The 115899-nt window shown below is 33.8% G+C and overlaps 17 protein-coding genes, 3 long non-coding RNA genes and 1 pseudogene across 26 annotated transcripts; 11 read left to right on the top strand and 10 right to left on the bottom strand.

The window, feature by feature from the left end:
- Positions 1 to 8313: 8313 nt before the first annotated feature.
- Positions 8314 to 9669, top strand: LOC127246232 (auxin-responsive protein SAUR36-like). The gene has a single exon (XM_051267487.1). It carries the CDS (start codon positions 8754 to 8756, stop codon positions 9261 to 9263), a length of 510 nt encoding a protein of 169 aa, XP_051123444.1. The 5' UTR covers positions 8314 to 8753; the 3' UTR covers positions 9264 to 9669.
- A 1038-nt stretch (positions 9670 to 10707) lies between these two features.
- On the bottom strand, positions 10708 to 13569 carry LOC127247365 (pectinesterase 2). The gene is made up of 2 exons (XM_051269229.1): positions 12609 to 13569; positions 10708 to 11602 (listed from the first exon to the last, which is right to left on the bottom strand). Exons 1-2 carry the CDS (start codon positions 13504 to 13506, stop codon positions 10914 to 10916), a joined length of 1587 nt encoding a protein of 528 aa, XP_051125186.1. The 5' UTR covers positions 13507 to 13569; the 3' UTR covers positions 10708 to 10913.
- Positions 13570 to 18153: 4584 nt separating this feature from the next.
- On the top strand, positions 18154 to 20146 carry LOC127264016 (pectinesterase). Its single transcript, XM_051293380.1, has 3 exons — positions 18154 to 18692; positions 18788 to 19105; positions 19189 to 20146. Exons 1-3 carry the CDS (start codon positions 18260 to 18262, stop codon positions 19878 to 19880), a joined length of 1443 nt encoding a protein of 480 aa, XP_051149337.1. The 5' UTR covers positions 18154 to 18259; the 3' UTR covers positions 19881 to 20146.
- Positions 19998 to 24177, bottom strand: LOC127263820 (uncharacterized). The gene is made up of 3 exons (XM_051293099.1): positions 22627 to 24177; positions 22251 to 22440; positions 19998 to 20146 (listed from the first exon to the last, which is right to left on the bottom strand). The coding sequence occupies exons 1-3, from the start codon at positions 24169 to 24171 to the stop codon at positions 20019 to 20021; spliced, it is 1863 nt and encodes a 620-aa protein (XP_051149056.1). The 5' UTR covers positions 24172 to 24177; the 3' UTR covers positions 19998 to 20018.
- On the top strand, positions 20126 to 21592 carry LOC127264085 (agamous-like MADS-box protein AGL80). The gene is made up of 2 exons (XM_051293500.1): positions 20126 to 20212; positions 20472 to 21592. The coding sequence occupies exon 2, from the start codon at positions 20503 to 20505 to the stop codon at positions 21271 to 21273; it is 771 nt and encodes a 256-aa protein (XP_051149457.1). The 5' UTR covers positions 20126 to 20212; positions 20472 to 20502; the 3' UTR covers positions 21274 to 21592.
- Positions 24178 to 24235: 58 nt separating the features above from the next.
- Positions 24236 to 24787, top strand: LOC127264154 (uncharacterized). Its single transcript, XR_007841637.1, has 3 exons — positions 24236 to 24356; positions 24440 to 24567; positions 24675 to 24787. It is a non-coding gene; the product is annotated as an uncharacterized LOC127264154 (long non-coding RNA).
- LOC127263891 (protein NRT1/ PTR FAMILY 7.3-like) lies at positions 24590 to 26964 on the bottom strand. Of its 2 annotated transcripts, none has more exons than XM_051293218.1 (5): positions 26939 to 26964; positions 26442 to 26562; positions 26141 to 26358; positions 25528 to 26069; positions 24590 to 25457 (listed from the first exon to the last, which is right to left on the bottom strand). In XM_051293218.1, the coding sequence occupies exons 1-5, from the start codon at positions 26945 to 26947 to the stop codon at positions 24602 to 24604; spliced, it is 1746 nt and encodes a 581-aa protein (XP_051149175.1). In that variant the 5' UTR covers positions 26948 to 26964; the 3' UTR covers positions 24590 to 24601. The 2 variants fall into 2 exon arrangements, with proteins under 2 accessions (XP_051149175.1, XP_051149234.1); XM_051293277.1 differs by lacking the exon at positions 26939 to 26964 and adding an exon at positions 26643 to 26739.
- Positions 26965 to 28394: 1430 nt separating this feature from the next.
- Positions 28395 to 31971, top strand: LOC127260773 (DNA repair protein RAD51 homolog 3). Its single transcript, XM_051288731.1, has 9 exons — positions 28395 to 28918; positions 29103 to 29204; positions 29428 to 29550; positions 29648 to 29681; positions 29765 to 29835; positions 29924 to 30150; positions 30244 to 30375; positions 30508 to 30574; positions 30731 to 31971. The coding sequence occupies exons 1-9, from the start codon at positions 28780 to 28782 to the stop codon at positions 30904 to 30906; spliced, it is 1071 nt and encodes a 356-aa protein (XP_051144688.1). The 5' UTR covers positions 28395 to 28779; the 3' UTR covers positions 30907 to 31971.
- A 118-nt stretch (positions 31972 to 32089) lies between these two features.
- LOC127260700 (transketolase, chloroplastic) lies at positions 32090 to 35984 on the top strand. Its single transcript, XM_051288616.1, has 7 exons — positions 32090 to 32685; positions 33188 to 33278; positions 33363 to 33468; positions 33567 to 33849; positions 34020 to 34168; positions 34248 to 34401; positions 34659 to 35984. Exons 1-7 carry the CDS (start codon positions 32203 to 32205, stop codon positions 35616 to 35618), a joined length of 2226 nt encoding a protein of 741 aa, XP_051144573.1. The 5' UTR covers positions 32090 to 32202; the 3' UTR covers positions 35619 to 35984.
- Positions 35985 to 36405: 421 nt separating this feature from the next.
- Positions 36406 to 41013, bottom strand: LOC127246852 (protein transport Sec1a-like; annotated as a pseudogene).
- A 912-nt stretch (positions 41014 to 41925) lies between these two features.
- LOC127261445 (uncharacterized) lies at positions 41926 to 43654 on the bottom strand. The gene is made up of 3 exons (XR_007840929.1): positions 43485 to 43654; positions 43050 to 43099; positions 41926 to 41999 (listed from the first exon to the last, which is right to left on the bottom strand). It is a non-coding gene; the product is annotated as an uncharacterized LOC127261445 (long non-coding RNA).
- A 504-nt stretch (positions 43655 to 44158) lies between these two features.
- LOC127261042 (vestitone reductase-like) lies at positions 44159 to 45744 on the bottom strand. The gene is made up of 4 exons (XM_051289229.1): positions 45562 to 45744; positions 44965 to 45486; positions 44664 to 44859; positions 44159 to 44554 (listed from the first exon to the last, which is right to left on the bottom strand). The coding sequence occupies exons 1-4, from the start codon at positions 45695 to 45697 to the stop codon at positions 44419 to 44421; spliced, it is 990 nt and encodes a 329-aa protein (XP_051145186.1). The 5' UTR covers positions 45698 to 45744; the 3' UTR covers positions 44159 to 44418.
- A 933-nt stretch (positions 45745 to 46677) lies between these two features.
- LOC127261108 (probable protein S-acyltransferase 14) lies at positions 46678 to 49873 on the top strand. Its single transcript, XM_051289344.1, has 7 exons — positions 46678 to 47239; positions 47900 to 48110; positions 48182 to 48273; positions 48391 to 48514; positions 48595 to 48680; positions 48882 to 48947; positions 49288 to 49873. Exons 1-7 carry the CDS (start codon positions 47030 to 47032, stop codon positions 49411 to 49413), a joined length of 915 nt encoding a protein of 304 aa, XP_051145301.1. The 5' UTR covers positions 46678 to 47029; the 3' UTR covers positions 49414 to 49873.
- A 432-nt stretch (positions 49874 to 50305) lies between these two features.
- On the top strand, positions 50306 to 52726 carry LOC127261186 (uncharacterized). Of its 3 annotated transcripts, none has more exons than XM_051289458.1 (7): positions 50306 to 50472; positions 51199 to 51511; positions 51581 to 51756; positions 51853 to 51933; positions 52096 to 52171; positions 52259 to 52339; positions 52499 to 52726. In XM_051289458.1, the coding sequence occupies exons 2-7, from the start codon at positions 51214 to 51216 to the stop codon at positions 52648 to 52650; spliced, it is 864 nt and encodes a 287-aa protein (XP_051145415.1). In that variant the 5' UTR covers positions 50306 to 50472; positions 51199 to 51213; the 3' UTR covers positions 52651 to 52726. The 3 variants fall into 3 exon arrangements, with proteins under 3 accessions (XP_051145415.1, XP_051145493.1, XP_051145571.1); XM_051289536.1 differs by having other exon boundaries at positions 50329 to 50472; positions 51191 to 51511; XM_051289614.1 differs by having other exon boundaries at positions 50391 to 50472; positions 51209 to 51511.
- A 211-nt stretch (positions 52727 to 52937) lies between these two features.
- On the bottom strand, positions 52938 to 54163 carry LOC127261362 (40S ribosomal protein S13). Its single transcript, XM_051289724.1, has 5 exons — positions 54021 to 54163; positions 53870 to 53942; positions 53634 to 53772; positions 53357 to 53543; positions 52938 to 53208 (listed from the first exon to the last, which is right to left on the bottom strand). Exons 1-5 carry the CDS (start codon positions 54041 to 54043, stop codon positions 53175 to 53177), a joined length of 456 nt encoding a protein of 151 aa, XP_051145681.1. The 5' UTR covers positions 54044 to 54163; the 3' UTR covers positions 52938 to 53174.
- Positions 54164 to 54322: 159 nt separating this feature from the next.
- LOC127260844 (ATP-dependent DNA helicase 2 subunit KU80) lies at positions 54323 to 63264 on the bottom strand. 4 transcript variants are annotated; one of them, XM_051288944.1, is made up of 15 exons: positions 63070 to 63264; positions 62934 to 62992; positions 62140 to 62235; positions 60076 to 60327; positions 59726 to 59818; positions 59459 to 59510; positions 59041 to 59172; positions 57876 to 58279; positions 57192 to 57478; positions 56912 to 57107; positions 56617 to 56823; positions 56301 to 56468; positions 55765 to 56190; positions 55537 to 55667; positions 54323 to 55450 (listed from the first exon to the last, which is right to left on the bottom strand). In XM_051288944.1, exons 4-15 carry the CDS (start codon positions 60088 to 60090, stop codon positions 55390 to 55392), a joined length of 2172 nt encoding a protein of 723 aa, XP_051144901.1. In that variant the 5' UTR covers positions 60091 to 60327; positions 62140 to 62235; positions 62934 to 62992; positions 63070 to 63264; the 3' UTR covers positions 54323 to 55389. The 4 variants fall into 4 exon arrangements, with proteins under 4 accessions (XP_051144901.1, XP_051144812.1, XP_051144984.1 ...); XM_051288855.1 differs by having other exon boundaries at positions 62140 to 62239; XM_051289027.1 differs by lacking the exons at positions 62934 to 62992; positions 63070 to 63264 and having other exon boundaries at positions 62140 to 62251.
- A 12878-nt stretch (positions 63265 to 76142) lies between these two features.
- On the top strand, positions 76143 to 79325 carry LOC127239859 (protein DOWNY MILDEW RESISTANCE 6-like). The gene is made up of 5 exons (XM_051258240.1): positions 76143 to 76328; positions 77361 to 77749; positions 77826 to 78073; positions 78155 to 78479; positions 78691 to 79325. The coding sequence occupies exons 2-5, from the start codon at positions 77555 to 77557 to the stop codon at positions 78931 to 78933; spliced, it is 1011 nt and encodes a 336-aa protein (XP_051114197.1). The 5' UTR covers positions 76143 to 76328; positions 77361 to 77554; the 3' UTR covers positions 78934 to 79325.
- LOC127239936 (uncharacterized) lies at positions 79001 to 79977 on the bottom strand. Its single transcript, XR_007836266.1, has 2 exons — positions 79826 to 79977; positions 79001 to 79694 (listed from the first exon to the last, which is right to left on the bottom strand). It is a non-coding gene; the product is annotated as an uncharacterized LOC127239936 (long non-coding RNA).
- A 3378-nt stretch (positions 79978 to 83355) lies between these two features.
- On the bottom strand, positions 83356 to 86039 carry LOC127252783 (LOB domain-containing protein 19). Its single transcript, XM_051277133.1, has 2 exons — positions 85601 to 86039; positions 83356 to 83859 (listed from the first exon to the last, which is right to left on the bottom strand). The coding sequence occupies exons 1-2, from the start codon at positions 85913 to 85915 to the stop codon at positions 83509 to 83511; spliced, it is 666 nt and encodes a 221-aa protein (XP_051133090.1). The 5' UTR covers positions 85916 to 86039; the 3' UTR covers positions 83356 to 83508.
- Positions 86040 to 94500: 8461 nt separating this feature from the next.
- Positions 94501 to 96802, top strand: LOC127258701 (LOB domain-containing protein 18). Its single transcript, XM_051285685.1, has 2 exons — positions 94501 to 95155; positions 96201 to 96802. Exons 1-2 carry the CDS (start codon positions 94808 to 94810, stop codon positions 96585 to 96587), a joined length of 735 nt encoding a protein of 244 aa, XP_051141642.1. The 5' UTR covers positions 94501 to 94807; the 3' UTR covers positions 96588 to 96802.
- Positions 96803 to 98017: 1215 nt separating this feature from the next.
- On the top strand, positions 98018 to 106464 carry LOC127258616 (brefeldin A-inhibited guanine nucleotide-exchange protein 2-like). Its single transcript, XM_051285582.1, has 11 exons — positions 98018 to 99550; positions 100361 to 100678; positions 100855 to 101200; positions 101318 to 101740; positions 101824 to 102113; positions 102510 to 102783; positions 103418 to 103914; positions 104030 to 104351; positions 104450 to 104801; positions 104901 to 105559; positions 105646 to 106464. The coding sequence occupies exons 1-11, from the start codon at positions 98355 to 98357 to the stop codon at positions 106288 to 106290; spliced, it is 5322 nt and encodes a 1773-aa protein (XP_051141539.1). The 5' UTR covers positions 98018 to 98354; the 3' UTR covers positions 106291 to 106464.
- The last annotated feature ends 9435 nt before the right edge of the window (positions 106465 to 115899 follow it).

Consider the following 115899-nt stretch of genomic DNA (forward strand, 5'->3'; position numbering starts at 1 on the left):
ATCCTAAATTTGGATTACTTACGTTTATGATTAACCAATTTACTGCAAAAGATATATATATATATATAGAACCACGTACAAAACATGACTATTTTATTTATTTAATCAACTAATGCATGCATGCATTCCCACTTTTATTTATTTATCTATGGTAATAATAATGTTACAGACAGAAAAACAAAATCTGGGTAAAGATTGCCAAATCCGAATGTAAGAAAACAAACATGATATGCACTAGCTAGCATATAGTATATATTATACTTATATATATAAATATAATTACAAGAAAATAAATTTATTAAATTGGCTTTACCAAACTTATATGATTTGACCTCTCGCGCAGCTCTCTCTCTCTCTCTCTCTCTGTATTTTTATGAATGTGTAGAGAGAGAGAGAGAGAGAGAGAGAGAGAGAGAGAGAGAGAGAGAGAGAGAGAGAGAGAGAGAGAGAGAGATAGAGGGAGAGAGAAGAGAATTGAAACGTAGTTATCAGTTGAATGCAGAAGACAGATATCTTCTTCCATGGTTGATCTCATTTATGTAGGGTTTTGTCCTTACTTTTATTTTCTGCAACTCATCATCCTCTTTGGCTATATGATGCTGCAAATTATTTAACCCCACTCCACTAGCTTTGATTTTCAGTCTTTTCTTTCAATTTTTCGTAATATGTGTCTACACCTATTAATTACTTACATGCATTTGGTATTGTCCTCCAGATCCATATCTTACCCAAAAGTACTTTTTCTTTCTAATCATTTTTGTATAATTGCCTTGCACATATATATATATATACATGTTTAATTCAATCTTGCAATTCAAAAAATTATTGGTAATGGGAATGGTAAATGGTAAATGGAAGAAAGAAGAGTAAACAAATATGATTTATTTTCACCTATGTCATTGGTCTTTAATTCAGTAGAAAAAAAGAGACCTATTGAGTTTGCTGAAAAAGATGTCTGCTGTCACTTCTTCCCAAACATAATTGAAAACTATCACATCCAAGAAATCCAACCTCGTGTGTTTAAAAAGGCCACTGTTGGGTAAAACATTTTGAATTAAGTTTTTTTTTTAGAAAGAAGGAAATTCGAAAGTATCCCTTTTTCTATTGGGTTTACAGAAAGTGTCCTGAATTCAAAGGGAATTAATTAATTGAGGGGGGTTTTAATTTATTTTATTTTGATTGATGTTGTTCTTATTTTTTATATATGATCATAATTGATAATTGTGCTCTTCAATACACATCAACTGCTAATCCCTACCTACCCACAGAATCAAAATTAATTATAAATATGTATATATGCCAATTGCACATGTTTGGTCACAACCCACAAAAATTCAATTGCACTATGAAACAGGTGGGTATTTAATGTGAGCTGATCAATCAATTCCATGGGAGACATAAAAGATTCAACATGAATAATAACAACAACAACATTAATAATAATAATAATAATATTAAAAAAATAATGTACAGTTTCACTGCCATTGAAAAAAAATAAATATTGTCTTTTAAATAAAGTGGACCTTACCTCTCTCATATGTGTATGTATATTTATATATTTCGTTTTTTGGTATTTTGGAAGAAGGACAAATATATATACAAATCCAGAATTGGTCCCTTGACATAACTTTTTTATTTTTCCAATTAATTTGTGGGACAACACCACTGCAACAATTTGCTACAGATTAAACACCTATCTTGAAATTAATTATATTTCCTTTTTTAGTTTACATGTTTGCTTTCTTCCACAACATGAAATTTATGTCAACTGGTGCAGTTTACAGTTTTCAGACAGTACGCCTCTAACACACTTCTAATTGTTTAATGTGAAGTACAGAACAACATATATGTATATATATATGCATGTATGTTATTAATTGTAATACAATTATTTTGTTGCTTAAATAATGTGAATCTCAAGTCTGCTTCTTTTTCTTTTTTTTTTTTAATCTCCAATAATAAATTAAACATGAACAAATTAAATAGAACTAAATTCCTTCTCTTCCTAGCTACAACTATTTTTTTTTTTTAGGGAATGTATAGACAGGAATATTCGATGGGAGGTATCACTCATGCTGTTATTCAGAATATACTAACTATATATATAATGAAAAGATAGAGGGGAAAAGTAGTGTGATAGATATATATATATATATTTATGTATATCTGTGTATTAGTAAATTTGGTGGATTTAATCCGATGGGTATTTTGTTGTTTCCATTCGTCTGTCGTTTCATACAAAGATTTGGAGTTAGGATATTATTATTTGTGTGTGGACACTGTTATGGAGGACTGTACTGGATTCAATGTCTCTGTATGCTACACTATTTTCTTGTTTTGGAGCCACACACATACATATATTCAAAAATTCAAAATAAAAAGTTATAAATTGTATGAAAGAATCACATCATGGACGAATTGAATGCCCCTATTGATTGGTTTCTGAATTTGGGATAAATGAACATTGTAGACGCTTTTCTAAGTACTAAAAAACACTGTGCAAAAGGGATCCAACGGTTCAAAATGAAACAACAGCAATACTAATTAATGAATAAGACATGCATGATTGGAATATATGTCTATATATATTGAGACTCAGACAACCAATTAATTAATAAGTTGATTAATTTATTAAAGGGGTTGTGGTGAATTAATTGATTAAAGTATTAATATCAATTGAAAAGGGTTGGTTTATTTGTCTGCTAAGATTGTTACATATGATCAGATGAGTGCAGCCAAATGATCACAGCAGCAGCAGCAGCAGCAGCAGAGGTAGGTGCTAAATGCTAATGAGTTTGTTCATTCTTTTAAGAAATTTCTGGGCTTGATTTGGCTGTTTGGGGGCATCTGTCAGCCCCTGTCCTCCTTCCCCTCCTTCACTAAATTAAATTAAAAGCAGCCAAGCAAGCATCTTTCCTCTTAATTGAAATTAACAGTATTATTTAATTATAAAAATACAAATAAAATGAAACCCTAGGTAGCTAGTGCAGTGCAATATAGTAGTATATATATATGCTGGGCTCCCAAACAACACACAAACAACAAGACTTTACATACAAACAGTCTTTTCATTCAGGTTTGGCAACACAGTGGTCAGTCAGTCAGTGAATATATATATATATATATATGTGTGTGTGTGGGTGTTTGTTTAATTAATTAATTAATTAAAAGCAAAAACCTAGATATCCACCATGCATTAATTCATGGATCAACCTAATTAGCTTTATATGTTTGTATGGGTGATCAATGAATGCTTATTTAATCGAAATGGGAATAAAGTAGAAATTAAATTTAAGGGGGAATGTATATCCTACTTATAAGATAACTAAGATTGATTAATTTTCCAAAATGACAAATTAAACGTACAGCTTAGTTATTTAATTAATCAATTAATATGCACAGATAAGACATGAAATTGGGATTTGATGATCAGATAGTACAGCAGTAGTGGTAGTAGTAGTAGTAGTAGTAGTGTGTGATCAAGAAGATAAGGATGTGTGTGTGTGTGAATGCAGCAGATACTCTTGATCGTGATCTTGATCTTCTTCCTCTGATATTAATAAATTAACTATTGATTGTGGTCGATGATGTCGCAATGAATGACCTGCGGACACTGAAACATGGCATGGCATCTCTCAACCTCAACACTTGTAGGGCTGACCATTCTGTCTACATACATACATATATTAATATATATATATATGTGTATACCTTCTCTCTCTCTCTCTCTACCTCAAGTGTAGTGTAGTGTAGTGTAGTGTAGTGTAGGGTCTATACTAAAAACATGCAGTAGTAGGGTTCATAGATAGCTTAGCTACGTGTACAAAGGTTGGAGGAGCATCCGCTATGGGCTATGGACTTTGGGATCTATGGATACCTTTCATGCTTCAAATATATATATATATATATAATGTTAAGTGTTTTAAGTATTATGTATCTATGTCTGCTCTGACTCTACACACACAACAATACAAAGTCTAACTGTCATCCCGTAAGGGCTAGCCTGATGGCATGAGAGTTGGATTTGTGACCGTGGTTTGCTGGGTATTAGGTTCAGCCGGCGGTTTGCCCAGTGCGCACTTTTTAGTAGCGACTACGGTTTCCACGTCATCTAAAAAAAATACAAAGCCTAACTGTCACATACATTCATATCAATTATTTGGTATAAATATTTGATTTACCTGGAATCTTGAAGGATCAAACTTCTGGGAAGTTCTCTGGGATCTATGGTGGATATTTCTCAAGAGTGGTAATACCTTCCTTCCATTGCATCCTTTTGGGATCAGATACGTACCCTGGTGATCAATTTCATCAAACACCAGAGACTCAGTAAATAAAAGGATCATTCAATCATGTTATTGTTTGATCAATTTGATTGTAAAAATTCACCGTTAAACTCAATAGCTCTCTGAAAGTGAAAGATAAGATAAAAATAACTTCTTTTTTTTTTTGAGTTTTCCTGTATATTTTAATTATTTGGATTTTTTTCTTTTAAAAATATCACATCAAACAATTATTTTTTTTTTATATTATACTACAAATTTATTTTACATTCAAAAAATCACATCAATATCTATTTAACGCCGGCTTTATATCCGGGGATGTTCTCCGCCCTTGGCAATCGGGCGCGGACAGGACGGCGCATATCTTTGCACTGGCGAGGGACAAAGCCAGCCGCACGGTGACTTCACGGACGAGCATCAGTTACAAAAAGTCGAGGGGCTTTACGTCGCCGATTCGAGCGTTTCTCCAAGTGCATTGGGCGTCAACCCCATGGTTACTATTCAGGCCATTGCTTACTTGATTGCACGATCTATTCTCAATGTTCTTAACAAAAAATAACGATAGTAACCTGATTGTGGAGTGAATTTGTGTCTTAAATTCAAAATCTACCTATGCTTTCGTTATTTTGTCTATTAAATAAGATATGAACAAAAGTTTTGTTTCAGTGATTTGCAGACTATTATGATTCAACGAGAATTTATAAATTGAGCAAAATGATGATATTGCTTGATAAAGCTATCAAATTGAGTTAATAGAATTTAAGTAATATGCATTAACATGCACACTTATATATGTGACATATATGCATGTAGGTTCCTCTTAAAAAATAATAGTACCTCCGTGTAATTAGTAGATAATTAAGAAGTAATTATAAATTAATATTAAGATAATTAATTAATTTAATTAAAACTTTAAAAAAATTAAAAAATTTATAACGAGATTAAAGTATGTAATTATTTTTTTTTTTAAAAAAAATGATATGTTTTTCCCTGTGTGTCGGCATTTGCTTGTGAACTTGAGCCGTTGATCTGCGCGCGATTCAATCGACGGTTTGCATTTATCCGCGGAAAACGAGTGGTAGTTTATGGGCCTTCCTTTTTGGGCTCGAAAGCCCGCTATATTATTTCCATTAATGGGCTTCACAATAGAAATACTTTTAACAAAACATTTTGGGCCCAATGGATGAAAGTACAAGAAAAAATTAGCTTTAAATTATTGTAGCATTTGGTGTTTATCAGATTATTAGAAAATTAAATAGATTTAAAATAAATCGCTGTGTAGCAGTCATCAAACAAAAGTCCAAACCTCTCTAAGAACCGTACGTACGTAGAAGTTGAATTTCGAAGCAATTAATTGCAAACCAACCGCCCCATTTTAGTTTAATTTAATTTAATTTAAATATGTATGCATTAAGAATTCATTGTCAGATGTGGCTGCTCAACTAATGTTCATTTTCCCTCATTTATCAACTCTATAGTGCAGCTGATGACTTTTAACTAAATTATTATTTCCCTTTTTTAGTAGTAGTCACCTTACCAGCTACCTATTAATTACTATATACACAATTAATAAATACTAGCATGCCACACTAGCGGCTGCGGATTTTCACGTCATAAAAATAAATAAATAAATACTAGCATGCTTATACGTACATGAGATAAATATATATATATATATATATATGAATTACATCATCTAATATATTTTATACAAATAAAAAAAAACCATGCAAACAGCAAGTGTTTGTTTGATTTTGGTTTCAAATCAAAATTACTATTATTAAGTTTTAATAATAAAAGTATATTACTTTATTTAATAAATTATCATATTAAAATACTATATATTTAAATTAAAAATAACATAAAGAATATGCCAAAGTATTGTGCACATTTATAATATGATTAATAAGTATATCTATACCATAATTAATTCTTTTAGTTACATTTAACAATTCAACATTACGTTGGTTTCTATTTCATTCGTAATATTTTACAGACCATTCAATATTTTTATTGTATATTTTAATTAAATATTTATATTGTTGGGAAAAAAAAATTAAGATTAAAATAAATCAAGTGGAAAACCAATAAATAAGGGCATCAGTTGCAAACTTTCTTCGTGTCAACGGCTGAAATATTTGATTTGACTAATTTGTATAGAATTGCATGCATATATAACACACATGTATACCTATACCTCCGTCTGAATTTGAAAATTCACTAAAACAAATCAAATAACCAAATTAATAATAATAATAATAATAATAATAATAATAATAATAATAAAAATAAAGGTGATGATAAAGCTACCCTATATAATAGGAAAATTATTATGTGCAATGGTGACACATGTCATCAGTGATTTTATTATATTAAAAAAAAATTTATAATTTAATAAATATGCTATCATTAAAAAATTATAGTGTCCTCACTTAAAATTTAAAATTATATCATTATTCAAAAAAATTTAGTTGGGTTATTTAAAATTTAAATTTTAAAATATCATCAATACTCCAATAATTAAAATTCAATTCAATTAAAATAATTATTTTATATTTTTAAATATAAATATACAAAATAATATTATATTATTATTATTTTTTAATAAATCGAGTCTTATAATTTATTTTATTTTTAATTTTATAAATTGTACTACTGGTAAATAAAATTTCTGATCCGCTGATGATGTCCAGATAGAAAATTAATGGTGTCTGATTGTAATTTACTCATTTGAGAGATATAGTTGAAATTTTGATTTTAATGTTAGTAATGGAATATTTTTTCATTCCCAATTCAATTATCTTATTTTACAACTTTTTTTTTTCTTTTAAACCACTAATTTTATTTTCATGAATAATAATATCATTATAAAATTATCTTTAATTTTCATTATAATATCAATATTTTTAACACTTGAATTAGAACACAATTACACAAGAAAAAAAAAACTTTTTACATATATATATTTTTAATTATGAATATAATATTTTATATCCAACACAAATAAGTCTATCATCCGAAAAGGAGGGAATACTATATGATTTTTAGTTGAATAAGAATATTGATATAATATATATTTGATTAAAAAAATTTTAAAATATGTTTGAATAATTTATAATTATATTTTAGTAAAATATATCTAATATAATTTTTGGATAATAAAATTTTTTATAATAAAAGTAAGTTATAATAAATTAATTTATAAAAGCTATAGTAGTTTAAATATATATGTATATTATTCATTTAAAAGGGGAAAAACTAAAGAAGAGAGAGATTAAAAGAAAATTCCATCTTAATATCAGAAATATTGTGTCAAGCTCCAACTTGTAATCAAACAAATCCTTATTCATTTATTTATTTTATATTAATAATTAAAAATAAAATGTGATGATTATCAAGATATGGCGATTGATTGAGATTGCGTGGAGATATAAAGGTGGGTTGTGGACATTTTGGTCTGTACTCCACTAAACTCCAAAGGCCCACTATGTTAGAATAATGATCCACCTGGCCCATTTGGGCCCACCCTTTTATTTTACGTACGGACAGCCATGTACGAACCGTAGGATTATGTAAGGATGTTTCTTCTATGCTTCTTCTTGTTATTTTTTTTTTATTGTTATCATTTAAGAGAAAATTAAAATACAGATTTTATAATATTAAAAAATATAATCAATATATAAATTAATTAATCAATAGTGCGATATTTTTTCAATGAATCGGTATTAGAGTGACGTGGCGCAATCGCAGTGGACGTTATAAACGTACAACGTTTTGAATGCTACGGATAATGAATGTCTGACTGTGGAAGGGAGCATCCAATTTTGAAATAATAAATAAAAATAAAAATACTCAAATGAATCACAGCCGTTCATCTCGTTTTCAACGGCGTGCGTGATTTCGGTGGAGGTTTCTTGTATCCGTAGAAGGTCCTGGGTGCTATACTTTGATAAATCCACACGCTTCAAAAGTAAAATAAATTTATCCGGTTCCGATAAAAAAAAAATAAAAAATTATTCGGTTCTCAAGTCCCGGGACTGGAAAGAAACAAAATCCGCTTTGAAGCTTTCTGCAATCATGGAGTCTGTAATCGCTTTTGGTTGACTTTTCCAAACCATATACTCAATATTATATAACTTTGTACCGCACATCTCCAAATCTTTGCCAGACTTTCTTCAAGATCTTCACTCGACTTCTGTAACGCCTTTCTCACCAAACAACCAACCACCGCCGGCTCCGCCGTGGCTCGCCATCGGAAAATAAGCTGTAAATGAAACATCATGTCAAATATTCCGACCTCTCTCTCTGAAGTGTGTCTCACTCTCTTCCGTCTCGCCATGTCCGTCGCCGATCCTTGGCCGTTCTCCTGAAGCTCCCACCAACAAAACACCACAATTTCCTCCATCTCCAGAAACCCTAATTTTTCAATCGAGCTCACCTCTTTTTTAAATTCCTTCACTTTTTTCTAACATGGGTAGAATCCGAGGCTTCCTGCTCAAACACAGAGTATTCAAGATCTTCCGCCGGCGTTGCCGCTCCTCCGCCGCGTACCGGCGGCTCGATTCACCTCTATACGCCGGAGCAAAAGGTAAGCCCTTCTCAAGCCTGGTGAAATGGAGTCGCCGCCTGAGGACGAAGGCGAAGGCGATTCTTAGCAGCAGACCAGGGTCGGGCCGGGGATACCTCCGGGTGGGTCAGGACCCGGGTCCGGGAAAACCCGACCATATACCGAAAGGGCATATGGCTGTTTACGTTGGGCAGAAAGACTGCGACTTCCAGCGGATTCTGGTGCCTGTCGTCTACTTCAACCACCCGTTGTTCGGAGACCTTCTGAAGGAGTCCGAAAAGGAATTCGGGTTCCACCATCCGGGTGGGATTACCATACCCTGTCGGATCTCGGAGTTTGAGCGTATCCAGACCCGGATCCAGTGCACCGCCCCTGCCCGGAAAAGAAGCGGTGGGTGGTTCGTGATGCCGTGACAGAAATCATACGCAAACGATGACGACGATAAGGAAAAGCGTGTTTTTTTGTTTGTTGTTAATATAGAGTCGTGGTTATAGTAAATTAGCGATTTTGGTACATGCACTCCTGTCTTAGTATCATCATGTATTTCTGTGCTTTCCTATGATGTCGGAATTGTTGAGGTGTGCATTAGTAATAATTTGTAAAGATGGTACTAGAAATTTTCCAGATTAGCAGTTAGTAATTTTAATCCAACTTTATTACTTAGTCCACCATTATCAACATTAATTCAAAATTATTGTGAATTATGGGGCCGGGCCACAGATAGATCTGTGATTGAGGCAAAGACATGCTGCAGCGCAATGATATATGTTGTAATTTGTTTGGCTTTTAAAAATAAATAATGCTCCTCTTGCTTTATCACTTTTGCTTTCTTGTTTCCAAAACCCCACTCCCACATAAGATTAATTTGCCTTTTTATGCAATATGGTAATCAATTAGTCACAAATTTATTAGAGGAGGAATAATTTTGAAATTTTCTTGAGGATGACAGTCGATGGAATTATGTCGTGAAATGAGGATATTTAGGTGCCGGCAAGCAATTGGTGGCCACAGATGGATATATCATATTCATATATATATATATGATGCCATTCTGGACAAGTGGTGGATAAAGGAAGGTCCAACACATTTGTAGGTAATGAATGTCCACTTCCTATGTACATTAAACTCCACTCAATACATCTTACTCCATATGTTTTCCAACAACTTAATTACACCATACACACTCACACACAAACATACTTATATATATGTGTATATATTTCTTGGCTGTAATTCAAAGTATGATAAAAGTTCATATGAGGCTGTTTCAATTCTTCTAGGATATATATATTTGTGAGAGAGACAAAATATGTCTCGTACATTTTTTTGCGTGTCTAAACATATTTCTCTTATTTGAGTTGAGATCTTTTATTGTTTATATTGTAAATATCCACGCTTACTAATTTTTTGTATTATTCAATACACATGTAGTGGGCTTAAGAGATGTTATAAATGTTGGTTGATGCTCAAAACTAAGCCCAATTAGCAAATAAAAAAGTAAATATAAAAGGTAAGCCCAAATTTAAATAGCTTTGAAGCATTCTAGTTTGGGCATTGCCCAAAAAATTAACCCTGCCTAGTTTCTCATGATAATTATAATTTGTGTCCAATCCATTAAATTTAATTTGAATTATGATATAATTTGATATTTGCACCTATTTTAAAATTTAATAAAATTATTTTCCTTCTCTTATGGACATAGCCAACACTTCCCTTGATAAACCATATAATTCTATTTATCGATTTTTATTTTTTTTTATAAGGATAGCTTTCAAGTTCCCGTTTTGTTAAAACTAAGTGCGGTTTCCAATTGTATTTATTTTGTAGCTGTTTATAAATAAACGAATAGTTGGATGTAATAATTTTTTTAAAGATAATAGAATAAAAAAACATAAGTATACAAAGTCAAGAATAGGACCAATCATTGCAGCCCATAACATTACAAAGCTGGGATTTTATGACTAGAGAGATACTTGAATAAATAATTAAAGAAAAAAAAATAAAAAAAAGGATAAATTATGAGACAATAAATACAAATAAAACAACAAATTCCACAATAAAAATCAAAGCCCAGAAGTGTACGGCACGCCGGTCGCCGGAATCCACGAATTCGCCGCAATAAAGCTCCCCGGCGCAAACCTCGCCGCCTCCGACGCGCTTGTGATCACGCGGTACCCTTTCCACTTGACCCGATTCGCCGTGGACGACCCGGGACCCGTATTCGCATACTCGCCGTAGTACAGCGTGTTCAGCGCAAAGTTACCGCTCCACGGCATCCAACCGGCCGGTTCGATCAGGCGGTCCAGGAAGGTTTTCATGAACACGGTCCGGGAGTATTCCTTCCAGGGCCGGCCGAGGTACGTCCGGACAGAGCTCTGGACCGGCCTGAGGTCCGGCGCGGCGGCGACGCGGCAGTTGTGGATGGAAATCCCGGTGTTCTGGTTCGGGTCGGTCCGGCCCTGGGCAGTTATGGTGTTGGTCCGGTTCGGTGGGTCCCGGGCGTAGATGTTGCAGTTCTGGAGCACGACGGCGGCGTTGCCGAAGATGAAGTCGACGGTGCCGTAGATGTCGCAGTCGCGGTAGAATTGGCGCTGGGAGTGGACGTAGAGGGTGTCCTGGTATCCCTCGAAGCTGCACTGGTAGAAGACCGAGAGGTCCGACCCCGACCGGAGCGCCACCGCCTGGTGGTTCCGGGCGCCGGCGGTGTTCCTGAACGTGATCCCCCTGGCGATGAACCCGTCGCCGACCACAGCTGCATAACACGGTCAATTGTGATTTTATTATTTAGTCCCTTTCACCCTAAATCTTATTTTATTCTTGTTAACTTGAAATGTTTCAAAATGTTTAATATATTTTTTTTTGTAGTGTTTCATTTTTCTTTTCTTTTTAAATACAAGTTATTAATTTGAGACAGTATTATGATTTTTCTTTTTTCAGTCTTGGGGAAAAATGTCAACTTTTGCATATTTTGATATGGTATAAAATAATAATATTTTTTGAAAATTGTGTGAGTTGGTAAAAAAAGATCGAATTAGAAAAAGTACCCATAATTTATCCTAATTTTTTTTTAAAAAAAAATTAATAAATATAAAGGATATATTAATTTCTAGAATAAAAGTCAAGTATTTGATAAATTAGGGCCTAACGACTTTTATGTTTTGAAAATTAGGCATAATTATATAGTTAATGGTTGTGCATACGTGTGCTGCATGGATGTGATCTAACAATAAAATTGGCACTAGTCGTAATTTTCCATCAAGAAAATAGCAGAAAGTAATATTCAGGTTTCTAGAAGGACCATGCAGATATCTATCTAATCTAGAGCTAAACTATAATTACCTTATTTATATCACATTAATTAGGAATAAGTATTTTCAATCTTCGTTTTCAAAAAATATTACCAAACATCATTTTGTACAAATTATGCCTACCACTTATTCTCGTACTACAGTACACTTCTCAGATCATATGAAAAATCAAGCTACGTCATGTTTTAACTAACTCGATAACGACCATCTGAAAAGTAGTTTTTAAATACCACCTGATGAAATTATATCAGGGTTTGCGATTAATTAATTAATTAACCAAAAACTGCAAATTTATTATATTTTAATTTAAAATTACATAAAACCTTTTTTTTTTTATAGAGATTCTGTAATTTGGAGAAGGGTGTGTACTTTTCAATGTGAATTAATAGGTAAGTTTTAATTTAATTTAATTTTAAAAAATACTAATTAGAGGGGTCGCCGGAGACTTACCAACGGTGGCCGACTTGAAGGTGGTGGAGCCGCCGTCGACGCTTCTACTTCCGGTAATGATCGTCTTCCCAATTCCATCTCCGACCAACATTATATTCTTAATATTCTTCCCAATATCCACATTCTCCCGATACGTCCCTTGCTTGACATGTATCACATACCTCCCATTCCCCGACCGCTTCCCGGCGGCGGCGACGGCGGCGCCCACCGTCCTGTAATTCCCGGACCCGTCCTGCGCCACCACAGCATTCGCCCTGGGAGTCGCCGACGCCTGCAACAATTTCCGGTCACCGGGCTTCACCCACGCCGGAAAACCTTCCCTGTAAGAATTACCTCCGGCGGAGTCAAAGTCAAAGTCAAAATCCCCTTTATTCAAAGCCAAAGTGTTGCTGAGCAACATGGAGGCATTATTTGACAGCAAGGGGAAGACATTAGCGTAGTCCGAGATTCCGAATTCCTCAAAACCTTGCCGGCAAGTCTCGAGATTGGTCATGGCGGCGCTCAGCCACGTCTGCGCCTCCGCGGCGGAGCACTTCTTGTACGGATCGACGGTCTTGTTGATCCAGCGTACGGTCTCGTCGTACAGCTCCAGACAGTCGGCCCACGCCGCCTTCTCCTTAGGGTTCCGACACTTAACGCCGAGGGCCGACAGCCCTGTCTGAGCGTTGACGCAGCGGTCGAGGGCGAGCTCCGTCGACAGCCGGAAAAAGTCCGATTTCTTTTTGATGGGGCCGTTGTATTTGGTGTTGTGTGAGAGGAAATACTCGCAGGGTTGGGGGTGTGGGGTTTGGCTGCACCATGCTTTTATTGCAGCGCCGTCGTGGTTGCCGGAAACTGCCGCCGGAGGAATTAGGAGTAAGGAGAAGATAGCGATGAGGGTTAAGGTTGCTGTCACCATTGTTGATTGGTGAGGTAGAGGTATAAAGCTAGTTAGGGTTTGTTCTGTGGAGGTTTGTGATTGCTTTGGCTGGTTTATATAGCTAGCGGGACAATAGACTTAGTTTGAATTTGGGGTTCGGGATTTGACCGTACAAAAAAATAAATTAAATAGTGTTTAATGTGATGTTTTAAATAAAATTAGATTAAATTTTTGTGTGTAATATTCCTACTTTTCAATTTATTAATACCTCCTCCCTCTACAAAGGAAAGTATGCATATTTGTTATAAAGTAATCATAGAATGGTCAAAAATTTAAAAATAAATTCTATTAGAATTGTAACTATTTAGAAAACCATCAAAATTAAACTAGGGGTTTGTTACGTAACAATTCTAAATAAAATCAATATTATGTATGTGTATTGTATTAAATAAAAAATACATTATATTTTCTAGTAAAATAACACATCAAAAATATTTTTTTTATACAAAAATTCAAGTTAATAATACTTCATTTGAAATCAATTTCAAATAACAACCGAATAAACCTTAGGTTATTACTCCATCTATTATCCAAATTCATTCATATATATATATATATATATTTGTCATCCAAATTTATTTATGTTTTCAATTTTAGTAAAAAAATATTACTTTTCTTTTTACCATAAAAGAAAAATATTTATAATTTTATCAATTTTTCTTAAAATTCGTGTCCGATCAAATAGACGTATTTTTACACCGTGGGGAGTATTTCAAAACAAAGGTAGTATTAAAACAAATGATAGGAAAAACGTATTAAATAATAGAGCAATATCAAAATCAGAACTTAGAAAAAAAAAAAGAAAAAAAGAACCATATATATATATATATACATTTTTTTATTATTTTGGTACAGGACGTACATAACTAACTAGAGTAATAACTGTGTGCTACATAAATAAAATAAAATAAATCAGGCATATATCAAGACGTTGCTAAAAAATTTCCCTGTCAAGAGTAATTTCTACTGTTAATCATGCTTTAAAATTTTTATTACATTGCTACACATTTATCGGTTTATTATTGGTTGAATTTTATGCCCAACAACAGAGGCTTTTTCTTCGTTTTATTATGTTATAAAATTAATTATTTAAATCCAGTGTATATTAATTTGATAGTATTTATTTATTCGATCAGTTGATAGTATTTATTATTCGTTGTACATGAGTTGACTAGAGAGCAGATAATTGAAGGGAAGGAATGAAACGCGTACACGAAACATTTAGTTTATATAATGAAGAATTCATGGTACGTGTATAAAATAATAATATATTATAAATTATTTATCTAAATATAATCAAAGATAATTACTAATTAATTAAATGGCAATTGGCTACACTAATATATATCCTTCAAAAAGTCCATGAATTAGGTAGATGGATTAATTTTGATGATAAACATAGGTCTTTTTAGTTCTAAAAATTTAAATGAAAACCTAATGACCTAATGGATAGGTAATTAGTGAAAGCAGTGCAATAAAATTTAATTTAATTTAATTTGCAAGCTGTCAAAATTGATTAGGTTGATAATTCCTATATAGAGGATTAATAAAACCCGTAAAACATAATAACTTTATTACAAGTCCAATTGCCCAAATTTTGGTTATATGGTATTAAATTTTAAAATTGTTACTACTTGTCAAATTATAATTTGACTTATGCAAATTGTCCAACTCACATCAAAATAGAATTTTAAAAATTAAATTTACTGCTCAAGAATTGAATTTTCGTATAATAACACATATAAATTAATTAAATATATCTTCACTGTGTGGATTTCTAGAGATGACGACACTTGTACAGACCACACAGGTTTAACTAAAATATTTACATTAAGACAAACAGGACTAGTTGATGATGGTTTCAGTCATCTTTAGTCATTAAAGTTTTAGTTAAATAGGTAATTAGTTATTACCAATTCAAATTTTCTATGTAAAATAAATTAAGTTCAACTGGGTTTATTATTATGAACTTCTCAAATCAAACATCACCAGGTATACCTTGTTTGATTGTCTTTGCAGTTAATTGACTTGATTAAATAATAATAATAATAATAATAATAATAATAATAATAATAATAATAATAATAATAATAATATCATTGTGTGAATGTGATTTAGTTGTTGAAAATGTATATTTAATTTTGCTACAATAATATATATATATATGTATGTTAATGTTATGATTGAATTTAATCTCATTTGGGATGACAGCACTGGTCAATGCTCTGACAGCTAATTAATCTTTTAAAGAATGATTACATTAGCTTAATTATGATTATGAAGAACAAATTCTACTATTAATTAATTAAAGTCTAGTATTGATTATGTTAATTGTTTGATATTATAATTATATATGATCATGATGATCTTCTTAATTTTGTGTTGTTTTTATTCTTCAAAAATTTATACGAAAAATGTGTAGTTTTGGTCCAACTTTATTGAAAGTTATCTTCGAAAATGAATGAATTCTTCTTTTTTCAAAGAGATTTTTAATATTATAAATTCTTTCATTGTAAGATTTTGATATAAAAAAAAACAAAAAAAACAAAAACAAATCACAATATATATATATATATATTAATACAAGTCTTTAATTTATCGTCTATTCTTCAATTATTTCTATATTCTTTGAAATTGTGAAGTTTTAAATAACAATTTGAGTTTTTATACCTAATTGGAATTCTAAAATGTTATGCGCTAACAATTGCAAGGTTGGTGTATGCAATATATATATATATATATATATCCATATGTAAGATAATAAACATTAAACCTAACTAATTAAATTGACCTTCATGCAAGCACGTTACATGCATGACTTGAAATAAATTGTTATGTGGTTGGACGACACACATACATATATATATACTTACATGCCCACCATATATTCCAAAATTATTGTATTATATTGTTTGCTTAAATTGAAATTATTTCTTTTTTTTTTTAAGTAATTATTTCCAATTCTCTTCTAAATAAACAAATATATTTATATATATAAACTAATCTAAATTTTAACATATTCAAAACATATTTAAATTATATATTAGATATCGTAATTCAACTTACAAATAAATTAATAAACACCCCTTGAAAGTGGATTATGTGGTTGTTGGGTTTATGATCGATCGTGCACAATATTCCTAAACTACCAAAATGTATATATATATATATGTTTCTGTGGATAAATTTATGCATAGTATAATTAATATTCACTAGTACTATTTTATTGCTATATACATAAATTCTCTAAAGCTCTGTGGTTCCATTTCCAAGCCACTAATAAGCACGTAATTGAAATAATATTTAAATTAAAAGATCGAATTCAAGAGGCAGAAGGTTTGTAATATGTAATAAGATCTTACCAATATTCGATCCATCTGTCTGCCCTGAATAAACATATGATTTAAATTAACAAAAGTTTGTGAAATTATTTATTGTTAAATTCTGTACCAAATCTATATGATTGGGACTATTAATTTTAATTATTTGTATGTACGTATCGTTATTGTGGATAAGTGCACGTTGATTAATTTATATGTTTATTGCAGGAACAAAACAAGCAATTTCATTTCATGTAATTGAATATATATTCCTCGAATTTGGATTTTACTGATAATTATTGGTATATATTGTGTTAATTTGAAGCCAGAATTTATGATAAATTTGGATTATATAAAGACACTTGAATAATATATATATTTTAAATAAAATCTCTACTCTATATATATTTAGTGAATAAGATTACAACAGCTGTGTATATAGACACAATGGGAGGATGAATCTGGAAACAAAATTCATGTCTGAACCTAGTCTAAAAGCTAATTATAACAAAAATCTTAATCTACACAGTTATACTAATTGATACAATTGCCTGATTTAACAAGTTCCAGATAGAATTGAATGTTTAAAAATAACACAGTACTTTTCAAAAGACAAAATTCAATCTTTATCACCCAATAGTTTGAACTTTGACTTGAGAGTTAAGAAAGAAGAAAACAAGAAATTATATCTGGACTGTGTCAAAGAATTAGTACAAAACACAGCCCATTTATAGTTACCATTGTAATAAATTGGGCTTCAGTAGGCCCAACATAAATTTAAACCATGCCCATATTCGTGTACCAAATTTAAAATACACACAATATATTTATTGACAGATATTACCGTGCTACTGACAGTTCTATCGTATGCGATAGAGCATACGATATTACTATAAACAATATATTGTATGTCTTAATATAATACAAATATAACATATGAATTAATAATATATGTTATAGTCTCTATTACATATAACATATATGATGTATATAATAAAATTGTGTGTTGTATGCATAGCACCGTGGGGATTTTTAACCGTTTCCATATTTATTATATGCACACATTTTCCAAGTTTAAGCATATACGACATTAATTTCTTGTCTGCAGTAAGACCACTAAAATTTGATTAAATAATTTAGGAAAATTTATTATATATGAGTCGGTCATGAATTGGAACAAAAACACAGCTGGATCAGTTCAGTGTTGTCTAAATATATCCATAGCTGCCATGCATGCAGTTCTTCAACACCTTGCACAACGACACATGTCTACTATTTTGTCTTCCTTAATACATATATGGTGGCTACATCCAATGTTTTCGTCTACGCATATTTACAGATTTTCCTTTATTATTGTTAATGTTATTAGCCACAATTAATTCAAAAATATTTAATTTCATCGAAAAAATATAATGTCTCGTCTTTGCTTCACTGTATTTTTGCTGCTTCTTGCAGCCGCAACTGCTGCTGTTCACTGTAATAACGAGCTTCAAGCGGTGGCAATGGCGAGAGAAGCATTGCTGTTGCAATCGGGTCGGGTCGGGTACGAGATGCTCAGCGGGTCGGGCGGTGATGACGGTGCTGATGCTTTGGCTGACTGCGTGAAGCTGTATGAAGCGGCGGAGCCGAGGCTGGGATTGTTGGTTTTTGCGGGTGACAGTAACTTTAGCCGCGATGATGCTGTGACTTGGCTCGGCGCAGCATTGGCGAGCCACGCCACTTGTCTGGACGGCTTGGGGGAGAGGGAATGGCTCGTTGAAGCCGGGCAGGCGCGGAATTTGACTCGGCTTATTAGCCGCGCCTTGGCTCTATACAGCGCCGCCGGCGGAGCTGATACGAGAAGGAGTAATTATTACACATTAATAATTATCGTGTTGTAGTAATAACTAATCTTTTTAGCCGTGTCTGAATTTGATCGTATACGTATATTATTCGTATAGAATCGTCGACGGGGTCTGACGTGGCAGGGCTTCTGGCGTCGTGGGATGTTACGACCTCGAAGGCCGATTTGGTGGTGGCGCAAGACGGCTCCGGAAATTACAGGACCGTTAGTGAAGCTGTGGCGGCACTCGGTCGGAAAAGGCCCGCCGGCGGAAGAATCGTCGTGCACGTGAAGTCGGGGGTGTACAGAGAGACTGTGGACATTGGTAGGAATCTAAAGAACGTCATGTTCGTCGGCGACGGAATTGACAGAACTGTCATCACGGCCGGCCGGAATGTCCCTGACGGCGCCACCACTTTTAACTCCGCCACGTTTGGTAATTTATTTTATTTTATTTTATTTAACATCCCTTTGTCTGAATTGATCGAATTCTGATAGACATTTATAATTTTACAACAGGTGTCTCCGGCGACGGGTTCTGGGCTCGGGACATGACATTCGAGAACACGGCGGGGCCGGAGAAGCACCAGGCGGTGGCGGCGCGTGTGAGCTCCGACGAGTCTGTATTCTACCGGTGCAGCTTCAGGGGCTACCAGGACACCCTCTTCGTCCACTCGCTCCGACAATTCTACCGCGACTGCCACGTGTACGGCACCATCGACTTCATCTTCGGCGACGCCGCCACGGTTTTCCAAAACTGCGACATACTCGTCCGGCGGCCGATGGATCACCAATCCAACATAATAACGGCGCAGGGGAGGAGCGATCCCAACCAGAACACCGGAATCTCGATCGTCAACTCCCGCGTGTCGCCGGCAGGCAATTTTCAGGCCGTTAAGGGAAAATTCAAGACCTACTTGGGGCGGCCATGGAAGCCGTACTCCAGAACCGTAATTATGAAGACGGAATTGGACGGATTCGTCGACGGAAAAGGATGGAAAGAATGGAGCGGAGACTACGGGCTCAAGACTCTGTATTACGCCGAGTATATGAACAGCGGCGCCGGGGCTTCCACGGCGAGCAGAGTGAAATGGCCTGGTTTCCATCTGATGCACGACCGGCGAGAAGCTGAAGGGTTTTCTGCCGGAAAGTTCATCTCCGGGGAGAGCTGGATTCCGGCGACCGGAGTGCCGTTCATGGCAGGGATATGATGATATATGTGATATAATAATATTTGTGATGTGCATCGAATACAATGTGTAGAATAATGGAATTCTTCTACAGCTGTGTTATTTTTGTACTGCATTCTTCACCAAATGCCTTTTTGTTTTTGCCATTGTTCCTCGGCTTCAAGCGTCGAGGCCCGGGCCGGGATACGCGGGTAAGCTCATGATGCGCTTGTCGAGCACCGGACCACCTATAGTAAAGTGGTAGAGGCTCTGATACTTCAAACCTTTCAATCCAAGAATCTCGTGTACTGCAAGAAACTCAAAGCATTCAAAGCATAAGTAAATGATGATCCTGAAGAATGCAGATAAATTAGGTAATGAAATAAAACTGTAAAATTTCATCTGCCATTTTTGGGATGAAAATTCTGCAGCACTGAAAGCAAAGGAAATATAGTTATTTAGCATTCCATTTCTGAATTTCAACAATCAAAAAAGGTAGTCTTGAATCATCATCATCATCATCATCTTGCCATATAAGTGTATATTGGGATTCAAATCTAGTCAAGAGTCAGACATTCCATAAGTGTAATCCAAGTTATTCTCATCTCTCTCTCTCTCTCTCTATATATATAGTGATGAAAAACATTGAGATGATACACTAAACATGGCTCCGAAGAAATCCAAGTATGTAGAGATCTCCAGTGAGAGGGTGAGGAACTCTACTCTCAAAAGAAGGCTCGATGGTTTGTACAAGAAAGCGCACGAGCTATCAGTGCTGTGCGGTGTAGACATAGCAGTTATAATTCATGATTCAGGTGAGGGAAATACGATGCTATGGCCCTCCCCCGACAAGGTAATAAACGATGTCGACAAGTTCTTAAGCCTTCCTGACCAGGAGAGGCTTAAAAAGATGGTACTTCAGGAGAACTACTTGATGGACAAAGTGAAGGACATGACTGAAAGAGTATCTGAACTTCGTCAAAAGAATGAAGAAACGGAGATGGGGTTCGTCTTGAATCAACTCATCAATGGCAAAAACTTAAACGAGTTGGATACAAGGCAACTGAACAGTGTGTACCAATTGGTCGACAAAAAGCTGAAAAACGTTCAGACCAGGAACGAGGAACTTGAAGGGGTTCAAGACAACACTCCAGCAGCAGATATTGCTGGTCATTGTCTCCCCTTCTTACCGGGATCAGAGGCAGCGGCTGCAAGGAAAAGCCAAGATAGCTGTCCTCCAGCAGCAACTCCAATCACCACATTCATGCAAGATATGGCGGTCAACGGTGAAAATATGTTTGGCATACAAGACAACCTCAATTTATGGAAAGGAAGTGACATAGAGCCCGAACCGACTAAAGCTGCAACCCCCTTCAATGAAGGAAATCAACTCGATGATTTCAGCCAAGTTTGGTCATCCATTTTCTCTCCGTGATTCCAATTTGCGCATTTCATACCGGCAGGCTTCAGAGTGAAAAACACACACACACAGATACTTTCTTCTGTTTTCTCACAAATAGCCATTCTCCAATATCTAAACTATTGTTCGTTTCTGTTTCCTAGAATTTTATTCACTAATATGCAAGAATATTCTATGTAATCCTGTCCATAAGTTCTAAATACAAAATCAAATCTACAGGGATTGAGAATATGCTGTCTTATGTTATATGTTTTAACTATCAGAACATTCATTAACCACATTAGATCGGTGTTTTCTTCCTAGTGTCACAGATCGGTGTTTTCTTCCTAGTGTCACGGACTGAAACTTTGGCCGAGTATTGCCGAGAGGAAGATGCAGACGGACGCCGAGTTGGCGGCATACCAACACAAGGAGGCTAGCAGAGATCCTTCAAGATGTTCCGGAACCTCCTGGAATATTCCGGAACTTTCTAGAAGTTCTAAAATCGCCCCTCAACCGAATTGATGATTATCAACTAGATTTAGATTATCCGTATCTCTTTATCCATATCTCTTTATCTAGATATCTATATCTGTGGGTTGTTAAGATATAGCATATCCAAATGTGGATTTGATAAGATATGGCGTATCCATATCTTGCTACATTAGAGTGCCTATATATAGAGGAGGAGTCCTCACTTGTACTTTACTTCAGTTTTGAGAGTTAATAAAACACTCTACGTTGCCGGATGCATTTTATGGTGTTCTTACTTTACCGTGCGTTAGAGATGTGTGCAAGGTTGTACTAGTGAGTTCTCGAGAGAATCGAAGAATCGCTAGGCCGATGGGAAGGTGTTCGAGGAGGAACCATCCGACCCATTACACTAGGATCATTAAGATTCAATCGTAAAGCTAGCAAAATGATCATTTGGAAAGCATCAAGGTAAGACAGAAATGATCTCATAACACTCGTCAAACTTTATAAAATGCAAAAGGATCAATGATCACACGTACCAGGATCATCAAAAAAGCAACCGATTCCAGTAGCAGAAATCCCAACAGCATGTGCTTCAAGATACAGAACTTGGCCAAGCACGCCGGTTTCCCAAAATAGCTGTGGATACATCCAAGTTCCCTTTTCCCTCAAATTCGGCTCAAGATGAGCAACCATACCAAGACTGAAGCAGCCATCACTGGCAATGTCCTACATCAAAATAAGCTGAAAATTAAGCGAAATAAATTGCTAGGTCGTGTGTCATACCAAGCTGCCACTCGTAGAATACTAAATCACCTATCACTTCACACAATAGAAAAAACACCGAGAACAATCGAAGATACCATAAAACATCCACATAAATTTCAAGCTGCATACAAAAAGCTCGAGTTGGACCTGATGACATGAAAGGCGTTTCGAAAGTTCCTGACAATCACCCAGTGCAAGTTCATACAGCGGAAGATTGTCGGGGCAGCCATCCGGCTTAGTCCACTTAAATTCTGATCTTGTAGCTGTCCTCAGCTCATTGAAATGGTCAGTGTTCCTCACCAAGAAGTACAACCCATTCGGCAGACCCTCAACCCTATGAACAAAAAGAACCGCATGAACCTCACAGTCCCAAGACATGGCTCGAAATGGCAATGCCAATTGTCTCCCCTGCTTCTGCCCACTTTCTCCATGACCCGAAGGCATACAATGCAATAAAATCTGATAAAATGTCTCCCTCGTCATCGCTGTAACACCATCCATGTCGACAGCACTCCTCCGTTTCCTCACCACTTCACTAAGACTAAGCGGCTTATACGAACTCTGGCTAATCATGCTGCTGCTCCTGAAGGGGATCGAAACCAATTCCTTTGCCATTGTCGCCGGCTTCTTCACAGACTCTGCTGTTCTGTAAATAATATCCCAACATATGTGCTCTTTACTAAGCATATTCGGCTTCCCCTTCCACTCCAGTTTTGACAACAATGGCAAAGCCATTCTCAGCTTCTCATAATCCACCTCGAGCTCCTTTTCACCTGTGGGAAAAACCAGCAGCATACAATCTGGATGCTCGAATTCAATCTCGGGCATTCGGCCCCTCACTGGTCTGCTGGGAATGCTGAGCTTTGGAAAATCCCCAATTCCCATTAACTTCTCCATCTCTTCGTAACCTAGCCCACCTAAAACCCTAACATCCCATCCCAGCCCTGCAGCAGCCATGGAGATCGCCGCAATAGCATGCCCGACGTCGTGATTACAATACCTAAACGCTCTCTCCCCGTACTTCCAGGCTTCCCGCCAGAATATAGACGACAATCCGATCAGGAAGGCCCCCTCGGGGAAACATGCCGTGAGGAATTCATCATCCGGAATTCGTGCCCTAATCTCCAGCGCGTGCTCCTTCGGAGCGTAATGGGCGACGAAAGAGTGCTCGGAGAGGGAATCTACAGACGGGGAGATGATGTATGCTTCTGTAGGGTGTAGATTCCCACTGCTAGGGTTTACGCGCAGCGACCACGTCGAGAATCCCGTCGTCTTCCACGCGGATAGGGCGAGGGAGTTGTAGAAAAGCTGAGAAATCGTGGTTTTCGAAAGCGGTTGCGGATTCGGCAGGGAATTGAATACGGATAAGTACGGAGGGGCGTTCCGATCATCCGCGTCGGGGTGATTGAGCGGGACGATCGGGGCGGAGACGTAGCGGCGGAAGGGGTTGGGCTGATTCGCCCAATCGAGGCCGTGCGGGCCGCGGGCGTAATTGTTGAAGGAATGCTTAGTTTGGTTGTGGTATTTCAAAACCTGGTTTAGGACCTCTTGTTTCCCTTCCATGGCTGCTTCTTGCGAGGAAGTGGACATGCTGAGAAGACTTGTGATCTTCTTGGCGACGGCGAAAGGATGCCGGAGAGGCCGTTGGCGGTGGTGAAGGGAGGCTGGAAGGCGGTAGTGTATGAGCGACATTGTTGAATTGTGGACGCTGTCTTTTTCTTTAATTGATTCCTCTCCCACTTGGAAGTTGAGATTTCTTTAGAATGTTCCATTCAATTTGATTAATTACGCTCGAATTATCTACACAATCGTTCTCCTAGCTTCCGGGAATCCGCCATTGACACAGAGCTTTTGCAGCCTGGCCGAACACAATCAAGGTTTGATTTTTATTATTACACGTACATGGTTCTGAGTTTGTCATACTTGTTATCACAACTTTAGGTATCATTGGTTTGTAAAGGTTTTCAGGACAACAGTTGAAGTTTGGTTTCATTCACAAAAATCTTTGCAACCTCAACATTTCAGACTACACTTTCACCCTTGTACACTTCATGTTTGCATGTCCTAACCCCTGAAGCTACATCCAAGGTAAGGTAATCCTCCTCCTCGACGTCCCGGCCGGTCAAGGCACGGCGGGAGCTTCTTTTACGCCGCCGCGCTTCTCTTGCTGCATACATTTAAACCGATTCGCGCAGGTGATGAACAGCGCGAGATCTAAAGCAATCAACGCCGCCGATAAGAAGAAAAACCGATCCATATGCCCTTCGTTCAAATTTGGCGATATCCATCCGGGCTTACCGTGCTTCGATGTCACCTTCATAACAAGAGTCACTATTATGCTGCAAAGATAACTCCCCAAAGCCGAAGATGACATGGATAAACCAAGCCCGAAACTTTTTAGCCCCTCGGGGATCTGCGACGCGAAGAACTCCCATTGCGCGACGTAGATGAACGCTTCGGAGACTCCCACGAGCACATACTGCGGGATCTGCCAGAATATGCTGAGAGAGCTTGTTTCCCTGCCATTAGCATACTTCAGTCGACCTTGCTCGACCAGGCCGGCTACGATCATGGCGAGAATCGATATCACCATCCCGATCCCCATCCTCTGTAGCTCGGTTGGTGTCCTCAGCGACCTCTTCATCAGCTTAACGTACAACGGGACGATGACCTTCTCGTAGCAGATGATGAAAGTAGACGTGCTGATAATGTCAAAGGCGGTCATGCTCGCCGGGGGGATGTGGAAATTCGATATCTTCGTGTCCATCACTGATCCCTGCTCGACAAAGAGCGAAAGGACCTGCACGAATACAATCGACGCCACGATCGAGCAGCACCATATGGGAAGCAACCTCAGGACACATTTTACTTCTTCGACCTGCGTCACCGTGCACAAGTTCCACGGATTCGGAGTCTGTCCTTTCCTCGACAACAAGATCCTCTCCGACGGCGTCACCACGGCTGCCCTGTCCAAACATCTGTTCCCAGGAAAGATTTCATCACATGCCAATGCAAAACTCATTACATTGAAGATCGAAAAAGGCTTACTTGAAATCATCAGTATGTAATATTCGTCGAGTGCATCCATCTTCATACAGCCCTTCGCCACGCGATGGCACGTCAAGCTTTACTTTTCTAACACAAGCAACGATCACCTGAGAGAATCTTGAAATCGGATTGCCACAGGGTCGAGTGTGCCGATACCTAGAAGTCCCGACCAGCAGAGATACTAAAGCCAAGAATCCGCAGAACGTCGATATCCAGAAAGCCAGCACCCATTTTCCTAAATTTTCGATGTAAACCAACACCGTTTCTGCAATCAACGATCCGACGTTGAGGGCCACATAGTAATAGCTGAAAAATGTTGTTTTCGATTTATTCTCTTCAGAATCATCCTCGTCGAACTGATCAGCACCCAATGCAGCCAGAGCCGGCTCTATCGCCCCGCTTCCAAGTGCCAACAAGTACACTGATATGTAGAAACTTGCAGTTTTAGCCGGTGAAGGTTGGTTGCAGAGGACGCCATTTTTTCCACACCCTTTCGGTTCGAGCATGAATTCTTGAGTCGACAGAGACAAAAGCACCAATCCCTGCAATGCGCCGCGACACAAAATTCATAACTCGGAATTTACTAGTTAAACTGAAAAAACTCGGAACTTACAATGATTAGAACAACTTGGAAAACAACACAAGTCATGTGTCGTCCTAAGTACGAGTCGCTTAGAAAAGCACCGAACAAAGTGCAGATGTTGAGAGTTCCCATCCATGTACTAAACGTGCTCGCTGCTTCTGCATTCGATTGCCTCAGTACTAATTTGGCGAAAAGAACCATATTCACTTCTACTCCCGTAAATGCAAGCGCAGCTAGTCCTTCGCTTACTGAAAAACAAACAGATCAAATGAAACAAAAGATTCATACAGCTTTTCTACGATAAATATCATAAGCTAAATTGAATAAGTACCGAGCAGCAAGGATCCTGCTCTCCATCCACCCGTTTTTTCTCTGTTCTCCGGTTTCACATACCCGTCGTCATCGATAGAACCTTCTTTCGCGCGGGAATCGCAGAATCCATTTCCTATTTCCTGCAAGTATAAGTTAGTCTCTGCTAAAGCCATGCCCTCAGAAACTCTAAGCATCTAAGAATATACAGTTAAAAGCTTACCATGGTTTCTTAGCCAAAGAAAAAGCAGTTCTATTTCTATATAGAAGAAACAGGGCAGCTATGACTATATTGAACAGTTATTTAAGCTTCTGGCATTTGTTTGTGTCGATCCAATAAAAGCTAGAAAGTAAACAAGTGGAAAAAGATCAAAACAAAAAAAAAAATCAATAATGACAAGGCTGTCATAAACAAAACAAAAAACAAAACAAAGGTAGAGAGTGATCAGATAAAAACTTTCCCAAAGCGCCAATCATTAAAACATAGAAGAAAGCCAAAAATTTGCTTTTTATGATCACCTGCTGCATTATTAAATCAGCACTATGGGCACATATGGTCCACTGAAATCTTGCTCCCTTTTTTTCTTAAGCACGTTTTCAAGAGACTATAAGAGATTGGATTGGACAGAATAGAGTAGTAAAAGAATCATGAAGCAAGTTCTTGATATGTCATCAACCTCTTGAGGGCACTTCTTCTAGAATCACGTTTCATATCAGAAAAAAAAAAAAAAATGATAAAATTACAAGTTGAAGTAATCCAAGAAATGGATATTTGGCACTCATTAGTGTGGTTGACTACTTTCCGACGACATCAATCGATTTTGTGTCGCTTAGCCTTTTCATTTGTCTGAACAATGTGGAGAACAGTGTGTTTGGTAGATAGTTTTGTTGCAACATATGCAAGAAAGATAATAAAAAGAATAATCACATGTTGGCTATGTCTAGAAGAAAAATAATGAATTTCAGAATACGAGCATAATGTGAGTATTTATAACAAATTAAATCAAACCTAGGTGACTGAACCAAAATGGGGTTGCCCCCACGCTGTAAAATAGCAACAAATGTCTAAATACCAGGTATCCCAACAGGTTGTTTGGATATCTAGGGTCCTATAGCCGAAATAATTGACACGAACAAATCCTACTAATCATAAACCAAACCTAGGCTACGGTCCGAGGATTCTGTTAGACTCCTACAGTGACTCAGGGAGTACCAAACTTCCCCAACCTTCAACCAAACACACTTAAGGGATGCAGTGATTGCTCATAATTTGTCAAGACACAGGCCTAGAAAAGAATCTGAAATAATATTTTATTTCCCTGGGAATTAAAAAAACAGAGACAGACATAAAGGAACATGCTTTACTTCTGCTGTTTCGACACTTAACAGAGTGCAAAACCCTCAATCATTTTTAGTGGGGTGCCATGATCATCCTTTCCTCCTTACCAGACATGCCAAAGACCAAATCTTTGTAAAGTTGTAAAATTTAAATGAATCGGTCGTCAAAGATCTTGCATTTTCTTTCTTATCTTGGGACAAGAACAGAGTTATGTTATATCGATCAAGAACGATTTTTTATGAAAACGATAACATCACGGGACGTGTGGCAGAAGTGAATTGTATATAAATGTAGTATAATTTTCTTATCGAATTCAAACCCAAATTAATGACTAATTCTAATCACATCGATTTAATATCAAGAATTGCAACTGAATGGACTATCCTGGGGGTTTTTCCCTGCAATTATTTGGTGGGCCAGAATTGTGCTGTGAATTGACGACAGGAAGTTTTGTGGGGCTTGTCTATGATTCAGTGAACGAAAAAGTTGGGGTCTTTGAATGCATACATGATGACAGGCTCGCAGGCAGCCATGGTGAAACTCATAGCCGAGCTGCTTTGTGTACTTATAATTAAATTTGTGTTGGCGTGTTTGATGGAGTGTTGGCATGCGTGATTTCTGTCTGGGATGGATTGCAATTTCTGGTTTTGACGATAGTGGAAACTATGATAGCCATTGGCGTGGCATTTTTGGTGAATTTCATTCCATTTTTTTATGCAATTGGATTTGTTTATGTTTCTGATTATCATTACTGCGACGGCATTGCCTGGTAAAGAAGATAGGTTTGATTTGATTGAGTATTATTACATTGTCGGAAGAGCTTATGTGAAGAGAGACTTGGAATTGCAGAGTATTGAAGAGCATGTGAAGACGAAGGTGGCTGTGTGATGGAATTGTCGAAACCTTGGGGACTAAATTGTAGTATTTGTAAATGTAAATGAAAGCCACTTTATTCCTTAATATTGCAACTTAGTCCTTGCCCATTTATCGCTGATATTGGCGCGCAAAGCTTCTGAAATGAATGGCGGCACGCTCCGTGGATGCGAGAATGGAGGTTTCGTCTCTACCAATATCTCCCTCGCAGAGAGGAAAGTTGATATCGGCAGGGTATACGTCGGTTGCGTCTGTCACCTATGTTTCTCCTTCCACTTTAGCTCGAGGTAAAACCCTATCCGCGCGCCGGTGGTGTACGTAACCTTCGTTTTTTAGAAATTTTCTATTGTTGGTTTGCTTTTTGGTCAGTTCTGTGGCTTATTGGTGCATATTTATCGGAAGTAAATGTCTGGTAGCTTTTTGGTTTTTTGATGATTTAGTTGAGGGCTCTATAGTATATATGTTGACTAGATTTGAAGATTTCGGAGGATGAGGCGGTGGGGATCTTGAGGGTTGCATCGCGAAGGGCTGGATTAGACAAAATTGAGAACGGAAATCCTGCGATTATGAATGGTAACATTTAGTTTCAAGTTTTTTCAGGCGATGATGTTGTGTTCTAGGCTTCTAGCAGTAACCGTTGGCTGATGAAACTGTGTAGCTTTGATGGATGTTGCCTGCTTCAGTATTTTGTCACTCCTCGTTGATTTGTTGCGTAATTTGTGTTCAGTCTTCAGTCTTGTTGTTTTGAAGTTGAAGATGTTTTGGATGGAAGTTTTTGACAATTTAAACTATTTAGGAGCACAGACAGCATGGGATATGCTGAATGAGGAGCAATCTTCTGTATGCATCACCACATCTTCCTCTAATTTAGATGAAATCCTAGGTGGAGGAATTCACTGTAAAGAAGTTACTGAGATCGGTTAGTCGTATTTTGCACCAATAAATTATGTAGCTGAAGTAGGATTAGTATCAGTTTCCATGTATTCTCACTGGAGTTGTGATTGTCATTATATTAGGTGGAGTGCCGGGCATTGGCAAAACTCAACTTGGGTGAGAAGCACATCCAGTGTGTTATATGTGTTCATGCTAACAATTTACTGTATTTTTCTTAACTAATACATAGTGGTGAATAGGATTCAACTGGCTGTGAATGTCCAAATCCCATCCGATTATGGTGGCCTCGGAGGAAAGGCAATTTATATAGGTATGGTTAGGTGAGAGCAAGCGATTTTGCATATTATTATTTTGCTGTCTTCTTGTGAAAGCTTAGTTTGTATCATTTTATTTTTCAGATACGGAAGGCAGTTTTATGGTGGAACGTGTTTTACAAATTGCAGATGCATGTGCTGTTGACATGCTAGAATATAATAACATATTGCGGAGAGATTCAGAAGCATTTCAAGTAAACAAACAGTCAAGGGATTTTCTTGACAGTATATTCTACTTCCGAATATGCACTTACACTGAACAAATCGCTGTTATAAATTACTTGGAGAAGTTTGTTTCAGAGCATAATGATGTGAGTATAGCTAATTGTATGGTGATTAAGCAACCTTCAGTAATTTTGGTTAAGGCTCCATGATCCATTTCATTTTCTTGTCTTGTTTATCAGGTTAAGCTTGTGGTTATTGACAGCATTACTTTCCACTTCCGTCAAGACTTTGAGAACATGGTTACTAGGACTCGACTACTTGGTGAAATGGCCTTAAAACTGATGAAACTTGCAAAGAAATTTAATTTGGCAGTACGTGTATATCCACATTTCTTGTCCACGTGTAGCACATTGACTTCCACCACATTAGGCATCAACAAATGTCTTAAGTTTTTTTCGTCATGATTGTGTGTTAACCCACAGTTCATGCAAACACTTCTGCAGGTTGTTTTATTGAATCAAGTAACCACAAAGTACAATGAAGGATCATTTCATTTAACTCTTGCTCTTGGTAAGTATCTTCCCCATGAAAGTGTTCTTATCCTGTATTTATCTTTATGCAGTTATCCCCATGTTTAGTTCATATTCCCCAAGTTATATGTATTTCGTGCCTTTGTGATTTTGCTGGAATAAGCATTCTTTCTAACTTGAGCACTGTGCTGAACAGGTGACAGTTGGTCGCATGCTTCTACAAATCGGATCATATTGTACTGGAATGGCAATGAGAGGTATGCATATATTGACAAGTCACCCTCACTACGATCAGCATCTGCCTCATATTCTGTGACAGCCAAAGGTATTCGAAATTCTACTCCAAACTGCAAAAGAGTGAAGTTGATGTAGTTTTCCAGGTAAAGAACAGCAGAGGCCCTTTCTCTTGGATTAAGGTAATTAAGAAACAGCTTGTATTTTACTGGTTATTCCAATCTTTATTAGCATAAAGACATTTTGATCAATTGTTTTGTGCTAAGGGTTCTTCGCTATAATATCCTCTTTATCTTACTTTAATGTTGAAATCCAATGATGTGAAGTATGCTTACGCTTCACTATAGAAGATATTTTTTTATTGAAAAAGAGAATGAATACCTCGTTTCCTTTCTTGTTGTTATCTATTGTGACTTTGATGATAAGAATACGTATCTTCCCTTTACATGATGAATATGTAAACTTAAATTCATGCTTTGTTATAACCAGAAATGTGGTGAGTTAAAAGGGCTTGTTATAAAATTGCACTTTTTTAGAGTCAATAGTTTCATGATGGCTGATCTTCTAAATAGTATCGATGACAAATCGTTCAAGAAAGAATTCTTGTCAATCTATAGGATCATTCTACGGTAAGTGACGTACCTACCTAACGCTGAGTGGTGTTTACATCATTTCCTAGTTTTTACAGCCTCTTTGTGTCTGTTGCTCTGGAATACACTAACAACAAAACCCAACTTTTTGGTTTAAACAAAGTGGGTTTTTGACTGGACTTAAAAAACAGTAGAAAAAGAATCATTACATGCGTTCCATCCTCGTGGTTACATATAGGAATTTTACCTACCGCTGTTGGGAAACGTAGAATTGCAGATAGAAGTGGGGCCCAAAATCCAACGGGGTCAGAAGAAAAAATTCACCTACCTCTAGCATTGGTTCAATAGCTAGCAAAAGGTGTCTTCATTGTAAGCCCAAGGGTTATGTTTATGTACTTGTCTCTAAAGCTCACCAAACAACCAACCCCCACCAGATCCCTCAAATTACCTCTACCAAACCCAGAAAAGTAGACATAAATATCGAGTATGAACAGCATCAGAGGTGAAAAAGTAACTTAGAAAATTTAACATATTAAGAGTAGAAGTCTTTTCTGTGATCTTAACACGATGTGTAACTGGATGAGCATATTCTTGTCCGTAAATAGATGCTTTATTTAATTCGAGTATAAAGCTAGGGCTGTTATTTGATGACTCTTTTCTTCTTCATAAGATTATCCTACAGAGAGATTTTGACACTTTTGTTCTGTTTGCAACTTCGAATTTTGATAACCCAAAATATTTAAAAGCGCACACACACCTCATATTTTTCCTTCTTTTATCCTTTCCTTAGCCATTTCATTCAGTTTTTCCCCAGAAACACAGAACAGCTGCAGAGGGCAGAGCCATGGCTTCCACTTCTTCCCTCACTCTCTCCCAGGCCATCCTCTCTCGCTCCAACCTCCCTCGCCATGCCTCCGCCCAGCAGCTCTCTCCCTCCTCCAGTCTTCTATTCCCTTCCTTCTCTGGTCTCAAATCTACCTCCTCGGCGTCGGTTTCCCGCCGCCGTACTCCCTCTGTACCTCGCACTCCTGTCCGGGCCTCTGCCGCCGTAGAAACCTTAGAGAAAACAACTAATGTTGAGCTTGTGGAGAAGTCCATCAATACAATCCGGTTCCTGGCAATTGACGCCGTGGAGAAGGCGAATTCGGGACACCCTGGTTTGCCCATGGGCTGCGCTCCCATGGGCCACATATTGTACGATGAGGTGATGAGGTACAACCCCAAGAACCCTTACTGGTTTAATCGTGATCGGTTTGTGCTCTCCGCTGGACATGGATGTATGTTGCAGTACGCTCTCCTTCACCTGGCCGGATACGACGCCGTCGAGGTCGAAACTTTTTTCTTAAAGTTCGAATTTCTGTAATATTTGTCTGCATATAATTTATTTATTTATTTTTGGTGGAATTTTAGTAGGAGATGTATCTGATTTGGTTGATTGTGGACATTGGTTTGGTTCTGGATGTCGCTCTGAATTTTAGGGGATGTTTTACTGTTGTCTGGTAAACATTTTATTGTTCAAATTATGAAAATATTATTAAAGATTTGAACTTTTTCAGGTGAACTGTAATTTCTGTTGGTTGTTTTCTGGAATGCGAAACCCCATGAAACTCACTTGCTGTGTTGCGCTGATATCTTTCGTAGTTTTATGTTGTCAATGCTCCAATTCGATCCCAGACTAAGGTTTTAGTTAGTGGATAACTGGATATATATGTTACCTCTTGTTTACTGTTGATCTGTGAAAGCTTAATTTCCATTATAGCAAATTTATTGCATTTGAGATATCTCAGTATTTTCACGTTCTTCTCAGCCTAAAGTTACATACTTTACAGGAAGATGATTTGAAGAATTTCCGTCAATGGGGAAGCAAAACACCAGGACATCCTGAGAACTTTGAGACACCTGGTGTTGAAGTCACCACCGGTTAGAGTTTAATTTTTAAATGTTTCTTCATTTGCTCGTCGGTTTCTGTATTACATTGTGCAATTCCCTTATATTGCTCTGTAGGTCCACTCGGCCAAGGTATTGCAAATGCTGTCGGGTTGGCTCTCGCAGAAAAGCACTTGGCTGCCCGATACAACAAGCCTGATTCCGAGATAGTTGACCATTACACGTAAGAACCATATAACCTCTTTTCTTTTATATTATTTGTTGCAAGGAAGGATCAAAACCCTTATTGATGGTTTGAGAATTTCATTGGTTTATACACAGTTATTGCATCCTTGGTGATGGGTGTCAAATGGAGGGTATTTCAAATGAAGCCTGCTCCCTTGCTGGACATTGGGGACTTGGAAAGCTGATTGCTTTCTATGATGACAATCACATATCCATTGATGGTGACACAGAGATTGCTTTTACTGAGAATGTTGACACCCGGTTTGAGGGTCTTGGTTGGCATGTAATTTGGGTGAAAAATGGTAATACTGGCTATGATGAAATTCGGGCTGCCATCAAAGAAGCAAAGGCTGTAAAAGACAAGCCAACTCTGATAAAGGTAAGATGTTCTCTTAACATATTTCGTTGCCTGGAAGTGACATCAAGGAAGAAATTACTCCAATATACTTTCTAAAATTCTGGGTGTCATGCTTATTTGATTTATTTGCTTGTTGTAGAGCGTAAATTCACGTGGTGATTTTATTTTTCTTTTTCTTTCTTCACGATCAGGTTACTACAACCATTGGTTACGGTTCCCCTAACAAAGCCAACTCATACAGTGTGCACGGAAGTGCATTGGGTTCTAAGGAAGTTGAGGCCACCAGAAAGAACCTTGGATGGCCATATGAGCCTTTCCATGTGCCTGAGGATGTGAAGAGGTAACGATGTTTATTCTAAGGAATACTATTTTTCTAGTGTGTAGAGTACCTGTTTATTTTCTTCACATTTTCTTGGCAGCCACTGGAGCCGACATGTTCCTGGTGGAGCTGCTTTAGAATCTGAATGGAATGCCAAGTTTGCTGAATACGAGAAGAAGTATCCTGAGGAAGCTGCTGAACTGAAATCTATAATCACTGGTGAATTTCCTGCTGGTTGGGAGAAAGCTCTTCCTGTAAGTACTGCTTACCACTTCGCCAGCTTTATTGTTCTTATCTTTTCTTAACTCAATATTTTTATATGCACGAATTAATCTGTGGTAAGCATGCATGAACACATGGATAAAACTCTTTTTTCACGATGAGATTCTTATTAATAACATGGAAATATGAGCGGAAGTTTTCATTGTTGTCCCCAGTGAAATCATATGTTCTATCTCCTTGGTTTCAATTGAAAATTTGTAATTTTGATTTCAACGATATCTTGTTTCAGACATACACTCCCGAGAGCCCTGGGGATGCCACCAGAAATCTATCCCAGCAAAATCTCAATGCTCTTGCAAAGGTCCTCCCCGGCCTGCTTGGCGGCAGCGCTGATCTGGCATCCTCCAACATGACCCTTCTGAAAATGTTCGGTGACTTCCAGAAGGGCACACCCGAAGAGCGTAATGTCAGGTTTGGCGTACGTGAACATGGTATGGGCGCTATCTGCAATGGAATTGCTCTTCACAGCCCGGGTCTCATTCCATACTGTGCAACCTTCTTTGTTTTCACCGACTACATGAGAGCAGCTATTAGGATTTCTGCCTTGTGTGAAGCTGGAGTCATCTATGTCATGACTCACGACTCTATCGGGCTTGGAGAAGATGGGCCTACTCATCAGCCTATTGAACATTTGGCAAGTTTCCGAGCAATGCCCAACATATTGATGCTCCGTCCAGCTGATGGAAATGAGACAGCCGGTGCGTACAAGGTGGCTGTCCTCAACCGAAAGAGGCCCTCAATCCTTGCCTTGTCCCGACAAAAACTGCCCCAACTTGATGGAACCTCCATTGAAGGCGTGGAAAAGGGAGGTTACATCGTATCAGACAATGCGGCGGGTAAGAAGCCAGATGTTATCTTGATTGGAACTGGTTCGGAGTTGGAGATTGCAGTGAAGGCTGCCGATGAACTTAGAAAAGAAGGCAAGGGAGTTAGAGTCGTCTCCTTGGTTTCTTGGGAGCTCTTTGAGGAGCAATCTGCGGAGTACAAAGAAAGCGTCCTGACTAGTGACACAGCCAGAGTCAGCATTGAAGCTGGATCGACATTTGGCTGGGCGAAGATTGTCGGGCCAAAAGGAAAGGCCATTGGGATTGATCGATTTGGTGCTAGCGCGCCGGCCGGAAAAATATACAAGGAGTTTGGTCTCACAGCAGAAGCTATTGTAGCTGCGGCGAAAGAACTGCTGTCCTAATTTCCCAACAGCTTAGCCTCTTCTTGATGACTCCTGCGAAGGGTAATGTGGATTTGGCATCGATAAAATCATGTGGGAAGCGTGGCGCGGCGTGGCGATTCGATAGCCCGGTTGAGAATTCTTAATAAAGCAAGACATTTTAATCAGTTTATTACTGTTATTGTGGTTCTTGAAATTGAGCAGCAGTTTTATATCCATGCACATATATATATATATATATTTATATCCGTATGCATACATTGTGAAATTTGCTTACACGCGAACTGGAACTGGAACGTTGTCTTGATTTTGTATCAATGTGTTTTTGATGTGTTGCAAAGGCCTACGTTGTTTATAGAATTGTGTAATCAGTTGGGGCTCCTGAAAGTATTAAGTCTGTATATATATATATGATTGTAAAAAATGGACAATAGTTTTGGGTGATTGGTTGGGTGGGAGACAATAATAATAATAATAATAATAATCCTGACTTCTATGCCAAAATCCCATAGTGGGGGGTGTGGGACTGTCTGTGTGGTGGTTGAAAGAGATTTGGTGTGTGTGGTTGTTAGAGGGGGTGGGGTCAACCTATCTTAGTTTGGATATCCACATTATCACCTACTTCCCCCCACCCCATCCCATCCCCAACGGCCCAACCCTTTTTAACTAAGACATGGATAGGGTTTATAACAGAATAATTTCATAATGTAAAATAATATCTCATCTGTATGTCCTTCCCTGGTTATTTTGATGTCCTAATTGCTCATAAAAAAAATACTGAAATCTTAAAGAAAGACAACCTTCTTTTGGTATTTAGAAAGACTCACTCTCTATGAATAGTAGTATTGGTAAGAGATTGTTGTTTCTGTTCTCATTGTCAAAAATCATACATAGAAATTCCAGATTCCTGTAAACAGGAATAATGAATATATATAGATATCTATTCTAACAAAGAAAAGGTAAAATTTTACATCTTAATGTGGGATGAATTGCATGGTGCAATCTCTGGATCAACAATGTCAGCTTCAAAAATTGATGTTTTCCACTGAGAGCTCCTTTTCTGACAAGAGCTTGAGTTTCTGTAGAAAATTAGAGCCAGAGAATGTAGTTTAGCATGAGCCCCGAAAATATTTCGAAGAGATTAGGACATATAGAATGACTATGTAGAAACTTGAAGTGTAATAATATAACATTTCTTATCCAATTGGTTGGATCAAGGTGTTGTTTTAGATCTTGAGAAAATTGGTTGGCTGAAGGCAAGAATGTAATGCTTACCGTGATATATTGAGGTGGATCATCGATGCTAGTCGTACCGAGGATTACTTCCCTCCTTAATTTTGCTGTAAGTTTATGACAGACTCTAAGCTGAGGACAGAAACAGTGAATAATCAGTTATCTGCACTAAAAGTATTGGAAATGAACATACAATCGGAAGCTTTCTTACCTCAGATCGGGTTGCTCCACCAATGACGAATATAAAAATGCGTTGCCCCATCCTCTTAAAATCGGTAGTTGCACTCTTCAGGACAGAGTCACTGGAAATCAGGGCCGACAGAGGCAACTTCAATTTATTTTCTCATAAGGAATATAAAATGCAATCGACAACTTAAAAACCATTTTGCGAAGAAAGTTTAAAGAGAAAGAACTAATGCCATGTGGCGAAAAGCTAAAGATCCCTTTGAACCGGGAGCTCTATGTGGTTGGTTACCTTGAATATCCATCATCAGAAGTCCGTGATCGTGCCCAATTTGCAGTTCGTCTTGATCTTATATTATGTGGAGCAGTAGTTCCACCTGCTCTGGCTGATGAAGTCTGTGAGGCTCCACTACTCCCCTTGGTTGCTTGATTGGAAGAACTGTTCTTGCATTGATATTCATCTGCCGGCAGTCCTCCTTTACCGAGCTTTTCAATTATCTCCTGCCAAAAAAATTGCATAAAATTTTCATTTCATTTCATTTTCAAGCAACATAAACATCTTATGTTTAGACCAAACCTCTAGTTTGGGATAAAACCGAAATAATGCCCATGTCTCCTCTTCTCCAGTTCGATCCTCTCTTTCTGCGTGCTTTTTCTGATAAGCAAAATACAGATATTCAGGTCTCAGATACCGAGTTGTTACTGGTTTTGGGATAGAAATATTTATTTACCTTAGCTGATGAATCAAACTTGAGTGAGAAACCGCCACCTTGAGCCTTTTTAGGATTTGCTGCCTCAAGCAATTTCATATTTTTCACAGTTTTCATGTCGGCACGTGTTAATTTTGCCAACTGAAGAAGCATAAGACAAATCCATATCAAATCAAGTTGCAGCTGATGCTGCATTAATTGGAACATCTATTTTCTCAGATTCCAAAAACTAAATATTGTAATCCATAACTTATGAACAATGCTTGAAATACTATAAATGCTTAGCAAGCAAGGTTGGTCTTCATATGCCAAATGCACTAATGAAAGGTATTATGTATGCATCAGCTTGTATATGTGCAACACACATGTAGAGAAAGAAAGAGGTCGGGAAACCTGCATCAGTTTTATGGCTTTATCTCCCTCAAACTTTTCTGGATAAACTTGACCATAAATCATCAAAAGCCGCAACTTATTCTCATTTGAAGTATCCTGTAAGGTAGGGAAATACCGTAACCTATCTGAACCAATAGGAAAGTGCTACAGCATTCCTGTACATAGAAGTTAATATATTACCTGGTTGGCTCTCAAGTAACTGATGACTTCTTTTGTTCCTGCATCACCAAATACAAGATCCTGCTCCAGTTGTCCAAGGTCCCGAAGACCAACGTCTATAATAATCTCATTAATTTTCCCAGCAATCTGATCAAAGATAAAACGGGCAATGCATTATGCAAGTATTCGACAATTTAAACAATCTTTATTTGGTCTTCACCAGTGACACTTGATGAAACTGAAGAAAAATAGAACATTGTCTAACCACAATACAAAATCAATTGTAGGTAAATAAAATGTTGAAACCTATAAAGCTTCTCACGAGTGCAGCATATTAGTTTACTAAATAATGAAATGAATTGCAGATCTTTCAAATTAAAAGTCAACCTGAACATGGGTGGAAAGTTTATCCATCTGTTCATTATACTGTGGCAAAGATTGAACCAGTTTCTGCATGTCTCTAGTTGACAACTCGCCTTCTCTGCATAAAAGCCAAAATTGGTTAAACTTTGACAGAGGAAACAGCATTAGTTGATAAAATTACTTATCTTCATTTGAAACAAATGCATCCAGAGCCCTAGGTTCAGTGACTGTTCTCATATTGTTATGAACAAAGGAAAATTTCATCATTGAAAATGAAATAAAGTATTTAACAAACTTAGAGATATGGATAATAATGAAAGTATGGAAACCCATAATGGAGAGCATGGCTACAATTTTTAAAAGAGAGTTGGTACTCTAGAGGCTAAGAATTTAATCAGACTATCTCATTGTGCACAATAAATACTTTCACAGGAGACAGTTTCTCTTCTGCTACCGAGACGCCATATTGAATGCAATAAAGACTAGTTGAAGAACGAAATCAGATTTCATATGACATGTGCAGAATATTCTGGTTTTGTGACAAGGATATATTACAGAGCATCATAACATAATAAATCAACTTGCACTTATGATTTATGAACACCACCTTTGATGTAATTGTGCTGCTTTATTTTTGGAAACAAAATTTGTCATCCTGTCATGCAAACGTTCACTTGCCTGAAAGTTTTAAATGAGAATAATAAGAAGAAATATACAAGCATTTGGTAAAGATTATCACTTACAGAAATTCAACTGCCTGCTGGGAAATGGTCTATGAAGAGAAGAAAAACCTCTGCTATGTGAGCATGCCGCAGTTCAAGCCACACAGGATCAGTTTCTTCCAAAAGTACTTCCTTCTTTTCAGGTGGACCGCCTGATTTGCTAGGAACCTTGGGACAACTATATTTATAAGATAAGGTATTCACATGACATATCATGGTAATATATTTTGTTAAAAGAATTTACCTCATGCACATATTTATTTCCTTCCAGTTCAAGCAAATCATGACACATAGCATCATATGTCCATTCATGAATGACAGGAGCAATCTATAATAAAAAATTTGGCACAACTTTAAAGGGCGAAACAGACCATTATAAATTATGAATCTTCTGAGAAAACTGTAAAATCTGATGAAAGCAAAACGCACCTGATCAATTGATCTGTCCACTATAAGTAATTCACATGTTTCATTTTGTGGGAAATTTGGAATGGTAGATTTATAATTTGAAATGTTGTTCCAGACTGCATTAGCTAGCATTGATGGAATCAAGTCGCGAGCCCTAGACTCCATACCATCATCAGATGCTTTGGAAGCTTTATATCGCACAAAAGGAGATTCCTGAAATTCAAATTATTTGAACTACTGGCTGTGAAAGTTGATAAAACTAGACAGGCTAACTGACAGAGACATTTTGGTAAAGCTTCTCTCCTAATTTTTACATCCAGTAAATCTGGAGAATCACTCATTTGTTTTCTTGTTCTTTACAGTGGTAGGCAAATTCATCCTCAGTAAAACGAAATGAATGATGCTACATTAGGAGTCAGTTTCTTCCAGCACATGTAATTCTAATTTAGAGATGAAGATCTCACCTTCCAAGTTAAGTGATAATTAAGGTAATCTAGAAAATACATCTATACTGGACAGAATAAACAGGTGACAAAGACAACCAATTGAGATAAAAGAACACACACACACACACACACATATATATATATTCCTGAAGCCAACTTGATGGGGTTGAGAATGAAGGATCAGAATAATTCTTTTGGTACCTTCAATGATGCAAAAACAGTAGCAATTCTCATGGCCATTCCATTTATACATGCATCGAAGGTTCGAGGATTTGCAGCATTGTCGCCAAAGAGATCTGCAAGTGCGCTCTCATGATCAGTGATGAATGCCTGAAATTAAAATTTCCATGCTGTTATCATTGATACATTAATCTTTACATTCCAGGATGTCCAACGGACATGATATCATACAATTAAAAAATAAATAAATTATGGTTTACCTGACTGTCTATGGGGAAGTACTCTAAATTCATCTGCATATTTCCAGAGGTCGTAAATTAGCAAATGTCAACACACACATAGATATACAGATTCAGGAAGTAGAATTAGATGCTGCAAAATTTGGGGAGATTTTTTACCTCCCTTAAAGCCCCAAGACGTGGTAAAACACTACAATCACCCTTGATTCGCTCTAGAAGGTCTTTCGATACATGTGAACTGAAATATACAAATGCCCTGCACCGAAAATTACCAAATGAAGGAAGCATTACACAGATCCAACAAAAATAAAGCAGCGACAACAAATTTTTGGAATGAATTCTGTGTCATACTTCCTGTATAGAGGTTCTCTTCCAGACATGTCAGACAGAAACATGATGAGGCTGAAAAGGATTGGAATATTTATTAGCATCCCGTGTATTATTTGACAAGACAATAAGACCAAAAAAATGCAGGATAGACTGTGCGCATTAAGTAGAAGTTTATTTAGGAGAGCCAAGCAAAGAGAACAAAGATGTTCATTAGGGCAAATCTCTGACTACTCTATATTCGCATGGAAATACAGCCAAGAAATCAAGGAAGAAGAGATTGAAGAAAATACTTTTCCTTGCTTGGTTGAATAAAATATATTGCATCCATTGAAGGCATGGGTTCTCTTCTTTTGAAAAGTTCTTCCACCACTGCCCAATAATAAATAAATGAATAAAAAAAACAAACCATGAAAAATGATGCAAACCTGCAGTGATTTATTGAACAATTTCGATATGAATGTCCCGAATCCTTATTTCATAGAAAATCAATGGTGCACACTATCACCGGCATTTTAGTGACAGTAAACTGAAATCTAATCAAGGGCTTGCATCCTCTACTGCAAATTTAAAATGATGAGGGATTTGAAAACATACTTGAAGTATGATCTATCTAAAATATCTAAATACCTCAAAATAGTGGAGAAGTCTCACTTCCATAAAACTAATTGTCTAGCAAGTTTAACACAAACTCTATCATCTATGTATGTATAGTACTTACAGAATTTCATACAAAAACTATATCATAACAACATAAATATGAAATGGTCATTTGTAAGTTATCTAAGAAGAATAATGTATCAAACTAGAAATTCCAATAAATATTTAAAAAGAAAAGAAGCAATTTGATTGTTATATATGTATATAACAGAATAAATAAGAAAAAGATATAGAAGGAAATAATAGAAAAATAGGCTATTGGGGTCACAGCAAAAGTAATTACAGGTTTTCACTTACATGAAACTCCTTGATCAGTGATATCTGCCATTTTGCATGTGTGAGATAACACTTTTACTGTAACTTTGTCCATGATGAGTACCTGAACAAGGTCAGATTATTGAGAATTCACGAGTGCCAGAGTGAAGCGGGCTGACCAAAGACAAATAGTGTGTCAAGATCACAAAACATGACTATTCATATTCAAATATAATATAATGCTTAATAATGCTCTTGGATGGATCCACAGCGCAGCACCCCATTGGAAATTAAACTCGAGTAATGACAAACTTCGCCACTTCATCTCCAGAATCTCATCCATCATCTTCTAGCATTTATCTCATTGCATAAATGAGATGACAGTTTTATTTTTATTTTCATTTTTTTTTTCTGCAAAGCGTGGGGGAGGAAGAAATGTTGAATTATCAGTTCGGACGTAATTTGAGCCCCTGCTTTCCTGCTCTTAGCTCAGTTTCAGCTCCTACTTTCTTTTTTCTTGTCTTCTATAGTTCTATAGGTTCAGCTTTCATCGTATTGATCTTATTGTTTATAAAATATCTCTTCTCTAAAAATATATAATATAGTGCCTTCTTATTTACTGACACGCATGGTTTTAATGATATTAATCCAGAGGATAACAACATATTACATCATGGACCAGTCTTTTCTTATAATTAAATCAAGTAATAGAAAGCTATGTTTTTTAAGATGCTTGCCCTAAGTTTTGAGCACTCAGATTGAGGAATATATCTCCTTTATCTTTCCACTAGAATGTTCACTTGAAACTGAAGGTTTTACTGAAACTGAGAGACAGATGACTGTAATCCAGCTTTTAGTCACACAACCTCAAAATAACCACCACATTTTGAGAGCATCTATTACAATTGATCAAACTTGAACTAAGAAAGCATTGGTAGTAATAGCATTTACAAGGTTTACTACTGCTAAAATCCAGTACATGTTCTCCACATGTTATTCTTTCAGGAAGCAAATTTCAAAATGCTACTTCTAACGGAATACATAAGAAGTATAATAGAGTAAAATACTCAGATTTGTATTACACATTAACCCTAAGGACAATATTTACGAAGTGTAATAAAGTCATTACAACTAGCAAGATTACTTCAAATACGATGCAGTAAATAAAATGCACCTTCCATGATGATCCTCCTTTGGAATCTTGGAGCATCTCGTGCAATATACCTTGATTTTATTATATCAAAAATTAAAATAAAACCGATCAATCCAAGTACTACATATTGTGATATTTATGTTAAGCAGGCATTCACCAGCACAGAAACATCTGCGCAATATTCTGATTCAATCCAAGTTTTTTTTTTTTGTTTTTCCTTCACCAATTATCTAGCATTATGTTAAGTAATTTAATAGAGTAATAATCAGTCAATTTTGATGGATTGTACCATATGCAAAAATTGATTTTTTGTGCTGTATCAAACCAACTTATCAAAAAGACATTCAAGAAAATAAGAGAGGAAATTTAGATAAGAAATTCAGATTAGGTCCTTAAGCCTAATGCACGCTAACGGAATCAAGCAGAGAAGATGATTGGGAGATGATCGAGGCTTACGATCGCGGCTGATCTGGCGGAAATTCTTGTATTCCCCATGCGAGGATGTTTCCGAATCCGAGAACGACATTTTTCCGGTGCCGCAGGTCCGATCTTGATCTCAGGAAATCCAATTGCTCTCCTCCTTGAAACCGAAGAGAAATAAGGAGAAATTTGGAAGTGGCAGCGCGTTTTCAAAGGGTAATGGCCGTTACATTTGTGGGGACGCTTAATTTGCTCCAACGGCTCACTCTGTCTTTATTCCACTAGCCTCCCCTACATTTTCCATATTTTCTTATGCACCCATATCTTTCCGTAATTACTTATCTACTCCTCAATCTTCTCGTATTTCAAATGCACGTAATTAGAGTTAGCGATGGGTCGATTCGTGTCGGGTTGAATACTTTAAATGAGTTAAATTACTCAACCCTAATTCGACCCGTTTATTATCGTGTCGAGTTCGAGTTGACCTGTTTATTATCGTGTCGGGTTCCGATGGACTCGTGTTGATCTAAGTCGAATTTCTTAATTTAAATTACGAAAAAATTATTAAATTATAATTATTTTATATATATATATAATGAATATATTAATCAATATTAATATAATATAATCGGGTTATACGTCGAGTTGAGAGCTTCAACCTTAACTCGATCAGTTTACTATCGCGTCGAGTTTATGTCAACCCGCATACATAATCGAATTGAAATTTTTACCAAAAACTTAATTATTTCGTGTCAAATTGTCTATCGTGTCAGTTTTTGCCAGATTCTGGAAGGAGGGCCCACTCAAGCAAGAAACGGCGTCGTTTAATTGCAGTAAAGGATATAGTACATTGACAATTCGACGCTTCATTCAACCCTCCAGATAACCATCCGGTGGGAAAGCTCGCGGTTCTTTATTTTTCGTATTTAAATCGCTACATAAATATAGTGTAATAAGATAAGCAGCCTAATCAGAGAAGCCCCTTGTTCTTGCAGCAGCGGATAGCATCGTCAAACATTTCCTCAAGTCCATGTTTAAACGTGAAACCAGTCTCCAACAGCTTCTTGGATGAAAACCTACTGTTATCTGCTGGATCAGATAAAATTCTGCAAGAACACATACTTGTTATATACATAAACATATATGTAAATATATATATATATATACAAACTTCTCCTGACTAGATCAAACTTAGGAACACAACAAGAAACTCACTTTGGATTCACCAATTTAAACTCGGGATACCGCGACGAAACAAGCTCAACCAATTCCCTATCTGTTGCCTCTACCGCCGAGCAAATGTACCTCCCGTTGGCCTCCCGATGCTCGAAAAGATATATGTGAGCCTCGGCGATATCATCCACGTGCACTATTGCACTGGTTCTTGCATAGTTAACCGAGGGTTCATTGCCTGTTCAGGACCATGAATCTCTTCAGAATTTTTATAAGGCACAGTATGAATAATTCTGCAAGTTTCGACGTATTTGAAGATGGAAGAATTGAGGATTAGATGCACCGATGATGAGGCCCAGCATCTTCTTTACAGAGAAAGGCATATTGGGGCAGATGAAGGGTCCGTGTATCCATGGCGGGATCACGGTGGCAAGATCCAAGCCATGGTTGGTGGCGAATTCGAGAGCCGCCTTTTCAGTCATCGTCTTCGAAATACAGTAGCTGACTCCGAATGCCGTCATGTTCCTCATGAAATTTACCTCGCTCCATGAACCCTCGTCCAGCTGAGCTTCATCGCCGCCCCTGTCTTTCATGGCCACGGTGACTGCGCTGGAGGTGTACACCACTTTCTTGATTGTCTTGGAGTCGACACACGCTTGGAGAATTCCTAGTAATGCCCCCACAGATTTATTCGTGGCTGTTTCTTCATCCCCGGCATCCATGGGATGGGCGACGTGGAATAGCCCTACGCAGCCCTCGATTGCTGGTCCGAAGCTTCCTGGATCGTTGAGATCTGCTGGGAAAATCTGTAGTCTGTCTTGTGCGCCGGGTAAGCTTGTTAGAAAGCTTGGGTCTTTCTTGCTGCCTGAAATTCGATCGACAAAATTTCTGCAGTTTCAGAAAAATCAATTCTTGGATTATGCATCCAAAGAGTTCAAACCTGAAGGATGGGAGCGGACAGTAGCGTTGACAGAATAGCCATGTTGAAGAAGCTTCATGATAAGCCAAGAAGCTACAAACCCTGTTCCCCCTGTAACGCATACTCTTCCTTTCTCCATCTTTTGATCGTCTGCCATTTTTCCTCTGTGGTAAATTGAACTCTTCAAGTTGCAGTTATATTTTCTTCATTTCCTTATACAAGCCATCGTTTTTAGTGGAAAGAGTGGGCCCTAATTTTGTCCTATCTGTGTGAACACTTTGAAATAATCTTTGGTGCAGAGTTTGGGTTTTCCAATTTCCATAGTTGTTGCGAAGATGTGCTGTCAGTAGGGGTGGAAATAGGCCAGGCCAGGCCAGGCTTTGGTTAAATAGGCTTGGCCTGTCTTAAAAAGATATGGTCTGAGCCTGGCCTACCAGCCTGAAAAAAAATATTTTTAAAGCCTGAGCCTGGCCTTTTTAAAAGCCTGGCCTGGCCTACGAGCCTGTTTAAAAGGCTACATAATAATTTATTATTATTATTATTTTTTTTTTTTGTAAATTTCATACTATAAATAAAAAATAAAACAGATACAATTATTTATCCCGGATAATATTTGAATTATGATAAAAGAAACAAAAAAAGGAACATGTGTGCAGTAGTTGTTCATATTTGAAATTTTTTATTGGGATAAAAATTATTTTTATTTTTGTTTTTTTTTAATAAATTTATAATTAAATTTTTTTTTTTATATATCATTATTATATATAAAACTATTCTTATTTTATAATAATAAAAAATAATTTTATATAATAATAATATTATTATTAAACAGGCCGGCCTGTTTAGTAAATAGGCTTTTTCATAAGCCTAAGCCTATTCTGTATATATAAACAGGCTTTAACAAAAATCTGAACCTGGCCTTTCTAATAAATAGAACAGGCCAGGCCAGGCTTGATGTAGGCCAGGTCATAGGCCCCTGACAGGCCGCCTGGCCTATTTCCACCCCTAGCTGTCACTGATGACGATGCTGAGTTGGGCCGATTGTTCTTTGGATTGACAAATATGGGTGGGCCTGTCGTGAGCTTTCTACCGAACACAAATAACGTTGTTTGCAAAGGGCTCGAGTCAACTGCAAGCCCTGATTTGGAAGTACAACGCGCAGAGCTTGAAGCTGTGTGGAGCGTTCCACTTTTGACGAGAGCGAAGTCCCGGGTGTTTACTAGGAATTATTCAATGTTATTGACGATAGAAAAATTGAGGGCCTGCGGTTTTACTAATTTCGCCCCGCCGTCGTGACTCTTTCTGATGGATTCCACCGTCGCTACGCTCGTAATCGAAGGCCGCGGGGGGGATTTATAAAACCCTAATCATACAGCGCCACCGCAATTGAGCTGGGAAGGGCGTGGAGTCCTAGATTCGACGGCGTTTCTGCATATTTCGGTTCTGAGGTCTTGAATTATTTTGCGTTGAATAATCGAATAGTATTATTATGTATAGATCTGGAGCAGTAATGGCGTGGAACGTGTTCAAGTTCTGCACTGCTCTCCGAGGGCTTGGGTCGATCATGATACTATTGGTTCTCGCCGTCGTTGGCGTATCCTATTATGCCGTAGTGATTACGACTTACGGCCCCGGACTCGCTGCCGGCGGCCTCGATTCGCTCATCGCTGTTGTCGTTCTGATCTTGTTCCATTCTCTGGTAATTTCCTTACACTTCTCTGGAAATTTCTTCTGTTTGTTTGTGCGTATTGAGGATCATACGTTTTTCATTGTGTCCTTTTAATTTGAGCATCGTATCCTATTTGGAGCTGATAGTTCAGAATTTCTTGGAAATTCAGCATGGATTCTTAGGTTTCTAGGTTTTTTTTTTTATTTATAAAAAAGGAAAATGAAATTTTCTTAGGTTTCTAGGTTTAAGATTCAATGAGTAATATTTGAAATTTTGGAATTATGGTGGTAGTGTTTTTGGTCATATTTTTGCTTGGGTGGTGTAAATTGTAATTCTTCAATCATCTGAAGGGAAATTATTCTGGACAATGACTCATTGATGTAGAATATCTTTAGCTATGAAGCTTGATCGAGGATCAAATGAAGCATTTCAACTTAATATGAAAACTGATGATTGTTGAAAAATTACTATTGATTCAACTGGTTGTTACTTTAGAAACTGAATTTTCTGTTTCTTTTGATGAAGCAGGCTGATAAATTATGAAAACTTTATTTACAGCAATTGGGATCATACAGTGATATGTAGTTCTTGTCATCGAAAGAAACTGAAAAACAGTTAGCAGACTAGCCATGTTTTTTGAATTATCATGCAAAGGAACAGAGTATTTAACAAACTTTAATGCTTTTGCAGTTAGTGATGCTATTGTGGAGTTATTTTTCAGTTGTATTTACGGACCCAGGTAGTGTGCCTCCAAATTGGAGGCCATCAGTGGACGAAGAAAGAGGGGATAATGACCCGTTAACTGGGTTGGACTTTCCAAGTGATCCCGAGAATGATAGAGTTCGTTTTTGTCGCAAGTGTAACCAGCTCAAGCCACCTCGTTGTCACCACTGCTCTGTTTGTGAGTCACATCTCTTCGGAATATTGTTCAATTTGTGAACGTACTGTTATGTAATGTTATTACTTTCTTAGGTGGAAGGTGTGTGCTGAAGATGGACCATCATTGTGTTTGGGTTGTCAATTGTGTCGGGGCTTTGAATTATAAGTACTTCCTTCTCTTCCTGGTGCGATTTTGCCACTTAACGATAGTTATATTCATTGGCTTATGTTGTTTGATCATTTTTTAATTGCAATTAGTTTCTAATTCCAATCAACATACATTGCTCTGTTCGTCAACGCAGTTCTACACCTTTTTAGAGACTACTCTCGTTGCTTTATCATTGCTTCCTCAGTTTCTTGCGTTCTTTAGTGATGGAGAGATCTCTGGAACTCCCGGAACACTGGCAACCACTTTTCTTGCCTTTGGTACTGTTACACCCTTTCTTCTCTGTCCCCATCCCGATTCTTCTCTCTGTTCTGCTGAGGATACTTTTAACTTTTTGCAGTTCTAAACTTGGCATTTTCTCTGAGTGTAATGGGATTCTTGATTATGCACATATCATTGGTGTCCGGCAATACCACAACCATTGAGGTATTACTGCTTATTTTCTTTCACATAATTTGAGATTGATGATGGGTAAGATTATAAGTTTCAGATAATGTCCGTGGTTCAATGCTTATCACTTACAATGCTGCATGCTGATCTTTTGGCATTTGTTTCCCCAAATATGAAAGTCTAAATTGCTCTATATGTGTGGTTGTCATACTGATGTTTCTACTTATTTTTGCCTAGGCTTATGAAAAGAAAACTACTCCAAAATGGCGATATGATCTTGGACGAAAAAGAAACTTTGAGCAGGTATTATCTTTGTTTCTTTAATATTTGAATTTGGGTTTAGGGTTTGGAATAGTTTGAAATTGAGATAGTGTATGATGTGATAGAAATAAGTGTTTGATGTTATATTTTAAATGAAAATTTAATTTCTTATGTATATTAAATGAAAACCTGACCGGAAAAAAAAAAAGATTGAACCCTAATGGCTTTTGAAGACTCAGTTGTATTTTTAGGATGATTCCAATCTTTTGACATCTTCTTCCTGCCGTCATTTGGAGTTCTCTGTGTTGGGTGTCTAATGGATCTCCACTAAAGACATAAATTTCTTGCATTTTTTACAACAAATGTTATCTTGTAAAAATAGGTGTTTGGGACAGATAAGAAGTACTGGTTTATCCCATCTTATACCGAAGATGACTTGAGGCGAATTCCCGCCCTTCAGGGTCTTGAATATCCTTCAAAACCTGACCTGGATGCCCAAGAATTCTGAGATGGACATCTAGACATGCTTCCAACCTAATTTCTTACACTGGTGGTGCTCTTGAAATCGTATGTTCCTCGTCATCTATGAATTATTCTCACAGAATGCAGTTAATTCAGGAAGTGCAATTCACGTTGCCTTTCTTGAAGTAACCGATGTGTAGTTAGGAGTCGTGCAACTAACTCGGTGGATTGGAGCTGATTAGTATATATATGATTATCTTTTGTATGTCGATACAAAAGAATTGAACCTCCATACCGATCTTCGGATCCCGGGAATAGGTTTTGTTGAGTCTGTATGATGCGAGGAGAAGGCAGCCCAACATTGTTGTATCTTGCAAGGCTTTGTTTAGAAATGTAGAATTTTTTTTAATTTTTTTTTTGGCATTCCGACAATTTTTACACTTTATATTGTTAATAGTTTTGTCTTTGTTTTTGTATTGTTTTTAATTTATATGGTGTTTTTAAAATACTTGCTTCGATATTTATTTATTGTTTGATTGTATTTTGAATTTTAAGTTTGTGTAAATATGTTTTGAAATTGTTTTCTTTAGTAAGATTTGAAGGGTTTTGAAAATTGCTTATTAGTTGTATAAAAATGATGAAAATAAACTTGTTGGAATTTTTTTTTTTTTTTAATGTAAATTTCAAATAAAAAATATTGATTGGTAACGATAATTAAGAAATAACAGGATTATAACAAGTAAAAGAATAATGAAAAAATTGTTATTATGGATTATTAAAAGTGTTTTTATTATAAGTAGGCATTTAGACTGCATAAATTTAAAAATAAAATAAAATAAAAATGATTGACGGAATTAACGATTATTTATTTTTTATTTTAAATTAATAACTGAACAAAATAAAATGGATAAAATGGGGAAGGCGCAAGAACAATCCAGGGCTTTCTCATACAAACTACCAGAACTAACAGGATGATGACACGTGTCTTCCAGGTTCATCCTTCTCGCATCCCATATCTATAGTTCATAATCGGAAGAGCATTTTCAAATTCGAAAAAGGTTTTTCCTCGGGAGCGCGGGACGGGTGGTACCTGTGGTCTGTGGAGGTATAGTTGGTCTATGGATTTTGATGCTCTCCTCGAATTTCGGTTGTATGTCTTTGCTGAATGATTTCGATCTGCGCGTTGATCCGGTTTTATTTTTGCTGATCCGAGAAGATGTTTAGTCAGAAACTTAGAAATTTTTACTGAAAGCGTTTATGTTTGTTGGATTCCGTTTTTCAGTTAGAGAAAGCTAAATTATAAGCATTAAATTTCGAATAAAGTTGCTGATTCAACAGGATATTACTTTTGCATAAGGATTTTGCGTCCTAGATGATCTGTATGTCACCTGATTGTTATCGATTGTACCATTAGAGCTCTGATATTGATAGAGAATTAGGTTAACTGATATGAAGTCATTTATCTGGTATTGCTGTATTCCATTATTCATCACGTGAGTTAATTATGTACTGTGTTATTAAAGATGGAGGCCGATGTATCTGCCTAACTTGCAAGTGAACTCGTAAATGCCATAGTCTAAAAACTAAAGTTGTTATGATGTCACGCTGCCTCAATTCAACCCTATGCTTTGCTTATTATGCTTGTCCTGGAAGTTGGAATTAGATGACCCTCTGGATTCTGGATCTTACTTCCTTTCCCTGTTTTTTAAGTTTTGATGGTAGTTTTTTTTAGGATGAAGATTTTCCGTGGGTGGTTGTGTGTATATTGGTATGAATGGTTCTTGTTATCGATGCTCATGATGAACTCGTGTATTTGCTCTAAGCTTTTCAGGTAACTGTAGGCACAATGCACAGAGACAGAGGAGCCTCCAATCACTTGGGTAGCCCGTACGACAGAATGTTTGGTGGAAAAGATCCTTTTGATGATCCTTTCTTTAGTCGTCCCTTTGGCAGTTTGTTTGGATCTATGTCCACCAGTGTACGAGGTAGTTTGCAGCACTCAAACAGATCAAAGCAATTAGTTATTGAAGAGCTAGGCAGTGATGCAGCGGAAATGACAGAAGGCGAAGAAGAAAATGATAATACTGATGCTGGATGGTCAAATAGAAATCCACTTGTTGTACACCCAGAAGATCAAGACAAAGGTATATAAACACTCTTTGACATTTTATAACTGAGATTTTATTGGCTTTCAACAATCTTCACTCTGGCAGAGAATGGGAAGAATTACGACAGCAATATAAACAAAATTTCTTGTTATACAAACCAAAGCAAAGGAGAGGGGCTGCAGCCACAAAATAATAGTATGAGCTTCCAGAGGGTTACATATGGTGGAGTGAATGGAGCATACTATACTGCAACAACTTCTCGTCGAACAGGGAGTGATGGGGTATGGGATTACTGTATCCTGTCTTTAACTGAATTCTATTTCCTCAGTGCAGATACGTGTTTCAAATTCTTGATATTTTGCTTGTTTGTATGTCAGTTGACACTTGAAGAGAGCAAACAAGCTGATCGAACAACGGGTCAAGCAACTCATAGAATCTCCAGAGGAATTCAAGACAAGGTCCTGATTTGTTCAAAACAGAAAATATTTTATTTCTTTTATCAAGTAAAGTTCAAGAATGGCACAAAACACTTGCAGTTAGAAGTATACTGAAAATTGGTCTTTTCATTTACTAGTTTCTCTTCTCATCCAATTTGACAAACACATACTACGTATCAACAGGGGCACTCAGTCACAAGGAAGTTGGATTCAGATGGTAAGGTGGACACAGTTCAGACCCTTCACAACTTGGATGAAGGTTCGTCATATTGAAACACGTAAACAACGATATCTGAGTTACCTATTTCTCGTGTACGTAATACCCTTTTGTTATACCTCGTTGCAGACGAGCTTGTGGGCTTTGAGAAAGATTGGAGTGACAGGGATCTGCATGGATGGAATCCTTTCGATTTTTCTAGGAGTTCAGGTATAAATTGAATGATTACTGTGTATATAAGTTACCACAGTTATTTTTCCTATGCTGTTCCTTATGATCTGAGCGTTTCTTTAACCTGAGCAGCATCCATGGTTTCTGAATACAATTTGGTAGGCATGAAATGTACTCAAACTTCAAGGTTCTTTTTAGCAGGTCCACTGTCTGCCTGGGAAGGGTTCTCAGATCCATTCAATGATAACGATGCTTCCCGTAGGAAGAGTGGGTCAAGTTTCCATCACAGCACCTTCCAAAATCAATCTCCCAGGGGAAAACCTAAAAAGGTCAGAATTAATATCGAGTAAAATATCTATATGAAGCCTAGTGTCCATGTTGTTCTCTTTCAGCTTCTTGCAGTATATGAATAATCAACTTCCAGAGCCTTTTATCATAAATCAAATTTACATAAATGTGCAACATTTAAAATGCTATACCAGTTTCTCAATTATCTCCCTATGGAGATAATAATATTCTCTAACAGTGGCCAAGCCATGGTTTGCCTACTGCTACACTAACCAAATTCCAACTAAACAACATTCTAAATCAAAGTTTATTAGCCAACAACACTTGAAAGGTTACCGGTCACAATACCTCATGCAATATCATTCATATATTATATAAGATGAAGGGCTCCAAGAAGTCCATCGCATTAAGATCAACTCTAACCATCACTACACAGACCAAAATTGTCACACTCCAAAAGGAGAAAACAAGTCGGGAGTTTCTTTGTTCAGTAATGGTAAGAATACCACGAGTATATATCTAAAATTTCTTCATAGACTTCCCACAAGTATTTCTCAAGATGCGAATCCATGAGGTCGAACAATATTTAGGCCACAAGAGTACTGGCGGTGGTGGATTCGCTGCAAAAATAAAATCATACATCAAGAAAAGAAATGTATTTACCAAAGGCAACTGATTCCAAAAGATAAGTAAAAACTACACCAACTAATACAAGTTTAAATCCCCTGTTGAAGTATATAATTATCAAATCTTTTGGAAGAGACTTACTATTTCCAGACAGGTGGAAGCTTCTTTGTCTTCTTGTAGTATCGGGCAAGCCTGTGAATCCGACTTTCAACTAGAATCAGCCTGAATTTAGAATCCTTGTCCTTCCTGTTCCTCTCGAGATGCTTGCGAATGGCAACTGCTTTCTTGATGAGGTGGTACAGATCCTCCGGGATCTCAGGAGCAAGTCCTGAGGGGGAAATGGAGATAAAACTATTTATATATACATTTTGCAGCAACAATAGAACAAGTGTAGTAAATAAACTCTAATATTGCATACCATGAGCCTTGAGAATCCTCAAAATCTTGCTTCCAGTCACACTCTTCACTTGAGCAATACCATGAGAATCACGAAGGATCACACCAATTTGTGATGGTGTTAACCCCTTCTTTGCAAACTTACAAATATTATCTTCAACCTGTGTGTATATATGAATATAATATCCATCAGAACTGCCAAGGAACCCATCCTTACGTCAAAACAATTGGATTGAACGAATCTATTCAATTCCTTACATCCTGAGAAGAGATCTTTAGCCAGCTTGGTGGAGTCCTCTTGTACGGAAGTGCCGATGCAGAAATACCTTTACTGCAATTCCCACAACACACAAATTTTAATAATCACGAATGATAAGAAATTGGACTGTCGGATGGACGGCAAACCAACCCTCGACTGTGCATACGACCCATGGCTACGGTTGATCGGCGCTCCGCTGAAGCTGCTACGGCGGCGAAAAGAGGAGAAACTCAGGCCAACAGAACAAATAGACTAGGGTTCGGGGAGTATTTATGTAATATAATATTTTGCAGAAAAATCCTCTAGGTTGTTTAATGGTCAACGACATGTATGCATGCCACAGACACCAAAGAATGGGCCGATTATCATATTTATTGGATACCGCAGAGTAAATGGGTTGCATTCACAGGCCCAAAATCATTAAATGAAAATGTAGGGAAAATACGTGATCAAGTATATAACATTTCAGCCCAACTTTATTAGAATTAGGCTAGCTTTACAGACCCGAACTTCAGGGGAGAAAGAAATATGAGAAATGGGCTTACTTGAAGGCCGAGATGTGGGCCCAAATTAATTAATAAACTTGCAATATATATACATATAGGCCCATATATCAACCCAAATTATATGCAGTAAATTAAATAGCTGAAAATGAGTCTAATGAAAGGCCCATCGCTATCCCCAACAACATCAAACAAGGTCCAATCAGACGCCCAAATATTAGCCCAACTGAATGTTAACCATACACAGGCCCATCTTTCAGTCCAATTATTAGAAGGGTGGTATAGGCCCAAACCAATTACTTGCAAAATGTAAAATAACATGGGCCATACCTTCTGAAACTTAAGCCCAAATTTATCGTAACATAGGCCGAAATTAAAGCAGAAATTTCAGCCCAAATTCATTAGTTGAAAATGTAACAAAAACAGCCCAATTTATAGGCCCATATTTCAGTGGAATGTACGAGAATGGGCCTCACTTACAGTCCCAAATCATTATTACACTTGCCGCGTTTATAGGCCCAAAGCTTTCGTCCAAACCCAAATACTTTAAACTTATTATTATGTCATAATTAGTAACTACCCGCAAATAAACAAAATTTAAGAAAATTGACGAGGTCGATAAATTATTTAATTCAAACATAGCTGTAGCATAGGCACTTAACCAATAACCCCTACGAATGATAATTGGGAGTTGGAATTCTTTGGCTAATCCATTAAATTCAGGACACATTTAAAAACGTCTTGTACTCGTCTTCTCTCTATCTAGACTCCAAACATGATGAACTGATAATTAAAATAGCACTACAAAGTTTATAAGCCAAATCAGCTGACCTAATAAAGCATATATTTTATATTACTTCGATAATAAGCAGCCATATTCATACTACAGCATAAGCTCCAGTGCGAAGAGGAAAATGAGCCAAGAGACAAAAGGATAATGCAGCCGAACAAAATAGTATATGTACCTTTGTAGAGATATTAGTTGTAACCATTTCAATGCAAAAGGGTGAGCTGATTCACTCAACTTTAGGTTCCTTTTTCCCCATCCAGATTCGTGTTATACACTCAGGAACTTTGCTGCATAGAGATATTAGGTCAATGAGTATATAAACAGGAAGTTTGAACAAGTTAATGATTGAATAATAAGAGAGTTGGAGTCGGACCTCTCGGGGGCTTCAGCGCTGCTTATCAGAGTCACATCACGTTGGTACAAGTATTCCAAGAAGTCATCAAGCTGTTTCTCGTGGCAATACTTGTCGAGTTTGTACAAGAACTTGTTAAATTGTGTTGGCTCCTACCAAATGAAGCAGGGTTACGGCAAGGGCATAAGTTAATAGATGTCGAAAGTAGTTATAAACAGCGGGAGAGAGGGAGGTGTGACAGAAGTATACCTGCTCCATGATGCAACCCTTGCGTAATGCAACTAAGCACTCCCACGCTTTCAAATAGTTATCTCCTTGGAAAGAGTTCTCGACTAGGCTGATAATCTTTTGTTTCATATTGTTTATGGCCTTTTCAACCCATTCGGGGTTATCTCTTCGTGATAGCATGGCTTCAAAATCTTGAACAGGATTGTCATCCCCGATTTTCTCAACTTTGAATTTGGATTCGTCATCACCTTCTTTTTTAAAAGTAACTTTGGATGAATAATCCCCTTGTTTATCAACAATGTCTTTGGATTCATAACCATCTCCTTTCCCTGTATCAACTTTGGATGGGTATTCAATAGCATCCATGGCAACAGCACCGGTCCCCTCTCCTTCCTTATCGGATCCAGAAGGTTTCTCTTCTATTATTCTTCTGGATGACTTTTTCAGCTGCAGGGGTATTAACAACATAAAAATATTAATTTCAATAAGGAACATTGAAAGAAACAAGAAATGTGTTATATTGTTATGCAAATGCCAAATGCACTGATGAAAATTACCTTAGGATTCTCTTTAACTTCAAAGCACCGACGGAATTCCTCAAACACAACCCCGTTTTGATTAAGAAGTCCAGCATCAGGCTCTGTTATCCTTTTAAGGGTCGCATCGAGCGGTGGGAGAGTAGCAATTGGATCCTTAGATTTCATCTCAAGAGAGTGGTAGAATCGCTGAAATTTCATGAAGAAAAAGTAAAAAATAAAATAACACTAGCTACAAGGTACTGTATAAATACATGACTTATAATATTAGTAAAAGATATATGTATCCTTCTTAAGAAATGGAAGAGATAATATTCAAATACATCCTAGAAATTACCAGAAGAACGGGATTGGGTGTGAGATCAGGTTGAAGAGCTTCCTCTTTACCAGCTGGAGCAAGATCAAGCATTTGGACCAACTTATCTGCAGCTTCTTGCTGTTGTTCATTTGGCTGCTTTGATGGCGGAAGATTGCTGAACGATGGGAACTGGAACTCCCTGACATCTTCCGCAAAAGGAAGCACGTTGAAATAAAATGAATCTGGCTACAGAATTAAAAACAAATAACAAAGTTAATTGCATGTTCAATTCAACACTAGAAGCCAGGCTTGGTTGCAGCTTCCCTGTACTTACTGTTTTATCATTCTCAGATAAATTAGGAGTTAGGACCCCTATAACGACGTTTGTCTGTCCCTGTCTCCAAACACAGCGGACAATAGCTACTTTGTTCATCTCTTTCATTGCTCTTGCTAATGCTGAGATTGCAAGGATTGCTTTTGTATTTCCAGGTTCAGCAATGAAAAGGTTGACGTCTTTCATGTAATATTGTCTAGGTATATGACAATGGGAGTAACAAACTTCAATAAGTTTATTAGAATTCACATAAACACAAGAAATGTACAAGTTACTGTACCTCATGATATTCGATGCACTTGTAAAGCCTAGAAGCTTTACACTCTTCTCCGGTTTAAATTTCACAGCATCCAACTCTGCACTGGATATGGGGACTACTTGAGGACCATAGCGGTAGCCTTTGATCCTTTGTTCAGGGGGCACGACTCTTTTTGGATCTTCAACACTCTTGTATTCATAATCAACCTTAACTTCATGTGTGGCAAATTTATCTGTTGGAGGGGCTTTATTGGAATACTTTTTCAAAGTGGGAAATTTCTCTTCAGATGTTTTCTTGTAGACCCATACCTAAAATAAAACCAAAATGTAAGGGCAATACGACATTATCAACATTGATACAATCATTGCATGCTCAATCAAAATCAACAATGATTAGATGCAAAGAAAGTCGACAAAGAGTCAGAACTAGAAAGCCAAATATATAAATCATTGGTATGCCTATTCATGAACCTGGGCACTCACATCATTCAGAGTTATTTTTTACAATCCACAACAATTCCATATCGAAGCAAGTAACATGATGAACCTTTAATGTTATGAGACTACAAAAATCATAGGCTACCATCACTAACACATTTAACAGTGAAAAATGATATGAAGGTCTTTACTCTTTTGTTATATAAAAGACTAAAAACTGAAGAAAAAAGATAACCATGAATTATCAGCAGTAGAAAAGGAGAATGACCTTGATCCGCATTTGAGGGCCTAGCTCAAAGTCTCCCCTGTATGTAGTTACAGGAGATATGTTACGTGTTCTAAGAGCACCTAATAATGAGGTAGCACTCTCAACATACACCATCTTTGAGGAAGACTTGTTTGAAAATAAACTTAGTAAGAAATCATTCTCTTCCATAACCCCCTTATCCAAATCACAATCTTGTTTCGCTCTAAAAATGATGCACTCCATCTTCATGCCATGTGCTGTCATCTGCATAGCAATTGTATTCACTTGGTCCTCCTTTGTTCCCTCATAAGGATCTTTAATTCGAGTAGCTGCATTAGTTATAAGACATAAGCGCTTTTTTCCCTTGTTAGTTGGCCCATACTTCTTAATCAACATATCCATCCCAACAACAATTGCATCAAGAACTGGAACAAAATGTTAAGGTAGCAAATGTCATGAAAGCATTGAAGTAAAAGAACCTCTTTATTACCAATGAAAACAATTTCTCAAGAACCACCAAGTGAAATAAGTGAACGAAAACCTCATAAAACCTCCTTTTTAAGGCCATTATACAGCGCTCCAACCGACCTTAGACAACACTAACAGGAGTAGAGTTCATAGAATATGTTATACCCAAATTCCAGTCAAGCAGCAGATCTAACATAAATTTAGAGAATTTAACAAGCTAAACATTGATGTTTATTCGTTGATCTACGAAAAAACAAAGTTAGTAAAGAGGAGAGAACATAATTCCACAGGATAAAGACATTAGAAAAAGAGGGGAAAAAAATTTATGAACTCTCAGCTTAAATACACTACCAGTTCTTACACCATGGATCCCCTTTGGCACATAACAAATATAAGTATACCCACTTATTAAAAGGAGTGATAGCAATATGCTAATTTAAAGCTAAAGCTCGTTCAAGGTGTATGATTAATTAATTTGAGTTACAAATTATAACACAAAATTAATTATATAAATAAGGCCTACAGGAGAGCATGTCACGATTGAACACAATTTCATCACCTAATCCGTGTAACTCACCCCGCATAGTGAAAAAAAGAATCTGGAAGCATATTGTTAAGATGCCATTTCATTCTCTGGTTCTTTTGTATATTCTTTTTAACAGTTGAACATGTGTAGTGTATTTCAGAAATGGAAAATAAGGTGTGCCAAACTGGATACAGTCTCCATGTGTGCTTCCTCGAGGAAGTTGTTGTAAAGCATCAACAAGATCTCCATCTACTACTTTCACATCCCGTGAAACCATCACATTGTCATATCCACCAACTTCTACTGCCAATTCATTCTTTGTCTCTGTAATATTTACACACAAGATATGCATTATCTATCCAAATTTAATAATTTACCAAAAGGATTAAGAAAATGAGCAACATTATCCAATTAAAACCACAAAGAATGAAGAGTTCTAGATGAACAACTAAAATTAGCCTTATTCATTCTACACCTAAAACTGATGAACTAATAAAACTATCCCAAATTGTTCTGCCTTCCAAAAGCATAAGCCAAATAACTCACTTTTTATACAACTATGCTGGCACTCATTTAGGCATAAAAAGTCATTTCCAAAATTGAAAAATACCTGTGGTACCAAATACGACAAGTCCAACCTCATCATATTTGCTGTAAATAAGCTGCATGATAAAAATAAATTAATCAAAATTACAATTAAATATCATTCTAAACAGACAATACCAAAATCAGTAGAATTTTCTGAACAACACTAGTTTGGCCGCTGGTATGAACACCAAGGCCTTTAGAGCAATGCAAGATAGCCTCTCTGAGTCTGGCAATTATTCCACTAGTAAAAAATGATGACAGTTGAAGTTTTTATATGAAACTACAGTACCTTCTTCTGTATCATAATAGAACAAACTTTTTCTACTTCTGGCAACACAGAATGCATCAGTGGACCAACATCAAGCACCAGAACCAGGCCTTCCTGTCAACAGAAATAAGAAATAAAATATAAGAACAGTTATCCGGGTAGATTTCCAGTACTAAACCTATCAGAAATGAAATGCTACGACCTCGCTCTACACATCCCTAAGGAGTCAATCATATTCACAAAACATATGTATTGAGGAAAATAGGCATAAACAAGCAAAAAAACGAGTTCTACTTCTCAAGTACGCGTGACCAAGAGCATGTAAAAGAGAAAAATATGCAGTCTACCGAGGAAAAATAAGCCAAAAATACCTTATTTCGTGCCATTTTTGCAGAATCCGCCGATCGGGGTCAAAAATACCTAGTTCTCAGATTTGAGCCTCCGACGAAGCTGTAGAAGAAGAAAACATAACCGAAACAACACGACGCCAAAACTAGCCCCGGAAGATGACAGAGAAGTAGGAGAAGAAGGTCACGAGGTCCGTCGGGAAAAAAGGATATTGAAGCCAGAGACTATGGAGACGAAGGATGAAGAAAGAATTGGAGACGACGGGAGGGGACAGCCTGCCGGAAGAGAAAATTTGAAAAAACACGAGGCTAAGACTAAAATCAAATTGGAATAATATATATTTTTTAAATAAAATAAGTATTTGATATCCTATGTTTTAAAATTTTGAATTATATCAAAAGTTAAAAAAATCTGTAAATAAATTTTTAGATAATAAAAATTAGTATTCAATACTATAATTGATAAAAATTAAATAAATATATTTTGTAATATTTAGAAAACAAATAAATAAACCTCTCTTTTGAAAAAATATTTTGAAGTGAGAAATGAAATAATATAGAAATAATATTTTTTGGACTAATATAAATAATTGTTTTATATGATATTTTAAATAATATTTTATTTTTTCATATAATATATATTAAATAAAAAATAAATATTTAGTTGGATAATCTTGATAAAAAAAAAAATTAGGAACATTAATAACTATTGTTTTTGTTTAGTTTATTTGATTTTGGTATCTCTGACATGTACAAAAATTATTTTTATTTTTATTTAAATAAAAATATTTGGATTTATTTGATTTTGGTATCTCTGACATGTAAAAAATATATATATATATTTTTTATTTAAATAGTAATATTTTGGTTTATTTGATTTTGCTATCTCTTCGTATTTGAAGGTTTGTTTGTCCATTATTTTTCTTTTGACATAATTTTCAATAAACAACCTATACGACATGTGATTGAAAATATTTCATATAAGTAAAAATGACTAGCAAGAACTAATAGACCCTTGGAAAACAAAGATTATCTCATTGAAAAAATAGACCATGTATTATATATTCGTCTAGCATATACCTTGTACCTTATCTGCATACCTACTATATATTTCAATAAAATAAAATTTATTTAATTTTTACATGCAGAGTATCCAAAGCACCAACTTTGACGACGGTGATTGAATAATTTGCTGGTATAGAGATCATAATAACTATATACTATCTTATAGCACATATTTACCACTATGTTTGAATTTTAAATTGAGATTTGAATGGTAAAAAAAAAAAAATTGAATTAAATAATTGTATGATGTGATGTAAATAAGTATTTATGTGATGTTTTAAATATAAAATTAATTTTTAATATAATATAAAAAATAAAAAATAGATATTTAATTTTGATGTTTTTAGGGAAAAGTTTGGCATGAATAGTAAAATTCCCCATAATCCTTTAAACAAACACACTAAAGGGCATTTTTTGAGCTATTTTTAATTAAAACTAAAAAGAAAAAGAAAATACTACTTCCGTCGTCCCACATAATTTGTCCCTATTTTCTATTCGTCCGTCCCACATAACTTGTCCTTTCTATTTTTGAAAATATAATTATGCACTTTAATCGCATTTTAAATTTTAAATTTTATAAATTTTTTAATTTTAATTAAACTATTTACTTATCTTAATCTTAATCTATAATTATTTTAACTAAATAATAATTATTTTAACTAATACACTTTTTAATTACTTACTAATTATACTTTACTTAAATTCTCGTGTCTACAGCCCATGTTATATGGGACGGAGGGAGTATTATTTGATGAACATAAAAGCCTGATTAATAAAGAAAATTGTAGCAGTATTGATTTATTTAAGAAAGTGGGATTTTAGGCAAATTTATTGATTTTCTTAATTCAAAATTTTGAGTATTTTTAAAACTTTTCAAACTTCAAATACTTCCAAAATATATTTAATTATTATAACTTTATTTTGTACATAAAAAAGTATACCGTAAATCCAAAACAATCAGGTTAAAAGCATATTCACATTATGTAAACAGGTAATAAAAGGGGGCTTGGAGTGGAGACTTACATTGGTTATTCAAGAAGGGTATCCATCATGAGAGTGGAACCAGAACCATGTGAGCTGTTTCCAACCCTCTTTCACAAGATCCAACAGCATTCAGTCCTTCCTTATGGATGAGAAATATATATATTAATGAATTCTATGAGGAACAAGTTTTGAAATAAGCCCAAAGCCATATAAACTGATAACTCAAACTTCATTGTCAAGGCCAGCTCATTTGCTCAATGGGAATTTGGACATTAAAAGAAATACATACATATATGATCTATATATATATACACATATCAATCATCAATTCCAGAAGTAAATTCAACAATTTACATAGCATCAGAACATTGTTGGCTAATCACCAATGGAAGAACACTCAAATTATGATATTTCAATCTATTTCACATATCCAGCATCAAACCCTTCACATTAATCATAAAGGCTATCTTTACTACATGAGATTACTCGAAAGCAATTGACACATAAGAATTAAATAATCCTCAATTATCTCATGCATCCTAACAAAATAAGATGTCACCAATCAGTCCAAATCCAATACAAAATTTATATATCTATGTATGCATGCATGTGTACATTCATAAATTCACAACAAGTGTTACAGAAATTGCACCAACTCTCTATGTACAATACAATATAGATCACAAAAACAGATGATTCACCATAAATCAAACATAAAACATTCCAACAGCTAAGGAGCAATCCTATGAGATAAATGTGAATTGAGATATATAATAAAATTTTATAGTTGACGAGTATAAGAAATTCAATACAGTTGTAGCCAGCGGACATACGAGTGTCAGCCGCAATTTCGCAGTAGTCAGCTCCAGCCATTGAAATGCCAATGAACGCCCTGCACAGAACACAGGCAATGATTAAAACCAGTGCCAAATGACCTGTAAAAAACATAAAGCTAGGGTTTCGTCGCACCATCGATTATTGTCATAAAAACACTAATTCCCTAGCTCTGTCGCCGTGGAAATCTTCAGTCGAACTAGCAAAAGGTAAACGGAGGCAGATGCGATTGCGAGCAAACAATAAGCGTGACTCAGATCAATGAGTACAAATCCAATTTCAAATTTTCGATTCCGATTCCGATTCCTTTTTAAACAATACGCAACTTTAGAAAAAAACTAACATATACGATTTCTCTCTAAGGGCTGCTACGGAGCTACATCCTTAAACCCGCTTTATGATTTTAAAATCTATGATTAAATTTTGGGCCTAAAGTTTCATAAAATTATAAAAAAAGGCCCTCTGGTACATTAGAGCCTTGTTTGATTAGGATGATTGCTAAGAATTATTTAATTATCATATATTAATTAAGAGGATTAAATTCATATCCCGTAAGTATAACTCGCCATCAATTCTTTATACACTATCAAACTAAAATAATATTATTAGTTTCTAATAAAGATACGAGGTACTTAATTTATCTCACAAAGTATTATTTTAAAATAAAAAAAAATACATAATTTCAAATCAATTTCAAATCATAATCAAACAAACTCAAATTTGTCATAATATTTAGAGTTTACTTGCTCAATCAAATTTTTACCCATACTATTTTTAATATATAATATATATTATATTATTTTATAAAAGGTAATCATCTCATTTAAAATATTATTTTTGTTAAAAATATTTTTTTATGTTTGATTGAAAGTACTTAATATTAATTAATATTTTACAAGACATTAATAAATATATTTTTGTCATTTTCTCTAAATATGTATTTCATTTCGATATAATAATTAATATTCAAATATCTTAACACTCGAAAATAAATATAATTTTTTTTACCAAACAAAGGAGGCATATAACATCAAATAAATTTTTCTCTTGTAAAACATAATATCAAATATTTAATTTTTTATTATATTTAAAATTTTCAAGACTTTTTCTAAATTTCTATCTCAACCTTAACATTTTTTTTGCATGTGCATGTGTGTATAAATTAAATGAAACAAGCCATGGGTCATGGAGTTGTCCAAAATTTGAGGCAAATACCATGTGGTGTCCATAATAATAATAATATTACTTCACATGGGCTGCTCTGATCCTACCCATGCTGCTTTGAAATCCAATCTAATATTAATTGCTGCTTAATGACTTTCACATATATTATTGACAATGATATTTCCTTTGGGGAGACTATTATTTATTGTATTGATATACAAAATTTAAGTACACTATTAATATCACATAATATTATGTTGTTTGAATATTTTATATGTACCAACTCTCAATCAGGACCATAATCACTCCGCTCTTTCGGATACCAATTATTTATATATATATAGTTTTGTCCTTAAAATATGCAAATTTTTTTATAGCGAAAAATTATTACACTTTTTAAATCTTTGTTTTAATAAATATATCACAATTATTTATGTCTTTCCTTTAATGAAGTTTTTTCTTGTATTATTAGCTCATGCACTTACATATTTTCCAAATAATTTTATTTTATATCACAATTAATCAATATAATACTTCCTCTGTCCACAAACTACTTTCCTATTTGGAACATCAAAAAATGATTGTCTTCCTTTTATTTTTATACATAGAATTTACTTTTTTATTCTTACTTTATTTATTTTTTTTATATCTATACACAAAATAAAGGGCTATTTTGTCAATTTACAATAAAAAAACTAATTACCGAAAAAAATGTGTAAATATCACTTAGAACATTATAAAATGGACGGAGGGAGTAATATATTATGTAAAATTCATGTTCGGTTCAAGTTAATGTATGTTTTGTAAATGAAATAAATTTATTATTATTATTATTATTATTATTATTATTATTGATATATATACACACGTCATTGGGTGTGGAAGTCATGTGTTTTTGGGTATATATCCAGTTTGATTGATTAAATTGACATGTATCGTTATCTTCTGGGGGAATTTGTGAGGTGTGTACTATATAGCAACGTGTATTTCATGAATTTGGGGGTGGTTGATATATATGTTAGATTATTCAATCTTTCAATTTACATTAAATTTAAAGTTTTTGTTTATTTACTGTACCATATTTATTATTTTCTATATAAAAATTCATTATTGTATTTCATAAAATAACACATTAAAACTATTGTTCAAAACAAAGCTCAAAATCAAATTATAAAATCAACTATTATCTTACACTCCATCCATCTAGTTATAAGATAAATATTTTATCATCTTGGTCTGTTCAAACATAAGATACGTGTATATGTTGTAAGTATTGACCTTAACACTTATTACAAATACTTGTATTTTTATATTTATTTACATTCATATAATTACACTAACTTACACGAAAGTTACAACATTATTTTACACAAATAAACACCCACAAACTAATACTACTAATTAATTAGCAACCGAGATTATGTTTAATAATGGTGATTTTTTTCGACCTTGACATATGATGGCTCCGTTTTAGGGGTGAGCAAAACATCCGAAATTCGAAAATCCGATCCAAACCAAACTGAAATTTAAAATTTGGTTCGGATTAGTTCGGATTGAATTTTTGACAAATTTTGAATTTTTGAATCAGATCGAATCGGTATACTTAAAATCCGAACCAATCCGAAATATAACATTGTTAATATATTTTTTTATTATATATATTTAATGTTTTATTAAAAAATATTATATTTTAATATAAAAAAGACTCAAAATTATTAATTATATTTTAATATATTTACTTTTATATATTATATATATTTAATATTATAAAATAATCATAAAATATAAAAGAAATTTACAAATTAAAAAAAATAATTAAAAATATTTAAAATTTTGGATTTTTCAATTTGATTCAGATTTTTTAGTTCGAATTTTGGATTTTCGAATTTCGGATTTCGGTTATTTTGGCTCGATTCGAATTGATTCTTTCAAAAATTTCGAATTTTTGGATCGGTTCGATTTCCGAATGCTCACACCTACTCCATTTCATTATATACACTCATTTCAAAGTGTTGTTTTTTTAAAATAATTTTTTTTTCTTATCATTTATTCAATGACTAACTTCATGTTTATATTTGATTTTTCAGCTTTTCATTATATAAAATTTATAATTTTTTATTAAAACATAGTACTATACTTTCTAAAAGAAAAAAAAAATTATAAATTAATGTTCAAATCAAAATATCGAACCCTAACATTATTATTGAAGTAAAATTTAGATTTTTTATGATATTTAATACTCGCTTGTCATATAAAATCTTATATTCAATAAGTGTTTTTTACTTAAAAAAAAATATATATGGGTGTGTTTAATTATTTTTTTCAAATAAAAAAATTGAAATATTTATTTTCATATGGGAAAATATATTATTTTATTTACAAAATATAATATCAAAATACAATTTAAATCAAATTTCAAATCACCACCCCAGTATCAAATTAAAACCAAACAAATCCAAAAATCTTATAATTCTAAAATTATTCTAAAATACTAAAAGAACATACTAATTAAGCATCTTCGTTAATTTACTCTCTCGATCAGCTGAATTTATTATCGCTTCATGTTTAGTCATACGTTAAATTTACTCTATTAGTGAATTTGACAAAGTAAAAGAATTACAAACATATAATTATTATTTTATATTCAATATTTTTTTTATAAAAAATAAAAAAGCATTACATTTATTATATATTTTTATTACTAACTAAATTTTCAAAAATATATAAAATTCAAGAGCACATATTTTTATAAAACATATGATATACTTTTATATTGTTAAAATATATTTAGAAACAATATATTATATTTATGCTAGTTATCTTATTTAAGATATTTATAAGATTTTTGTTTTATTTAAACGATTTGTATATCATTATAAATACGTACATATTCTTATGATTGAAATAGAGAATTTCAATTTCATATTCTAACATGGTATCAGAGCCAAATTATCTCCGGGTATATCCATAACCTGTTATATCTCGTATATATTTTTATATTTTATTGATGTATTTGCTTCATCAGAGCCAAATTATCTCCGGGTATATCCATAACCCGTTATATCTCGTATACATTTTTATATTTTATTGATGTATTTGTTTCTACACACGATTATGCTATTATTTTCATGTTGTCTATGTCTCTACTACTCTACTGACAGAGTCTACTTTCGACTCTAACGCCGTTGAGAGTCCTGTTTTCAACTCTAACGCCGTTGAGAGTTATGTTTTCGACTCTAACTCTATTGAGAGCGAGCGAATTCTATTTCCGACTCTAACTCTATATAGTGCGCGAGTCCTGTTTTCGACTTTAGTTCCGTTGTGAGCGAGCGAATCTTGTTTCCAACTCTAACAGTGTTGAGAGTTCAGCTTATGACTTTGCTCCATTGGACGGCAGTCAATCTTGGCGAATTAAAATTTGTACGTAAAAAATCTAGGCTATATTTTTTTCGGTCGCTTCTGACAAACTCAAATTCATTCGAATATATTTTGAGTTTGAGAATGAGTGTTAAAATATATTTACAAGCAATATATTATATTTATAGTAGTTATCTTATTTAACATATTTATAAGATTGTGTCTTATTTAGACAATTTGTATATCATTATAAATATGTATGTATTTTTATGGTTGAAATAGAGAATTTCAATTTGATATTATAACATTTATAATACACGTTTTAAATATGAATTAATAATACATGCTTTAATTTCATGTAATATGTAATATATGTACTATAAATATAAGTGTTATATGGATTTTTAGTACGTATAAACTAGAATTAAGGGGGGTGTATTCAATTTAGATTAGTAGGATTTTGCTGGACTCTTAAAATCTATATGTATTCAATCAAAATTTTTAAAAATAGGGATTCAATCTAAACTTTTAAAAATGTTTAAAAATGTGGAGGTATTCAAGACTTTTAAAAGTGTTTTATAATGTGGAGGTATTCAATTAAAAGTCTTTTAAAATTTCGAGGTATTCAACCATCCATAGACTTTCTATGGATTTTAATGGAAAATTGTGAAAAATTTGTATGGTATAAAATCTCTCCTTGTAAGCAGTGATTTTGATGGATTCTTAAAATTATTATTATTATTATTATTATTTTTGTTGTAGTTGTTGTATAAGTAATAAATAATATGATAATATTTATTAATATTATTATAATTTTTAATAAAAATAATAATTAAAAATTAAAATATGTAACATCCCCAGTTAGCTCATACTGGAAATGCTACCGCCACACTGCATCATGAGGTCGTCACCTCCTACTTCGAACTCCACAATACAGTGTTAAGGCTAAATTAACCATAAAAGCGCATTATTATATATACCAAAATCTGATTTATAAATATTTACAAAACACACCCCTTAACAAGAGGTTTTTCCGGTTAAAAATTTACATATAATACAATATACGTAAGTTCACTCACTCAGCCCATCTTTCTATATCTCGAGACGTCCCCTGTCTCGGATGTGCCATGCATACCTGAAACAAATATTTTCTTAAAAGCAGTCCAAAATTAAATCCATTTTAAGAACTAACGTGAAATATGTCATTTCACACCTTTTTCAAATAAAGTCTAATTCCCGTTAATCATAAAATACGTGTCATGTAATGCCAATAGTGAAATGATGCAATACAAATATCAAACTCGACAGCAATGCACACTCATATATATATATCCGCCAAAGTGAGCAGCCGGAATAACCTCGGCTCCATAATCATAGGCTCACTACATCTGTCTAAGTGAGCAGCCGGAATACCCTCGGCCCCGTAATAACAAGCTCACTAGACCATCATCAATAAATAGCCAGAAAATCCTCGGCTCAAGGAAGGACCTGATAAACCCATAATAATATAACGGTCATCCGGTCACTTCCATATACCCACCATACCACTCCCACAATCAATACATGGATAGCCGAACGTTGTCGCCATTAACCACAAGACGCCCCATAGTCTGTGATAGCGAAGATAGGACCCACTGACTAGCCCTATCCCGTGTAATGTAGTAGAATCCGTGCATCCTGAAATCACCCAAGGGAAACCCGAAAACTCTACTCCTCCTCGCGCGCCCTAACGGGGTCACGTTTGGAGTTTGGAATATGATCCTAAACTACGGGTAGACCTCACCAGTGGCCGGCCCAATGAGTGGAACAACACCGAACATGAATGATTAGACCAAATACGTCTCAACTACCATGGGTCTAATCCCTGAATGACCGTGCGACTAAGTCACCCAGTTGTCCGACTACTATCGTCCACTATCGCCAAAGTGTTACGGTACATCGGGGTCGAATATCCTAACCCCAGATGATGCCCTCGCCTAGCACTACCGCACACGACGACTAGACGATAGATCCATAAATCATATCCGATAAACCGTGCAATATGTGTGCAACATGCCAAATAAGTGAATTTACCGAAAAGGGCTGGTGAGACAGCTCACCTATCCTCCTTTTTCATAAATTCACCAATGCGATCAAATACGTATATCAAATATCATAAACCGTGAAGTCTCCCGCATGCATACGCACACATATATATAAATACATATATGCACTTACAAAATGATTCACATAATATCACATTAACATATTAATCAGAATCGCATACAACATGCATACCTAATTTCTTAAAATTAGATTTAATTCCCTATTGCTTACCTCTTATCGACACTCCCTAGCTCCCGCAGATTCACCCAAATCTCCTCCAACGTACACCTGCCCCATTATTTACTCAAATCAGCTGAGCTATATACTTATACATAGGATGTATAAGAGCTACCTGCTTATTCAAAAACTAATTTCTATAGTTAGCTCGCTAGGTTTCTAACTTTTATATTTAGTATACTACGATATTCTAACTATAAAACTCTTATACCTTATAATATTTATATCGCTCGATTATTAAATAAAAATACTTAAAGATATGAATAAACAGGCAGGTGCAGAACACTGCCGTTTTCGATTCGGCTCGGATCAATACGGAATTCTCAGAATATAATGCTAGGACTACGAATAGGCTATTGGCTAAAGAAATTCGCTGATTAAATAAACAAATAGCCAGTTATGAATTTTTGAAGAATTTCTAATTTAATATCTTCAATATCTAAATTCATATTAAACTCCATAATTAAATTCTACGTATAACAAGAAATACAATACCGAAGTCGGAATCGAAATCGGACAACTAAATCCTTTTCTTCCTTTTTTTTCTTCTCCTTGCTTCTTCTCCTTCGCGTTTCGTCTTTTTCTTCCTTTTTTTTTCTTCTCCTTTCTTCTTCTCCTTCGCGTTTCATCTTCTACGTTCCTTCGTTTCGAGGTAAGGTTTGTTTGTTTTTATATATATATATATATGTATAATATATATACACATATATATTATATTATTATTATATTATATTATATTATTATTAACATTAACATCTTTATTTTCTCTATTTATTTATTATATTATATTATTAAATTATATATTATATTTTATATTTATCGTCATTGATATTTATCCGTTTAACAATCTTTTTAATCATAATTAATATATAAAATAGGAATAAAATTTTATTCCAAAATATTAATTTCTTGATTCCAAAATATTATAAAAATATTTATTTGCTATAATAATATTATTTTATACATTTCAAAATTGGGGTATTACAAAATATATTAGCGAACTATTATCATTTTTTTAAATATATATTTTATATTATAAATATATATTTTTTAAATATTATTATTAAAATAAATATGTATTACGGTCGTCTTTTCTTTTCAATTATCGAATATAATATATTATCATTCCAATGTTATTCTTCTTTTTCAATTATTGAATATAATATATTGTCATTCAGGTGTCATTCTCGTTTTTCAATTATCGAATATAATATACTGTCATTCTGGAGTCATTCTCGTTTTTCAATTATCGAATATAATATATTGTCATTCCAATGACAGTGAAATAAATATTTCAATATATATTTTTCGTTGAACCGTTAACTTATGTTTATTTACTTTTTTATTTTAATATTTTTTCAATAATCGTAAATTATTATTAATATTTTATTTATGTACGTATTTATTTTATATGTAAAAAAATTATATAAATAATAATAACTAATAAAAAAATATATAATTAATTTGATATATTAAATGATAATATAATACTAAAATTATAAAATTTAAAATATTAATATACAATATAATAATATTACCTATGTTATAATGCTTCTACGTTATTAATAATTAATATTAAATTTTATTTTATAAAAAATATATCAATATATAATAACTTTAATTATAAATATACTTACATTTATAAAACTTTTGTTTTAATAATATATAAGTAACTTCAATTATAAATATATTATATTTATAAAATTTGTATTTGATATAAATTTATATAATTATTTATATTCATAAAAAGATTTTTCTACAATCCCACGATATTCATATAAATTCATAAATAATTCAATCAAATCAGTAAAAATTTATGTAAATTAATTATTAAAATCCATCAAATCCGTAGATTTTCTAAATCTACAAAATAGATTTTTTTAAATTAAAAAAAATTCATTGAAATATTGATTGAATACAGCTGGTAAGTATTGATTTCCATCAAGATATTTATTATTGTAATTATAATTGAACTCGAAAAGAGTAAAAGTTCATTGCTTATATAAATTTACAATTACACATCTTGATTAATCTAATAGTTAATGTAATTTTAGTTCAGCGAGAATAATAATAATAATAATAATAATAATAATAATAATAATAAAGAGTTTGTCCTATTGCATTTTCATTCTCTATTTTTCAATATTCAGTTATTATTTCTTCTTATATATATATATATATATATATATTTACACCACAAAAAGTAGCGTAGACAAAGGGTTGGAAGTTAAGCAGTCAACCACCCGAGTCAATAGGTGTGTTTGTTTAGAGATTTGTTTGGATTTTCACTATTTATCGTATTTTTTTTCTTTGAAAAACATCAAATTAAATATCTATTTTTTATTTTTTATATTATATTAAAAATTAATTTTACGTTCAAAATATCACGTCAACACCTATTTATATTATATCATATCATATAATTATTCAAATTCAAAATTTTTATTATTCAAATCCCAACTCAAAATCCAAATCCTCGTACAAACACACCCAGTGCGCTTTGGTTTAATCGAACGGATTTGTATTTATTAGGCTGCCGCATTAAATTTAAGACATGATAGGTAAAGAGTTCGAAAATCTTAATAATAATAAAAATAATAATAACTGTTCATCAAATAATTTTTTACTATTATCAATGAATATTAATAAAATATATTCTTTCAGTCTCACCTACTGTGTTTACATTGCCATTTGCTATATCCATATCATTTTGTTTTAGAAAATGATTACCCATCTTAATATTATTTTAAATTTTCTAATTTTAATTTTTTTTTAATTTTAATTAAACTAATTAGTTATTTTAATCTTAATCTATAATAATTTATATTATAAATTAATTATTTTCACTAATATATTCTTAATTATTTATTAATTATATTTATCCTAAATTCCTGAATACACAGTGACCAAAACATCCAATATGGTACGGAGAGAGTAATATATATATATATTAATTTAATATTACAAATATATATTTTATTTTCTTACACGAGTTAATAATTTCAAAATAAAATTATTATTAGCAACTAATGTCAAAATTTTGATAAATGTACAAAAATTTAAAAAAAAAATAGCCCAAATAAAATAACAAAACATGTAGAAGATGATGTCCAAACTACTTAAAATATACTTGAAATTGATTTAAAATAAAATACTAATAATTTAAGTTTTATTTATATAGTATTTTGATGTGATATTTTAAAATTAAAAATAATATATTTTTATTGAAAATTGTATATGATAAATAATTTATTTTACTTTGAAATGCTAAAAAAAATCAAACCCTAATCTTTTAACAAATCAAAATGATTTTTGTTTTGTTAACTAGAGTTTGATTTTAAATTTTCTTCTATTAACTGCTCACAATTTTTATAAAAATATATTATTGTATATTACAAATCATTATATTTAAATTATTATTCAATTAAATGTCAAAACAAAAATATAAAACAAAATGTTTAGAGTGTATCCCATCAAATATTATTTAAATGCAAAATTTAAATGAAATATTTTCAAAATGTAACCTAAAGAAACAATTTGTTTGATTATGGTCTGAGATTTATTTAAAATAAAATATTAATTTAAATTTTTTGATAGAATAATATTCTGATACGATATTTTTATAAAAGATAAGAATGTATTTTTTAATTTAAAATAATAATAATTAAAAAAAAAAAAACAAACAAATAATAAGTAAACAAACCTTTTGAATATAGTATATTGAATTTGAACTATGCTATTTTGGATTTTTTTAAAAAAAAAAATTATCGCATAATTATATGGTATTTTAAATGTATTATTTAATCTTATAAAATATGATATTTAAACTATTATTCAAATAAATATAAATACTTTTAAAATAAAAATTATTTTTGAGAGCTCTGCATCGAATAAAAGACGAGTATTAGCCAATTGACAAATTTTAGGCAATTGGCTCATTAATTATTATATTAAAATAAAATCAAGAGCACAAAGTCTTTACATATATAAATGTGTACCAACTATTATTTAAATAAATTATTTTTTAAATATAAATTCTTAGAGAGTTAGTTAGGATTTATTTATTATTATTATTTTTTTGTTTATCTTCATGCACTATTTTAATTTTTATTTTTTTTAAAAAAATCATAATAACATATGTGTTTTGTGACTTTGTGTTATTCCTTCAAGTTTGCTAAATTTCTTATCACTTAAGGTTGTCTTACACAAATAATACCATTATATATTTGTCTTTTTACCCCCCACTAAATTCATGTGTATTTTAGATTTTTCTATTTACACGAATTTATTTATTACTAAAATATTATTTTTTATTACAAAAATCAAATGAAACACAAAGAAAGAGTATTTCATATGATGTTAAAACTGTAGGTATAGTAACTGTAATTTTTAAAAAAGCTCTACTAAAAAAAAATATATATATATATTTCAATAGGAATATTTTTTATTTTCAAAATAATATAAATGTTGAAACGTGACGTTTTCTCATAACAATAATTGTTTTATTTTTTTTTTATATAGTTTAATTTGAGTTTTTTTTAATGTTCAAACCTTATAAGATACATTTGTTTTTGAGTTAGAGAGTTGGATTTTTAAAAATAATTATTTAATATAATATAAATGTTAATATAATTTTTTAATATATAATTAAATTTTAATATAATATATTATTTAATATTTTTTAAAAAATTATTAATAAAAAAATTGTAAAAAATTAACAATAATATTTTTTAAACCTAAAAATAATCCAATAGGAACAACCCACCGGTTTGTTTCCTTTGCAACTAAAATTTAACTTACTTACGCTTCAATGCGTATTGTTACTTATAAAAATAAAATTTGGAACAAAAGAATTTTTAGATTTTTCAAATTTTAAAAATTAATATTTATTATAATATTTTATAAGACAAATATATTGAATATACTATTTTTTAAAAATAAAATAAAATGAAAAAAATATTATGTAAACAAGGTTTGAAACAATTAATTTTTTGCTATTTGAACTCTTTTTTTTTTTTAAAAAATATATATATTTTTTATAGAATATGTCATCAAAAATTATTTTAATACAAAAAATCAATTTTTTTTCAAATCAATCAAAAAAAATCCTACCCAAATTATTTTATTACAAAACTCTATATTTAAAATATTATTTAAATAAAAAAACTTGATCATAAACGCAACACCTTTTTTTTTTTAATATATAGTTGTATGATGTGATATAAACAAGTGTTGATGTGATGTTTTAAATGTAAAATTAATTTTTAATATAATATAAAAAATAAAAAAATAAATATTTAATTTTATATATTTTTTTTAAAAAAAATAAGATAAACAGTGAATTTAAAATCCAAATTCCAAACAAAAACACCCCTAAGAAAGTCGTTGTATAGTAGGATTAACTTGAATAAGTCTTTCTACAAAGTCTTTGGTCGTCTCAGGCTGTGACACCATGTAGGCTGTGTTTGATTTAAATTCTATATAATAGAATTTTGAATTGAAATAATTCTTTATACTTCCTCCGTCTCATTTAATTTATTCACTATTTCTATTTTTGTTTCGTATAATTTATTTTTTTCTTTTCAAATATAATTATACACTATAATCATATTTTAAAATTTATAATTATCATAAAAAAATTATAATTATTTTTATTAATAAACTTTTTAATTACTTATTAATTATATGATATTTAAAATTCTATGTCTAAGTTAAAGATGACAAATTATCGGGACGAATGAAATATAATATAAATATATATTATATAATATTTTAAATATAAAATAAAATTTATTATAATATAATAAATATTTAATTTGATAAAAAAAATATTAAATAATAAAATAGCAGAAAATTGTAAGTAAAACACCCTTCTGACGTTGCAGATCATGATCACGTCGGTAATCCACTAAAATACTTCATTATTGCGACGCTCCAGGAACTGCAATTCCAGATGGATCCGCAACCGTTATTTACACGTAAGGCACGGAGGGGATCGCGTCAGGCTCTGAAGTCCATGGAGCTGCGTAAGCCGAATGTACGACTCAGTCTTTACACCGCTATGATGATTACGATTATGACTAAATTACACACAAACCCATTAATTACTAAACAGAAAACAGTACAGTAAAAAGATTAGAAATTAGGGCACCAAATAATCACACGATTCCCGACGAGAGGTGTAAAACCAGCCGCCGCCGGCCATCCACCGAAGTTGAATTATGCCACCGCCGTTCTTAATTAATTAAGATATGACGCCATCCGTGACGTCACCTAACTACGTCACTCCGCTGTACAGTGCGACGTCAGATGCCATACCGCGTTGACGTTTAATATATTTTCTGATGTCGATGCAGCTGCAGCTGCGGAAGAGATGGGCTATGATGATGGGTACAGGTAAGGACGGAAAGATGGGGCTATTTATCAGATTAATTGCATATTTTAATTCAAAAAAATTGGGCGTCCCCTGGTTATTTATATCTCGACCTGCGAAGTTTGCACAAGACAGTTAACTACGCCAATCAGTAGCTCATCTCAAGCAGTGCTCGCAGGTGCCATTTTATGTCTTCTTTAGTTTTCCATTCTTAGCATTGGGGTTGCAGAGTGCCAGCTCGTTTTGTTTTATGTTTCCTTTCATTTGTCGTGTAATGCTGTAGTTTAATTCGAATCAGGCCAAATTAGCTCTGGAGTAATGACTTCTTGTGCGTAGGCTTATTGGTTATGTCTACATATGTATCTGTGTATTTTTATGAATGAATGTAATAGGAGGAAATCTAGTACTTCTGGAAGTTTAGATTGATTAGTGAGGAAGATACTTGGTAGTTGGTACTTTTTGGCTTTCCATTGCTGGTGTGGGATTCTTCTTTTTCTTTGTAAATGACATTTTCCTTAGCCAAGTCCTTGCTATATATTTTCATTTGATGTTCTGCGGTTAGGACAGCCTCAGGTCATTTGTGGTGCTCAAAGCAAAATTTGGATCAACAAATGTGCTAGTGCAATTTCTAAATTACTATGAATATCTATGTGGGACTATTGGCCATTGCAAAGATTAATTCATTCAGAATTGTGCCCATATATAGGTCTTGCAATGTACCACTGCTTGCTAATGTATAGAATCTCAAAGAAGGTGTAATGACTTGATATGTAAGAATCTGCAGAAGAACTGTAATTGTGCTATGCAATAATCTGTAGGTGAGGTTTGTGTTTCTTCAACTTTGTGACTCGGCAGCAACAAAGACATGATAATCAAAGAAGGGTGATAACCGGTTGTAGTTTTAACTCATAATTTGGTAGCAGTGGTCTTTGATATGTACAAGCTTAAGAATAATTTCAACTATTATTTTGCTAGTCACTTCATAATTGTTGCCTGATAGTTTTTAGCCATGGGCTAAAATGCTTTTATCAGTTATTTCTGTTGATCTAGAAAATCCCCATAATTAAGAAATTGAGGGCTCGTGCTTATGCTGTAGTAACTCTAGTCTTGTCTTAAACTATTCTGTAACCTGTGGACTTGTGATTCTTTGCCAATCTGGTGAAGAAAAACAAGACAGAAAGGCTAATTTCATTACCTTTTAATCTTTCAGGCAAACAGGGCCAAGCAATGTGGGACACCAAAAGGGCGCATATAAAAGCATCCGCAGTCAACCCGGCATTCCCTCTTCCCTGCTGCTCTTATTACTATCAGTCGTATGTTCATTAGGCTTCTGGGGACTATAGCAGCATCTCATCTGGAGATTTCTCTTGAGTTTCATGAACAATAGTAATAAGACTGGATTCCATGGAACCAAAGGTCATAAGTGGAATCCAGTTCTCACACCTCCCCAGCAGTTACGTTCGTCCAGAATCCGAACGGCCGAATCTGTCTGAAGTTGAGGAATGTCATAATGTTCCCGTAGTTGATATGGGCTGTGGAGACCGAAGCCTGATCATAAAACAAATTGGCGATGCCTGCCGGGATTATGGCTTTTTCCAGGTTACATACTGCTTAATCGTGTTCATCTACATCCCAAGACATCTCGATGCTTAAATTTTTATTTGGTACCGATCAGGTAATCAATCATGGAGTGCCCAAGGAAATAGTGGACAGCATCCTCGAGGTAGCACGTGCGTTCTTTAGCCTGTCTGTGGAAGAAAAGATGATGCTGTACTCTGATGACCCTTCGAAAACTATGAGGCTGTCTACGAGTTTTAATGTGAAGAAGGAGACTGTCCACAACTGGAGGGATTATCTAAGGCTTCACTGTTATCCATTGGAGAAATATGCTCCCGAGTGGCCTTCTAATCCCTCTTCTTTCAAGTAAAGCTTACTATTACACAACTCTCTATATTAATAAGGTGCATGTGCAATAATTTAAAGATATTGTTGTTGCACTGGTAGGGATGTTGTGAGCAGCTACTGCAAGGAGGTTCGGGAACTCGGGTTCAGATTGGAAGAAGCGATATCAGAGAGTTTAGGATTAGCTAAAGACAGGGTGAGGCATATACTAGGAGAGCAAGGACAACATATGGCAATCAACTTTTATCCACAGTGCCCCGAACCAGAGCTGACTTATGGATTACCGGCGCATACAGATCCGAATGCCCTCACCATTCTTCTTCAAGATTTGCAAGTGGCTGGTCTTCAAGTGCAGAAGGATGGCAAATGGTTGTCCGTAAAACCGCAGCAGGATGCCTTCGTTGTTAACATCGGGGATCAACTCCAGGTATGCCGAATGTGTTAGGCAAGATTAAGAGGAGTGAAAATTGCAAAACAAAGGTTTCTACGCAAGTAAAAGCTGTATGCATATATCATATGATCGCAATGTTGTAATAATTGTCATGACGAACATGATTAAAATTGAATGCCATCTCGCTTTTCGAAATGCACTGATTGAATGACGATGCAGTTTATTACATACTCTAAACTTTTTGTAGGCGTTGAGTAACGGGAAGTACAAAAGCGTATGGCATCGAGCTGTAGTGAATGCAGAGAAAGAAAGACTGTCGGTGGCATCCTTTCTCTGCCCGTGTGACAGTGCGAATATCAGCGCCCCAAAGTCGCTTACGGATGGAGGGGATCCAACCATTTACAGAGATTTCACATATGCCGAGTATTACAAGAAGTTCTGGAGCCGGAACCTGGATCAGGAGCACTGTCTGGAACTTTTCAAGAACTAGTTCGCCTCGCCGGAGGCCGGGCCGGTCGTATTGAAGAACACTAAATCACTGCACAAGTGATTTGATCAGCTGCATCGATTTTTCTTTACATTTTTTCATCTGTTTGTCACTTTTAGTGTTGAACTTTACACGCCCGCCGGTGTTTGTATGTTTTACAGAGTGGTTAGGTGTTATTTATTATTACACAGCTTGAGTCTGTCTTCTTTGATGAAGATGGGCAATGTTAGGCAAAACAGACACATATATATTTTTATATATATATGCATGTTGTCTAGCTTAAGAGTAGTTAGCAGTATTTATTATAGTTGGGTTCATATTTCTCTATGATGAATATGGTCAACAATGTAATGTATCTTTATTTTTCATCCAATATCATATGTTAGTACACAACAGATGTTTCTGCACAAGGACATATATATATACACATGAACCAATAGGCATTCAAACAGCAATTTGCATAACAATAATCCTGTAAGGAAATCTCAATTGATAAGCACAACATTGCTGATCCAGGGAAATGAGGACTTGAATATAAAGATTTAAATCAAACAATGTCTCAACAACAATTTTAAGTTGTTTGGTAAAAGAATCTACTCTGGTTCAGACCCAATAACCAACTTACTGAACTGCGCATTAATTCTTCAGTTCAACAGGCAGTTAGTCAGTCAGACACCCTTCTGATACAGCTGCATCATTTTTTCCAAAGTAATTCATCATCACTTCAGCTCACAGATTCCCAAACTTGTCAGATACATAACCGCCTGTGGAACATTAAAAGAATGAAGATATGAATGAGTAAATAAGCATAGGTGGAAGTTGGGGAAGAAACAGACATATCATTATTGTCTCGATTCAAAAACTGAACTGCAATCCTAATTGTCCTGATTCTCACCAAGGTCAAAAAGTTATGCCACATGGCAATGCATGAGCAATATGTGAGTTGAGCCATTCATCTGTAGAAGAAGCAGCCAAGCATGGTTAGTTAGGTGAACAGGTCATGTAGTTCTTAATGTACCTTACACGGCGTCGATATCAAGAACAACACATTTCATACAATTAGGTCCTCATATAATGATTCTAAGATCCTTAGTATAATACATGAATGCAATGAAATTAACGGCATTACAATCCATGGTACATTTTTTGGAAGCCAAAATTTAGCTCGGTTTTGGCTTATGGATTCACACTTCTTTACCACTTTGGGATACATATTTTTACTTTTTTACCATGAATGGTTAAGTGTAAACATACTAACGATATCTGTAATTAATGCTTACTATCTAATTACCAAATCCAACTCATTACCATTTAGATGTTGATAGGCTTCAATTTTGATAAACAGAAAAATAAACTCAATTGGAAATCACAGACATAGATTGCCAAATAGGTTGGTAAAAACCTCAGCCAGGGACATGGCTAAGCCAAGAAAATTAGACCTTTGGTTACAGTAAATTATGAAGTGACTTATTTTGTTGAGTGCATATGTATTTCACACAGGCCAAGAGCTTCCTTATGTTTCTGGACAACAAAGATTAGCCAAATTGATACAACTTTTCACAAGAATAAGAATCAAACAGATGGATCAGAAATTCAAAAGATCACCCAGTTATAGATTATAGAATTAGTAACATGAATTTCAATACTAATTACTACTTCACCAAAGATAATCATACACAAAAATTTCATGATTACAATTCACATTCTCAACAGACCATAATAATTGGGAATCCAAGCATTGTGCAATGTTTTAGAATAATTTCTTACCTATAGGAAGTATCGCCCTTACACGAGAACTGTAGCCACACCTCTTCCACGCGTGTTGCCTCTTCGACACGTGGTACCCCTACGACAGACACGCGTAGCCCACTTCGACGCGTGTTACCCCCACGAAAAACACGCGTAGCCCTTTGCCTCAGCTATAAATGGCGCTTATCAAACATACTTTTGCTATATAGTTAACTCCACCTCATGTTCCAACACCAATCGTCGCAATTTAGAAGGCACTTTGAGTGTTACGCCTTCTGGCCCTTGGCAGGGTAGCATCTGAGCACACCGGACAGGCAGCTACACACACCCTTATAAAGCTTTCCGGAATGCCGTAAAACCTCGAGCCTACAGTCCATACATTCTTAATACTATCTATAGTTTCTGTCAAGCCTAGATGATTCAAATCTCCTTCTCCATGAAATGCCAAAACTATATCCTGCCATTGTGCTATGTACGGAACTAGCTGATTCAAATTGTTCTTGAAACATATGAAGCTACAATCATCACCATGGCTGATTTTCTGCAGGATCCTCCTGGCGGATTCGGAGTTTGTTCTGAATCCTCTTCCAGGCTCGCAGATATGCAGTAAACTGATGACGATCACTCCACACCGATCGCCAGTTGGTGAGCACTGAAGCCGGTGTTACTTCTTCGATCTCAAAAACAGAGGGAAATCGCTCCTCTGTCAAGCAGTTAATTATCAATTCATAGGAGGACATGTTAAAGATGTAGAATCTCTCCGAAATGTGAGGCTCAGGGTTAATGTAAGGCACCGAGTTGGGGTTTTGAGATGGAGCAGCGACGTCCGGCGTTTGCAATGGAGCTACTCGTTCTGCTTCTGCTTCTGCATTTGGCACAGCAACGGCGGAGTCCACCACATCGTCGTCTCTGTAACAGATGTAATCAGATACAGAGAAGCCATCATCGTCACTGGACGGCAAGGATTCATCACTACTGGGAGGCAGTGGCGGTGCAGCCTGTACCTGCGCGGCCATCTGCCCGATCTAAAAACCGGCTTCCCCAATCTGCTCGGATTCATCGTCGACGTCGGTTTTGACAGTGCAGCGACGACGGCTAGAGCTTCGAATGAGCTCAACGATTTCGATGAAAGCAATGTACATTGTTGCTTCCTCTCGACAAATTCTGATAATGAAGCGGTTATTACTCATTGAATTCGAGATCGGTTGGCGGAGGATGACGATTGCAAATGACAATCGTTGCAAAAGCGCTCTGGCTCTGGGGATGGTCTGACTTATGGCGAACATGCAGAAGGCCGGCCACAGCCTTGGCTCCATCTTTGAAACGCCACGCTCCTCCTAGGTTTTCCCATCTGCCTGTACCCTAGCTCGATATTTCCATACACACCTCGAAATCGGACTCCAATCTTCGAGAATTAAAGCAAAGCAAGAAATCGATCGATACAATACCTAAATCTAACGAGAGCAAAGGACTCCCCGATTATTACTTTTGTCAATCAAATGCTCATAATCTTATGAGTGATGATTACCTACCTACAGTATTAATCGTCACTAGGGTTGTAAATGTATCGATAATTTTGTGGTGATCGTGGAGGATGTGTTTGTTTATTGTTTTAGTTCGAGTCAAAATATGTAATTGTATTGTAGTATAAAAATAATAATAATATTTTGTATTAGAATATAAATTTATTCAATTTAAATATAAATTAGATACCAATATAAAATTTTAGTACTTGATTAGATTAATTCATAAGTATTTGGCTCAATAATAAAAAATATACACATAGCATATTCTGTCACTCTTAAAATTATTTTTAAATTTTTTTATCACAAATTTCAATGTGATTTTACTTGTGATTATTTTTTAGGTGACAAGATAAAAAAAAATATATACAAATTTAAGTGAGAAAGAGTATAAAATATGGTATATATATATATGTTTCTAAATTAAAAGATTATATAAATAAATTAATAATACAATTAAGACAACAACTATATAATGGTATTTTCATATTGGTTAGAGAAAAAAAAATTTCTTTGTGTGAATTATCAGTATTTATTTATTTTTGTCAAATTGTCTTAAATACTACTACCTCCGTCAGATATAATTAGTAGATAATTAAGAATATATTAATGAAAATAATTATCCTATAATATAAATAATTATAAATTAAAATTAAGATAACTAATTAGTTTAATTAAAAAATTTAAAGTTTAAAATAAAATTAAAGTGTGTAATCATTTTACTTTAATGACATGGTACGTGGGACGGACAAAAACGGCAACGTAAACATGATATGTGGGAGAGAAGGAGTATGTTTTAAAAATTTTATTACAAAATTTTATATGGAATAGCTTCAAATCGATCTCACACGACAAAAAGAATCTAAATGTTGGATCAAATATTTAAATGATATTTTAAACATTATATATAAAAATTAAAATTGAATAAAAGAAAAAATAAAATAATTTGAAAATGATTAATACTAATATTATTTAAAATTCGATAAGGAATCCATCCAATTAAATAGTCAAATTGGAAAAGAAGTACTATTTGCTTTCATCCGGTCCGTATACAACACAATCCTAATCGTCACTGCATTACGCAATTGGGCCATTGTGGCCTAATACGTTAATGTTCTAGATTGGGCCTTAGCTTTATAAATTGGGCTTAAAGTGGGCTTAAAACAAAATCACATATATATATATATGATTGTTCTGGAAAGTTCAGCATTTAGAAGAGAGGGGAATAGGGAAACTGAGGTACACAGTCTGGCACAAGTTCTTCAATTTCGTCGACATAGGAAAATTAACAAGGAGGAGGTTCCGATCATGGAGTTGAGGGCCTGAATCTGACTCCAGGAAAGTACCTGGACACGTAGTCCCGGGCCAGCTGTGCCTGGAGATCAGTAGCAGCAGCATCATCCAGATCCTGGTCCGCAGAGTTGCAGAAGCTCGCCATTTCTGGAGATGTTTCCTCGGACGGGGCTAGGGCTGCACGATCGAAGATGGCGGCGCCTCGGACAGCACCGAATTGATGATGATCGGAGGAATTAGGTCGGAAGTTGTCGGGAGGAGACATCGCCGGCGGCGGCGGCTGAGACGACGGGAAAGTAGGCGACCGCTGGAGCGTGGATATACGCGCCTGGACGCACGCCAGTTCCGCCTGGAGATTCACAACCTGCAAGCAAACCAGGAACCTACTGTTCATCCGCGAATGCTAATTGCTTGGGGAACTCCCGGGACCCCAACGCCAAACCCTAATTGGTCGTGGGTGATGTGTGTGTGTGCGCTTCTGGAGTTGGAGTCCCGGGTCCCCCGAGCAGGACACAGCGGTAATCACTGATTATCATAAACGTATATAAGAGGTAAAGTTCATGTCTGGTTTTACTATCAATTTCGAATTTTGATCCCAATTAGAGAGTTCTGTTTATTTATTTTAGGAACTTCGATGTTGCTGTGTAAATTTGTGTACTTACATGTATGGCTTAAAAAAAATAAAATAAAAAATAAAAACACAAAATGGCCCTCATCAAGAAAATCAAGCAATAAATGCAGCAAAGAGGACGACGACATGATGAGACATTAGAACGTGCAATTCGTAGTCAAGAATTTACCGCAAACTAAGCTCAGTGTATGTAGAATTTGAAAGTTGATGGAGTTTCGAAAAAAAATAAAAAATAAAAAAATTGTTGATATGATAGTTTTTGTGAAAAAATATTATTAAGATAATATAACAAATTGATGTAAAACAAAAACCCTAATACTACCAACTCAATAAAATTTTCTGAACAAGAAAAAATCGAAAATAAAAATGAGAACTAAAACCATGGCAGAAAAAGTCAAAATATTAGTCAAGGAGCATTAAACTCACTGCAACGAGGCCTGAAGTATGTCCCTATGCCCTAAACGAAAAAATAAATAAATAAATAAAATTTAATAGGAGTAATATTTTTAACAATAATTCTCTCTTCCAAAATTCTAATAATTATTTCGCACTTTTTAATCCCAAATCACGAACCCTAAACAAGAGACAAAAAGGCCAATATATCTAAACGCTATATATAAAAATAAATAGCAAAGATAACAGCGTGAAGTTATTTCATAATAGTACAAGGACACAAGAATAAAATCTACCCACTCTTTGATGCTAATTAATGTGTCAACAATAATTTACAAATACAAATATTTACTTCTTTTAATAAAATATAATATCAAAATATTATTTAAATTAAAATGTTAACTTTCATATCAAAAGTAACAAACTCTTTTTGGTTCTGAAAATTTTAAGAACATTCAATGTGATATGTACCAGAGGAAACTTGATCAATCAAATATAAATCCTCCTTTTAACTGAAACTATTTTATAAATCATATTATATACTTCATTATATTATTATATATAGAAAAATATTTTTATACACTTTTCGATTTATATAAAACATTAAATTTGTTATAATCATTTACCCACTCACTTTACCTAGAATTATTTCATTATATTTAAATTACCATCAATCAATAAAATATTATATTTATTAAAATTTATAAATCTTGCGTGCAAGTCTTTGATACGATTATTTTTTTTCTGTGTTTACTGAAAATTAATAGTAACAAAATTTTCGAAAGTGTCAATAACCGATCCCAAATTTATTAAAAGAAAAAACCTCCAAAACTCTCGACAGCTGATGTGTATATATATATATACTTCCTCAATCCAGGAAAGATGTCTCTCAAAATAAGTGAGTATAAAGTAAAAAAATTAAAATATTTTTATTTTTTAAATAATTTTAAAAAGTATATATTAGAATAATAATTAGGAATAGTTTAGAAAAATAAAAATAATTTGGCTATAAATATTTTTAGGACGCACGGAAATGGAAAACCAACATAACTCAACTGTGACGGAGGGAATATAATATTACCCGTTGCTGGAGCGAGAACACATGGGCAACGCAGCCATAGACGGGATCCCTAACCCTAGCCAGCGCCTCGTAGCAGAGCGTGATCACGGCGTCAAGGCGGCGGTGCGCCGGAATCCGGAGGAGCAGCTTCGACGCGTTGCTGGCTCCGAACACCCGGTGCACGGCCGCGAAGTGAGCCGCGCCGTGCTCCGAGTCGAAATACGGCGCGAATACGCACCCTCTCACGCATTTCCTCCTCAGAAACTTGCAGGCGCCGCACGGCCCGCTACTCTGCCCACCGCCACCGCCACCGCCGCCGCCGTTGCTGCTCATCATCCGTACTGTCTGAATTGTAACGGCAAAAGAAACTTGCTGCAGCAGCCTTTCTTCTTCTTAATTAATATATTTTTTAATTAATTTGTGGTTGTTTGGTGTTTGGGCAAAAAGCAAAAGTGGAGTGGGGTTTGTTTTTATATTTAGAGGGAGGAATGGATGACGATGAATTAAGGGTTTGTTTGTTGTGACTTTTTGGCACTACCTATGTATGTATAATGTACGTATCTATATTTGTGTGTTCCTACAGCCTAGTAATAAGATAGTACTAGTATAATTAATTAATCTGCTAATACGATATATGTAAGTTGTCATAAATTAAATAATTTAGTGCAAAACGTGAAGGTAGGGCAAAACAGTGGAATGTATGAATTGAAAGGAGAGAATATAAATGGGATTGCGTGAAGCAAACGAATTAAAGCAACACTCACTCACACATCAATTTTGATTTGAATTAATGTGAATTTCAAAGTTATTTTGATATTATTTTGTAAAATATAATTATATTTTTTTTATTCATAATTCTGATAGTAAAACTTTAATTTTGAAATTAAAAAAAAAAAAACAAAAACGAATTCATATGTATAATACAGACGAAATATTATTATGAATTACGTTTTTTTTTAATTTTAAAAAGCGAACAAACAAACAAAAAAATTCTTATTTGGTACTTAGAAAATTTCAAATAAAAATATAACAACACATACACATTAATATGATTTTGTGTTATGTCGAAATAGTAGTATGTAATATGCTACAGTACTATATGAAATATTATATGAGATATTCTAGAAATAAGTAAAGATATATCAAATAATATTATCTCCGTTCCACAAGGATTCATTTACTTTTTGTATTGATATTTGAATATAAATTAGTATTATATAAAAATGTAATATAAATTAAAGAAAAATACAAAAATACTTCTATTAGTGTCTTATAATATTATTATAATGATATTTGTGTAAAAAAAATTATACAAATATAATAATATTTTTAATATTAAGTACCAAAAAAGATCCTTAGAGTTGGACGGATGGAATATTACATAAAAGATGATAAGATATAAAAAATAATAATAATAAATTAATTATTATTTGTTAAAATATGAGTAATAAAATTATAGATATATTAAATTGTTTACAATAAAATTAATTACATATAAATTTTTTAAAAAATATTGACATAATTATTCCGAGCAAAGAAAATATTATTTTTTTAGTACACATTCAAAATATACATTCATACACTACTTTCGTCTGTCTTTAAGGGTTTTATTTACTTTTTGTGTGTTGATAGTTGAATATTAACTATTGTATCAAAAACGTCTTACAAATTAAGAAAAAAATTGCAAAAATACTTAAATTAGTGTTTTATAATATTAATAAAAAATATTTGTACAAAAAAAATAATACAAATATAAAAATATTTTTAATATTAAGTAAAATGACGCAAAAAGTAAATGTAATCCTTAGAAATAGACGGAGGGAGTATTAATTATAAATTTTGAGATTATTTTGTTGTCATTAAAAATCACCCTCGACATCCTTATTGGAGTCGGGTCTACCGGATGGATGTGATGAAAAAGGTTTTATCGCTTTAGTATCTGAAAAAAAAAAAAAATCGAAAAGTTATGAAAAGCTCGATATAATAAAATATAAATCAAACATTAAACCTTGAAAATTAAAAAGAAAACATGTAATATAAAATGAAATAGTTGAAGAAAAAAAAGCAAAGAATAGACATAAATATGAAGGAAAAGTAACAAAATGAAATAATTTTGCTATTAAATCATCCCTCATTTGTTCAACAACTGGTTCATTTAGATGTTCATATCTCTTTTAAGTTGTAATTAATTTCCTAAAATCAATTAATCTCTATTCTAATTATTATACATTTTATTTTCTCATCAATTCTTCAAACTCTTTTGGTCATATTAATTTAAGCCAAACATACAAAGCCTTGTACCAAACCCAGATTACATCAGTTTGATTTGTTTGTTTTGAGCGGATCCATCTGCATTTTAATATTTAAATATAATTGTGTATAAAAAAGAAAAGAATTACTCCCTCCGTCCAACTAATAAGTATATATTTATTTTTGGTGCGGAGTTTAAAAAATAGTAATAGTATTTTAATTATAGTGGGTGGGTAAAAGTAGTGTAATGATATTTTTGTCTTTACTTTTTGATATAAAAGTAATTATGTGATGTAAAACAATGATATTTGTGAAAAAAATAAGGGTATTTAATGAAATGATTACTTTGTAGTTGGACTTTTCAAAATAGAAATACAGAGACAGTTTGTAGCTGGATGGAGGGAGTACAATATTGTATATATAACAAATAATTACAACTTTACAAATTATTTGAGTTTTCATTTAGAAGAAATTTGAAAAATTAAATATTATATAAAATTTTTAATTTTTGAAAATTTAATAGAGATAATAAATCTATGACTTGTATTTCTATGGAAGTTTTTTTTTATTGATAGAGTGATTTTTTTTTTTTTTTTTTTTTTTTTATAAATAAATACGATTTTTTTAGGACTGCTTATACATTGTAAACCATAACTAAACGTACAATAAAATGAATGTTTCAAAATCAAAAAATTAAAATTTTTATTTAAAAAAAATCAAGTCAAATGCATTTTAAATTTATTCCAAATCATGACTAAAGTGTTCTATACAATGAAAATAAAAACATTTAATTTAGTTATATATATATAAAAAAAAAAATTGTGGATAGTTATATAGTTGAGGGTAAATACCAACTTACAGATTACGCTCTGACTCTGTGTGCAGTTAGAAGCACACGTGTAAACTTGTTCCCACGTGGGAAAACATCCCATCCACACTACAATAAAAAACCCATCTTTTTTCACCTGTCATTTCCATCACTCACTCACTCACTCACTCAGTCTACTCTGCAAACCCTAACCCTTAGCCCATTCTTCTTATTTTTCTGTAAAATAAAATTTCATCCACTTTTGACTGAATTTTTCATTTTCATTTTTATTTTTATTTTCTTTGTAATTATATATAATTTGTCCATCTTACAAAATTACAAGCAAGGAAGTCGGTAGTAAGTTTTCAATTATTATTATATAATTAATAATAATAAATATAGTATTAAAAGTATATCGACAATTTAATCCCCTGAACCAAAATACTGTCAACAGTACTGTAATAATTTAAATTAAATCTTGAAAACATTTTTTGTGATGAGATGTGAGTGTGTGATTAACGTATGAAAGTTACTCCTTTTGTCCAGTAATGATTAATGGGATTTATGGATAATAACTTGGTCATACACATTATTATTATTATTATTATTATTATTATTATTATTATTATTATTATAATATCAAAATTATTATAGATACGAAAATAAAAAATATATATAGCTAATAAAATAGATTACAGTATAATAAAAATTATTATAAATTAAAATTAATATAAATAATTACTATGATTTAAATTTTAAAATTTAAAATTTAATTAAAGTATTATATAATAATTAAAATAAAAAAAGAACTTACATGAAATGTGAGATAGAAAAAAGTCAAAATTTTGACATAATATATAGGAGGAAATATCAATTTAGATGGTACATGTGTTGCTTATAGTCTCTATTCTTTCGTCATTGGAATTTGTGTTTAAACAGTTGAGTATATATTTTAATAAAAATAGATAATTATAAATTTAATATTTTATAATAATAAAAAAAATTGATTTACATGTTATGTTTTTTAGATGTAGATTCACTAAGAAAATCAAAATAACAAGATTTACTCAATGTAACTTAAACCTACTTGTATAATTCTTACATGTGTATAATTGCCCTAATCTAAAATTTGATAAAATGAACACAACAATCAATTCCTACATCCAACAGATGAAATTCGGTCTAGGTAATAATGGGTGTTAATTGGGCTGGGCTATAAGCCTATAATCCACGCCTGACGTTGTAATAGGTCGATTAAAGTATACAATTGCCACTCATCACGTGACACAAATCATGGGCAAAATTCAACACTATTTTTTTTATTAAAAAGAGAAATAAAAGTATTTCTTTTATATAATTCAAAAAACAGAATGAAAATATATTTGAATGAATGATGTTATATATATATATATATATATATTTTTAACTATGATTGGAAATATGTGAACTTTGTTTATATAATATTTTTTTAAATTTTGGTAGTATTTATATTTTTTTTAAAATAATATTAAATCAAATACTAATTTTGTCACGTTATAAAATATATATATTTCTATTTTGGAATGTTCAATTACAAAGTAAATATTTCATTAAATACTTTATTTTTTTTTTACAAATATTCTTACTTAACAACACATCATTACTTTTAAACAAAAAAAAAAAAGAACAAAAATATTATTGCACTATTTTTTTAACTGCACATTATAATTAAAATACTATTTTTTCTTAAATACTGCGCCAAAAGTATATGTTTACTTTTTAAGTGGACGGAAGGAGTATATTTTTTATTTTATAAAATATCATACTCTCCCGTCCTATAACAAAGTATCAATTTTTCTATTTTAGTCCATTCCATAACAAAGTATCATTTCATTTTTTTTAGTAACTGTACTATCTATCTAACATTACAAATACACTTACAACTTACAATATATTACACAAATGTCATTACCTTTATATCACACATACTAATAAAATTATTTTAGTCATTACTATTTTATTTCTACTATATATCCCAATATAATACTAATATTTCAAAAACTACGTGCAAAAAGCAAATAGATATTTCTTTATGGGACGGAAGGAGTATTAAAGATTTAATTTTACACGTTCTTAGAATATTTAAAATTCCAAGTTTTTCAAAAATCTATTGTTTAAACGGAGACGAAATGTGTAGTTTGAGTTTTATTACTTAAATAGTAGTATTTAATAAAAAAAAAAGAAAAGAAAAGAAAAAAAAGTATGTTAAATCGTGTGTGAAAATCCGATTAAAGTATTATCTATCTCATATACCTCATTCTAAATAACCAAATTCATAACTAACAAATAAAACATAAGCAATAATAAATAAAAATGTAAAAGTTATCCAAACATGTCTGCCGTAAGACACCCCAAATATATTTATAAATCCTAGAGGTTGACCTCATTTTCATTCAGTTAAAGAAAAACAGTACTTAATTATCGGATTAAGGATTGGTACTATTAGTTTATTGAAATTACACCATCCTTTTCTTAAAGAACACGTCATCAACTTGTGTTTAAGAAGCAGAACTGACTGTATCAGTTAACTAGGGTTTCTTAAGGCGACACGTGGCAGTCGGGCACGGTGCCCAAGTGTCCCGTCCCGTCAATGCCGCCTCCTGACACCGCAGCAACCGGGCGGCGCGGCGGTAGCGCCGTTACGCACTGTTGCTGACATTTTCTGCCTACGCTAATTAATTAATTATAATCCCTTTCTAACAAATGATATGCATATGCATGTTTTTTTTATTACGTAAAAAAAAAAAAAAAAAAATTTAATGAATGAATTCTAAAGTTGTCATGTAGGGCCCGATGACAAGCAGCGATGTGAATTAGGTCCATGTGCACCGGAAACATGCGATTTCGCTATAGTCAGGAGGCGGTGAGCGGTAGTGACGTGGCATTTCAATTTCTTCCTTCGGTTATGAGTGACGTCACTTAATCCGACGTGGCGACGTATGAAAATTACTATGAAACAGACTCCTCGGGACCGTGCTTTGAACTCCCGACTTTCGGTCCCTTTGACTCTTCCGTTGACGAGTCACGATTAATTTTTCTCAATCTTTACGACTTATATATTTTGCCGAGAGGTAACGGAAAATGATGTTAGTTTTTTAAAATATATATAACACATTTATAAATAATACATAATATAAAATAATAAATTAATATAATATAAATACAATATATTAATTTATCACCGTACATAACAAAAGCTACACATCAAATATTATTGTAGATTTTAATATACTAAATATATTTATACAATACAATACAGATTCAATTATGAACAAACATCGTATAATAAAACAATAACCATTCCGTGGTACTGAGTTATAAAGAAAATTTTAATTTGTTTGAGTGCAAATACAATAAATATATATATATATGCTTTTATGTACATATGAGAGAAAACATGAACTTATTGAGTATAGTTTCAATATGCCCAAAAAGTTGTTAAGATTATTTAGTACGTAAATAATTATAGTGACGCACTGAATAATTCATTTCTGCCAATTTACAAAATTATTATTTTGATATCCCCCCTTATTCAAAATAAAGCGATCGATTTATATTTAGAAAAAAAAAAAAAAAAAAACTTTATGTATACACATAATTACGCACAGGCATTAAATTTATTATTTTATTTATTTTTTCCTCAAATTTCCAAGTAAGAAAAAGTATGCCTTATATACTTTGATTATTTTGGATTCATATATTCAGTTATAATGATACATAAATTGGTGTGTGCCACTGAGCCCTGTCACACAAGAAATGCCTTTGATAGATTTTCAGTTAGATGATTCATTCGATTATTTGGATGTGACATTTGAATTAACATTACTAATTTAATATCTTATGTATTTTCAGTTGCCACATTACTTCCTAAGCTGATAAAAATCTCCAAATGTGAATTTGCTAGTTGAAAATCAAATAATGACCAAAAATTCTGTGATGATGATGACACTCTTTGAGTAATCGCCATGCTTCACATATTGTAATTAATCAATTTTTATTTATTTATTTTTAAATATGAAATAGTAGTTGAATGCAAGAGTTTTAGAGAAAAATAACAAAATATGATTAGAAAAAAATAAAAAATTAATTAGTAAACACACCTTGCTATATGTGACCTTGTCACACACCTAATTATATACTGCTATGTCTATTCTTTGTTTGGTTGAGAACGGAGACGAAAAAATAATAGCATTTTAATGTTTCATATGTCCGATTTTAAGGGTCATACTTACTTTTTGTGTGTTGATCTTTAAATACTAATTATTATATCAAAATACAAAGAAAAATGTCAAAATACTTCTAGTAGTGTCTTATAATACTAATATAATGAAATTTGTACAAAAAAAATTATAGAAATATAAACATATTTTTAATGTTAAGTACAATAACAGAAATATAAGTATAATCCTTAGAGGCGGACGAAGGTAGTATAAAAATAAAATAAATAAAAAGTAAAAAAATGTATAAAGAAGGGATCCGGACTTCCAACTTAAAATCTGGCTGGTGGAGTGACCATTCACCCCATATTTTTGCGTGGGATATATTCAACAGTACTATAAGAATTTTATTAAAGAGTAGATATAAAAGTAGTAAAATAAATAGAAAAATTAGCAATGATTTGATTAATATTCGCTAAAATAAGACTAATTAACTAGTGGACGAATAGAATATTTTAATATAAATAAATTCTACGTAAACTTAGCATAGCAAATAACAAAAAATAAAAGAAGGGAGTATATATATTAAGCCGCACAATCTAGCCAATTTTATGAGTTTTAATTTTCAGTGTGGCTGTTGAGTTTTACTTCCTCCCTTATCTAAATATTTATATATAATTTTTAATAAAATTAAGTAGTAGCTATTATTATTATTTTATAGTAACAACATATAAAAATACTGTACTTTTCTATTTAAAAATATAAAGAATATATATATTTTTATCACAATATAAACAAAAAGTGAGTATAAATTTAAATAATGAAAAGAATAATACATATCAATAAATCAATTTACCATATTCATGCATATATATGTCACATTGATTAACAGAACCGAAAAGTCCAAGGGTTTGTTTGTTTACGATTTTAAACATAAATCTATACTATTATATCTTTAATGAAAATTTAATTAAATTATACCATTTCTTTTATTTTTTTTTTAATAAGAATCATATCAAAATACTCTTTTAATAAAAATTCAAATTAATTTTAAAAAACATTAAAGAAACAACTTTTTTTTTTTTATTTTATTTACTACTATTATATACTCTGGAGTTAATTTTATTTATGGTGAAATTAACCAAGATGTACATGCATAATTCATAAAATCTTATCTTCATCCGAACAGAGCATATAATTAACAAACAGTACATATATATAAATATTACTAATAAATAAATTTATGAAAAGTCTGCTGCATAAAACACTTTTAACAAATGATGAAGTGTAATGATTAGTCAGTCATCCTTTCCAGCAACCAAAAACTATATTAAAGCTGTGAAAAAAAAAAGAAAAAAAAGAAAAAAAAGAAGAGGCTAGCAGCATGGAACACGCAGCGTTATGTAAAACTATATACAGACTGTAATGAACACGCACAATCCCCGTTTCATCTGTGTCTGAAATTAAAATCCGTAATTATTATTCCCATAATAATAATAATAATAATAATAATTACATAATAGAACAAACAAACATATTTTAATGAAATCCAAAATTAAATTAAAAATAAAAATAAAAATGAAAGTGATGATGAGCAGTAAGTGAAGCATGAGTTTTGCATATAAACTCACGAGATAATATAAGGCATTGAAGGGCAGGTGGGTTATCTCATGCTTGCTTCACGCAAGCTTCTAACGGCGTCTGCTTCTTCGCGTGGCTTCTAAGCCTTAATTCGTTTTCTCCATCGGATACCACCAAACCCTAAAAGCCTTAATTTCTTTAAAAAGATCCTAAAGCCTTTCAACTTCGCACCTTTTTTGTTCTTCTTCTTCTTCTTCTTCTTCTTCTTCTCAATTCTCAATCCACTAAAATCAGAAACCCTAACTATCTATCTATATATATATATAGCTACAGGATATATAAATAGTATTCGTCTTTTGATTTGATCATTAATTAGTTAATTAATTGTATGTCATGAGTACTAGCGTAGCTGGAAGCAGCGGCGGTGGAGGAGGTAGCAGCGGAGGTGGTGGTGGCGGCGGCGGCGGCGGCGGTGGAGGTCCGTGCGGGGCGTGTAAGTTTTTGAGAAGGAAGTGCGTCGCCGGGTGCATTTTCGCGCCATACTTTGATTCCGAGCAAGGCGCGGCGCACTTCGCGGCGGTGCATAAAGTGTTCGGCGCCAGCAACGTGTCGAAGCTGCTGCTGCATATTCCGGCGAGCAAGCGCCTCGATGCGGTGGTGACGATTTGCTACGAGGCGCAGTCGCGGCTGAGGGATCCGATTTACGGCTGCGTCGGACATATCTTTGCTCTTCAGCAGCAGGTAACAATCAATTCATCAATCGATCGATCCATCAATAAATTAATTACTTGAAGAAATTGAATTTTTTTATTTAATTTTTCATTTTTTTGGTAACCTTTGATCGTATATCAGTTGTCTGTGTCATGAATAGAGTTTCTTCAGTAATGGTTCATTCTTAAAAGCTATGTGTCTCTGTGTCCTATCAGAGTTGGTGAACTGAAGTGCACTTTTGCAAATTATCTTAATACTTACCAAGCTTCCATTGATGATTTGATTCATCGTATATTGTTTCTTAGTAATTCAATTAATTAAATAATTAATTAAACCCCACACCGATCCTATTTGAGAATTCAAAGTCATGCATGTGTAAGAATTTCAAATAGGGTAATATGCAGACACTGATTTTATGGTCAAAACCGGGTTTTAAGACAACGACTGTCGGTACTCATTTTAGTACATATGCAACCATTACAACATTGGGAAGCTCATGAATGACCATTTACTATTATTACTTTTTAAAAAATTTATTTTTCTTTTGGGGTTGGGGTTGGGGTTGGGGTTTGAGTTGTTAGTAAGCTAATGTTGGAGCTGGATATGTTTGGCAGTATGTTTACATACAATTAATTAAACAACTAATCTGGACAAGTTTAATTTAAACAAATGTGGACCATGATGATCTGCATTTGGGGAACACTTGAATGTTTTGCTGAAATCAAGAAACCTGGTTCTGCATTTTCTGATATAAAAGATTTTGTTGTGAAAAGTATGTACTTTGCAAGTATCTGTAATCTTGGGTTCAGATTTTTTTTTTTTTTGTTTTGTGAAAAATTGCATTTGATTTTAATGTTTTGTAGATATATAGTTAGTTCAATTGTAAATTAAACAGTACTAAAATTACATTGCTTAATTACTTAAATATGGGTTTGTTACATCATATACTATAAACGAATTAAAATTGTATTATAATTTGCGTGATGTGATTTTAATTCTTGCCACTTTTTTATATTTTATAATTAATAGTTGTCTGTAATTTTCAATTGTAAGAAAAATATCCATTTGAATACAGGTGGTGAGTCTGCAATCGGAGCTGGCTTATCTGCAAGCCCACCTGGCCGCCCTGGAAGTTCCGACGCCGGCGCCGGCGCCGTCGCTGTTCGCACACCCGTCGCAGATCATATCAGACTTGCCGGCAATGCCGGCGGCGTACGATCACCTCTCAGCTCTGTGCGATTCCATGGTGTACCCGTCCTGGACCCTCCACCAGAGGCAGCAAATAGACCCCATACAGTTCCCAGCCGCAGGCGGCGGCGGCGGCGGCGCCAGGCCGGCGCCGGAGATGGCGTCCCTCAGCAACAACGATCTTCAGGAAATGGCACGTGATCTACTCAACCGGCACGCGCCTCCTGTAACTTGCAGAAACCAGGCTTCTGCTTTCCCTCCCAACTCTTTTTGATTGAAAATCTTAATTTAAGAAATAAAATAAAATAAAAAGGATCGAAACAAATTAAATTAAAATTCGTTGGTTGGTAATTTTATTGTAGTGTTGTTGTCGTATGTTGTTTTTCTTTTTTTGCTTTTAGTTGGTTAATTGGCAGCACTGTTTTTAAGTGTCTTCGTCTCTAATGGAAGGTTACAATTCTGTAATCATATATCAGTTGCTTTGCCTCATTGCCATTTTCTATAAATTCGTGTTTTAGTCCTATCTTGTTAATTCATTTCAATGGAAAATGAGAAATGTAACAATATATTGAAATAATGTTTATTGATTCAAAATAAATTGAACTTTTAGGGTTTATTTCTTTTGATAAATTTAAAATTTTTTGTTTAGATTAATATTAAAATAATATATGATCTTTTTCAAAATAATGGAGAGTCCAAATAATACAAACATGTAAATTTTCGTGTAAAGGAGCACACCCTTATTTTATTTTTGAACAAAAGGATTATATTTAATAGGGAGTACATGTTTGTTTATTAATGTTCAATTAAAAACATTTCAAACAATAATAATAAATTTAAATTATATTTTGATATAATATTTTATAAAATTAAACAATATATTTTATATAAAAAAGACTGTAAAAATTAAAATAAAAAAAATATTGGGATCAGATTTAAGTGAACACACCGTGGTTGTTCATAAATAATTAATAATAGGGCATGATGTTTGGTTTGTATTCAAACATAAAATAATATTGTTCGGTTTGTAGATAAAAATATAATATTTTTTTAAAACAATATTATATCACAATATTATTTTAAACTAAAATTTGAATAAAAAAATCAATAATCAAATCAACCATACCTGGTGTGGAGAGTTAACTTGTGATACAATGAGATCACGGTTTAAATTTTTTTGGACTTCGAGTCCATCTGGTATATATGGTTGACCTAATGTGATTTCCTTTGAGCATAATTTAAATATTTTTATGAAAAAATAAAATATTTATTTTGTAATTTGACAATACAAAATATTTTAACACATGGTTCACACAGTTGGAATCCAAATGAAATAATTATTTTGTAATTGAATAATACAAAATAAAAATAAATATATTTTCTATTGAAGGAAGGGACTATAATTTTAATTTAATTCGAAATCAAAAGCAAATCAGAGTAATTTTGTAACGGCATCCAAACAAAATTTGCCAAGAAAGAAGTTGAACGCAATGGAATATTTTCCATTGCACAACGGACAGTAAATTCGACAATGGCAACTTTGGGCCGCTTATTAATTGGTCTCACACAAAAAATGGCCCATTGATCGATACCCAAAACTTAAAATACGGCCCAATAAAATAATGGGCTGGCCCATTATCCCAGTTTCCTTTAAAGCCCGGATAGCAAAATTCGCTCAACATTCTTTAGTGATTCAGTCCCTTCCCTCCTTCAAGACGTCGTTGATCGAAATTAATAAGAACAGTAATAAAAATACTTCGGAATTCCTCGCTGATTTTGGATCAGAGGTTTGAGGTTGACGAAGAATTATTGCCAGTCAGCTCGATTAAGCGTTTTGATTCATCAATTCCTAATTATCTCCCAAACCCAAACATAATCCAACTAATCTCAGTTTTCAATTCGTTATTCATTTCGCACTCTTCGATCCAGATTCCCGATGCTGCTGCCGTGCTCCCGCACCAGATTCCTGCACTCCTCGCTCGTCTAGATCCGCCGCCGATTTGAAGGTTCGGACCGCCGCCGCCGTTTCGAGATTCCGGGAATGGCTTCTCCGGAAGCCGATTCCCGTTTATCGCAGCTCTTAGTCCCCGCCCTTGATAAGATTGTCAAGAATGCCTCGTGGCGCAAGCACGCCAAACTCGCTGCCGAGTGCAAATCCGTCATCGAACACCTCAACTCTCCCAATCAGAGCTCCGCCCCGACTTCGCCCTCCGGCTCTCCCTCCGCCGTCGACGCGGCGTCTGTGCCGGGGGTGCTTCTAGATCTCTCCCTGCTCGATTCCGAAATCGTTCTCAGCCCGCTTATAAATGCCCTTTCTTCTAACTATCACAAGGTTTCCGAGCCCGCCATTGATGCCGTCCAGAAGCTGATCGCCCACGGATATATACATGGTGAGGCTGACCCCAGCGGGGGTCCCGAAGCTAAATTGTTGTCCAAATTGATTGATGCCGTGTGCAAATGTCAGGATTTGGGGGACGAGAATGCGGAATTGTTGGTGATCAAGACTCTTTTATCGGCGGTCACGTCTGTCTCCTTGAGAATTCATGGTGATTGTTTATTGCAAGTTGTGAGGACTTGCTATGATATTTATCTTAGTAGCAAGAATATGGTGAACCAGACCACTGCCAAGGCATCATTGGTTCAAATGCTTGTCATTGTGTTTCGAAGAATGGAGGCTGATTCGTCGACAGTGCCGTTGCAGCCTATTGTAGTGGCAGAGCTCATGGAACCTGTGGAGAAGGCGGATATGGATGGTTCCATGACAGTTTTTGTTCAGGGTTTCATCACCAAAATAATGCAGGATATTGATGTCGTCTTTAGTCCTGGTACTCCTAGCAGTGCGGTAGGATCAGGAGTTAGGGCTTATGATGGGGCCTTTGAGACTCAGACGACAACAGTAGAAGGTACAAATCCAGCGGACTTGTTGGACTCGACGGATAAGGATATGTTGGATGCAAAGTATTGGGAGATCAGCATGTATAAGACTGCTTTAGAAGGAAGGAAAGGAGAATTGGCCGAAGGCGAGGGGGAAAGGGATGATGATTTAGAGATTCAGATTGGGAATAAGCTAAGGAGGGATGCTTTTTTGGTTTTTAGAGCTTTGTGCAAGCTCTCGATGAAGACCCCCCCAAAGGATGCTGCGGCAGATCCTAAGGCAATGAAGGGAAAGATTGTGGCATTGGAGTTGCTAAAGATTTTATTGGAAAATGCAGGGGCCGTTTTTAGGACTAGTGAAAGGTATTGGAGGCGCTCATTTTTGTGGCTTGATTTCCAGGATACTATCTTGAATGGTTTTAGTTCTGTCATTTTCTGGATCCTGAAACTTTTACATTTTGCATAGTATGGTTTCTTACGTAAAGATTGGAACCAAAGTGAAAAAAAGATTGAAGCCTAATACACTACACCTTCTGGAAAGAGAGTTTGAAAATCGGAAAGTTAGAAGTGCATATATTATATGCCTAAGGTGAATACCTATTCCAAGTAATCTGAGATGAGGTAGAACATAAGCCAAATAGGTTCCATAGCGTTCTCATGAGGTATCTATATTTCTTTATCAGAGTTTGTAGCCTACTCTGCATTTAACACTCTAATAGCTAGATATTCAGCAGATAGCAAAAACATCTAGTCGTCAAGACTGCTATTATAATGAGAAAGAATCCAAGATGCCACATAATATTGTTTGGTAACACCTTTACTTTTTCTAGAGCACATTCACAGTTGGCCAATCAGATTTTTAGTTATTGCAATAGTTTGAACTGGTGCACAACTCGTTTATTTAAACAGCCAATTTTTGTTTTACCTTTTTCTGTGTCCCTTTTTAAATATGAATGGTATCACCTTGGTTGGTTTGTTGCATTGATTTTTCCAATGTTTGATTCTCCCCCACTTTAGCTTAATTGTTCTCAATATACTGGTTTGAATAAACTATTTCACCTTAAATCTTTGTTACTGTCCTTCACTTTACTTATTTATTATCTTATTCTTCCAAATTGATGTCATGCTAGATTATCATCGTAACTGTAATTCATTCATTTTCTTCTCAAACAGATTTCTAGATGCTATTAAACAGTATCTGTGCCTTTCGCTATTGAAGAACAGTGCTTCAACCCTTATGATTGTTTTCCAGCTTTCTTGCTCAATATTTATAAGCCTGGTATCACGATTCAGAGCTGGATTAAAAGCAGAAATTGGGGTATTTTTCCCCATGATAGTCCTTCGAGTATTGGAAAATGTTGCGCAACCGAATTTTCAGCAAAAGATGACTGTGCTTAGATTCCTGAAAAGGCTCTGCGTAGATTCACAGATATTGGTGGACATATTCCTGAACTATGATTGCGATGTTAATGCTTCCAACATATTTGAGAGGTATGGTCAGTCTCGTTATTTCAAGTGGTTATATAAGAAATTTAATTTCTCTAAGTATTGACGAAGTTGAGTTTGTTAGCATGAGCTGAATCGATACGTTTGCAAAAGATACACTTGTTGACAGGTTTTAATATGTGGATTCTCAGCTGACCCCTTGCTCAATTTTTTTATTCCAGGATGGTTAATGGATTACTTAAAACTGCTCAAGGGGTTCCACCTGGTGTTGTCAGTACACTTCAGCCTCCCCAAGATATTATGATGAAGCAAGAAGCTATGAAATGCTTGGTTGAAATTTTGAAGAGCATGGGTGATTGGATGAACAAGCAATTGCGAATTCCAGATACTCACTCTACCAAGAAGTTAGATGCTTCTGAAAATGCTTCTGAACCTGGAAGTTCCCCAACCATAAATGGCTCTACAGAAGAGCACACGGAAGGATCGGATACTCAGCCTGAACCTTCTACCGAGGTATCTGATGTTTCAACTCTTGAGCAACGCCGTGCATATAAGCTTGAGCTCCAGGTGCAATTTTACAGCTTTTTGAGTAGTTTATTTAGTTTGTTGATTTTCTTAACTTCTTCTGAGTTGTAGATTGGCATTATATCTAGCATGATAATGGTTAATTACATTACATGGCAGGAAGGCATCTCTCTTTTTAACCGTAAACCCAAGAAAGGTATTGAATTCCTGATAAAAGCAAATAAGGTCGGAAACTCTGCAGAGGAGATAGCAGCTTTCCTTAAAAATGCATCTGGTTTGAATAAAACTCTGATTGGTGACTATTTGGGTGAAAGGGATGATTTGTCGCTGAAAGTGATGCATGCGTATGTGGATTCCTTTGATTTTCAAGGAATGCAATTTGATGAGGCTATCAGGGCCTTCCTACAGGGCTTCAGATTACCTGGTGAGGCTCAGAAAATTGACCGTATTATGGAAAAATTTGCTGAGCGATACTGCAAATGTAATCCGAAGGCGTTTACCAGTGCGGACACAGCTTATGTACTCGCCTACTCTGTTATAATGCTGAACACTGATGCACACAATCCTATGGTTAAGAACAAGGTGATGATTGACTGTTGACACATTTTTTGTTGCTGAGGTTCTGTTTTTTAATTTATTTCTTACCTTCTTCATTCTTTGCTTAGATGTCGGTTGAAGATTTTATAAGAAACAATCGCGGGATTGATGATGGAAAAGATCTACCAGGGGAGTACCTGCAATCATTATATGAACGAATCTCAAGAAATGAGATTAAAATGAAAGAAGATAATTTGGCCATCCAACAAAAGCATCAGGTGAACTTAAACAGAGTTTTAGGTTTAGATAGCATATTGAACATTGTGATACGTCCACGAGATGAAGAAAGTATGGAGACCAGTGACGATCTCATGAGAAACATGCAAGAACAGTTTAAGGAAAAGGCTCGGAGATCAGAGTAAGTTATACAATGAAATCTTCTGCATGGTGGGTTAGGACCACATTTTCTACTGGCGATGCATGTTCTTATACTATATTTTTTGGACTGTTCTTGTATTTCTGGCTTTTTATCAGCCACGTTGTTGATTTGTTTGTAGGATGATTTGCTTGGATTGAATATACCATGCTTTCTCTGTATTTTTAATGATTCATAATTTATCAACATAGAATTGCCCTTGGAAAAAGTTAAATAGGAAATGGTTAAATTATGTTGAATGAAAACCTATTAAGTGATGTGGTTGGGGTGAGTGAGTGCTTTATAAATATCTTTTCCTTTGTTGAAGAAATGAGAAGTCATTACTTATTCTAAATGAGATGCTGAATTTGCTTTTAACGTTGATTTGGAAAATTATAGGTCTGTCTACTATGCTGCAACAGATGTGATGATCCTCAGATTCATGATTGAGATATCTTGGGCTCCAATGCTGGCTGCTTTCAGTGTTCCTCTCGACCAGAGTGATGATGATGTTGTGATATCCCTTTGTTTGGATGGCTTCCGTAGTGCAATCCATGTTACTGCAGCAATGTCCATGAAAACTCAGAGGGATGCCTTTGTGACATCGTTAGCAAAGTTTACTTCACTTCACTCACCTGCAGACATTAAAAAGAAAAACATTGATGCAATAAAGGTGTGTTTTCTTCCGTTCATTTCTTCTATGATTGGACTTGAAATTATTTATATGAAGGTTAATCGAAATTGTTTGGCTTAATTTAAGACCACAATGCAGAATTGTGCAATTCAAAATGTGAAGTGCTTGTGTGCGAAGATTATTCTTAATCTTATTTACTCTGTGCAAATTAAAATGCAACTGATTTTATCATATACTCTTCAGGGATGTCAATTAAATCTAACTCTGAAAATGTACCTTCATTTCTCAGTTTCTTAATATATCCCTATTCTGTTGTTTGTCTGTGTTTTTACTCATGTTTGATTGAGCATGTCGATAAGATTTCTTGGTGTCCATGCCTATCCCATTCTCTCTAACAGAGGAGTTTATCAGCACTCTGGTTGCCTATTGTGTGCTTTTTCCTCTTTACTCCCTTCTGTCTCTTGATATCCATTTTCTGTCCACGTACACTTTTCTCCTCTTTACCTTATGTCAATGATGCCCATTGGTTGGAATATTATGATGATATATGCATGTGAAAGCTTCTGTCATTTGGATTAAATGTGAATTTGTATTGTTTTAAGTGATGATCCGTGCTTAAGCAAATTTAATGTAATCTGAACAACACCGATATGTTCGTCACTTGCACAAACAGGCTATTGTTGCTATAGCGGATGAGGATGGGAATTACTTACAAGAGGCCTGGGAACATATTTTGACATGTGTTTCCCGGTTTGAACACTTGCATCTGTTGGGCGAGGGTGCTCCTCTCGATGCCACTTTCTTTGCAGCTCCTCAGAATGAAGACAAATCCAAGCATACCAGATCAAATACTCTTCCTGTCCTGATTAGAAAGGGGCCTGGGAAGATTCAAAATGCAGCTTCTCATGTGCAGAGGGGTTCATATGACAGCGCCGGAATTGGTGGTAATGTGGCTGCTGGGATTACATCTGAACAGATAAACAACTTAGTCGCTAACCTACACATGCTGGAGCAAGTTGGTGAAGTGAACCGAATATTCATACGTAGCCAGAAGCTAAATAGTGAGGCAATCGTTGAATTTGTGAAGGCTCTTTGCAAGGTCTCTATGGAGGAGCTACGATCTACATCAGATCCACGGGTTTTCAGCCTCACAAAGATTGTCGAGATTGCGTATGTGGTGTTTGAGTTTTTCTTTAATTACTTCTTTAGATTTCATTACATTTCATATATCTTTTCTTGTTGTGGTCCGTGCTAAGTATGGTTTCTATTCCCTCCGTTTGAACAGGCACTACAACATGAATCGCATAAGGCTTGTGTGGTCGAGAATTTGGCAAGTACTGTCAGAATTTTTTGTAAATATTGGCTGCTCAGAGAACCTTTCTATTGCAATATTTGCTATGGATTCCTTACGCCAGTTATCAATGAAGTTCTTGGAGAGGGAAGAGTTGGCCAATTATAATTTCCAGAATGAGTTCATGAAGCCTTTTGTTGTAGTGATGCGCAAGAGCAGTGCTGTTGAAATAAGAGAATTGATTATCAGATGCTTTTCTCAGATGGTGCTAGCTAGAGTCAATAATGTTAAATCCGGATGGAAGAGCATGTTTATGGTAGTAAACTCTTCCCTGAGTACGGAGTTTCTTCTTTTGTTTCATTGAACTAAAAGGATCCAGTTTCACATGCTATCTTCTAATTGTTAAAATTTCAGGTTTTCACAACAGCCGCGTACGATGACCACAGGAATATTGTTCTTCTCGCCTTTGAAATAATCGAGAAGATAGTGCGTGATTATTTCCCGTACATCACTGAAACAGAGACAACCACATTCACGGATTGTGTAAATTGTCTTATTGCTTTCACAAATACGAGGTTCAGCAAAGACATTAGCCTTAATGCCATTGGGTTCCTTCGATTCTGCGCTGCAAAGCTTGCTGAAGGCGATCTAGGCAAGGAAAATTTGCCACCCCCATCGCCTCAAAAGGAGAAAGAAAAAAACATAGACACTGGTGATGCGAAAGATAAGGTGGACCATCTTTATTTATGGTTTCCTCTCTTGGCAGGTATTGTTTCATTTTCTGTACCGTAACCTTTTTATTCAATCTGGCCATACAACGGCATAACACAAATCTCACTCATTCATTCACCTCTATCTCCATCAGGTTTATCGGAACTGAGCTTTGATCCAAGGCCTGAAATCAGGCAGAGTGCCCTGCAAGTGCTTTTCGATACTTTACGAAACTACGGCCAACATTTCTCCCTATTGTTGTGGGAAAAAGTGTTCGAATCGGTCCTGTTTAGAATCTTTGATGATGCCCGTCGTGCCATTGAACCCTCCCGTGATAACTCCAACAATCGCATTGCCAATGGTGATGTGGAAGAGCTCGACCAAGATGCTTGGCTTTATGAGACGTGCACGCTGGCTCTACAACTGGTTGTTGATCTCTTCGTCAATTTCTATGACACCGTAAATCCCCTTCTAAAGAAAGTGTTAGCTTTATTGGTGAGTTTCATTAAACGCCCCCACCAGAGCCTAGCCGGCATTGGCATTGCTGCTTTCGTTCGACTGATGAGCAATGCCGGGGAGATGTTTTCTGAAGAAAAGTGGTCTGAGGTGGTCTCGTCTCTCAACGAAGCAGCCAATGAAACACTCCCGGACTTCTCGTTCGTTCTTGACGAGGACAGGATATGGAGCCGGGAAGAAGATTCGAATGAGAACACAGCTGATGAAGATGCAGACAATAATTCGAGGCGACATCAGCTGTATTCTGCTATATCGGACGCCAAATGTCGATCCTCCATTCAACTTTTGTTAGTCCAGGTCAGTAAAAATGATCGACATTTTTGTGCACCTCAGGTTCCATTGATTCTTTCTTATGCATCTGCTGCTGCTCATAAATATTACAGGCTGTATTGGAGATTTACAACATGTACCAATCTCAACTATCCCCGGAAAACGTATCGACGATATTTGACGCGGTGCACACCGTTGCGCTGCATGCCCACAAGATAAACACCGACGCCGCCCTGCGGATGAAGCTGCAGGAACTTGGGCCGATAACGCAAATGCAGGACCCTCCGCTGCTTCGCCTCGAGAACGAGTCGTACCAAATCTGCTTGACGTTTGTACAGAACCTCGCCCTCAACCGGATGTCGAGCTTCGAAGAGCCCGAAATGGAATCGTACCTCGTCAATCTTTGTCGGGAAATTTTACAGTCGTACATTGAAGTGGCAGCTGTCGGACAGGGACAGGAACAAGAACAGGTGCCTGAGTCGACATCACCGTCGTCGTCGGGCAACGGGAATCATCGCCTGACGATCCCGTTGAGTTCGGGGAAACGTAGGGAATTGGGTGCCCGGGCGCCTCTTGTGGTGGCGACGTTACAGGCGATATGTAGCTTGGGAGCGGGTTCGTTCGAGAAGAACCTGTCAACGTTTTTGCCGATGGTTTCGACGTTGATAAGCTGCGAGCACGGGTCGCTGGAGATCCAGGTTGCCCTGAGCGAGATGCTGAGCTCGTCGGTCGGACCAGTTTTGCTACGGTTGTGTTGATGGTTTGGTTGAATTACGTTACGTTATTATTGTTATTATTATTATTATTGAGATGTATGATAGTTCCAATTATTTTGGTGATAGTTGTTTTTGGAAATTTAGGGTGTTTTTTATACAGTACAGTGTATGGTTGCTCTGTTTTCTTTTTATATTATAGTAAGAGACCAAAATTTTTCACAATTATGTGCATTAGCAATTTAGCATTATTAATACACAAAGAATTACGACACTGTTGCATCTAGTACGACGAAACTTGTTCTGTACTTATATTTTATTTTTTTTATTTTTTATACAAACGAATAATCAAAAAGCATTGTTAATTTTGATATTAATATTAAATCTATCATTTACAAACATTAGGTTCAATGCTTATATTACTTCAATTCAAAACAACAAAATACATATTAAAATAAAATAAACGCTCCAAAGAGTATTGGGCCTTAAATTAGTTGGGCTTAGGCCCACATCAGATTAAACTATTTTTTTTGCTTTTTATTTAATATTTTGTGATTTTAATTTATTTTCTTAATTTATTATTCATTTGTTTCAAAAGAAATACTTTAAGATGGGTTTGTTTGTGAGTTTTAAAGTTAGTCTTGGGGTTCCGTAAAACAAAATATTAAATGAAAATAATTATTTTATATGATATAAATAGAAGATATATAAAAATAATTTTTAATATAACGTGACAACTCCAACCAAATAAATTGAACTAAGCTGTGACAAATAAAACTCAAATACTTCAAAATATTTAAATTTATGATTCATGGTCCCTAATATGCATTCTCTTACTGACCAAAAATAAATAGATTTATGCTACTATTAGTGAGTGAAGCAGATAAATTCCCAGCCAAACTTAATAAACTAATAGATTTTGATTTAACAAGTCTTTGATAATACACAATTGATTATATTGTCTTCATCACAAAAACACAAAATTGACCATTTCCATATACTATTTCCTTATTAATTGTTGATTCCGACATTAGCGTCACGAAAAACTCATCTGTTACAGATCCTTTGACTATTTATCTATTTTGATGACGACGCTCAAGCTCAGCTCGGTTTTCATTGCACATCAGCAGACACATTCAATAAATTTGAAGATAATTAATTATGATGATTTGAAGTAGCCAAAAAAAAAAAATAAAAAAAATTATATGTTGGGTGCAAACCCAAGTCCCACATTGAAAGTGACGAAAAAAATTACACACCATAAGTCCCAAGTAAACTTCACTAGTAACGAGGCATTTTGAAGAATAATCAGTGCGGGCTCAGACAAAACGGACAATATGAGTTGACCCAGTCCCAACATTATATATATATATATATAATTTTCCTTCCCAGAAATGAATAGAATCAATCAATCACTTATAAAATCGCCAATTAAATTGTGGAATATCATTATTATTATTATTATTATTTTCAAAGTACAATGAGAATCAGTGTTTGCTGTTTTAATCATAAGTGGCAGATCAGACACATTATGTAATTAGTATGTCGGGCAAAAACCCTAACCCCTCTTTCACCACTCTCTTTATAATGACTTAATTTAATTTAATTAATATATTTCAACAGGTATTTATTTTATTTACGGTACGGAATAAATTCATTAATAAGCAACCCTTTACAAATACACACATAATTTTTTAATATTGTTATCATTTTGCAACAAGTTTAATCTGAAGAATCTATGTGTATAAATATATAATTATAGATTTTTATACATTGTCGTGTTACTTAATCATTCTGTTGTCTATTTATTACAACAGTATGTCCTTTTGTTTGGGAAAAAAAAAAATGTATGATTAATTAACATCTGATGTATCATCATTAATGTCACACACTAGAAGCTGTTATACTTTAATTTTTTTTTTATTTTTTTAAATGAATTTTCCAAATATAAAAGTTTCTGCAGAATTCTAAGACTGATATATTAATATGTGTAGCCCAGCCCTTTTGAGTATTTTGAATAATAATATAATTAGGTCACTTTTTGGTCCGAGAATTTAATTATCCCCAAACAGAATATATTTATAGATATTGTTGTCACATAAATTAAATTATTACAATGTTCATCCCTGAATGTTGGAATCCTTCTTTATTTAAAAAATTTCAACTCAATAATCAATATTATCTGTTTACTCGTCCATTTGATTAGTTATATATGTTGTAATTAATTTCTAAGTTTTCTGTTTGGGATTAGTACTCAAAACCATGTAAAGACACTTGTATGTATGTATGTATAGTAAAGATAAATAATACTATAATTAAATTAAAAACGGACAGAAAGATTTGTCATTGACAATTCAAAATAAATTAATAAACCAAACCTCTTGAATAAATTAATTAATGATATATGTATATATATAGCTTTAGATATTTAATTAATATTCTGTTAACAACTGTTGAATGATGGTTGCCAGCTCCAAATAAATTGCAATCAATTAATTCACTAATTGAATTAGCTGTTTAATTAATTAATTAACTAATTGACGTTACCATTTATTTCTCAACAAATTGAATTCGAGAGAGAATATTATTATATATATAAACCCTAATCCCACTAACCAATCAATGATACCAGAAATGCAGCGTTGAAATTAGATACATCTGTGTGTATCTATATATATATATATATATAAGTCAGTCAGTCAGTCTTTTGTGTTTGATAACCTAGGTTATATGTTTGATTGTCTTTTCAATTTGATATTTTGTGTAAGAGTTTGATTTTGTGAATGAAAAAACCGGTTTGTTTATTTTGACTTATGGATGCATTAAGTTATTATATTTTGAACAATCATCTGTTACTGATAGACTGCAATTGCCGAGGTTGTTTGTCTCTGTAGTCTTTACAAGAGATAAAACTGATGATTTAGGAAATGTTAAAGCATGTCAGGTGTATAAATACTCACTCCATTTTGTTCATTTCAGTGCAAAGAGAATTTATGAGAAATTATTTTAAGTTATTCTATTTTGAGCAATCATATGTTGCAAACAGACTGCTACTACTGCAATCGTACAATAGATTTGAAGATTGTTTGTCTATGTTCAATTTATCTATTCTTTAGAGTCTTTACAAAAAAAACAAAACTTGTGAGATTTAGGAAATATCGAAGCGGTGTCAGGTGTATAAATACTCACTTAGCTTCATTTCGGTGCAAAAAGAATTTATGAGAATTATTTTTAAAATAATTTACTGCAATAAGTTATTCTATTTTAAGCAAGACAGACTGTTACTGTAATTCTACAATAGGTTTGGAGATTGTTTGTCCCTATTCAATTTGTCTATTATTTAGAGTCTTTACAAGAAACAAAATTGGTGATTTAAGAAATGTTAAAGCATGTCTGATGTATAAATACTCACTCCACTTTATTTCAGTGCAAACAAAATTTATGAGAAATTATTTTTAGAATAACTTTTTGCAATACGTTGAGCAATTATCGGTTGCAGATAGACTGTTACTGCAATCTTAAAATATGTTTGAAAATTGTTTGTCTCTATTCAATTTGTCTATTCTTTAGAATCTTTACAAAAAATTTAGGAAATGTCAAAGCATGTCAGGTGTACCTATTCCACTTTATTTCAGTGCAAAGAAAATTTATGAGAAATGATTTGTTATAATAACTTACTGCAGTATGTTATTCTATTTTGAGCAATCATCTGTTGCAGACAGACTGCTACTGCAATCATACAATAGGTTTGGAAATTGTTTGTCTCTATTCAATTTGTCTATTTTTTAGAGTCTTTACAAGAGACAAAATTGGTGATTTAGGAAATGTCAAAATATGTCAGGTGTATAAATACTCACTCCACTTTATTTCAGTGCAAAGAAAATTTATGAGGTATTACTTTTAGAATAAGTTACTGCAGTAAGTTATTTTATTTTGAGCAATCAGGCTATTGCAATCCTACAGTAGGTTTGAAGATTGTTTGCCTCTATTCAATTTGTCTATTTTTTAGAGTCTTTACAAGAGACAAAATTGGTGATTTAGGAAATGTCAAAACATGTCAGATATATAAATACTCACTCCATTTTATTTCATGCAAAGAGAATTTATGAGAAATTATTTTTTAGAATAACTTACTGCAGTAAGTTATTTTATTTTGAGCAATCAGGCTACTGCAATCCTACAGTAGATTTGAAGATTTATTGTCTCTATTCAATTTGTCTATTTTTTAGAGTCCTTACAAGAGGCAAAATTGGTGATTTAGGAAATGTCAAAACATGTCAGGTGTATAAGTACTCACTCCACTTTATTTCAGTGCAAACAAAATTTATGAGAAATTATTTTTTAGAATAACTTACTGCAGTAAGTTATTCTATTTTGATCAATCATCTATTGCAGACAGACTGCTACTACAATCATACAATATGTTTGGAGATTGTTTATCTCTATTCAATTTGTCTATTATTTAGAATCTTTACAATAGACAAAACTGATTATTTTAAGAAATGTCAAAATATTCAGATGTATAATTACTCACTCCATTTTATTTCAATGCAAAGAAAATTTACGAGGAATTATTTTTAAACCTGCTGCATATGTTTATACACAACTGGAGAGGCATGCAGAATGTCTGCAATTGAATTTGAGAGTGTATTGTTAGAGAGAAAATTATTGTGTAACGCTTTCACCCTCTGTTCATCTCTTCTCTGTAGTTTGAATGAGTGTTTAACACTAAAATACGACGGAGATTTAAGTTAAAAATTTCCAATCGAATGAGATGATCAAATTCTGAGCAGTTCATCTATATGGTCATGTATTCGTGACAATGTGAACTTTTCTAAGATTGATCAAGATAGGATGTTGAGTTGAAGAATTTGTGGTTATTTAGTTTTGTAATAAGAGTGATTATATTAGAACTTCTCTTGAATTGAAATCTTCTGGATGTAAATCGACTTATAACCGTGCCGGATCACCAAATACTTTGTCTCGTTTATTGTTTTGAGTTCTGCACTTACATATATCATCGATAAAGTGTTGTTATAATTATGAATAGACCCTTTCGGAGTTACCATTTGTTGGTAAGGTGTTTTGTTCAATCAACCATATCTCAACAAATTTTATACTAAAAATGAAATAAAACTCCAAAGAAATAAATTAATAGAAATACACAACTAGTTTTTTTTTTTCTTTATTAATTTTTATAAAAAAAAATAGAAAAATACACCCCTATTCACACATGGTTAAATTTAAGTCTATATATATATATAATTTTTTTCAGTAAAATGTGTTATGAATATTAAGTGCTAAGTCAATGATGATCTATCATAAATATTTTATTATGACTCTTTTAATTTGGGATGTTTTAAAAATTTTGCAACATATATATATTTTTATTTATCTTATACATATTTAAATGTAATTTATAAAATTATTCAAAACAATACATAAGGCCAAATTGTATAAAAAAATTATTATAAAATAAAATTAAAACAAATAAAATCTAAAATATTGTGTTGAAAGTAAAATGGCAAACAAAATGAAACGTAAACATCCAAAAATACAGCCTAAGATAGAAGAGCCGGCGTAGCTGCCTTCTATTAATTAGTTAAGTACTTAGTTTATATATATATATAATTAAACTGATTATATAGATTAATTAATTACCTGCAAAGGAGCAGATTAATTAATGAATAATGATGATTCCCAAACAATACAGATAGATGATCAACATCACGTGCTGACCTCAACTCTGGTCGGCTCTCTCTCTTTCTCTCTCTACATCTATCCTTATTACATTATTATTATTAATTAATATTAATTACATCGCCCATTTGCATTAATTAATTAATTAATAGTGGCAAGTTGAAGCCAGATTTAATATATATATTTATATATCAGAAAATGGGATGCATCAAATTTCATGCCACTTCTGTCCAAAATCACTTTTTAATTTCTTTCGTCTTTTACTTTTTTTTATTTTTTCATTTTTAAACAAATAATTTATTATGCATGTCCACCTAATAGTGTTTGTGTTTGTTTTGGGGTGTTGTAGAAATGGAAATTTTTTTTTTTTTTTTTTAAAAAAAAGGAGATGTGAATCAATACACCATTTGTACCATATACATATATTTATATATATATATATTTATGTTACATGGTCTTTTATTTATGAAATATAATAATATATTTTTATTGAAAGATATCTAAACAAAAAGGATTACTAAATGAACAAAATTAGTATTACCATTTTACACAAATTTCTTTCTAATAACTTCGTCCTTCAAAATAATTTAATTTGTATAGTTTATGGTATGTTTATATATATCCTTTTGTAGTTTATCTTTTATTGTCTTTTTAGGCAAAATAATTGTCGTTGTGATCTTCTATATGAAAAATATGTATTTCTTTTTTATTAAAAAAAAAATGTAAGATTACATAAAGGGAGGGAGATTTAAAAAATAAAAGAGCTAAACACATTCTAAATACAATTTTTTATTTTTATTTTTTTTGACATAATACTAGTTTAGATTGACCATATATATAACTATTAATAATTCATCATATATTCTTGAGAAAAATATGATTTACCGTGCATATAGCTATATATACAAAATAAAATATTATGTAGTGGGGTAATGATATGCAAAAACATTAGACCTTATAAACTTTTTAATTTTGACATTTTTTTTTTTTTTCAAAAATCAACACTAAAGATACCTTTTTTCAATTAAATCTTATTAGATCTAAAACAATCTTACAAGCTTTTCTTATTTTACTTTAGGTGGGTTATTTTTATAGTATCTATATTTTAATAAAATAAAATAATATATATGTTAATTTATTGTATAATCTTCCATTACATTAGCTAAAACAATATATAAATTTTTATATATAAGCTAACTTCCAACAAAGTAAATGATTTTTTACATATATATTTTTAACATGTGTAATAGAATTCACCACATAATATTATATACATTTATATAAAAAAACATAAAATTGGTTTTTAAATATACATTCATTTTTTTAATTTATATTTAAATAGTAGTTTAATGCTATATTTTGTAAAAAAAAAAATATCACATCAAACTATTATCTAAATATAAAATAGTAAAAAAAACCAAGAAAATAACAAATAAAAAAGAACAGAGCCATGGGGTGTGTTTGTATATGTTTTTGCTTCTATAAAGGTTTTTTTTTTTTTTTTTTTTTTTTTTTGAAAAAACAGTTGTTGGATGTAATATTTTATATGAAAATAACCATTGTATTAAATATGATAATGTTAAAGAGAAATTATCAAAATAAAATAAAATAAAATTATATTTTTAATTAAAAAAAAAAAAACTAAGAATGCGATTAGAAATGTGCCATAGATTCCTAATTAACTTTAATTTAATTTAATTTAATTAGGTGCACATCACATGAAAGCAATAGTGTTGGTTGTTTTCAAAGTGGTCCAAAATATTCCCACCATTGATAATTAGCTTAATTATTAAGGGGTTAATTTGTTTAATCAGAATCCAATATATTACTATTTCATTAAGATAAGCATCGCAATTGAGCTTAATTGTCACACAATGTCTAATTAAAGTTACTTTAAATAAATAAATATTATTGTATTTTTCTCTTTTTTGCTGCAAAGTCGTCTACACATCTTAATTAATTAATTAATTATTTATACCTAATAAAGCTGCTGTACTCCTGACTGAGCGAGGAGTGCGTGCTGCTATGGCTTGTACTTCAAGTCCCGGACCAATAGCAAATAACACCAAAAACTTTCTCAAATCATATATTGACCCCACAATTTTACTAATTGCATCCACGTCTACTCATCTCTGCATATAATATAATATAATAATATGCACTGTTTCTAGTAAAAAAAAATTGTATTTTATGTATATTTTTCTTATTTATTTTTTACTATTCTATCCTCTAAACTTATGTTTATTTGATCGAATATAAGTTTTAAAAAATTAGTTAAAAAAAAAAACTATAGTAAAAAAATATACAAAAAGTGAGAATTTATTTACTAAGAAAAAAAATAAAAATATTTTAATAATTAAAAAATGAATATAAATATAAATGATATATATAGAGAGTATTATTCAATATTTTAATTTAATTATAAAAACATGAAATACAACAATTATTCGGCGTAGAAATGAAATTTTGTTATAAATAAATTAATTAGACATGAAAATTTTACATGCTTTAGTTAAAGACTATTTTTATTTGGTATTGTAATACTATTCAATTTTTTAAAAAAAATTATTACATCAAACAATTATTATTTTCGAAATTTTCAAGTATTTATGTATGAACGGAGCCATAATTTTTTAAAGAAATATTACGGTCAATCCACAAAGTTTTAAATAAAATAAATAATTAAATTTTAAGCATAATAACTTATCGAAATGAATATTTAACTTAATATTGTATAGTTCAAAATAAAAATAAAAATATTGTAACAAGATAGTATATATTTACAACAATTGTATATAATATTTAAAATTGACTCAATAAATTAATCACAATAAAGACGTCATTAATGTTGTCCGTTGACAACCTGAAATGTAATAATCATGCATGCACTAATTTAATCTAATTAAATTAAATCTAATTTGGTGATAACTAATTATAATAACGAAGAGATATATATAATAAATGGTTTTATCCTTTCATAAAAATAAAAAATAAAAAGTAAATAAACAAACAAAAAATTGTCATTGTTTGTATATATCACTGAGGACAAACCAGGTCAATAATTTTTTGTCCTTATTTAACTACTTATTCTAGCATGTAATGATTATATAGATATATATTAATTGTTACTCCCTCCTTTCCACGTAGCATGTATACGTTGCCGTTTCTATCCGTCTCACATACCATGATACTTTTCTTTTTGGAAAATGATTACACACTTTAATCTCATTTTAAACTTTTAAATTTATTTTTTTAAAAATTTTAATTAAACTAATTAATTATCTTAATATTAATTTATAATTATTTATATTATCGAGTAATTATTTTTACTAATATATTCTTAATTATCTACTAATTACATCTCTCTTAAAATACCGTGTCTACAGTGTAATAGATATGGTATGTGAGACGGAGAGAGTATAATAGACAATAATCATTCGACCATGCATGAATCATACACAATTTAATTATTTTAAATTTTTTTAGTGCAATTAATTAGGCAAACGACAAATCAGCTATAGTAATTTGATCATTTATAATAGCTAATGATGATTTTTATTTATTTATTTATTAAGATAATAAGAAAAGCAATTATTGGCGAGTTATTTTTTTTTTCTTAACATTATTAAGTGTGTTGTGTACTTTAATTTAATTAATTTATTTACAACTACATATATATATATATATAGGGGTGTGTGTGTGTTTCTATTTTCAAGGACATAATTTTAAGCAATATATTATTTAGTAGATAAATTATAACTAATCGATTGCTATGTGTGTGGATTTAAATTAAAAAGATAATTATTTAATTAGTTGACTCAATATTCATTTAATTAAATTTGTCTTACTGCGGCCTTAAATCCTCCGTACGAAATCGAACTATCTAATTATATTAATTATTATTATTATTATTTTAAGTTGAGCATGTTTGCTAGTTAATAATCATTATTATTA

This window comes from Andrographis paniculata, unplaced genomic scaffold (genome assembly GCF_009805555.1).
Source record: "Andrographis paniculata isolate CXL003 unplaced genomic scaffold, ASM980555v1 Contig10END, whole genome shotgun sequence".
Lineage (NCBI taxonomy): Eukaryota > Viridiplantae > Streptophyta > Magnoliopsida > Lamiales > Acanthaceae > Andrographis > Andrographis paniculata.

What these genes read in the sequence shown, in the direction of transcription:
- LOC127264085 (XM_051293500.1), top strand. Translation starts at nt 20,503, where the DNA reads ATGGCTCCGAAGAAATCCAAGTATGTAGAGATCTCCAGTGAGAGGGTG.
- LOC127258701 (XM_051285685.1), top strand. Translation starts at nt 94,808, where the DNA reads ATGAGTACTAGCGTAGCTGGAAGCAGCGGCGGTGGAGGAGGTAGCAGC. An exon ending in TCTTTGCTCTTCAGCAGCAG is followed by an intron (nt 95,156 to 96,200) that starts GTAACAATCAAT and finishes ATTTGAATACAG; the next exon opens with GTGGTGAGTCTGCAATCGGA.
- LOC127261042 (XM_051289229.1), bottom strand. Translation starts at nt 45,697, where the DNA reads ATGGCAGACGATCAAAAGATGGAGAAAGGAAGAGTATGCGTTACAGGG. An exon ending in GATGCTGGGCCTCATCATCG is followed by an intron (nt 44,860 to 44,964) that starts GTGCATCTAATC and finishes GGTCCTGAACAG; the next exon opens with GCAATGAACCCTCGGTTAAC. An exon ending in TTTAAATTGGTGAATCCAAA is followed by an intron (nt 44,555 to 44,663) that starts GTGAGTTTCTTG and finishes GTGTTCTTGCAG; the next exon opens with AATTTTATCTGATCCAGCAG.
- LOC127261186 (XM_051289458.1), top strand. Translation starts at nt 51,214, where the DNA reads ATGCACAGAGACAGAGGAGCCTCCAATCACTTGGGTAGCCCGTACGAC. An exon ending in CCCAGAAGATCAAGACAAAG is followed by an intron (nt 51,512 to 51,580) that starts GTATATAAACAC and finishes TCACTCTGGCAG; the next exon opens with AGAATGGGAAGAATTACGAC. An exon ending in CGATTTTTCTAGGAGTTCAG is followed by an intron (nt 52,340 to 52,498) that starts GTATAAATTGAA and finishes GGTTCTTTTTAG; the next exon opens with CAGGTCCACTGTCTGCCTGG.
- LOC127260700 (XM_051288616.1), top strand. Translation starts at nt 32,203, where the DNA reads ATGGCTTCCACTTCTTCCCTCACTCTCTCCCAGGCCATCCTCTCTCGC. An exon ending in GAGATAGTTGACCATTACAC is followed by an intron (nt 33,469 to 33,566) that starts GTAAGAACCATA and finishes GTTTATACACAG; the next exon opens with TTATTGCATCCTTGGTGATG. An exon ending in GTGCCTGAGGATGTGAAGAG is followed by an intron (nt 34,169 to 34,247) that starts GTAACGATGTTT and finishes TTTTCTTGGCAG; the next exon opens with CCACTGGAGCCGACATGTTC.
- LOC127247365 (XM_051269229.1), bottom strand. Translation starts at nt 13,506, where the DNA reads ATGGTGACAGCAACCTTAACCCTCATCGCTATCTTCTCCTTACTCCTA. An exon ending in CTTCAAGTCGGCCACCGTTG is followed by an intron (nt 11,603 to 12,608) that starts GTAAGTCTCCGG and finishes CGTGTTATGCAG; the next exon opens with CTGTGGTCGGCGACGGGTTC.
- LOC127261362 (XM_051289724.1), bottom strand. Translation starts at nt 54,043, where the DNA reads ATGGGTCGTATGCACAGTCGAGG. An exon ending in GGTCGTATGCACAGTCGAGG is followed by an intron (nt 53,943 to 54,020) that starts GTTGGTTTGCCG and finishes TGGGAATTGCAG; the next exon opens with TAAAGGTATTTCTGCATCGG. An exon ending in GAGGATTCTCAAGGCTCATG is followed by an intron (nt 53,544 to 53,633) that starts GTATGCAATATT and finishes TTTCCCCCTCAG; the next exon opens with GACTTGCTCCTGAGATCCCG.
- LOC127246232 (XM_051267487.1), top strand. Translation starts at nt 8,754, where the DNA reads ATGGGTAGAATCCGAGGCTTCCTGCTCAAACACAGAGTATTCAAGATC.
- LOC127261108 (XM_051289344.1), top strand. Translation starts at nt 47,030, where the DNA reads ATGTATAGATCTGGAGCAGTAATGGCGTGGAACGTGTTCAAGTTCTGC. An exon ending in AACCACTTTTCTTGCCTTTG is followed by an intron (nt 48,515 to 48,594) that starts GTACTGTTACAC and finishes AACTTTTTGCAG; the next exon opens with TTCTAAACTTGGCATTTTCT. An exon ending in GCAATACCACAACCATTGAG is followed by an intron (nt 48,681 to 48,881) that starts GTATTACTGCTT and finishes ATTTTTGCCTAG; the next exon opens with GCTTATGAAAAGAAAACTAC.
- LOC127252783 (XM_051277133.1), bottom strand. Translation starts at nt 85,915, where the DNA reads ATGATGAGCAGCAACGGCGGCGGCGGTGGCGGTGGCGGTGGGCAGAGT. An exon ending in TGTTCTCGCTCCAGCAACGG is followed by an intron (nt 83,860 to 85,600) that starts GTAATATTATAT and finishes GTTTGCTTGCAG; the next exon opens with GTTGTGAATCTCCAGGCGGA.
- LOC127263891 (XM_051293218.1), bottom strand. An exon ending in AGCAGGATCCTTGCTGCTCG is followed by an intron (nt 26,359 to 26,441) that starts GTACTTATTCAA and finishes TTTGTTTTTCAG; the next exon opens with TAAGCGAAGGACTAGCTGCG. An exon ending in TCCAAGTTGTTCTAATCATT is followed by an intron (nt 26,070 to 26,140) that starts GTAAGTTCCGAG and finishes GGCGCATTGCAG; the next exon opens with GGATTGGTGCTTTTGTCTCT.
- LOC127260844 (XM_051288944.1), bottom strand. An exon ending in CTATTATGATACAGAAGAAG is followed by an intron (nt 59,511 to 59,725) that starts GTACTGTAGTTT and finishes TTTATCATGCAG; the next exon opens with CTTATTTACAGCAAATATGA. An exon ending in AAGTTAAAGAGAATCCTAAG is followed by an intron (nt 56,191 to 56,300) that starts GTAATTTTCATC and finishes ATACCCCTGCAG; the next exon opens with CTGAAAAAGTCATCCAGAAG.
- LOC127260773 (XM_051288731.1), top strand. Translation starts at nt 28,780, where the DNA reads ATGGCGGCACGCTCCGTGGATGCGAGAATGGAGGTTTCGTCTCTACCA. An exon ending in AAATCCTGCGATTATGAATG is followed by an intron (nt 29,205 to 29,427) that starts GTAACATTTAGT and finishes TAAACTATTTAG; the next exon opens with GAGCACAGACAGCATGGGAT. An exon ending in ATTGGCAAAACTCAACTTGG is followed by an intron (nt 29,682 to 29,764) that starts GTGAGAAGCACA and finishes AGTGGTGAATAG; the next exon opens with GATTCAACTGGCTGTGAATG.
- LOC127239859 (XM_051258240.1), top strand. Translation starts at nt 77,555, where the DNA reads ATGGAACCAAAGGTCATAAGTGGAATCCAGTTCTCACACCTCCCCAGC. An exon ending in TCTAATCCCTCTTCTTTCAA is followed by an intron (nt 78,074 to 78,154) that starts GTAAAGCTTACT and finishes TTGCACTGGTAG; the next exon opens with GGATGTTGTGAGCAGCTACT. An exon ending in ACATCGGGGATCAACTCCAG is followed by an intron (nt 78,480 to 78,690) that starts GTATGCCGAATG and finishes AACTTTTTGTAG; the next exon opens with GCGTTGAGTAACGGGAAGTA.
- LOC127264016 (XM_051293380.1), top strand. Translation starts at nt 18,260, where the DNA reads ATGTCTCGTCTTTGCTTCACTGTATTTTTGCTGCTTCTTGCAGCCGCA. An exon ending in CGGAGCTGATACGAGAAGGA is followed by an intron (nt 18,693 to 18,787) that starts GTAATTATTACA and finishes TTATTCGTATAG; the next exon opens with AATCGTCGACGGGGTCTGAC. An exon ending in TTTTAACTCCGCCACGTTTG is followed by an intron (nt 19,106 to 19,188) that starts GTAATTTATTTT and finishes ATTTTACAACAG; the next exon opens with GTGTCTCCGGCGACGGGTTC.
- LOC127258616 (XM_051285582.1), top strand. Translation starts at nt 98,355, where the DNA reads ATGGCTTCTCCGGAAGCCGATTCCCGTTTATCGCAGCTCTTAGTCCCC. An exon ending in GAAAAGGCTCGGAGATCAGA is followed by an intron (nt 102,114 to 102,509) that starts GTAAGTTATACA and finishes GGAAAATTATAG; the next exon opens with GTCTGTCTACTATGCTGCAA. An exon ending in ATGGTTTCCTCTCTTGGCAG is followed by an intron (nt 104,802 to 104,900) that starts GTATTGTTTCAT and finishes TATCTCCATCAG; the next exon opens with GTTTATCGGAACTGAGCTTT.
- LOC127263820 (XM_051293099.1), bottom strand. Translation starts at nt 24,171, where the DNA reads ATGTCGCTCATACACTACCGCCTTCCAGCCTCCCTTCACCACCGCCAA. An exon ending in AACGCCTTTCATGTCATCAG is followed by an intron (nt 22,441 to 22,626) that starts GTCCAACTCGAG and finishes ATTTTGATGTAG; the next exon opens with GACATTGCCAGTGATGGCTG. An exon ending in TTGCTTTTTTGATGATCCTG is followed by an intron (nt 20,147 to 22,250) that starts GTACGTGTGATC and finishes AGTTTCTTGCAG; the next exon opens with TACACGAGATTCTTGGATTG.